General features: G+C 31.9%; 7 protein-coding genes and 1 long non-coding RNA gene across 8 annotated transcripts; 6 read left to right on the forward strand and 2 right to left on the reverse strand.

The window, feature by feature from the left end:
• Positions 1 to 17,864: 17,864 nt before the first annotated feature.
• On the forward strand, positions 17,865 to 26,315 carry LOC132720901 (uncharacterized). The gene is made up of 3 exons (XR_009624397.1): positions 17,865 to 18,123; positions 24,519 to 24,611; positions 25,794 to 26,315. It is a non-coding gene; the product is annotated as an uncharacterized LOC132720901 (long non-coding RNA).
• A 119-nt stretch (positions 26,316 to 26,434) lies between these two features.
• Positions 26,435 to 29,246, forward strand: LOC132720899 (guanylate-binding protein 6-like). The gene is made up of 4 exons (XM_060705133.1): positions 26,435 to 26,438; positions 27,248 to 27,375; positions 28,712 to 28,821; positions 29,150 to 29,246. The coding sequence occupies exons 1-4, from the start codon at positions 26,435 to 26,437 to the stop codon at positions 29,244 to 29,246; spliced, it is 339 nt and encodes a 112-aa protein (XP_060561116.1).
• On the forward strand, positions 28,661 to 31,628 carry LOC132720897 (guanylate-binding protein 2-like). The gene is made up of 3 exons (XM_060705131.1): positions 28,661 to 28,821; positions 30,561 to 30,982; positions 31,225 to 31,628. The coding sequence occupies exons 2-3, from the start codon at positions 30,592 to 30,594 to the stop codon at positions 31,356 to 31,358; spliced, it is 525 nt and encodes a 174-aa protein (XP_060561114.1). The 5' UTR covers positions 28,661 to 28,821; positions 30,561 to 30,591; the 3' UTR covers positions 31,359 to 31,628.
• On the forward strand, positions 31,419 to 35,504 carry LOC132720896 (uncharacterized). The gene is made up of 4 exons (XM_060705130.1): positions 31,419 to 31,496; positions 32,899 to 33,120; positions 33,336 to 33,429; positions 33,777 to 35,504. The coding sequence occupies exons 1-4, from the start codon at positions 31,419 to 31,421 to the stop codon at positions 34,160 to 34,162; spliced, it is 780 nt and encodes a 259-aa protein (XP_060561113.1). The 3' UTR covers positions 34,163 to 35,504.
• An 8,216-nt stretch (positions 35,505 to 43,720) lies between these two features.
• LOC132720900 (guanylate-binding protein 1-like) lies at positions 43,721 to 53,849 on the forward strand. Its single transcript, XM_060705134.1, has 7 exons — positions 43,721 to 43,810; positions 45,815 to 45,876; positions 46,590 to 46,691; positions 47,879 to 47,925; positions 51,147 to 51,346; positions 52,586 to 52,713; positions 53,228 to 53,849. The coding sequence occupies exons 2-7, from the start codon at positions 45,823 to 45,825 to the stop codon at positions 53,393 to 53,395; spliced, it is 699 nt and encodes a 232-aa protein (XP_060561117.1). The 5' UTR covers positions 43,721 to 43,810; positions 45,815 to 45,822; the 3' UTR covers positions 53,396 to 53,849.
• An 82-nt stretch (positions 53,850 to 53,931) lies between these two features.
• On the forward strand, positions 53,932 to 58,445 carry LOC132720898 (guanylate-binding protein 3-like). Its single transcript, XM_060705132.1, has 4 exons — positions 53,932 to 54,642; positions 55,142 to 55,363; positions 55,576 to 55,669; positions 57,563 to 58,445. Exons 1-4 carry the CDS (start codon positions 54,421 to 54,423, stop codon positions 57,946 to 57,948), a joined length of 924 nt encoding a protein of 307 aa, XP_060561115.1. The 5' UTR covers positions 53,932 to 54,420; the 3' UTR covers positions 57,949 to 58,445.
• Positions 58,446 to 80,035: 21,590 nt separating this feature from the next.
• LOC132720903 (guanylate-binding protein 1-like) lies at positions 80,036 to 93,935 on the reverse strand. The gene is made up of 11 exons (XM_060705136.1): positions 93,598 to 93,935; positions 93,025 to 93,132; positions 92,733 to 92,791; positions 90,032 to 90,231; positions 89,554 to 89,681; positions 88,773 to 88,882; positions 87,706 to 88,133; positions 85,396 to 85,667; positions 84,509 to 84,730; positions 80,925 to 81,018; positions 80,036 to 80,599 (listed from the first exon to the last, which is right to left on the reverse strand). The coding sequence occupies exons 1-11, from the start codon at positions 93,643 to 93,645 to the stop codon at positions 80,208 to 80,210; spliced, it is 2,061 nt and encodes a 686-aa protein (XP_060561119.1). The 5' UTR covers positions 93,646 to 93,935; the 3' UTR covers positions 80,036 to 80,207.
• A 9,469-nt stretch (positions 93,936 to 103,404) lies between these two features.
• Positions 103,405 to 126,605, reverse strand: LOC132720904 (heat shock 70 kDa protein 12B-like). The gene is made up of 6 exons (XM_060705137.1): positions 126,320 to 126,605; positions 124,090 to 124,233; positions 118,427 to 118,645; positions 116,440 to 116,691; positions 106,929 to 107,079; positions 103,405 to 106,611 (listed from the first exon to the last, which is right to left on the reverse strand). Exons 1-6 carry the CDS (start codon positions 126,326 to 126,328, stop codon positions 105,515 to 105,517), a joined length of 1,872 nt encoding a protein of 623 aa, XP_060561120.1. The 5' UTR covers positions 126,329 to 126,605; the 3' UTR covers positions 103,405 to 105,514.
• Between the last annotated feature and the right edge of the window lie 7,040 nt (positions 126,606 to 133,645).

Consider the following 133,645-nt stretch of genomic DNA (forward strand, 5'->3'; position numbering starts at 1 on the left):
TAGCCGAGGTCAATATGACTTTCTGCCGGTGAATTCAATGGCTCACTATAACACCAAATTCTTTAGAGTTAAGATTTCTAAAACATCTATTATTGTAAAGGTAGCTTGTATGTATATAGTTGATTATATTTGTATTTTTCATATTTTGTGTGTTTGTAAATGGTTTTATGTATTTTTTTGTTGAATGAAAACTGTTAAATAGCAATTGATATTTCTTTTCAAAACCCCCATTTAGGAAATTATTAATCTAAATTAAATAAACATGTCATAATCTCAAGTCTGCATAGAGTAATGGCAGAGGTCAATATGACTTTCTACCGGTGAATATCACATCATACTCAATGGCTCACTAGTCAATAATTGTAATTACGTGTATATGAATATGCTATAAGAATTTCAAAAAACTCACAGAAAGTACAATCTTAAACATGTACAACTTTTGCCTCTTTCGTTGAAGCGCAGAAAAAAGACGCACGTGTCAGGCGTGCCACGACTATGGTAACGCTGCGCATACAAAAGTAATTCAAGATGATACTCATCATTGCAGTGTAACATTTGACTATTAAAGTAAAGTAATGATATTCTTATCGAGAAATAATTAACCCATTACCCGATATACACGCCTTTTAACGCCTTTTCATCCCCTTTTTGTTGTCTCAAATGTGAAAAAAATGCCTTATTTCGGCCCCCAACACTTGTTTTTGTTTGAGAAATGTTGTTTAAAAAAGTGACCACTTTTTCGGCGCGGCTTCCTAAGCAAATGATACATCAGGGGGTTGCCAGAAGGGGGATGTGCTCCCTTCTGTTTGGCGGGTTTGAAGGGGGCGGCATTCCCTCTTTTCGCCAAGGAAATTTTGGACTTGTGAGAGGCTAAAAATGACTCTAGATCGATCATAAGGTAACCTGTAACCAACGGTGAAAAGCATTTGACTCTATCTCAATCCATTGAGAAGTTGCAGCACTTTGAAATCAATTTTGATTGAAAAAAATCAACGCAAAATAGTGATTTTTGGCAATTTTGAGATGTCCACTCGTTACTATTGTTACAGGAAATTGAAGCCTTGGCATGTTGTTACAAAGGCAATGGTCCAGTCAACATTTGTGCCAAGTTTGATTAATATTGAAGCAGTTTTTATAGTTTTATAGCAATTTGAACTTGTAACGGGAGACATTTCAATGAAAACAGGCATTTTTCACCAAATGCTCAAAAGTAATGGGTTAAGAAACATTTTTTCATACCAAATTAATATTGTCTGTGTGTGTACGTGCGTGCGTGGGTGCGCTGGAAAATACTTATATTATAAAAGAGTTAGACTTTGTGGGAAGTGTTGTTGCTAATGTTGTAATAACTTATAGTCCAACCCATTTGCACTATACTCAATGTCAATTTAATTAAAATTAGTTCTAAATAACGTACGTTCCGCTTTAAGATCTAACCGTCACCAAATACGAAGTCATTTCTGATGACCTTCACTCAGCCAATCATCGGAATTTATTGGAATTTTGACGTCATGCGTCCTGTTATATTGAAAAATATTTTATAAATAAAAAAAACAACACTTTATAACCCAGATGTTCAATATGATGGATTTATTTATTTTTAACCATGAAATATGGTGCTATATCAGTCTAATATATTTCATATTTTTTTAAAAATGAATATGAAATAAAAATATGAAAGTGGGCGGAGTCAAACCTCTATTTATTTTAAGGGACTTCTTTCGCCATTTTGTTTGAAAAATCTCATAAATACAAAAGAACTATTTGTTGATTTTTTTGGAAAAAAAAATCTAGAATAGAAAATGGTCTAAGAAAATAAATCCGAATTTTAATTATAATTTATGTACAATTGCCCGTCCTTTATGCGATCGGTAGTCAATCTTTTACTCTTTGAATTTTCGACGCATAGATCCTTGTAAAAATCAGTGACATATGCCAAAATAATACATATGCAGAAAACGCTCGCGAGAACATCCTAGAAGGGAGAGCATGCTGCATACCCCCTAGAATCAAATTGGCCGCACGAATCACAAAATCGTGACGACGGCCCTTGATACAGTTTTATGGAATATATTTAAACGGTCAGATTTTACATAATTATTCTATCTTTAGCATGTTATAATTTGACCATTTTCTTGACTCCAGCATCCGATAATAAGTGTTCTGGATAAAATAATCGATCAGTGAAAATTTTAATTAAAAATAAATTCATAACTTAAGCACATCTGTATCTAGTCAGTTTTATGTGATTATATTGATGATGGTGATAATAGTAGAATATTTTGATTGTGTGTATGTGTGATGATGTGATAATAATATAAAATAATATTATGATAGATTACAGAGTATGTGATGTTTGCGATTACATATGTGTAGTAAGAGAAATATATCAACTTGATGTGTGTATGTGATGAAGTGATGATGGTTATCGACAAGATTGATATGTATTATTTATAAGTATGATAGGAAATATTGGATTCATTTATGATTATATTAATGTGGTATTACTACAGAGTATATGATACATTATTAATGATGATGTGTGATGAAAAGAACTCAGTAGTAATGTACTCTATTCTTGTGACAGTTAATTTTGCAATTATTTATTATGGGACTTGATTAAATTAGTTACCATTCAGCATGAATTATATTTATATTCTATCCTCGTTTATTGTCAACATCAGAGATGAATTGAAATTCTATAAATGATTATTAATTAGTCAGATTAACAGACTTCGTAGGACACAGCTGTCTATTCTTTGTGATTGATGGTAAAAGAGCATTATTATAGGGGACGGTTTTGCCTCACGTACTGCGCTGCTCAGCGGCCATTTTAGTTGTTATTTAAAATTACTTATTTGCATATAAGCAATCTTTGTTACAAGCATGTACCAATGTTTATTTCTTTTATGACCTCTTCTTCTATGTTTTATATCCCAGTTGTTATTTATAATTACTCATTTTGCATATAAGCAATCTTTGTTATAAGTATGTTCTAATGTTAATTTTTTTTATGACCTCATCGTTCTATGTTTAATGTTTTGGGCTTTCTTTATGGATTTTATGGCACTTTTTTCCATATCAAATAATTCACCGAAAGTTTGGTTTAAATTGACTGCTTTAATTAACATTTTCTGCCTGAACTCTTAGAAAAAGAACAATAAATGAGAACGTGACTTTCATTCATTGAAGATATACACAGAAGGCAAATTCTGTTTCCAACATCAGAGTTTTGTATCTTCTTGTCTCTTATTGACTCTACATCACATCTAATTCGAGCGAAAACAACTTTTAAGTCCATAATTTATAGCCCCCTTTTCTGCTCAAACCACTGCCTTGCTTAACACTAGTTTTTATTCAGTTTTATACGGTTTAAATGCAGTTTCGACGACTCTTTTACAAGTTAGTTTTTACGCGGGTATATTACATGTATTAACTTAGCATATTCATTAGATATAATTTCTCTTAGCATTCTCATAAACAAATTGTCAATCTCTACAATTTCGAATTGATTTTAGTAAACATGCTTTAATTGCTTTATAATTATTCTATTATTATCAATTTTAACTTATCTATGCCATAATTGATCAAAGATTTTAACGGTTCCACATGTGGTGGCTGCCACCCTTACTCTCCATAAATTTCAGTGGTTGGTTTACATCTCTAATACCAAGAAAAGCATCACATCTCTATTTTATACAGTGTTAAAAAACGAGTACGATCTCTGACCCCACACTGAGAGTGGCCATACAGTTGAGTCATACAATTTTTAGAACACATTTTTTTCAATGGTACTCCCTGCAAGACGTTCTACATCATCAGCATATAGAAACACAGAATCGTTCACTGCCAAGTTTTAGAATCCTCGACAATAGCTTGTATGCTTGTAAATTCAAAGTAGAAATATAAAAAAAACAATTTAATCGTTCTATATCTAATTAATTATTACCACATCAGTGTTATCTGTGCCGTATGGAGGCCAAAAAAGTCGCCTCGTACATTTGATCAAAGATGTTATATTTTTGATCTTTGAAGATCGTTCATCACGACTTTATTGTTGTGTATACATATTTCTAGTTCTCTGCAATTTTCATGTATTTCTTTTGTAATTTATGCTTCCCTTGTTTCCAGATTTTTTACTTATGTTTCCCTTCATTCCATTTTTTCTCGTTAACACATTTTGGGGACTTAACACCGCTTGTCATTGAATGGCATGACAGTGTCACATTGAAGGTTGCATGATAACAGTCGTATGAACACACATGCGGATGTTTCTTAATTCAAAATTTCCCAATTTGTTATGTTTAAATGTTCAGCTGCTTAGGCAGGTGTAGGGGGCGTGGACAATAGCTTGCAGTAACCGCTGCCGTTCATGAATAATCTGAATTAAACAGAGCTTGCAACAGTTTCAATTTTGTCGTTTTTGACGTTCCTTAGGGAATCCGTTTTTATACCCCCGCACAACGAAGTTGTTAGGGGGTATACTGGAATCAGCTTGTCCGTCCAGCCGTCCGTCTATTTGGGGAAACATTTTGGGTTTAGGGGCTTTATAACAGTATAGAGAACAAAAAAGAACAATAGGTTCATTCCGTAATCAAACGGTTTATGGGCTAGTAGCCCTTAAGAAAACAAAGAAAATAACAAAGAAAATAGCCCCTAAACCCAAAATGCTGGAACGTCCGTCCGCACGTCTCCCCGTCCGTCGGTTTTTCCTTGTCCGCCCAATACCTTTAGATTCCTTCGACCCACATTCTTCATATGTGGTATTTAGATTGGTCATGATTAGTAGATGATCCCTTTTGATTTTGGTGTCACCAGGTTAAAGGTCAAGGTCACGTGAGCATTGATTGTAAAAGCTTGTCCGCCCAATAACTTAAGCTTCCTTTGACAGAAAGTTTTCATATTTGGGATGAAGGTTAGTCATGATAAGTAGATTACTCCTATTGATTTTTAGATCAGTGGGTCACAGGGGCCTTGACTAAAAAAAGCTTTTCCGCCCAAAAGTTTAAGATTTCTTTGATCCACAGTCTTCATATTTGGCATATAGGTTAGTTATGATTAGTAGATGACCCCTGTTGATTTTGACGTAACTGGGTTAAAGGTCATGGTCACAGGGGCCTTGACTAAAAAGTTTTTTCGCTCAATTGCTTAAGAATGCTTTTTGTCAACAGTCTTCTTATTTGGTATTGAGGTTGTTTATGACTACTAGATGACCCCTATTCATTTTTAGGTGACTGTGTCAAAAGTCAAGGCCACAGGGATTTTACTTTAATAAGCTTGTTTGCTCAAATGCTAATAAATGCCTGTCTGCAGTGTGTTGATTTTGACATTTTCACATTTAAAGCATGTAGAATACACAGCAATGCACTGGCTTAGTAACCTCAGATTTGGCAGGGAGGTTGTCCTTGAGCTCTAAATGGCCACTGTTCATTCTGACAAAGAGGTATGCGGGGGTATTTACGCCAAAACCTTATAAATGCGAACAGGTTTTATCTTGGTTGAGGCTTTAAAAGTGTCTTGTGAAACAAATTGCAAGTTTGATGGTAAAATATAATGACCAACTGAACTTGCATATCAGAGGACAGCAACACAACACTAACATAATACAAATAATATAATACATTTTTCTCTTTTAAGATGCTTGCTTTGGTAGACTGATTTAATTACTGGTATTAATTTTAGGCATAATGAAAAATCTGTAACCCATTTATTAAAACATAAAACAAATCACCATATCCAATATACTGACTAAAGGAAATGGAAAAGTAAACCCGGTCTTTTAACCCGATATCAGTGATCAATGTTTGTATTCTTCGTTTGATAAGTCTGCAATTTTGCCGTGTTTGGCTTTCTAAGGTTTTTTTTTGTTCTCTTTATAGAGGTTACTTGATGCCATATTAAGAGAATCAATACATTTCAATAACACTATTATGTAAATAGAACATCTAACTCTTCATAAAACATAATAAATACTTTAATATTGATCCAAGGTTGTTATAAAAAGACCGGTAGGACAATGTTATTTTACCGTGACCGGCTGACTTTTCGCGTGATTTCGTGCAAGTTTAAGTTAAATGTAGTAGCTTAATCTAACTTAATCTAAAGTCATATTATTCGGATTACACTCGTGTATTGATATAGACTAAATCTACTGAATAATTGCTTCTTAAAATACATTGTTACAATATTTGTTTAATTTATATTGTGATATCGGGGGTTTGTGTGTGTTTGGGGTGGGAGTGGTAGGATAATGAGGAATAAGTGAGAAATAATTGACATAAATAATCAAAATTATCTGCTAATATGCAAAAATTTACAACATTACAACAAATGCATATCATATTGAAGTTGCATAAAATTTGAACAACTGATCAAATAAATTCTAATATTGAATGGGTAAAAAGGTTTTTTCCTTGATAACGATCGAATATATCCCAAATGCAAGCGTTAAATCTTACTTTGTAGGTTAACCATTTACTTTACAGCATGCAACCCATGTTTTGGCAAGATCTTTGCTACGGCAAGCTTCACATTACGTTTGAGATCAATTACTTAAAGCAAATGACAACAGACAGACGAACCGACCGACCGATCACAGAGTTACTCCTATATACCTCATGACTATCGGCTGTAATCAGAGAAAGGTATTAAATGTAGTTGTTAATATGATGTAGTGCAACAATTTTTTGCACTTTTGGCAAAATATACGTCTCAGTTGTAAGCACCTCATTACACTTCATTACGCTTCAAAGAACTAATTGATAAGAAAGAGAACAGAAATTATAGTAAAAAGAAAGAAGAAAAAAACAACCACAAAAAAGAAAATAACATAGTTTAAAGTCACTTTGTAAGTGAATATATATGGGCTCCAGAAGGAAAGTGATTTACCTGACATTGTCTTTTCAATGTTTTAATAAGTAGAGTAATACACCTTACATTTATTGTCTTAAATTAATAAAGACGGTAAATAACATGGTTAGGAACTGAAAAGAAAATGGCAAGTAAACATAATTCCTTCTGGAGTCCATATTTATTTCCTTTTCGGTAAACTAATTATAGTGACCGAGAACGACATGTACATGTATTAGCGGTAGTTTGGTTCTGATATCCTATTAAATTCACCGTTGTTATAACATAGTAAGTAAGTTGGATTTATGATTACATATTATCAGTCAACGATGATATCTTAATAGTACAAATTGTGTCATTTAAAGTAGGTTGATTTGGATGATAATGATATACTCACTAGTTATATTTCATCTTTATTCACATAAAATCTTATGATAGTCATTTGTAATTATCATATTATTTCATTCTATAATCATTTGCGTAGTATTATTTCTAAATTGATTCTAAGTTCTATTTTATACTCCACATGAACTCTCAATAAGTAAGTTTTATCTAACCCTTTTACATTTAAACTCCATATACATAATATTTTACTTCTCTTCAGGTCCTTTTTTATTAAATTATTATAATTATAAAGAGGAAGATAAATTACATATTCGATTTTGTAAATATATTTTAGGCGTACAGAAACAAACTCCTACATATGCGGTTTATTGTGAACTCGGCCGAGTGCCTCTGTCAGTTATATGTAAAGAAAGAAGCGTTAAATTTTGGTTGAAAATTATGAAAAGTAATGATTTACCTATTTATCAAATGTTTAATGATTTATGTAATAATGTTAGTACCTCTAGTTGGGCTAGTAGAATGAATTCTATTATAGATCATTTAGGTTTTTCAAATATAAGGTTGACATTTGATCCTAGGGTTAATTATTACCTTTTGATAAAATCTAGAATAAGAGATCAATTTATTCAAGAATGGAGTTTAAATATTAATTCTATGTCAAAATTAGATTGTTATTGCAAATATTACACTGAATTTTGTTTTGAAAAGTACTTGGATGTTATATTGAATGATAAGCTTAGGCAGCATTTGACATGCTTAAGATTGTGCTCACATATTTTAGATATAGAATTAGGAAGATAAAATAATATTGAAAGAAGTAATAGATTGTGTAAACTATGTAATCAAAATGCAGTAGAGTCAGAATATCATTTTGTTATGTGTTGCTCACGTTATAGTAGCATTAGATCAAAATTTTTGGGCCAATGTTCATGGCCAACTTTACAAAAGTTCAATGCATTGATGACAAATAAAAGTAAAAAATATATGTTTAATATAGCAAAGTATATAAAAGAAGCATTGTGTTTACGTCAAAATACCCTTGAAAGTTTACCTGTCTTCTGATTGTATATTGTACTTCATTATTTGTCTATGTTAGTATATTGATCTTCATTATTTGTCAATGTTAGTTATGTATATAATAGTCTTTGCCATAAGTTTTTTGTTTGTTTGTAAATGGCCAAAGGCAAATGTATTGCTGATTGCCAATAAATATATGAAATGAAATGAAATTAAAAAGTCATGTTTATTTCATGTTTTATGACAATTTCTATATTCTCGAGTTTCCTATTCTCTTTAACATTAACTTTGTAAGCGTTCAACCTGTTATATAAAGATTTGTGCAGTAACAACTTTAATTGTTAAATAGTCATATCGAAGATATAATTTTATTCTACTTGGAGTTTGAACCTAAAATTATGTTTTTATGTGTGAATTAAATCTTATTATTTATCAATTGTAAAAACACAATTAAGAACGATTAAGAATCAAAACTAATATTAAATGTAGTTAAATTATGGCATGTTGAATATTTTTTGATAATACTAAGTGATATCAGTGTGGCAAGGACAAAAAGGAACAATCTTCAGTCTGATATTCAATATCTACCAAAAAATATTAATAATAATATAATAATCCTCTACATCAGACCAGAATGCCGACTTGCAAGCTTTACTGGTTTAGGGAGACGCCTATAATGTAAATTACATGTGTACGGAATACAGTTAGGGCCATCGTGGTTATACGTTATAATACAGAGGGTGACAATGCGATAGTGCGACAGTGTGATGACGACAATGCGACAGTACAATGATGAGAATGCGACAGTGCGATGACGACAATTGGACAGTGCATTGCACTGTCGCACTGTTGTCATCGCATTGTCGCACTGTAGCCATCGCGTTATCGCATTGTCGACTCTCGCCTTCTGGTGGACGGTTCTAAACTACTGGCGACGTTCCAGCTTAACTGGTTGAGGAAGACCTCAGGTGCCCTTCCGTGCATTATTTTAGGCACACACGGGTACCAGAGTAGAACTACCGACATTATAGTTTCATTGCAATTTGATCTTGTGTAACAGGGGGATTTTCAATGAAAGCAGCCATTTTTCACAAAATGCTTATGCGGGAATGGGTTAACTGGTCAGCAGATTCTAATATACATGTGTACCTAAAGCACCATACGTTAAGTCTGCTGACCATATAGTACAAGAAGAAAATATGGCATAAACCATAAACCAATTTTTACTAACATTACAAAATAAATTAAAACTTGACTGCAAATATCATTTTCCTCTGTTCAGAAGCAGTTTCTCAAGGTTGAGCTAAAATCACTTTGGCTACATATAAAACAAGTGGTCACAGAAATTTAATATATCTTTTAAAGATCTTTTTTTATTTAATCATATTTATTTACTATCTTTAAGAAATATAAAAGCGCTATGTTCACCAAGCACCGAAAATGGATCGATCTTAGATATTGATAAAAATGTAAAGAAGTGTCAATTTGACAGGTAGCTGGTAGTTGGATATTCAAATAACCTACTACCTACTAGCTGGTAGTCGGTTATTCTTAATCGCCAACTACCTAACGGCAGATAGTTGGTAATTCGAAATTTGCACGTTTCACTTAAAAACAACAACAACAACAACAACATCAATGAAAATGAACAGTAAGATTTTTTCGGATTAGATATGATGGATAGATGTGTTTTACAACATTGAAACACATTGTCTCACTATGTCCACAAGCGGAATCAGTTGGCTATAGTAAAATATGCTGACCAGTTAAACTTATAGTAGGATCTGCTGTTAAGTTAATCCTAAATTGAAAATTGTTGACAAATTATGTTAGATATATAGAAAACAAGATATGTTTGTAAAACATGTATGCCCCCTATCGGCAGCCAAATAGTTATGTGATCAGGTTATTATGCATGACTTCTGACCCAGTAAACAAACAATTAATAAGGGTAATCTAGTATCTACTGGTCATGACTAGTCACAAGGTAATAATTATTGTGACCCCATAGGTTGTGTGCAGCAATTTAAGTTATTACAAATCTTACCAAATAATATATGCAAAAATTTTATGAATCATTAATGACAGCCAAGTTGTTATATTACATAAGACCTTCAAATGTGTATACCAAAGCATTGTTAGTTTAATATAAAAATATCAACCAAGGCAACTTAAGTTGTTGAGTTATTGGTCAGAAACCGTCATTAAGTACAAGGTCAATATGACATTGACCCCTTAACACCAAAATCAATAAAGGTCATCTACTGGTCATGACCAATCATCATACAAAGTTTGAAGTTCCTAGGCCTAAGCATTCTTTAGTTATTGATCGGAAACCGTTTTTACTTACAAGGTCAATGTGACCTTGAACTTTGACCCCTTGATCCCAAAATCAATAGGGTAATCTGCTGGTCATGACCAATCACCATACCAAGTTTGAAGTTCCTAGGCCTAAGCGTTCTTTAGTTATTGACCAGAAACCGTTTTTACTTACAAGGTCAATGTGACCTTGACCTTTGGCACCTTGACCCAAAACTAAATAAGGGTCATCTGCTTGTCACGACCAATCATTATACAAAGTTTGAAGTTCCTAAGCCTAAGCGTTTTTAGTTAACTGATCGGAAACCGATTTTACCTACAAGGTCAATGTGACCTTGACCTTTGACCCCTTGACCCCAAAATCAATAGGTCATCTGCTGGTCATGACCAATCACCATACCAAGTTTGAAGTTCCTAGGCCTAAGCGTTCTTTAGTTATTGATCGGAAACCGTTTTTACCTACAAGGTCAATGTGACCTTGACCATTGACCCCTTAACCCCAAAATCAAATGGGGTCATCTGCTGATCATGACCAATCACCATACCAAGTTTAAAGTTCCTAGGCTTAAGGGTTCTTAAGTTATTGATCGGAAACCGTTTTTAACTACAAGGTCAATGTGACCTTGACCTTTGACCCCTTGACCCCAAAATCTTTAGGGGTCATCTGCTGGTCTTGACCAATCACCATACCAAGTTTGAAGTTCCTAGGCCTAGGCGGTCTTTAGTTATTGATTGACCCCTTAACCCCAAAATCAATAGGGGTCATCAACTGATCATGACCAATCACCATATCAAGTTTGAAGTTCCTAGGCCTAAGGGTTCTTTAGTTATTACTCGGAAATCATTTGGTCTACGGACTGACAGACCGACGGACGGGACGGACCGACAAGTGCAAAGCAATATACCCCCTGTTCTTCGAAGTGGGGGCATAAAAATATGTGTTGACGTAAATTTCTTATTACATGTATCTTTATTTACTAAATAAAAAATAATTATAAATAAATTATACATCTTACACAACAATAAAACCACTGATGACGTATTCAATGGAATTATATCAATATAATTTGATTGTCTTTTTTTATACAAGTAATAAAAAATGATTATATTTTTTTCATCTTTTTAATGTCAACATAAGATCATTGTCATCTGAAATATTTCAATAACATTGTATATTAAAGTTTCACACAATTTATTACATTTTCCGTCTATGTATAACTCTTTCAGTATTTATATATAAAATGTTTCTTATTATTAATTTACAATTTTAATTAAACATTATTAGTATTCAGAAAATAAAGACATAAAAAAGGAAAAAAACAAGAAGAAAAAGATTTATTGACAAAAGTAAATTTATCCCATATTCTATACCGTCAGCTTATTCGCCAGCAGTTTAGAACCATCCACCAGAAGGCGAGAGTCGACAATGCGATAACGCGATGACGACAGTAAGACAATGCGATGGCGACAGTGCGACAATTCGATGACGATAGTACGACAATGCAACAGTGCGATGACGACAATGCGGCAGTGCGATGGCGACAGTGCGATAACACTATCACTCTGTCGTCATCGTATTATCGCGTTATCGCATTGTCGCCATCGCACTGTCGCATTGTCGTCATCGCACTGTCGCATTCTCGTCTTCGCACTGTCGCATTGTCGCATTGTCGTCATCGCACTGTCGCACTATCTCATTGTCGCCCTCTGTATTTACGTATAACCACGATGGCCCTAACGGTATTCCGTACATGTACATGTTTCATTTATTCGTGTCTCCATTTGAAAAAAAAGAAGAAATAAAGTTGGAAAAAAGTGAATCATTGTTCTTGTATGTAATAAGTCTTCGTAAGAGGGTGATGAAGATTCATTCAATTTTATAGGTTAAAAGCCAACATAAACAAGAATGAAATGCAACGATTTGTTTACTTGAATCACCAATGAAATTTTTATAAAGTGAAAAACATAAGACTTTCTTTGTAACGTTTAGACATTTTAATAAGCTAGTTGTACACGTATATGAAGAAAATCGTTTACTGAAATGATTTTAGTGTTACTTAACTATTATGTTATTTGTCTACATTGCGTCAATATATCTTACTTTAAGGGACTTAAGAATATTCGAGATAATAACTCAATCTTGTAAGCTATGGCTGCTGCATGGCTACACGCTTTACCAGCTCTGTAAAAGAAAAGGAAACTAATAAAAAATTTATAAGGTTTACATAAAAATTACACCTATTACCGAAGAATATGACGTTTAGAATACTCCACATGAATTAATAAAAACATGTCAATCTTACTGATTGGCCAGAACATGCTAGCTCCGAAAGTCTCAAAATGTTTTTTATGGGCCTTGTGTTACAGCTTAGATTAAACAAATTGCTATAAAACATATAAATAAAAATTTATAATCTTTTGAACTTACCCTGCCAAACAGGTACAATGGGTTGTGTGGATCTGACCATCTTTTCTCAATATGAGGTAAGTCTTGAACAATGCATTTTTGTACTCTGTCGCTGGCTTGGCAACACTTCAGCTATAACATTAGTAGTATCCTCAATCCCTATGTCGTAGAACAGAACTGGCTTAACATGTCCACATACAAAGTACTGGTAGGCATCCATAGATTTGTAGCATTTCATTTGCTCATTTGAGTAGTAATTGCTACTTTTAACAAATAGTTGTAGATATCAGGGTAGGCAATATCTGGCCATTATTTGGGATCATTTATCCAAGACTTTTTGTCAATTACATAAGGATCTGGAAGTTTTTTTGTCTGCAGAAATGGTTAGTTTATCTAAATAAACAACTAAATCAGTTGCTGACAGCTTAGAAGTATAATCCGACATTTTCAAATGAGTAAAATCCAAAGACAAGGTTATTTTTAAGAATATGTTGACTCCTTTCTAACTAAATGTTATATGAAGTTTGGCTATTAGCAGACAGCTTTTTGCCTCCAGAGATAACCTATGGTCTGTAATGATATGCAGCGTTATATTTTAAGTAATTTTGAAAGGCGTCTCTACATGTGTTTGACGAATACTTCATATTAAGAAATATTATCGTATTGAAAACAGTATTTACGGTACACTTTGCTAATCTATATTCATGCATATTGTAATTGGTTGAGTTCGATTGGGCAATCATCATCAAAAGTGTGAACAATATTCAAAATATATTATATGTTTATTATGGGATGAATTTATTTTAAACAGTGAATTAATATAATATAAAAAAGAACAAAATTTTACAGCAGTATCTATTTGTAGTAATTTACTAATATAAACACACGTACAAGTATCATTATATGAATAGTTCTAATACCCTGTCACAATTCACGTTACATGAACCACGGTTGTAATTAAAGCCGTCCGGGTAAACGTCATTTATTAATTGACATTTGAGCATTTCAGGGGTTATGTTCTTTTTTTTTCGTTTCAAAAGACGGCAATTATAAAATTTGATCAGAACAGAACAGAACAAACAGTTTATTCAAGACTTTACAATAAGTACAAAATCATTATACATATACATAAATAAAAAGTTCATATGATTTGATGACACAATGGAAAATAGCACATTATCACAAATTCATATTTTGAGAGGATGAACTATATTTAATTATAAGTAATATAAGTTCTATGAGAAAATGCGAGTTTAATATAACTAGCAAGATTTTTCAAAATAATATATTTTTTTTTGCATTTAACAACTCTACAAGCTAAATTACACCTGAATTGATATAAAAATAACGTTTAATATATTTTTTCTAATATTATTATAGACATATAAGTATAAAATGATATTCATCTTTAAGGTCCTGTGTATTACAGTATGTACAATAACGCTAATTTCTAGCAACTCTATTCGTACAATACCTAACTGTTTGTAAACGTAAGGTTTACAACTTTAGGTTGCTAGGCAGTATATCAAGGTATGGCTCATACAAAAAAGTATTCTTAGGGTTTGTATACAATGTTAAAACACCACTGTTCTCCTTATCAACATGCCAACTTTAAATAAAAGTGTCTTTCAGTCTTTGTTTAAACAAAGGTATAAATGATTTACTGTTAACAAAAGTAGGATCATCCCAAACATAGTTAAAACCATAATGATATAATAAATTTTTACCTTAGTTAACCAATTACTTTTACAGTTACTGCAATCACCGAGACACAAATTATACACTTCTTTAAGAATTATTATAATGTTATCCGTTTCAAGTAAGCGAAACCAATACTTAATTATCGTAACATATCTTCCAATATACAGTGGGTAACAAGCCAGTTCACCAAAAACAACTGCATTTGAAAGTCTTATATTTACATTTAATATTCTTTTACAATACTTAAGATGTATTCTTTCAATTTCTTCAGACTTACTGTGGCCCCAAATCTCAGCTGCATAATTTAAGATTGATCCAATAAAAGAGTCATATAGATGGCATAATAACTTCGGTTTCAGCTTATATTTATTACAGTTTATCAGTAATACATTTGACGCTTTCAAAGCTTTACCAACAAGCTGTTCCTGGTTTAATGCAAAATTGTCAGTATAATTTAAAACTGTACCTAAATAATTGAAATCATTTACAGCCTCTAGGTGTTTGTCATTATACAAAAAAATTTCAGAGGACAACAAACCACCTCTCTTCCTAAAAACCATAACGTTAGTCTAATATACATTAACCTCTAGACCACTTTGTACTGTAATTGTGTAATAAAACTAAACTATTGTTTATTTCCACAGGTAAATTTCCTAAAATGGCCATATAGTCTGCAAAAGTAACAATATTAAAATGATATCATTTAACTTTTAACCACAATTTATATCATGCTGCAAAAATAAACTCAATGTCATCAATAAAAGGAGAAAATAAAACCTGCGAAATTATCTCCCCTTGACGTAAGCCTACAGCATATTCGAAAAACTCTGAATAACTATTACATATTTTAATACATGATTTAACTTTATTGTACATATCCTTAACAATACGCAATAATTTACCCCTAATACCAGGTTTATGTCATTTTAACCAAAGTGCATTTCTATAAACACTGTTAAAAGCCTTTTTCAAATCAACAAATATGCAATACAAACGTTTATTGTCGTTAATATATTTCTGAACAATAGAAGATAAAACAAATAAAGCATTAGCAGTAGATTTGCCTTTTCTTAACCCAAACTGGGCATCTGACAGTAAACAATTTTCTTCGCAATAGCTATAAATTCTTTTATTTATGATAGATGTAAATATTTTTGACATACAGCTAACTTAAGTTATGCCTCTATAGTTATGTACCTCATTCTCATCTCACTTTTTGTGTAACGGAATTATTTTTACTCCTTCAGTCAAATTATCCGGAAAATATCCGCTATCAAATATTTTATAAAATATATCGCATAAATGTGAAGACAACATATCAATTGACTTAATATAATATTCATTCAATAGAAAATCGTGTCCGTAAGCCTTTCCACGTTTCAAGAAATTGACAGCATCTATAATTTCATTAACAGATATTGGCCGATCTAAAAAGTCGTCAGCATCATCACTAAAGTTGAAATCATGAGTTGAGGCAAAATCCTCAGATTCAACATTAACATTTTGAAATATATCATTTCCTAGTTCAATTTGAAAAGATCTATATAAAATGCCTCTAGACGATTCACATTATTAGGTAACAAACCATGGTTTTTTAAAATATTTGTTCTGGCTTTAACGAGACAAGTTTTATTTCCTGTAACTTTTGACGAAATAAAGACTCGTTACTCTCATGAAGTAATACAGCCTAAATAACATAATATGTTATCTTTGACGTTTAACTTAATTTTTTACGCCATTCCGATTATTATCACTGGGTTTCAAATTGTTTAAAAGAGAGTATTTTTGTTTTAAAAAAGGATTGTATCTAAAGATTTGGATTTTTAAAATCTGCAGCCATCTATAGTTAACAAATTTTTCATAACAAACAAATCGGTTACAACACCTTTTATTTGTACTGATTTACCTTAATTGCCTTTGTCACGATCACGAGTTGTTAAAATCATGTGTTGCCAACTGTCAATTATTTAAAACATGTCGACCCGCAACTATTGTTGTCTGATTGTGTTCGACCGAAAAGGTGTGATTTACACTATATTTCTGCCGAAGGGACCAGAGATCATTGGTGTTCGAGCGATCCGAGGTAGAACCATATATATTATAAAGGTATTTTGCCGGGACAAGGCGATGGGTTCGAGCGAAAGGAGGTATTTGAGCGATCCGAGTTCGAGCGAACGAAGTTTAACTGTAAATGACAAATAAGAAAATAATATTATAGACATTGTCATACAATAAAGAGGCATTTTTTACAATTAACCTACAAGAGCCTAAAACTTTCTAACCATGGCTTGTTTTTCATTTAAAATGTTAACATAATTCTTACTTTTCTACATCTATTTTGCTGAATATATGTCTGTTCTAAATTAAAAAAAATGGCAAAAATTCCAATTTGTTCCTGAATATTCCCATTTTTTTAAAAAGAATTTCTTAGCATTAGTTTAACTATTTAGCAAATAAGAATTTTTATAAAAAGTACACTTGATATGTTTTATCATCAGAGTACATATATACTATACCTGCTTGTTCTAGCCATCAGTCAATTTTCGCACGATTTGCACGTTCAATGAAAATTTAGCAGGCATTTAAATACATATGGTTGTAAACATGACTTAGTTGCATCGTGATTTGAGATTGTAGGAAAAGGTCGTGGGTTATTGGCTAAATGCGCGTCAGAAATAAAAAATTATCTAGATAAAATGCCCTTTCATATCATATAATTGCTATGTGGGTGTCAATGTTTAAGGAAGGTAGAACTAAAACAGTAAACCCAACGAATATTTCAAAAATGCATTTCCAGAATGAATTCTGAGACTTGAAAAGTATGTAGAGATCCATGGTGAATATTTTGAAGGACTATCCTAATTGTTCACAGGTATGTCTTATTTAGAATAAACAGTAGGCTTTCGTTTATAGAATTCCGTAGTAAGCAGTATATATTTGAAATACACAATTTATTCAAGCCTGTCCATAACAGAGTGCAGATTATTTGATGTGCATCGGAAACTCAGGCCTATTTTGTATAAATAAAGAAATTTCAAGTAACAAGAGCCGATTTTAAAGGGTTTAATGTTATGTAAAACAATAACCCTCGTATCTATCTAGTCATTAAATCTTATTTTGAAAGACATTATCTTTATAATTAAAAGATTAATATCTTGACTTATTATTGTGTGCACAGAAGCTTGAGACAGCATAATCTTCAATTGTTTATGCATGTAGGAATCAATTCAATGACTAGCTAAATCAGTTCTTAAATTTCAGACCAATGTATCTATTCTCTTTGGTATCTATATTTTAAGGTTGATATTTGGAGTAATTTTATTTCAAAAGTGTGGACCTTTTAACAGAAAAAACAACAACAAAAACAACAACATTTTGGTCAGAATTGTGTTCAGAATGGATGGCTCCAAAGATGTTCCGGATGAGACAATTTCTTTTAAAGACAGACGGGCTAGGTTCGAAAAAGAAAAAATGCAACACAAAAGGTATTTTAAATTATAACTGAAAAGTCATAACTCATAGACAGATATCGTTTGAACATTTTTTCATGTTTTTTTTTAAATATCATTTATTTCACTATTTTAAGTGTCTAATATATGCAAATGCTATAATTGACGTAGATAGTCTTAATATTAACCGCGAGAAATAAATTATGTAAAAAAGCGTGAAAAAAGTCTTCAAACAAAACAAAAATTTGTGTTTGGAATTTAGAAGCTCTTAATTTAAAGCAATGCACTCTTGTTTTTCATTTGATAAATTTTGGTGTCGAAAATACAGCGGCTGTTTAAAAATCTCTCGCCAACGGATGCCCCTAAATGATTAAGGAAGAAAATGAGAAGACCTCACCGTATGTTTTTTTGTAAAAGTGAAATAAGGATCTGTTCTCTTAAATGGGACCTTTTTATAGCTCTTTGAAAAATGTCAGTTTTTTAATTTCGGGGGGCTGTGTCCTGTGAACGTTACATTTGCCTTGTTGATCTTTATTCTTGTTTTTTATATAATAAAGGTAATACTATTCAGTGGTATATGGCCTCAAAGGATCCCTTGTCTCGCGTTGAAACACGAGATACGGATCGAGACGTGAGGTTCCAGCGAGATGCAAAACAGGTCATGATATTGTCGCCCCATTAAAGCAAAAAGGTACCAAGTGACATTTTCATGTTTTCGAGAAAATCGCGTTTAAAGATTTGAAGTTCCATATCAAATCAGGTTTTTACAACATGGCAAAGAAACTTCACACATATTTAGATAATATTTGATTGTACATGCTCAAAAAGTTGCAAAGCTTATATATTACTAATTAGTGATAATTAATCAATTTAAGGAAATGGTTCCTTTTTGCACTAATAAATATTTTGACTGACAAATGCAAGAAGGTACCATATGAACGCTCGGCCCCTTTTTGCATTGTATGATTTTTAACATTTGCTGTCGAATATATCAAAAAAGGTACCATATGGCAGTTGGCACCTTTTTGTCCCAACAATATTAACAAAAAGCATCGTTTGGTTACCATTTTATTCTACAATGATACAAATAATAATATGAAATTCTTGTGTTTTCAGTTAATGTCTGATACAACTATCACACTTCATGTTTTGAAAGTCTTCCTCTGTAACCAATCTCAATGCCGATATCAAAATCTCTTACATTGTTAGAAAAAATCACAATCATTCTCATCCGATTACATTGTGACATAATCCTTTTCTTTCCTTTATGTTGGTTAAGTGGCATTATAATTATGGAACTCTTTTTGGATAATTTTCTTCGCACACAAAGTAACCAAGTTATTTTTCTTTTGAATAGAAACTGGAGGTTTGTTATCATAATTTCATATATTGTTCACCATTTGTCCACTAATACTTTAGATTCTGTATTCTGAACTTTTATTTCCTTAAAATCTTCAGCATTAAAGCTCTAATTTACAAATACTGACTTTGGGCTTTCCTTTGGTACCTGTATCCATTCCACTTGTAACCAGTTAACTCTTTGTTTGTCAATGGATGTTTAGAGTCTCGGACACTGTTTTTTAATGAAGTATTTGAAAGCAAAAACATGGTTATATTTCATTGGCACAGCAATGTATGGCTGTGAAGTTCTGGCCAGTGATATAAGAAAACACAACTGAATGATACATAATTATACAGGAATTATTTTCTTTGCCCCTTCAAGAGTCAAGTTGTCACTCCATCTGTGAATGACCCGATACAAGAAATTTGTAATCAATCTTGAACTTGGAACTTGTGATAATATAAAAGTAGAGACGCAGCTACGGATCAATTACTGTTTTGTCCCCCTTATGAATCTGAAAAATAAATGACTTATTTGACATAACCAGTTTGGCAAGTAGAAAAGGGGTTTTTATTAAGCAGGAAGCTATTTCACATGCCTCTCTTTGCAGTTGGTTTTATCTCATACATGACTGCAACATTTTTGTCTCATAAGAAATATACTGTCAAGTTGTGTAGCAACAGAGTTTTCTTAAATAGTAAAGCTCACTCACTAATGAGCAAGGGTTTGTTACAACAGCTTTGAGATCAAAACATGCAACATAAACGCATGTGTCACCTTTTGCTCTAACTTCATTTTAAATCTTTTCTTCTTGTGAATTTTCTTTCTGTTTTTTTTTTTGATGTTCAATATATCGTTCCTTGATCGTGCCATCTAGTGTGTCTACTGCCTTCCTATATGTTCGTGCTTAACAGGTTTTATTTCCTTCTATTTACTGTCAATAGTTCACAGTTTCCACATCTTTTTAATGTTTAAGTCATAGTCATGAGATAGGTATTGTTTCTTTCAGTTTTTTCTTGTATAATGAGATTTCATTTTAGAAAATTACTCTTTATGCTGTTTCACCAATTTAACTATATCATAATCTAGTTTATTTGCAGATGTACGCTTCCCTATCATGCTTCTCCTTCCATATAGTTGGCAAGAGTACAGTCAATTACTTTTCTTTTTACGTCCACATTTTTATGAAGAAGTCATTTATACACTATCATTATCTTCGCACTGTTATCATTCCTCAATTGAAAACAGAAACAATACTCTGGGATTTATTGTTATATTTGATGTCCTTAGCAACATCTAGATTGTATTTTCATTAAAAAGCTAAAAGGTACCAAGCGAACAATTTAATATATAAAATAATCTCTTAAGGGTCGTAAATTCTTTGTGTGCAGAAAGGAACCATGTGACACATGGTTCCTTTTTGCATTAAAATAAATGCTCTAAACATATATAGTCATACAATGCAAAAAGGTACTATGTGACACTTGGTACCTTTTTGCTCAAACTGATATCCATATGGTACCTTTTTGCATTACTAAATGGGAAAATATTGACATAGTACCTTTTTTACATAGCCTTATATGTCTGTAAATAAACATGATACTATAGAGATATTTCTACAGATTAAAGATAACATTAAAACATAATGAAAAATGTTAAAAAGTCATTTTTGGCCAAAATGTCGCTTGGTACCTTTTTGCTTTAATGGGGCGTTGTATCGTTGAAACATCAATCGATTAGTTGTTCCGTTTGGACAAAAGTAACATTGTTTTTGTCTCTCTGAACCGCGATGCACGATGGTACAATGATGAAAACAAGATGGTACGATGATGAAGCAGCGATGGCATGATCGTAAAATCACGATGATGCAATGACACCATGGGGAAATTATATCATGCCATCGCAGATTCATCATCGTACTACCGTATTTTCATCATCGTTTCCAATCAAATTTCTTGGAAAAAGTAATGTAAGGATTAACCAATTGTCATCAATGACCGGCCATTTGATGTGAGTGAGGTTCGCTTCAAACATAATTGTAGGATTTTGCAAGACGATTCACCAAGGACAGGTTATAGTATGTCAGTGAAGCCTCGCTTCATACACAATTGTAGGATTTTGCAGGACCATTCACCAAAAACATGTCATTTTATGTCAGTGGAGTCTCTCTTCAATCATACATAAGAGTGTAGTTGTACAGAAAATTCACCAAGGACCGGCCATTTTATTTCAGTCGCTTCATGCATAATTGTAGGATTTTGCAGGACGATTAACAAGAACCTGTCATTTAATGTTAGTGATTTCTCGCTTCAATCATGAAACATTGTGGAGGAGTTGTAAAGGACGATTTACCATGGACCGGCCATTATTTGTCAGGAAAGCCTCGCTTCATACAAAATTGGAGGGTTTTGCAGGACGATTCACCAAGGACCTGTCATTATATGTCACTGACTACTCCTCACTTCATACACATGTAAAGGTTTTGCATGGCGATTTACTAAGGATCTGTCATTAAATGTCAGTGAAATATGATAAACAATATCAACAAGGAAAGGCGGCGTTCAATGAACGCAACCCCCACACGACCAAGCACCAAGAACCAGCAACAAGGAGCCCAGGAGGACCCTACAAGTCAGCCTCACTTCATACATGATTGAACGTATATAGAGTAATGGTGTTTTTTAAAAATGTAAACACACGTCCGAGTGAGTATATTTTATAATAATGTTAGAGTCATTAACTATAACAAACGATAATTTTGTGAGTTTTGGGGCTATCACCTATACATATTATTTAGAAATAATAGAAGTTTGGGTTCCATATTAAACAATTTATTGAAGATAAACTTACTGACAGTTATTGATTTTGTGTCGATGAAAAAGTCCTAATGGCAAAGTCCACATCGTGAATGTTAGTTGCTATTTCTACTTTCAACTTGTTTAGAGGCTAAGTTTTGAGTTGCATCGCAATCTTGTGCAAAGATATATATATATTGAGTCTTTTTGCCAAATATTTATGTGCACGATTGGTTTTCGTCCATTGAAATAACTGTAAGCTAGAAAAGGTAAAATCATTTTGACAGTGCTAAAAGCTACATAGGAACTTTTTATATACCGTCAATAATCTTCTTCAGTTAACTAAATATCTTGCTTAGAACTTTTCGGTGTTTTTAATGTTTCTTCTTTTGGCCGACGGCATTTACCTTGATTAAGGGGCGGTCACACCATGACGTTCAAGTCATCGGTCTATGACGTTGAGGTAACGTTGGTTGTCGCCCATGGTTGCTGGGATAGTGTCAGAAGAACATTGTGTGAACGCCAGTGAATATCGGTAATCGCCGGGAGCCGGCGGAGAACGCTTGTCCAGAGAAAAGTTTTGAATATGCACAAAAGTTCTCACTCAGACCAGCGCTCTTCAACTTTTAATTTCCAAACGCCGAAGACCGTTTGAGAACAGCCATGGAACGTTTTACTAACTTTCGCCGAGCGTTGCATACGTTCGGCTATCGTAAGTCAGACGTTACTCAATCGCTACTTTGTTGTTACTAATCGTGTGCTTTGCAGTGAAGGACTCACTGGCAATTTGTCAACGACCGCTGAACAAAAACCGTGTGACTAACGTAATAAGAATGTCCATGAATATGTGAAAAGCAAGGTTTATTTTGTTTTGGACTACCATAGAGAACACCTGCTATGAAAGATCCTGAAAGATTTTGTAGGCTTTATCAGTAGTGAATTTAAACAAAGCTGCAAACATCGCGGAAACTCACCCGCAGAGAAGAAAAACCCCGACAAAGTCGACTGCAGTGTTGGAATAAATCATGATTTTATAAAGGGAATGGCGAAAGTAATTGGCAGGAGCTAGTAGGAAAAGTCCTCATTCCACCATTTTTGCATTGTCATTATGAAGCTGACAATACAAGAAATATGATTAACAAGGAAAGGTGGCCTTCAATGAACGCAACACCCACATGACCTAGCAACAGAGACCTGCAGCAAAAGGCTTAGGAGGATCCCAAACACAAACAGGATAGGGCACAAGGCGGCAGAGGCGGACATAATTTACTATCAAATTTCAAGCGTTTTGCACCCGTTCGGCCGTAAAAAATAACACGTCAGTAAGACGCTTTACTGTCGTTTTCACACGCTAGTCACATACTTTCAACGCTCGTCTGGCGTTGACAAATAGTTCGTCACGCGCCAATGGCACGTTAGCACACGCCTTTAAGTTTAAGGGGTATCTTACTTATCTTACTTGGTCAATGTTCTTCTCGTGCATAAGACACACGCTAGCTGTGCGTTAGACACACATCACACGCAAGATTCGTCAACCTCATTCTAGAACACTCAAAAATTGAACGATTGAAACGTTCAGATAGCATTGACTAAACGTCGTGGTGTCACGGGCCCATTATACTTTACAATACTCACATAATTCTGCCACTTTTATTGCAAGAAATACATTTCATGCGATCTGATAATTTGTGATAATACAGTTTACACGGTAGTTTTCCATCCTTTCTATTTTATTACAGGAGAAAATTACTTCAGATTCTTATTTGTATAGTGTTTTCTTTAACTTATGTGTATAGTTATTATACAACTATGTTATATTCAATTACATTGTATATTTAATTAACAGACCTATGCCAAAAGTTGTAGTTATTCTATCCTGTAACATACTATTCTTTTTAACTCTTTAATTAAAGTAATATTATATAGAATGATAATTTTGAAAGTTTTTTTCCTGATGATCTTGTGTCTGTTGGTAAGCGTTTATTATCAAGCATTGTTACATAATTTGGACAATCTTAGTGTTTATGATGAAGATATGTAAAGACTGAAAAGAAAAGAAAATTGAATAACTTAATAGATAGATATAATTGAATTTTATGTAGTAAGCTACTCGAAATAATTATCATTGACTATTATAGTAGTCTTATCCACTAATCCAACATTATCAGTACTGTTACATATTGCTTAACAATAAGAATCTGAAAGTCATAGATAAAATTCCTTCCTATTAACTTTGCTACCAATATAACAATGCATAATAAACCTTCAATCAGTATTGTTGTTTATTCGAACAGATGAATGAGGAGGAATCAAACAGTACTTCAGATGAGAAGATGTTTGTAAAAAAAAGGGTGGAGATGTTCGAAAAAAGTCATGCAACACCAAAGGTATTCTTGCTAATAAGTCTAAGCGTCAAATGTAAACATAGAAATAGATTTTTAAATACATTATTTCAAACATCAGCTCTTTAAAAATATTACTTTTTATTTTTTCGTTCGTTTTAAAACGTATAAGTCAAATATTTACAGGAGTTCATGTTCGTAAAAAAAACCTTCTGGTCATATTTCCATATCTGTAAGGTTGAGCTCATACATTGAACTCTTACTGGTAAGTTTTAAACACGAGAAACATTACTTACCAACCTGTTAACTAAGTAAGGAACTTTAAACATTAATATAACGAAATGTTGTTACTTAATATATTATTTGGATAATATTTTATATCAGGTTTATCGACTTGTTAGAACGTAAATTGATATCAAAGTTAAAAAATGACACCTATATATATATATATATATAGGTGTAATTTTTTAACTTTGATATCAATTTACGTTCTAACAAGATATCAAACACTCAAATGCATCATATTATTCAACGAAAATGTTCAAGGCCTATCGTAGAAAATTCTTATAAACATATATATAACTTGTTATTTGTTTATTTGATTGGGGGTTTACGTCACACCGACACAGTATAGGTCATTTGGCGACGTTCCAGCTTTACTGGTGGAGGAAGACCTCAGGTGCCCTTCCGTGCATTATTTCAGGCACGAACGGGCATCTGAGTAGAACCACCGACGTTCCGTAAGCTAGGTGGATAGCGTGCTCACAAGAAATAATCCAAAGTCCCTGACGGGATTCGAACCCACAGCTATGAGGGCAAGTGGTTTGAAGCCAAAGAACTTAACCACTCGACCACGGAAGCCCCTGTATATAACATATAAATTGAAATAATTCGGCAACAAAAAAGCTTTATACTCTTTCTATAATATGTTTTATATAATCATTTTGGAGTCTTATTTTAAGTTTATCAGAAATTATCATAGTCATTTTACATCATTGTTACATCCAACAAAAGATATTTTAATGATTTTAAAAGTACTTCTTTATAAGTAATAAAATGTTAATGAATCAGTCATGTGAAGTAATGTAAGTAAATGTGATGTAAGGTGAAGAAAAGTAATACACTATAGTTTTGGTTGTTCGTTTTATTAAAATAGTAAGAACAGTAAGCCGATTATTTAATATGTAGACAAATATATTGTACTCTGATTATACCCAATGTATTTAGAATGAAAAACGTGTTCAACGCTTGCAGTCTGGTTTTGATGACAGTTTAAAATTAGCAAGAGATTCGAAAACGTCTTCAAAACAAGTGATGGAAACAAAGCATTTGAAAACAGTATGTATCGTATGAATAAAGCCTAAATGCAAAGGTAAGGTTGATGTAAATGATTTATAAAAAGACCTGAAAGAGAAGTTAACAAACCTAAACAAAGCTACTTTGTATTTTGTGCTCCGCTTAGCATAACTGGAAGAGCATCGAATTTAGGGTCAATAGTTCGATATTGGGGCAAGGCGAATTTCTCTGTGACAACCGATTTCGTACATTGAGTCTAATAATAATTGTCTCTCACCTATCATGTGAGATGAGTAGTTGGTCAGTTGCGGAGAAGTTGAAAACATGATAAAAGACGGTTAAGTAGATCAACCAAAATAATGTGTTAAATTGGCGTAAAAACAGAAAAATAGAAAGACAGAAACAAACTTTGTATTCTGCAACACTGTCGTATTGATTTTTAATTTTTCTTTAGTAGAGATATATTTATTATGCATATATTTTATACACATTAATTTTAAAAATATACTTTTTGTTAGCATTATTTATGGAATAAAAGTCTATCAAATGATTTAAACGGAAATATTTCAAGAATGGGTATGAAAAGCAGACGACAAAGATGTACGGTGAGATTTTGGTATTACATTTATATTTTTAAGAGTTGCTTACATCGCTGCAAACATACAGGTTAAAATAAGAGACACTAGAAAAAAGTGATGTTTCATGTATATCATATCAATAACAAAATAGACGGACGTTAATTATTTTGATTTAAAGGCATGTCATCAATTTTTAATGAATAAGGTTTATTAGTGATATATTATGTTTGGCAAATTATAGAGTTCAAAATATGGACACTTAAGAGTATTTCAAAAACCTCTCTGTTTGGTACGGAATGATAACAATGTATTGTCAACAGTTGAAAGCGTTATGGAAGAAATATCGACGATCGAGGACACTGTTAATATCATTGCAATAGCAGGGCCGTACAGGACCGGAAAATCCTACCTTATGAATATGTTGGCTGGCGTTAAACGATGTATATTAATTTCTCATGTTGCAATTTGAATGATAGATAATATCAATCATATCTGTCACACATTTACACGTGATCCTTAATATTGTTAAATATATCATACATATCATTCGTTTAATCAAAATCACATTTAATTATTGCAGATAGGTTCATATTTTGCTTATAAGTGAACGTGAAACAAATGATCGCACATCGTTTGGTGCAATCAAACACAAAAATAATACATGCGATATATGTTTTGTATAACACAAATAACTTTAAAAAAGAAAACCACAAAACAGCTGCAGTATTAAGATCCGTTGTCTAAGAGAAACACGTTAAAAATAATTGCAATACAATTATAACTATGTTTCATAATAATAACCGAAAGGATTTCCTCTTGGAAATACAACTGACGCAACAACAAAAGGGCTGTGGGTATGGTGTTTGGAACATCCAGAACGAAAAGATGAGGTTCTGATGCTTATTGACACTGAAGGAATTGGCGATGTTAAAAAGGTAAATTACTTCAACAGACATAGGTAATCATAAATATTTGTGATCCATTTGTCAAGTAAACTTGCAATTTAAAAAAGACACAAAAAGAATGACATACGTCTTGCAAGAACAAAGACAAGCAACAATTAAAGATAGGATAGATTTTAAGTGTAGTTTGATTAAATGTTAGACATACTTACTTTTTCAATAATATTAGATATTTTCTAAAACATTAAATCGAAGGCAACATGCACTTTATCATTTTAAGTGCATTAGTTGAAAAAAATAACTTATTATCAATTATTGAACTATGATTGTACTAACGCCAAATAGTGTGTTTAAAGTTTACAAACGTTCATTTTAACCGAGATGCAAACAATTACAGAATATCAAATTATCTGAAAGAAATGTGCAATCCAATTCTTCCAGATATATCATAACATTTCGAAAAGGAATATAATCTTGATAGCGATTGTTACAAATCATCTAAAGACTCGTATAAGAAACTTATACTTATAAAGATTTTTTAATGGTGCACGGGTTTAGACATATTTAATTTCTTAGGCTCCCTGATGGTAGCTTTTATTTCGCGCGTTGTCCGTCAATCCGTCCGTCCATTTGTTTTTCCGTCTTCCACTCTTGTTGGAGAGACTAACTCGAAAAAGTACTGAAGTAATTTTATTTAAACACAGTGATACAGATTATTGAGAGGAAGTCTGATCTTTAAACTATCAATATCATATTGAAACTAAACATTGCTGTTGAAACTAAGGAGAGACAGTGCAGTGTACTGAATGAATGTGATCAAATTCCTTATTGAGGTTTATTAATCACTATGTCATATATAAGAACTGAAATAAATATAATATTTGACATACAATCTTAGAGAGGTACAAAAATACTCTTGGTGCTTAGCAAACTTTAAGTAGTATATTTTAAGTTAAAACAGGATATATCACTAAATCCCACGAAACAGCAATTTTACCTGAAGCATGATGCAACCAAATACGTTAGAAACATGTGAATATAGGACGTCTAAAATCAACCATGATTAACAAGACCAAGAGGATTTACAAATGTATCCATTTGAATTTGGAAGCTATTTGTTCAATAACTGAAACAGACTTTTGTGTTGAGCAATGTACTTATGATATTCATGGCACAACATGAAAGTTATGGTTGGTTAAAAGTCAAGAAATACACATTCATGTCCGCTGCGCAAGAGGATTTAGCTGTCCTTCAGACTGCCTTGTATTGTTAGATTTCGTTAAAGAAAAGAATCTTACCACATTCCTTTGATTATTGTGTCCTTTTTGTTCATACAAAATAACGTTATTTAATGTTTTAAACATTTTAGGGCGATGAAAAGAATGACAATGACATTCTTTGTCTAGCTATACTTATAAGTGGAACATTTGTGTATAACTGTATCGGAGTTATAAACCACGATCTTTTGAAGAAGCTTTCGTATCCTTTTGCATTTTCTCATATTTGACTGACAGAAAAAGTTTTCCTTAAAGTGACATCATGCCCATCCAATCGTAAAAAGCGAGTGTGCAGATTAAGTTAACTTTATTTTACATTTTGCCAAAAATAATTATAATCATAAATATAATCATTCACCTATGTTACACACTAAAAATTTCTACCAATGTCCTTCCAAATTCATCATGTTACCGTAAATTAAAAAAAGAGAGGTTCAGTATTTTTATATCTCAGACAGTTTTTATGTTTTTACTAAATAATTAACATATTCATCAATTGTGTGAGTTTTTATTTCTGTCAAATGTCCCAGACACACCCCAACCACATCAGCAGGGCACTCCGAAGACACCAAACCCGCATTTGGAGAGGACACAGTGGCGGCTAAAGAAGAGGAGGGAACGCAATAAGTGAAACAATTAGAAACATAAGGGGGCCAAATGGGAATTTAAGAAATAAGGTGTGCAATGGGAAAGTCGGGGGAAGGGAAATCTGGATGAACGGGGTAGGGGTCGAAAGAAAATACTTACCGTTAAAGACAATTTAACCAGGTTGACATCACAAAACATGCAAACATTCAAAACATGTAACTATACACACATGTATAACACGGGAATGAACACATAGGGGTACAGACTTGGAACGGTCAGTGGTAGTTACACCACTGGGGAGTTAAAACTGGTTTAACGCGCCCCAAACCTCACTCCTATACGTTTCTTTATGACAATAATATGAAATATAAAATGAAACCTACCATACTTTAATTTTAAGATATAAAACAAAGAGTTTAACCCAAAAAATCAAGACAATATTAAGTACTTAAGATATTTTATTTAAAAATACAATTCAGGTGCAGCAAAAATTCAAACGATTAGTTAAACTCTTTTGCTACAATCTGTTCCAATCTACTATTTCTGGGCATGTATTAAGTGTTTCATGATGGTGTTTGAATACTTTTTCGGCTGTCTTTCACAGCTTTTGCAAATAAAAATAAGAATAAGAAGTTAAAAGTGAGATATAGCTGAAAAAGATAAATAAAGAATCCCTAAAGAAAGCTCAACACGACAAAATTGAAAATGTTGCAGGCTCGGTTTGATTCATATGAAGTTTCATATTGACAGCAAATTTTGTACAAAAGACAACAATTTTTTTTTTAAATGATTGGTAAAAAACTGCACCCCGTCATAAATTAATAGTCATTCTATGTTCTGGCTAAGACCATTTTATGCAGGATCTTGAATACAACAAATATGTAAATTTCACATTTATAATGTTACGGAAGTATTCTGAAAAATAATAAATAAGTAAGACAAGATAAATATCCAGTAGTTGAAATATTTATACTTTGTAAAAATATATGATATTACAATTTTATAGAATTTTTATTTAACAATTTTATCATTATCTTATTTGGAAGTTACTTAAATCTCAATCTTCCCATAGTCTGTATTTAAAAATTATATATAAATATTTTTGTACACAGAACATTTGCAAACATATTTATATAACTTACTCAATGCATTCGCTTTCATGAGGGCTAATTGGTAATGTTTGAAAGTTGTACTAATAAAACTTTGTGGACAACCCAATGTCAGCCTTATTATTAGTTAAGATAAATTCTATTATGTAGTATTCTATTATTATGTAGTAGTCTATATATGACCTTATATCCTTACTGAGCTTCTTGTGGTTTCTTTCTTTTATATTCTTTAACAAAAAAACAGGTTTGTGACAAAACTATCTGGCAAAATACTTATGAGTGACGAAATACCACAACACATTCTTGATATTGGTTTTGTCTTTCCTACGTTTGTTCTTTGTCTGCGTGACTTCACACTTAACATCCCTGAAAATGAAACACCAGACACATATTTTGAAAAAAGTTTAGCTGTAGAAACGGACGTAAAACAGACGAAAACACAAGAGTACAATGAAATAAAAAAATCAATATTAAAGCATTTTCCAAGGAGAAAATGTTTTGTTTTTGGAATCCCAGTATCAAACGGTAAAATCTTAGACAGATTAGAGGAAGTTCACGAATCAGAACTGAGTGAAGATTTTCGTGCAGACACAAAAAAGTTTCTACGATATTTGCTCAGTATCAAACCCAAAAAAATGTTTGATGGCAGTTCTATTAATGGAAGAAGTATGTTTTTGCAATAGTGTTATCACCTCACTTTGAAATCTTTCTAAATTATTTTCTTTGCTTGAACTTTAAAAAAGTAGAGTCAAAATTTAAAAAAAAGATCATAACATAAAATGACAACCAACTATCAAATATATCAATTTAAAGCAAGTCTGAATTGTTCACATTATATCAAATTTATTTATTTGTTATTTGTATTGCTTCCGAGAGGTCACCCCTCTTAATAATTCTATCTGTTCCAGTGTTTGCCTCTTTGACTAAGAAGTACACAGATTCACTTGCAAATGGTAAAATGCCGTGTATTGATGATGCCTTCACAACAATGGCAAAACAGGAAAATGAACTTGCTTTGGAAGAAGCTGTGGGCATGTGTTAACGGCAGATAAAATCTTTGGGAGTCCCGTTGCCTGCAGATTTTGAAGGAAAATACCAACAAATGCAAAGTGATGCCCTTAAACATATTCGTAAGAAATCTGTGCTGGATAGTCGACAAGAATATCAAAAGAAGGCAGAAGTAAAATTTAGTTTTAAAGGCTTATTATGTTTCAGAAATATTAAAACATCTTTTTGTAAAGGAAAGGACAAGCACGTGTCTAATTACTTTTTACAATACTAGTAGATTAAAAACATATCATATCCTATCACCAGAATTAAGGAGCGCTGAATGTAAAATAATTTGTCAGAAAGAAAGCAAATGTGGTATTTTGACTTTTAAACAAAATAAATATTCACTATAACTGATTTGAATACAAAAAACGTCTGGAGCTAAAGATGATATAACGTTATCAACAATCAGTTATTCACAGAACTTGTAGCAGGGTAAAATTATAAAACGAAAATAGAAATAGGGATAATACCATTTATGCAGCTTATTAGGCTTCCTTATCTGTCTTACACAATGTGCTAACCTCTTATAAAATATATATTTCACCACTTTCCATTTTTATTTGACTTCAAATTCAATTATTTAGATTATACAGTTCGGGTTGGCTACAGGTCACTATGTGCGCTCGATAAACTATGACGTCAATTTGAATATTATTCTGTGTAATTTTTAGTATATGAAAGACGTTAGTTACGAGGATATAACACTGGCTGGGCGACATCAAGGGGTGTTTCTGCTAAAAAAAATGGCGAGGCCGTAAGGCCGATACAACTTTGCAGAAACATCCCGAGATGTCGCCCGGCCAACGAGTTTCATATACTATAACTGTTTTATCGCAATGGCACAATGCTTTCTTTTCGTTGTTTTTAGTGTTGTTTTTGTTTTGTTTACTAACAGCTATTTATGAAAGGCAGTTTTTTCAAGTTGTTTTCGCTGCCGCAAAAAAAGAAGAAAAAAAAGATATAGAAAAGACATACATTACTGAGTATAATGGGTTAGTAAGAACAAAGAAAACGTTCGAAAACATGCGATAAAATCAATTGCCGGTTTCATAATTTTTGAATATATGGTAACAAATTTCATAAGTAGATATCTATATTACACCAACGTAAATATAGAATACACACTTATGAAATTATAGTAATTTTTATCCGAATTTTGCTTATATTTTACTTACTGATAAACAAAGATTTTATTATTTGTTATTTGAGAGACATCAATAACCGTTTCAAATAAAGGTATCAAAAAGAGTCCTTTTTCACGAGACTTATGTCTTAGGTTAAGACATTCCTATCAATTTCACTTTCAGTTTCATGATTTGAAAGCCAAAAATATTTTAATTCATTTGAAACATAGTGTGTGAATTTCATGTTATTATCACTTAAGCCATTTAATTTGAATAAAAACCTTTCACTCGCCTACCCTACCATCTGAAATCAACTTTATAACAAATAGTTTGTTGTTTGAATTTGTGTTCTTCATTATATTAATGTTTTCTCACGTCTAAATGTTAATCTGTTATAATTTCTAGGGAGCAATGGATTCATTTAAGATAAAACAGATGGTAGAAAATAATATCCATGTTCAACAGAAGTGCGCTAAAGAACTTCAGTCCATGTATGACAAATTGATTAAGCCAAAAGTCGCAAATGGAACATATCTTAAACCAGCGGGCTATACCGAATATAGAGAGGATTTTGCTATAATAAGAGAAAGTATCAAACAAAGTCTACACGAAGTCAATCCAAACGTTGTAAGATATTTTACATTTTAATTTTTTTTTTAAAAATATAGTACGTATTGCATTAGAGAAAAAATCGAAATAAGTCTTGCAACACATTTAAAAAGCTTTATTTTATTACAAAGTAAATTTATTGCATTCTTCAATATTATTTTTTTTTTGTTAATTTTAGAGGTGCCTCTTAAATGTACTAATTGAAATGAAAGTAAAATCTATGAAAATTTCAGCTTAAGTTAAGTTGTCTTGAGTTTGAAAACCGATGTAGAAAACAAGATGAAAAAATATGGACGAAGGCCAGCATAAATGGATTACAAATAGAAGGTACTGTGATATATGTAAATATTGTTTTATATAAACAGATAAATAAGCAATAATTACCGTAAGAGTGATTATATTTCAGTTGATTTGGAAGTAACTGAGAAGCTAGTCGACTCAAAATTATTCATAGAATTTGAATGGATAAAACATGATATTTTAAGAATATACATGTATAAATTCAAGACAGAATATGATCCGTATGGCTTAACAAATCACCTGTAGCTTTCTGTAATAAATCCTCAAAAGTAAAGTTATAAAATTGTCTTTTGTTTTAGAGGTCTCACTTTTTATTCTTGACGCATTATAGATAAAGAATATTTCGATTATTAAGAAAAACTTCTTTTACACAGCTGAAATTCAGAAACACGCTGAAATGTTGGCAGTAAAAAATGACAAACTACTTCAAAAGAAAGATTTGAAGAAAAGTTCTGAAGAAGAAAAATGGAAGGCTTTTAAAGAGGAACTGGCATCTGAAAGAGAGAAGGAACGGAAAGAACTAGAGGAAAAGTATGCAAAATTACTAGCAGATTATGAGACAGACAAGAAAGATTTAGAAAGTGCGATGAAGGAAAAAGAAGAACTTAATAAACGTCTCGAAAATCAAAGCTCATCTTACAAAATTGTAAAGGCCAAACCTGCTATGAAACAAACAGTGTTTAAAACCATGCTGAGCCTCATTCCTATTGTTGGTCCAGTATTGGCTGGGGTGTATGAAAGATTTTCATCTGATGATTAAGTTATTAATTTTGTATAATGAGTGACAATCATTTTAAAAAGAACAGATAATGATAAATGCAGTTACATGTTTGGAAAGAATAATTTGTTTAACATAATCATATTCATTTGCATATATTTTATTTATCATATTACTGTAAATGAGTGAAGGGTATATCGCCTTAATACATATTAGCATATTTTATATTATTTACATTTATTGACCAAAGTAGACCAATTGACACGAATATTCAATTAAGGAGATATTAGGTTTCGATCTTGGCGTTAGAGACAGAAAAAAGTAAGCAAACAATCATATTAACTTTAAAATAATTTGAATCTATCGCTTTTATATTTGCCTTTGTCTTCAACACCTACACTGATGGAAAAAAAAATAGCAAGTTTGAAAATAGAAAACTTTTGAAGTACTAGCAAACAAACAAACATTCCATTTACTCACAGACGTTGTTCTACAGTCATTCCATGTTTAGATTAACGAGCTGGAAATTTGAGAAAGGAAAATGAAAAAAAATGGATTTCACTGGTGTAAAATATGAAATCAAAGTTAAGAATTTATAAAAAGTGTATGATTGCACATATTCTTTTGTTAATTTTTTGATATTTGTTACTTTGCGATGATGGTCAGTCATGTGACGCATATCATAGCACTCATGTCATAAATAAAATGTCATTGTTTTTTATATAAAGATAGTCCTTAGCTAAAGAGTTGATGATAAATATATATTTCTTTGATATTTTGTTCGACTATACTGAAAAGCGAACATTACATTATCTAAATGATAGTTCCTTAGCTGAAATTGATAAAAAATTACTTACTTTTCTACATTATTTAAATTCTTTAAATTATTATATCCATTTATTTCACTTTATTGTGACATACAGTAGATATAAGCTTTATGGTTAACATACCATTTTACTATAATTCATGATATGTTACAGAGCTGGCATGATGTTTGTGTAATATAGGGGTACGTTTCATTTGTCACCTTGTAAAGATATATACTTATTGTGTACATATGTTGATTGTAATCGATTTAAAGTGTTTTGTTTTTATTTAAGTCGTCACTGTCTATTTCCTTAGTTATATAAGATATACTTTTTAAAACTATTTTCTATTTAATGAACTTTTGTTATAATAAATTGAAATAAGAATACAGGAATTATGGCTATATACAGTAATGTACTCACAATAATATTTCCATTAATTGAAGAAAGAGGTTTACATATTACCTCAATCTATTCTATTAAATCCATTAAATATTAAAAGCGCTACTGTTAATAAATATTCTAACACGCTTCACAAAATTCCCCAGGATAATTAAGTGCATTATTATACGATTTATGCACAACATAAAAAACGAGTGCTTACACTTCATATGACGTCATATATGACGTCAATAAACCAATTGATGTAGGAAATTACTTCTACACTAAGTATAATTCGTCATATTTCTATCAATTCTCTTTTTTGGGATGTTAGAATTGAAATAGATATTAATTTTTCTTGCATTGTGGTATAAAAATGCACGATTTATCGTTCCAATGCTTTGTAAGTAATCACTCAGGCCTATCGGCCTTCGTAATTATATTCATGCGCTTTTGAACTTAAACCGTGCATTTACCTACAACAATGCACTCAAAATGATTTTTTTTCCTAAACCAAGATCAAATTATACGTTATTTTTGTTCATTTATATTTCTTTGATAGTGATTGTTTTTGTTTTGTTTTCTTTCTCATTGCCATGTAGATAGATATATTTGTCACTTCGCTTCACATTCAATTATCATAGGTCTACACACATACCATATTGATGTGCGCTGATATATTTCTAATGACTTATACACATATATGGCTAATGATATTTTAATAATTGTTGTATATAATGTTCACCGCTTAAAATGACAACGTTTATCTTATGTTTGATTTTTGTTCATCAACTGAAAAACACTTTCAATTTTTTTTTGTTAAATTCTGTCTCATTCTTTCTCAATTTTAAAGAAAGAGTGCACTCATATTTCTATTGATTTATAGAGTCTATTCTAAAAGTTCCGAATGTTATGAAATAAAGTATTTGCTTTACATTATATCTGATGAGTATGCTTAGCGGCGTTTAATTAAGGTATCACCACCCTAATGGGCACTATAAGGAACTAAAAAATTGACATCACAGGTCAGATATATACCTTAAAGTATGGCCACTTTTCTGAACTCAAGCTGGGATGTTATGTGGGCCTTTTTTTAGAAATGAGGAACCTTTAAATAATCTGCAATTACATTCTAATGAAAATGATTTCCCATTAATTTTTGGTAAGAAACAAATAGTACCATTCAGCTAACAATCCACACAAGCAAAATTATGATTTCTACTTAAAATTTATGAAATCTGTATTAAAATGTTACCTTTACCCACCCATTTTTACCACGTGTCTGACCATTTTCCTACTTAGGGAGCCTAATTTAAAAAATCCTTAAAATTTACCCAAATGAGTGCCTGTTTTCAAAGTTTCCCTAAATTTTTAAAGAAGTATATTGGTTGATCTTGTAAAATATGAAATACTTTTACCGTCTACTTTTGACTTTATTACACTTTGAAAATATCAGTTACCATATTTATTACTTGATTTAGCATAATTTAGCCAATAAATACCTATATAAATTAAAAAATCAAAATTAAACACTTTTTTCTTTCCAAATGGGACATGAGAGATACATAAATAATGTTAAAAGAAAAAAAAAGAAAGAAAAAAAGTTGACCCTTCTGGGGATTGAACTCACGGCCCTCATTTTCAATGTAGTTAACAGTAGTGTTAGCCTATTTGAATACTCTTCAAAGCGGAGGTAATGCATTAGGATGGTAATACCTTAAACCATGGACCATGTGTTTATAAAGAAATCTCTCATAGGAAATAAGCTTGACTATATTATAGATTTTATAGATGTTGATATTTTGTGTCTTACTGAAAATAAGCAAGATGAAAGTTTTCGCAACAGTAATATACAACTTTTGGTCTTTGGTAAAGCATCAACATGTCATTCCAAAGGTTTATGTTTCTTCTCTCATAAAACCAAGATCTCAGAATATCTACTTCCTGAATCTATTTGGATTGCATTGTATTGTAGGGGATATTATTGAAGATCAGTAAATCATAAATTTAAAGATGTACCGATATGATTTATATTATTGAATGCTCTACACGAATTACTTAGACCTTGCGAAACAATGCATTCCATTATATTACGTACTAATATAGCCAAATGATAAACCTTGACACAATAACATCATGGACTCCATCACAGTAGTTTGTTAATTTTAATACTGCAAAAACCGAGATCATGTCTTCAAGATTCCAATTCCCTTTTCCCCCAATAATGTACAGCTTATGTTTGTAGACCATCTTAAGCATTTAGATGTTACATTTAGTCAAGATGGGTAATGTCATCAACATTCCATAATTCCATCCTCTTAGCATTATGAAATTACTACACGGTATAGAAAGATTAACAACAGCAGAAAATATAAGATTATTTCAAGAAGTTTATAATTTTTTCAAAAGTAGTTGAAGAGTTGCATACGTAATTATTGATTTTGTTGTCTGCTTGTGTTAAATATATTTCGATTTTGACGGATTATTGAATTACTTTGCAATTATCTTATGTTTTATCAAGGTTTTTAGTGTCTTTTCCGGTGGAAATATTATTGACAACTAGACAATTTCTTATTTATCTTATTTATCTAATTAATATGTATCTCTCTTTATTTCGTTTGTTAGAGAAAGCGATATTTTACATTCTTAAGAAATATTTATTACCCTTCCAAAATCACCCCTTTGTGATTAGATATTGATCCGTCAAAAGAAATTGATATTACCGAGCCAGACACGCTAAATTTACCCGTTTGGTACCCCACGTTGCAAACAACATGCGCTCTGACGATGCGCGTACGGTTTGATGTTATGCAGTGTAAATCCGATATACAAGCACTTTTTATGTGTCAACTAAAAACATTTACCAAAAATAGAGTTATGATTAATATTCTCATCAGTATGTAACAGAAATATGACCTTGCCAAGACTTGATATTAATTACAAAAAATCTTGCTTCAACAGACTCCTTTTCTCCTTTTGTTTACATTCGTTAAGTTCGAAAGCAAATACTTCATGTATTTATGTGACGTCATGTTGTGGTGAAGGGGTACCCGAAAGGGAATTTTATTTTAACGTTTCATTTGAAACATCAATGATTAATTTTAAAATCGTCTTTCTTAGCAGGGGAAGGGTAATTAAATTATCATTTTGGTTTTGTAGTGATCTATGCGCATATAGATCTAGTACCTGCCAAGATATAATATCACCCTCGCCTAATCATGACAGGTAATTTATCCGAATAGAGCTATATCACTCCAAACCAAAAATAACATATAATGGAACTTATATCGCTGACCTGATAAATATCTTAAAATTTCTAAAATCAAGAATTATTTACTAAGTAACCATTCGGCCGAAGAAGAATTACTATAGATATTGTAACTGTAACTTTTGGGCAAACCCTTTTATATAAGCATTGTTTCTATGCTACATATTATATTGCTGAAATTGTGTTTATTTAACATGTACAAGTATATGATAAAATATTATCAAATAAATCACTATTTAGCTGACAGAATATAAATTGTTGTTTTTTCTTCTTATAATGAAAATATAAGCTTCATAACCAGTTCTTTGTCACCTTAATTGATAGAAAACATGCTGTAAATAATGTTTTGGAATTATACAAAAAGGAGATCAAATGGCTTTCAATAATTACATATAAATAAAAAGGAACGCTTTGATGGAAAAGTTATTACTATAGAAATAATCATCGAATACCCAAATAAAACGTTACGCCGATTTAGTAACGAATATGCCGATTAATAGTAAATATTGAAGATTTCTTATTGTTAACATTTCAGACAAATTTACTTCAACAACTTAATTTATGTATAGTTAATGTTTGTTTAAGGTCAGAAATCCTTAAGTTATCAATTTATCAATACATGTTTTTGTGTATTAACGATTTTCGCAGGGAGATCAATATGGTCGCCAGTGAAATCCTAGATTTCAGATCCAGATATCCAGCTGTCTTTCTACTGTGGGGGGGGGGGGTACGGATATCAGGCGTTTTATTGGTGGATTTCCAACATTTAACATTTAAAAGTCAGAACCTTTATTATGTTGTTACTTCGGTCTTGATCTTCAAGTAAAGAAATAAAGTTTAAGAACCCGCCCAACTTTCAAAGTAAACAAATTCCTTACAGACGTTATTAGTATCAAATCTAGTAATTTGATATGTATTTCTTTACTCACTAGACACGGTTGTTCCTCAAAAACTTATTGTAAACTAAGAAAACCTAGACTAGGACTTGTTTTTACTTTTTTTCCTATTCTGACATATGTTTACGTTATAGGACAACCTATAATTAACTCACAATCTGGAGGTAAAAAAGAGTAGGCACGATGATATTTCTAAAGAAGATAGGAAGTCTCGAAATTGTACATTACATTTGGTGGAAACAGAATATTAGAATATTATTACTTATCTAAATGCCCAAATATATGTATAACAATGTAAGTAGTAAATACTTAAAAAAACATATTTTTATAGATGCCCTACAATACAGAAGTTCGAAACACCTAAGCCTTATAAATATCAATTTATTTGGTTTAACGGCGCATCAACACAGTCTTGGTTATATGGCGCCGAAACAGGAAAGATGGGTTTGGCTCACCTCGGGTGTGACAAACGTAAAGCAAAACCAAGGGTCAAAACCAAATCACCTTCTGGAGCTAAGACTCCAGTAATTCGAACACATTTTGTCACCTAGTTAGCCACAGGGGATCCTTATGACAAACACACATACCAAAACAATAAATAATCTGGCAAGATATTTGTTACATGCAGTCAAAGAAAGGAAATAATTTAAGATAGCTAAGAATTTTATTACACGCGTGTTTGGCAAATGGGAGATAACCCCAACAGCATTATGGATAATGCTTACAGCGGTTATTTCATTATTCTTAGTTTATAGATTGATCATTCTCATATAGTAGGTCTTCCATATTGTTTCGTAGACACCTGAAGAAAATAACTCACAAAAAATTGTATTTGTTTCAAGACTTTGTAAAATATCTAACACAAAATTATATTTGTTAAAACAATTTGTATGCTTTTTTCTCTTTTGGATATGTTTTCATTTGCCAATGTATATATTTGTATGTGCTATAAGCATTGTAAAATGTTTAATGCAATAAAGATATTGAATTGAATTGAATTGAATTTTGATAAACAAGTATTAACTATTGTAATTGTCATCTTGCAATTATTAGTTTGCTATATAAAAATCTGTTTTGAAGTCTTTGTGAATGTTAAACTTCTCATCTAACTAATTGAGCTAACTGATTATAAGAAAATGATACAATGTCTTTACCTTTTAAAGACAATATAGCATGGAGCTCTTTATATTATTGTGCGTATTAAAGTTATTGTTTAATTAAATGTTTGTCATGTATTGTACAATTTATCACTGCTCAAGCATGCTATTGATATTCAAAGTATATACCAACTGTTGACGAAACAAAGTTGATAAAGATGTAATCTGTAAAAAAAATGACAAAGTTCCGGGCTGTACGATACAAAATGATGGCGATGGATGCATTTTCGGGTGCACATTTCTTAATACACCTGTCCACATTTCCCAGAATATTTTAAACATGCAACAGTGTTAAATACCATGTTCCTGATTTTAAAAGTATTTTCCAGAGAGGAAGAGGTCTATAAATGGTCCCTGCTATAAAAGATTAAAAAAACCCTGATATAGATTAAACACTGAAAAAATATTTAAAAATGCTTACTGGTTCAAATTTTACATCATTAATGCTTCGTATTTTATATGGATGAAATAGTTCAAAAGTAATTTAGGGAATAATTTTAAATAAGTACAGAACAACATCATCACATTCAAGGTTTTTTTCTTCTAATTTACCAGTACTTAGATCTTCTTAGAGTAAGCAGCTTTTTCTAGACTCTACTGTATACTCAATATTATGCAGGCGCTTAATTTGCCTCTACAGTAACACACTGTAATCTGCATGAGTATAGTTTCTAGTTGATTTAGATTATTTCCCTTTGATGAGCTTATTTGATTTTTTCACCTGGCTGATTCAATAAAATTTATCCAAAGTAGTCAAAATAATATTTTACTTCTATGAAAATTCTATTATTCATTATTTTCATCAAAAATTATCGATCGGTGCGCATCACCAGTGAATTTTGCTACTAATCAGCCGTAAAAATGCATATTCATCATTAGTGTTATAAAAACATATTACTTTTAACAATCATTCTTGATTTGTGCCAGCTTTAAGTTCTAGCTAGTTATTTATATAAAAATCTAATTAATACAGTAAGCGTGCTAATATAATGCATGTCAGTATCATTTTGACTGTTAAACTTTCTCTCATCATGTATAAACTATTGTAAGTATAAACTATTTCTTGTTTTATGTTTGTACACATAAGCTTTATACTAACTTAAATAATATTTGCGTGTAATACATATTTACAAATATGTGTGATATAAAACTAGTAGTGCATATCGATATATGCGGATTTAAGAAGTAAAACTGTGTGATTTCAAAGTTACTCAAGTTTGTAAAATCCTAAATATTTCTTCGGGTGTAGTCATAAAAAAGGGAGTGTTAAAAAGAAGTCCTTTAAACCTCTGTAGACCGTTGAATAGCTGCATGTTACCGTGTGTGTTTTTTGTCGTTTTAATTTTTTATGTTTTTTCTGTCATATCATATAATTTCTAAAGCTGTCCAATATATATTAATAACATAAAATTCGATAAATTAACATTTAACTTATATTACTCATATTGTCCTAGGACGATATATTTATGTTTAAATAATTGAAACATTTGTTTTTATTAATTGAAGGTTTAATTATACAACTTTAACAAATAAAACACAATTAAATGTTTACCTTCCTTTGCCATCCAATGAAATCACTGCATTTTTTTTTTAATAAATGCCCTTCCTTATCGTTCAGAAATGCAAATTCTGTCACCATTAGGAGTTTGGAACGAAGAACACATGTGTAAACGGAATGTAGTAGCCCAGCCTTATTTTATGACGACGTCACATTGGCGAAAAGCAGGACATCAGCGTTTCTTCGTACGATCCGCTTTCTGTGACGTGGTCGTTTTGCTTATAATCCAATTGTGGAAATATAGATAACCAAACATTTTGGTCATTTTGAACTATCACAAATAGAAGATGATTGTCATTTAATCATTTGTCAACTAATGCACACAGTTAGGCACATGAAGTTTCACTCCTTTGTTCACATTGGTTAGGATGTTTTCAGTACATTTCACATGGAAGTGTCCTCAAATCCTCAACATGAAAATCATGGAGAGGGGATAAGGTTGATAGCACAAAAGTTATTCACGTCCGATAGTTTTCAAGAGACATCAAGATGGACCAAAACTATTCAAATGATCATGCAAAAGAGAAACAAAGCGAATAAAAATAGAAAAAAAGACAAGAACATTTTAATAACATTGCTATGTGTACCTTACGGTGACGCTGATTTACCCAATGCCCTACAACGATGATACACACTCTTATATAAAGTTGCTGACACTTTCTCGGATAAAAACGCGTACCCTTTAATGGACCTTTCCAAGTAACGTTAAGGACAGATAATATTCCCAGTTCAGTTAAAACTCCTAAACATTTCAATTTTTTAAATGTGATTACTTCATAAAAACTGCCGTTTGAATGAGCTTTGTTCTATTTATGCGAATAATGTGCAGTGCGTTATATTATCTCCATTGACTGCTTGGTAAAAGCACAGGCATGTTCAATTTGATAAATCACATTTAAGCTTGAATTTGGTGTTGAATTTATGGAAACAGTCCATTAGTCTTTCTGTAAATGCCTGTACTTTAGCATGAATTTATTCTCAATGATGATCCTACGCGGCATCCAAACACACGTGCTGTCATTAGCCACAACCGGATTTTGTTTTGCTTGATATTCTAATTTTTTTCCTCAAAGAAATTGATAATTGTAATATCATTTATTAAAGACCCATTATACCAAGAATGCTTTCATGTTTCCTTCTTAAAATATTATTGTTGATATTCTTTAATAGTTTCAAACAAGACACTTAATTGTCAATTACTTGAACGATCTTCTTCTTCAGATGCTTTTTTGACAATTAGTTAATTTATAGTGATTCGTTTTTTTTAATTGAAGTCAAAATGCTACGTTGTTTACATTTTGCTACTTTAATAACATATAATTATACATTTAGCGACATTTCCTTCAGGTAACAAGCATCAAAGATTCTCTATAACCATTTCAAACGTTATAAAAGTTCAGATTTGGCCCTTCTCATGAAGTGAATATTTATTCATTTCTGAAGCAAAATTTGCTTTAAAGAAGAGAACCGAAACTTTAAATTATTCATATAATATTTCATTCTTAAAATCTTTACGTGAGGATTACTTTCTGAACACCCCTTCTCTATCAAACATTCACTTGATAGCATTTAGCGTGCACATTTTAATATCAGGGACACATCTTATTAAAGTGAAGCAAAATTTGTAAGTACTTATCATTTTTTAAGCATTATATAAAAAATGTTTAAAAGGACAGAATTTTTAATACTTTTGTGTGTTAATAATGCATTTGTTTTATCTAACACTTAAGAAGCTGCACATATGCAAATAAGTTTTTGTTGTGAGTGGCCGGTTGATATTGTGCGAAGTAAAAATAAAACGTTTTTAATGTAGCATCTGTTGAATAAATGAATGGATGAATCAATAAATCAATCAATCAATCAATCGATTGATCGATATTTGTCTTCATAGATAATTATAGTCTTCAATTTTCAATTCGGTGAAGTTTAATTGCTGACAATGCAGGTGAACTTTTATTATAAATAACTATTGCTATGTACATAGTTTATACAAATTTAATAAGAAAACATAATATACATATATAAAAGACAAATTAGTAGTACACGTCCTGATAAGATGTGTTTTTTGCAACTATTTTACCTAAATTATGCAGAAAAATCAGTTTCGGTAATATATTTTGACATTTTTGTGACATTATTCATGACAATATTTGGACTTATATTATAAAAGTGAAAGGCTGAATCTTAACTTGGTAAGGTTTGAAATGCAATATTGTAAATGAAATAAAAATGTAGAAGTAAAGCCAAGATATTATGTAAAATAAATATATTTTATACATTACTTTGGTTACAAAGTACTATGAGATGTTGTTAACGATGTGTTAGCTTAAAATTGTTAGAGCGTAACATCCTTATATATACTTTTTCTTTACCCTTCTATCTAAACATTTGCAGTTCTTATTAAATTCACAGAGAAACAAAGTTAAGGAGGGTGGGTATATAGAAGTCTGTTTGTCGGTCGGTCTGTCCACTTCATGGTCTACGGCCAGTAACTAAAGTTTGGAATGAGTTATTGTAGTTAAAATTGGTATTAAACAATCTTATGTGAAAACACCGGTTTTGATTGCCTTTTACCACCTGGGATCAAGATCAATCTCATTGTTACTTAAAATAGTAAATGGCATCCGGACAATATCTTGCGTTAGGAATGACATATCGTAAAAATATTGGTATATATCAAACTTTTGTAGAGATCTTTCATGGGAGTTCTTTAAGTTCCCCTAGGGTCGAGGTCAAGTTGTTCATCGTTACCAACATTAGAAACATTGATTCTAGATGTTAACTAGACTGTGAATAAGATATTGTCACCACAAACTTAATATATATAAAGCTAATATTGAGGCCTTGGGATTGTTATTGGTCAAGTTCAAAGATTTCTTCAGACCACTTTTCTTTACACAATTTTGACCATTTTTCTCTTTGTTTTCTTTTACAAAATACATGGTTTCCAGAAAATTACTCTTAACAAGGCAATGAATAGTAATGATTTTTGGTGAACAAACTAAACAAAATGGAATCAGGTCAAGTTGGATTTTGGCTTCAGACTATTAATTTTACAAATATGTTTGGTTCCTTCTTAAATCAAACACATTAATTACTTGTTAATGGATACATTTAACCAATTTTGCCAAGGTTATATGATGCCAACTTTTGATTTACAACACTTCAATTGTAATAGAAATTGTGAAGCAGACTTTTGCATTTTCTCCTAGGATGACTACTATTTTACGTTACATTGACTAAACTGAAAACCGATAGCTGTTAGTACTAGACTAGAAACCGCTATTGTTTTTTACTACGTGATGAAGCAGGGTATAAAACACTTTTAAATGTTAAGCACTTACCATCATGTTTTTCTTTTACTAATTTCAAAGCAGACATGTATTTGTCTTGAATGGTCCTCTTTTCCTAGTGTATAGTATATTTACCAAATCGTTCTTTTGAAAGTCAACTGTTTTTATCCATAACACCATCAACTACTTATATTTTGCATATTTTTACATGTTGCGAGTAAGTTGCGAGTGCATCTCTTCTCTGACTTGTATAAATAAGCGCAAACCAGTGTAATTACCGTTAAATCAAACAATTGATTCAAGATTAATCTATAAAGGTATCAATGTAATTTCAGATAGGAGAATGTCTGTTAGAGAGAGAAAGGCAATGTTTGAAAAGAGCGATGCTGAGGAAAAGGTACTTCTGTTCCATTCTCTATTATAAAAAACAACAACATTTTATAATTCAAAAATATTGTCAATAAATGATAATGAGGTAGATGGTATTTTCATATTGTTCATATAGTTACTTTAGTTGAGTAGTTTTATAAGCATAACGTTATTTATTTTATATCATTTGACAAAAATCGTTCAATAACATTTAACAATATCAACTAGTATATCTAAATATCTTTTCAATAAACTATTGTCAAGACTATGCAACGTATTATTTTCATAAAATCATATTCATAGCTTACCATTTTACTGTTGGACATTGTGCTTGCATGTGACGAAACGAATGGAAGATACAATAATGTGTTTGTTAAGTTCTTAGTTTGTTTAAGTCTCTGTCTTCTGCCTTGCTTCGTCAAGATTATACATTGTACATGATTTTCTGGTAGTATTCAACCTTTAATAATAGGTATGGGGTACTTTTGTTCTTGTCATTATTCAAGTATTTAATATATATTCTATACAATATATAATATTATCAGAATACTTTCTTGAATCATTATAATTACATGTATATTAAAACACATTTTGATATTATAAAGAGTAAGCAAGTGTCAATGCATTGCATAAACACTTGGAAAATATGTGCATTTACGTGTACATTTTCAATAAAGTGCAGGGATCTATGCAAGACAAGATTGACTGTTTCATAATTTTCCTGCATACATTATATTTCAGGTTAAATTACGTGATCCTGGTTTGTCGTCTGATTGTGAAGAGAGTCTTAAATTAGCAAGGAATTCCAAAGGGTCGTTAAATCCAGAATTGTTGACAAAAAGGGTATGAATCTTATGTTTTATACATTGGTTTAACATTAAAGAAACTCAAGTGTTTTTGGTATGGATGGACCGAAAATATATTTTCAAGATTTTTCAACAACTGTATGCAGGTCTAGACAAATAACTCGTGTACAAAACTTCAAATAATTTGATAATCACGTTTCCCATGAATAATTAATTTTATTGCGCAAATTAGAAAGCTTTCACTCAAATCGAGCCAACAACTGCATAAAATAGATTATGATTTTACCAGCGAGTAGTTTATACATAATAGCTTTAAACATTTATACATGTTTCCATTTGAAGCGCACTAGTTGATTTATGAACGAATTTCAAATTTTATGATTTAAAGCCATTATATCTTTTGGGGGTTAATTTAAGTTGAAATAAGCCTGAAAACATATTATATAATATCAATTATCGTAAATATACGACTAAAATTATCACTTTTCTGATGTTAAACACATGATTTTTTTAATTTGAAGTGACCGCAACTTAGTTACAACTGTTTATTCAAAAGTGTTTCTATAAATGTAAGAAAATGTAACATATATTTCCCGCAATTTTCACCGAAAACTTAAATTTTCGAAGGAGAATTTGTTACACATCTACAAGTGCTTTCTTCGATAGTTATTTAGCAAAATCAGTAGTTAATGATCCGAGCTTAAAGATATACTATGCCTAAATTTGATATTAAAAAATTTTGAGAATTGCTACAAAAATTCTATGAACTATATAATTAACATGTTTTGATATCACAAAAAGTAGATATGTTATGTTGAAATTCTACACACTATAGGTGATAACATTATATAAAAATATATTTTATTTAGTGTCATTAGAAATGTCCTTTTTTGAAGAAAAGACCAACTTTACTTGACCTGTAATTGGGAACACAGATTACCATACATAGTGTATTCATTCTTTTATTCAAATGAGACATATTAAATAAGAATTTCATAGATATCAATTAATTAAAATATCTAACTTAAGGATGAGATTAGTATATCTTTAAACAATTCTACCTTATGCTCTTATACTTTTTTTAGCAAACTGATATATTTAGTTAGTTAAACTGACTTTGGGCTTAAATTATCTTTAGTTTTAACGTAATTTTTTTTAAAATTTCTGTACTGTAATCACTGTTTGTAAAATTCTAAAACATGAAACAAATGGTTATTGTTTAAGGATTGGAGAAAAAAGGAGATGCAACAAGGAGAGGCTATAGATATAAGGTTGGACATTCTTATTGCATCTATCGCATATAGAAATGAACATACTGCTACAATAACGTCTTTTTGATAAACGCTAAAAGTTGCTAAAATCAAGGGCTTATGTAGGTCATCTTTCCTTTTTGGTTTCGTCCTATATTGAATATTGATGCAGATATTACAATACTTCCTATGTGATATGAAAAGTAGAATCTTAGTCTTATAATAAGTTGCTTATCTGCATATGGTTCAACATAAGTCTGTTTTGTTTTAATCTAGATAAATTATTAAAACTCATAAGGTTTGTTTTACTTTTAGATTGTTAACATAATCTTATTTTTAGTTATTTGAGGTGACAACGGAGTCAATTTTCACTGAAAATACTTAAAATGAGATTTTTTGCTTAGTAGATTTAACCATCTTTTCTGAACACATTCGTGATTTAATTTTGGAAGCAGTTAGTCTAAAAATGTGTTTTTAAACGTTTTAAAACGATACCTGTACCATTTTTATCTGCTATTCGCATAATCTGTCAATTATCGATAACGCTCCGTCACCTGTTGAGGCACCAATGAGGGAAATCGGTAGTTCCATATATGCGTGAATTATCGGTCAATGTATCTTACAAATACCGAATATCGTCTACCTTTTATTTAGCCTTTTTTATAAAATAAGAAATTGTCGGCCAATGTACGTAACATAATGAATGAAACATAAATAATTAAGCATAGCGGCAAATCGCACGACCACGGGGTTGATTAAAAATATAGTTGCTAAAATATCCATAATGTGTGAAAATAATTTGTCCGTCCCGTTAATCTGACAGATATTACATTGAGTTTATGAACTTTTGTACGGATTCAAGGGCTTGCTTTACATTCAGCCTCGTTTTCTAACAATGTCAAGTAAAACAACAACAAAAACACACAACATTTTTTATGTGAACGCCTATATGACTTGTGGTAAGGTTTCCCTGACAAATTTCTAAACCATTTTAGGTTGTCTAAGGATGAATATTTATCTATGAATCAATAAAAAAAGATAATAAAATATATTATCAGTGAATGCTTTGAATAAGTTGTTCGCCAGTAAATCGAACACAGTACGGACAAAGTATGGAGTTTATTGAAACTGGATCTCTATGCCGTGTTTAGATGCATAGATGATATTCATGATAATTGAAGTCAAGAAGGTCAGATCATAATGATCGAGTGATACCTTTTATTTCTATTAAAATATGTGAAGCATTTATATCAATTTGGAGGAGAAAATATATAATATCCCGTTCTTATTTGTACATCTACCATGGACTTTAAAAGACCGTCAGAAGCTCAGTTTTTTTGTTATTTTAATTTATATTTTAACGGAATTTCATAAACGAATACACAGCGTGACACTGGTATAATATAATAATAATGCTGATGGTAATAATAATAAACTTCAAAAGTGAAACAATTTAATACCCCGCTAGCGGTGCGCAAATGCGTTCCATTTCCCCCCACCGAGTGCCTCAAATTTTACCGAGAGTCACGTGACATGTGCGACCGATACCAGACGGACGGTAAATCACGTTAAGATTTGAAGATATTTCTGTTATAAACTGATATTAATCAGCAACTTTTTAATTGGTCAGATGTCACTGGGTCATAAAATGTTGTTAGAGTATGTTACCGCAACTTGTGACCCTCTTGTGTGCGATATTTGTGTATTTGTTTTATGCAATTATTTAGCGTGAAACGTAGGGGTCCGAGAGAGAACAGCCGATTTATGACACTTCGTTTGATGCGGGTCGGACTAACTTTGAATCGGCATAACTTTTTTAATAATCAAGCAATTAACATGCGGTTTAAAGCACATGAAAGGGAATTCATTTACGGAGGGAACCGTGTCAGGGATTTTTGTTTGCTCAATCAGCAACTTAATTATCTTTAATTACGTAATATGTATGGTGAAAAAAGACGCATAAAATGTTTGACGTTACGTAATATTTTTTTGAGAAAAGATAGAAAAAATTTGAGACACGGTTCCCCAGATATTATAAGTATGTTTATTTTCCAAAAGTTTGATGACAAAAAAATAAAAAATGACTTTGATATGACGATTTAAAATTTTAGGATTTTTATTAAAAAACAATCATTTACAAAGGCATTTTTTTCAAATATGTAATTTTTATGATGATCAACGACATTTAATGCACTTAGATTAAATAAATAACAATTATTACTAAAATAAGTTGGTTCAAATGACATTTATGTGAGTACCACGGAAAGTGTCTGTTGTCACCATAAGTAACTGATGTGTTATGTCTTTCACAGCAAATGTTATCATTTGAATAACATATTGATTTTGTTGGATATGATACAGGTTAAAATTTGTTTTCATATATTTCATTTTTTATGTAAGAGTACCTAGAAAGCAGTGACAATTGGCACGCCCTTGGGGTTACTTTATTTACGAAATATGTATATAGGACATAGTCTTTTAACATAAATCTTCAATGTCCTTGAAGTCAAATTATCCCCGCCTTTAGAATCACAACGTTCACATAGATATATAACGGAAAACCCGTCTAAGGAAAGGCTATGACTATGTAACCTTGTCTTGTTGATCTTTTTGGCCGGAGTTAAGTTCTTTTTGAATATTGCATAACCTTATAAATATAAACAAGAAGATATAAAGTGTAGGTGTTGGGGTCAGCTTTTTTATAGATGTACATAAAAGCATGTGTTAAAATTGTTTATCACGAAAACTAAATTGCCGAGGGAATAGGTAATTGCCGAGGGAATAGGTAAAATTACAATGTAGCATCATATTGGTCCTTGAAAATTGCTCCTCTGGGCTTAAAATTAGCACGATTAAATATGACCCAATTACCTGTTTTTATGTATTCAAGCCTTTCAACGTTTTCTAAAGGAATATCTCAGACGAATGATGTGTACATTTCATTTTCTACAAGTTATCTTTAAATTGCGATACTCAACTATCTTACTGTTACTTATTACTATACATTAAGGTCCGCGTTGTCTTGAATGTTTTAGTTTCACTCGAGCTCTTTGTTTTGTTTTCTTTCAAAAATATTGTTTATGGATATTCATATTATTGTATCAAAAATATTTTTGCCATATTATCTCTTTTGAATATTGTAATAAATACCAAGTATCCTTATATTCTTTCAATGAAGATTGAGCGTTCATTTTCAATGTTTTAGAACAAAGAACATGCAGTGTTTCAATATCTTTGTGTAGGTCAAAATATGGAAACTTGAAAGTTTTTCAAGGTCCTCTTTGTTTTATCCGGAATGACAAGACCGGTGGATTATCAATCTGTTCGGACGTTATGGAAGAAATTGCGACCATCGAGGACACTGTTAATATCATTACGATAGCAGGGCCATACAGGACTGGGAAATCCTACCTAATGAATAGATTGGCTGGCGTCAAACGGGGTACATGAATTCCATTCTTTTTCCTATTGAATGATATTATCATACCTTATAAACCCGAAACTATTTCACACAAGATCCAAGTTATTACTTTTTCATATTATGAGTATCATTCGTTATCATCTGCTTTAATTATGTTGTTATTGAAGATAACTTTTATCTTGTTGTGTTTTTTTTTCCATGTGGATATGAAACATTCCTATGGTCTGCTTTCGCTATTCTTTATAAGTTAACAACAATATTGTCATATAGGTGTAAAGAGAATTCTTATATTTTAGCATACAAACAGTTTAACGTGGTGTTTGTTTCGTAAGTGTAGAGACCCTGGTTCGAATCATGCAAAAGACATTTTAACCCCCCCCCCCTTGTCATGATAATGACAAGGGGGACATGATAATAACAAAGGCGACACATAGTGTTACCATTGTTCGTGTCTGTGTACGTAAATTCTGTGCGGTCAATAACTGTGTCGTTAATCAAGTGATAATGAAATATTTTAGCACAAATGTTATGCATGATGAAAAACAGTATGTCGGTCAATGTCACACTTATATGTCAAAGGTCAGCAGTTCTTCTCTGATCCATAACTCTGCCATGCATCAAGAGAAATTTCAACAACTTGACACAAATGTGCATGATGAGAAGATGTGTCATGCCCAAGACCAATACCCCCACATAATAATTTAAAAACTATTGTGTTCGACTGAAAAATCTACATTTCAACAACATTTCTTTTTTAATCTATTTAGCTATGTAAACAAATAGATAATCCATGAGTTTATTCTATAAAATTACTCAAATGGCCTCCTCACAAGGTTGTTTGTGATTTTAGTATGAATGTATAGTCTGAGAGTGATAACAAAGTATGTACGTTTCTGGTGAAATTCAAATAATGGTTAAATCTCTGCATTATTAATCGTTATCGGAAACGTAAAATATATATAAATTATACAAAGTCAGTTTAGTTCTAATCATTTATGTGTATTACTACTGTTATGGCTTAATTGGTAACTTAAAGATGAAAGCATTTATTTATTTGAACTCATAGGCTCGAACTCTACGTCCTGTCATATTTTAATTTCTTCTTATTTTATTTCTTATAAATATCCTTTGGTGACATTTTATTTCTTAAAAACTCATCTTGTATGGAAAACATGCAACAGTATAGACAATTTATTCATAGAATCAAATAAATGTGACCTAACACCTGTGGTATTTTATCAATATATCTATATGTGAAAGGATTTCCTCTTGGAAATACAACAGCCGCAACGACAAAAGGGTTGTGGGTGTGGTGTTTGGAACATCCAGAACGAAAAGATGAGGTTCTGATGCTTATTGACACCGAAGGAATTGGCGATGTTAAGAAGGTAAATTAATATACACATGTTTAAGTTATTTTTATATTTTTTACAAACATGTGGTTACTACCAAATGATATTGACTTGCAAATAAAACCAACAACATCAATAACAACACTCATAATCCATAACGCTTAAAGATTTTAATGGAACTGCTTGAAACCTGAAAAAAAGATCATGAATTACCATTAGCAATTACTTATTTGAATGATCATATTGATATTATCGTCCTTACTATAAGTAACATATATTCAATCATACAGAAAATAATTGCTAAACATCAAAATGCCCGGATAAAAAAACGTGTAAATAGATTTTGTTTATTACAAGTTTTAAGTTTCGATAAAAAAGGTATATAGATACAGTATTCAGAGTTGAATTGTACGAGCATGTTTATTTTAGTACAGCGTTAAAACATAAAATGTATTTTAAAAACTATTCAATATTCATTTTAGTTTTTTTGTCATGAATATAGTTTTTTTTCCAAAGAACATCACAATATATTAAAAAAACAACATTTTAGGGCGATGAAGGTAATGACAACGCTATCCTATGTCTAGCTACACTTCTAAGTGGAACATTTGCGTATAACTGCATTGGAGTTATTGATCACAATCTTTTGAAGACACTCTCGTATCCTTTGTATCATTTTACCTGTATATTTACCAATAATATTTACCGACGAACATAATATCTTTAAGGTAAACGCACACGTTCTTTTATTCCTTTTACATTGTTATTTGAATTATCCGTGTATCACTTATCACGGCAGCTTTCATATAAACAAATTTACATGATATATAATATGTTTAATTGACATTAATTTAAAACTTTTGCTTTTTTTGCAATTAGATAGTTGTTAAAAGAATTGAGTTTAATGAAAAATCACTATTAAGCATACACTGTAGTATCATGGAAGAGCACAGTTTTGTTTAAAATCAACAATAAAATCAACAACAACAAAAAATAAAATAAATAAAAAAAAACGAACTTGCTTTTAAAGATAACTTGTTCTTGGAGTATGACAACAAGATGACAAACGAGGGTTATCCGTAAAATTCCTACAAAGATTATTATTAAAAACAGAATGCACCATTCTTATATTTGAGAAAATGTACATATTAACTATCGAAGTATCAAACCAAGCGAACAATTGAAGAGTTGCACAGAACCTAAATCACTTACAGACCATTTCACACAACTATAGCTCATTAAAGCTGTAAAGCTTTTGCAATTTTCTAATTTTCCTCTGGCTGGAGTTCGTATATCACAGATGTTTTTCAAAGTGAATTTACAAGTGATATGTATCAGATTCATTGGGAAAATGCGGAACATATTAATATATATTTCAGTTCTTAGCCACCATCAACAACAGAAAAAATATTAAAAATATATTCTAAAAAATACGCCTTTCCTTCGTTGTTGGCGTCGTTTTTATACAAAATAAAGGATACGACACAGGTTTTGATTTCTGTTACAGTTTCCAAGGAAACATGTGGATGTATTTGCTATTTAAATCTCTTTTTTTGTAAACACGAAACATACATTTTTTATAAAGAAAGGAAAAGTTTCAAGATAATTACGTGAATAAGAGTTTATCTTTTCTAAAAATGTTTCAAAATTTATACATATATTCATAGTTTAGATAAAACAACATCTATTTCAGTGTTTGCCTCTTTGACTGAAAGGTACATTGTGTCATTAGCAAATGGGGAGATGCCGTGCATTGATGATGCCTTGACAATAATGGCAATAAAGGAAAATGAAATTGCTGTCAGGAAAGCTGTAGGAATGTGTAAAAAGGAGATAGAATCTTTGGGAATTCCATTGCCTGATGATTTCGAACTAAAATACAAACAAATTCAGAGGGATGCACTCAAACAGTTTCGCAAGAAAGCCGTGCTAGATGATAAACAAGTATTTCAAAAGATCGCAGAAGTAAACTTTAATTTTTAATAATTTTGTTGATTTAATATTCCTTATAAATGTTCAATATTCTCAACACGACATACAGGTCATCAAAGCTACAGTATATATTTGCCCTCGTTAAGTAGACATATTTGACTCCAAGAAAATTTATACAGTTTTTGATCAATGTAAGGTAATGATGTGCAATCAACATACAATGTTTTCAATTTGACTTCAGCGAAATATTTATTTTTACTCCATTTTATACTGTTTGAATATACATGTATATATATGGGAACGAATTTTGTAGGATAATTTTCTACATTACATCATTGTGACTAATCTTTAGAATGACCAATTGTTTGACTATGAAAATCTTGCATAAATGACAATTCTTAATAATAAAGGTCGTGAAATTTGAAAAGGCGGTTCAAATATCACATATTTTATAGCAGTATCTAATTTACGCTTTATATCTTCTTTTGTTTTATTTCCGTAGATCTTAATATAAATGTACTATACTTTTTAGAAAGAAATGGATTCATTCAAAATACAAACCGTAAAGGAAAATAAGATATTCCTACAAAAGACCTGTTTCCAAGAACTGCAATGTATGTATGACATATTGATAAAACCAAAAGTTGACAAAGGAACGTATTTTGAACAAGGGGGCTATAAAACATACAGAGAGGATTTTGCTGGACTAAGGAAAAATATCAAAGAAAGACTACCAGGAGTCAACTCATATATTGTGAGCTACTTTACATTTCTTTTACTTTCAAGATTCTTAGTAGACAATAAGACTTGTATTGCATAATGAAAATACCTCTACTAGTGACTGATTTAAAGAGCTTTATTATCAAAGCAAAATTTACGTCCACTTTATTCTTTTTGAGTTAAAAATGCTTTCTTATGTAAACTTATTCAAATTAGATAATGAATAAGAGAATAAGATATTTTTAGGTGCATATGAGTGGTCTAGAGTTTGAAAACAGATATCGGGAACAAGATGAAGAAATATTGGAAAAGACAAACCTTAGTGAATTAGAAATAAAAGGTATATAAATCCCTCTTTTTTCACTTTAATTACTCTGAGAAGCAGTAACGGTCATGAATGTGTAACGTTGAAGCACACGTTGTACGTTATCATGACGTTGACGTCAGTAACTCTTTTTGATTGCGCCACTGCCGCCAACATGTGTTTTTGTAAAATGAAATACTTTTGTAATATACTACTCAACTTTTGCTAAGCACCATAAATTAATTTTTATTTTATCACAAGTATAAAACAGTTTCCTTCCCAAATTTTAAAAATTCTTATTCAGAAATGTTTTGAGATAGTCCCCTGACATGAATCCGTGTTGACTAATCCGTTACAATTCGTCAAGGTAGCATTGAAAGCATGTACTCCAATATTGTCATGTTTTAATGGGGTGCACAATCACGTCTTTTGTTATACGGCGACATTACTGGCCTATTGTCATTCAGTAGCTTACACATCTTACATCTGTCACTTTGATATGGCAAGTGCCTACATTAGGTGGCATTTTAAAGAAGCAGAGTAATGGAGGGCCGAAGGGATGGTGCAGCAAGGGCCACCTTCCGTCAGGTTGATGCGGCGCTTGGTGTACTCAACACCATCATGACCAAAGCCTAGGAAAGATACCAGCTACATGGTACATCCGCAAGGAGGCATGCATGCTGGAGGGCGTCAAAGGGTCACGACACCAACTCAGGATCGGTTTTTGGTCGTTTAGGGACGTCGTGCAAGGTTTCCGACAGCAACTTTTCTTCGAAATGACATTGCACATGCTGCGGTGGTCCGTGTTTCCATGCAGACGGTACGAAGTACGTATCCCCTTGACGCGTCAACATCGCCAGGCCCGTTTAGAATGGACCACGGAGCTTACACGGTGCTAAACTGGATACAAATTCTGTTCTCTGATGAGTCCAGGTTCTGCCTAGACTTCACAGATAGGCGAGCTAGAGTCTTGGAGAAGACGTGTTGAACGGTTTCAGACTGCAATTTTTGCTGTGTATGACCGCTACGGAGGTTGATCAGTTTTGGTGTGGAAAGGCATCAGCTGGAATGGACGAACCGACCTGGTTGTGCTTAACAGGGGCCCACATTAAGGGTCAGCGATACAAAAACGATATTTTTAAAGACAACCGGGTTTTAATTTTTATAAAGGAAAGCATTTCCGATCATTTCATTAAACCCCGGGACTCCTAAAGGGATTTTTAATTTTGACCCAAAGAGGGCCACTCGCTATTTGATTTTAATCAAATAGAACCCCATTGAAATAGTCTTTTAGGTAAAAATTTCAGTCGTCCGCTGTAACATATAACAATTCAAGAGCTTGGAGCCATATTGGTCAAAGAATGGGCAGCGAAACCCGTCAACACGATAAGAAACCTAATAGGGAGTATTAGAAGCCGCTGCCAAGCTTTTATTAGCACAAAATCAGTTTAAACGCATTTATAGGGTTAAATTCGTCCTTCAGATAAATTGATAAAACAGTTAATTAACATTTAAAAATTTTTGCACGGTGTTTACAAAATTATCACCCCCCCCCCCCCAAAAAAAAATAAAAAAAAAATAAAAAATAAAAATCACACTCAAACATATGGTGCTTTGCAAAAGTTGAGTAGTATATATCAAAATATATATACACTAAGAAATCAAATATTGAATGTATTTAAGTTTATATGGTCAAACAATAATCATATATGATATCAATGATCATTTAAGATAAAGTCTTAGTGCGAAATACGAACATGTTAAATTTAAATTTTATATATCATAAGTAGCTAAATCGGTGTTTTAACACACTCTCAGAGGCTGAAATCGAAATAGATTTTTTTTCTCAACTTCCTTACTAATAACATTTTTACACTAAAGTATCAATTCTTTAGAGGAAGACTTTTAAAATGTACTTCTTTCATTCAGCTGAAATTCAGAAACAACAGGGAATGATCGAGCAGAGAAAAGGTGAACTAGTTCAAAAAGAAGATTTGAGAAAACAATCTGAGGCAGAAAAATGGGAAGATTATAAAGATGAACTTTCATCTGAGAGAAAGAAGGAACAAAAAGAACTGGAAGAAAAGTATGCAAGTTCTCTTGAAGATTGGGAGAAAGGCAAAATGGATCTAGAAAGAAAGATAAAAGAGAAAGATGATGTCATTTCAAAGCTTCGCAAATCTCAACGCCGTTCTCCCACTATTGTTGCCCAAAAACCTGCTATGAAAGAAACAGTGCTTAAAACATTTCTCAGCCTTATTCCTGTTGTCGGCCCAATAGCATCTGGAGTTTATGAAAGATTTTCATCTTCATAATTGATATTTGTTCAAGTAGTGGCACTTGTTCAAAAATATCATTTAAGAAAGTACTGTTGCATTAAAAAAATAATGAGTTCATAATGATAATATTATTTGCATACTTTAAAAGCAAAATCAAATCAATGTAGATGACAGAAAACTTTCATAAACATTAGCGTATAATCATGTGAAATTTTTAGTTACGAATATTATTTTGAATTTATTGGATAGAGGAGCATTAACGTTTGTATATACGATTCAGATAAAAAGTGTATTTAAATCTTTTGCTAAACCATTTAGTATAAATATATATGTTTTGTACAATTATATTTTTGTTTTATTGCTTATATCTTTTGCTGCTTTTTCTTCGAGTGTCTTCTGTACATTTGGTCAGATAGAGACACAAAGGTTTAACCGATGTTTAGACTTAACAGAACTTGAGAGCAGAAAACCGGGATGAAAATCCAACAAAAATTATACAAAATTCAGAACGCATTGATTACATCCATTGTTTTGACAAATTTATTTTATTTTTGAAACAGAAGTGGCATTCTTTTGTACCATAGCATCGGTCTTTGAATGAGAAATGAAATAACAAGAATCGAACAAGGTAAGGCGGCTTTTAAAATGACGCAGCCCCTCAACCGGGCCCATCAACCCAAAGCGCCGCGGAAAAAGGGAGCCCAGGAGGACCCCAAAGAAAAATAGGACAGGGCATAAGGCAGAGCACGGGCAGGCAAACCACTGCATAAGAATAAATAATTAGTAACTGATAAGGAACTAAAAGAAAACAATGAGAAGCCTAGATTCCGCTTTTCGAATTAAGACAATTTGGAAGTTTGATAAGCGTAATTTTCTTTTACTACATTCAATTACATAATATTTAGTTGCATCACAAACAATTTGACAAAATAAAAAAAAAACTTTCATTTAAAATATGGAACATTTAATTCCGGTTATTCTGTATGTAATGTAAGTAATAACAACTTCTGTGTGTATTCATGTACTGAATTGCTTTGAAATAAGCACAAACATGTATGAACGAGTTTTAGTTATTTAATAATAATACTTAGTACGTAGACACACATTTACCTGACATTCATGATTGTAGAAGATTTCCAATAAGTAAAATATTTTTTTTTTTAATTCTTTCTCACAATATGTGACGGAGGTATCCCGAATTTCAGGTATTTATTATTAAAACAAAAATCAAAATATAATGTTTTTAAAAAAATTCATTGTGGTATGCCCCCCCCACCGGCCCCTCCAAAACAGAACAACAAAGAATAACCAAACAAACAAACAAACAAAAACTGCCACTAGAAACAGACAAATACTATTAAAGGACAAGCATAAAGAAACATTAACAAACTTTCTCAGCAAGCCCAATTTCAAAGAGCATCCATGACAGAATTTCAAAAATATTACCAGCCCACACAACCATCAGTGAATTATGTGGCATTCAAGTATAATCTTTACCTTTTAAAATCTTGACATGGCGTTTGCATGTTACAAGTTTCCTATTGTCCTAAAGAAATATGCCTAGTTATTTCAAATATGACAAACAAGAACAACAAGGAAAGGTGTTCAATGAACGCACCCCACACGACTCAGCAACTAGAACCAGTGGCAAGGCGCCATGCGGACCCCAAAGTCCATTCATAGATGATTGAATTGATATGACCATCAATGCATTTTTATGAAACTATAAACCTAGCGTGACCTTTATCAAGAAGCTAGTTGAACTAAAAACTCATTACAATTTGTTATAAAAAACAAAGTTATTATAAATTATGTCACTAATTGACAAAAAGACATGGACAGGACATGAATATCATGCATCATCGAATAATGATTTTTGACACTCATGAATGACCTAGACCTTTGTTCCGTTGACCAATTTTTTATTTATTAGTCCAACACATCTTGCATAAATTCAAAATTCACTATGAGTAAATTTGTAGTATATAATGACGATGTAACGCGTGCAAGAATCATTATACTTATTCAAAGGTCAAGGGTACATTTATATTACAAAATCATGATCTAATTTTTTCTTTTCAAAGGTGTAGCTGGTAAACAATTTTGTGATTCATGAAATTAATGTATTATATAGCAATTTGGAATAAATGTGTTAGACTCGATGTTTATTTGTAGCGCATAGTCTCCTGTTCAAAGGTCAAGGTCACACAAGAATGACACACGTAAAGATTGTGCATTTATTTGTAGTTAAGAAATCCAAGGTATCGCTTTGACGATTTTTAAGGTTTTAGTTTCATAAATGTACATTTGATGAATTAAGGTTTGAACACCGGCTTTCCGGTAGGCCGGTCTCTTTTATTTTTATAGCTAAATAGAGAAAAACAGGAATCTCTAAAGAATGGGGACACGGCAAAATTAGAAATGTTGAAGGCTCGAGTTTCGATTTGAGCCTGTTTATGGTACTAGAAAGTGCAAATTTACCGTCCACCACCCTAGCACCGACTTAAGCCCCAATTTAACATTTAAAAACAATATTGAATTAGGAATTTAAAACGATATGTTTAAATATGGCGGTTATCATGGAATTTTCATAGGCGACATTTTGTGCCATTTCACGAATAAGCGGCGTATGGTTCTCGTAGTAAAAGAATGCCGTGTGCCTAAAAACGAGAAAACAATGGATGGAAATAAAATTTTACTTTTTATAAAAGATTTCAAATTGAGGATCTTTGTAAAAATATTGGAGAAATTTTGATCCCTCAAAGAAATTAAATCCAAACCAAAAAAATTAAAAATAATATTGTAGACTTGGTTTGATAAAGTCTGCACATGAGAGATAATGAGACGTGCAACACCCTTCATGCCCCTAACACCGGCTTGACAGGTATTTTCAATTTACAACATTTAAAACTGTTGGCATCAAAGCTCATGCAGCGGTTTGAAAGGATATATTGCTATCTGGTAAAACATACGAGGGATATTTTAAATGGTAGCCAAAAATGCTCTCATTTTTTATTTTAGTACATATATTTACAAAATTATGTTCAAACATACTTACACATCTCATTTCACAAAATTTCATTTAATTCCAATAACTTTTACAAATACAGAATAACAATAAATTGGAAGAAAATAAACGTTCATACAGTGCTAAAGTACAAATACCAAAATACTTTCGGCGTTAAATACCTTCTTCCGCGGTGTGTGTACTCAAAAGAGCATCTTATCACTATATGCGTGTACTGTATAGTATCAAAAAAAAAAAATTTAAAATTTATAAAATTTCATCGAATAAAGAAAAGACCGTTTTAAAAAAATCATTATTGTTTTAAATTAAATTTTAGTGCCCTTCTTACAAAGAAATTTCTGTATGTAAAATAAATGAGTAAAATTTGGGGTTTTCTTAAAACATATGATTTTTAATGAAAATATATAAAAAAAATACATTTCTGTAAACCCCAAAGGGTTTAAAAAAACCCTTTAAAAAATCGAAATGGGAAAGGAAAAATTAATTTTTACCCTGAAAAAATTCATCATTTGCACTAAAAATTAATATATGCCTGAGATAATTACAATTAAATACAAGCTGATCAACCATATTTAAAGGAGGTATTTGGATATATTCATGAATTATTTTGAGGAAAATATGTATATTACATACCTTCAATATTTCCAATGGAAGACATGAAGCTTAAGAAACTGCTTCGTTATATGTTAGTTAACAACTGTATGAATTATCAATCGCTTTACGCGGATAATTAATCAGACTGAGATGTGATGTTCCAAAATCTTTCTCTAGACACAATAAAAACCAAACAAAAACATTCCAAACTAAACTTATGATTAATTTGCCCACGGGACAACAATATTTTCACTTGTGCATTGGGATGGTGCTTTAATCATTTCAGTAGCAGATAAGTGAATATATATTGTGTATTTTCTTTGGAAACCATACAGACATATACGAATGATTTTGCAATATGTTGCTTCTGTCTTACTGACTAATTTCAAAGTGTAACGTTTTTCTTGCGTACTACACTTTCATTTGTTCCGTGATATTTCGCTCTTCTGATTCTTCAATTATAAGAGGGTGCAATATTTTTTAAGACTTTCTCTTGCAACCCTTTTTCAGGCTAAAGTTAAAAGGTCTTCTTCTTTATCCTATCATACTTACTTTCTCAGATTATAATATTGATATGTTTTACAATGCATAAGTAGTATAAGTTTCATCAGGACCATAATATGGATATAATCTTAATATTTAGACTCGCGATTCTTAAATTTCTTAAACCAAGTATTAACTTTCTCGGACAGAAGTAAGATATTTTGGCGTTGCGCGGGGGGTTGTGGTAATCGCCCTATCACCGTGATATTGCATGTACTTGAAAAAGTGAATTGTTGTTGCCTAGTCACTCACACGAAAATATTTGACCTACACAATTAACACAAATTTGTTTAATTGTCAAGATCTACAATTTAATCTAAAACGAAACGTGTCCTTTCATAATACTGAACACACACGTACATATTTTGTTAGATTGATGTACTTATTTCATATATATTTTTCAAGGGGCTATGAGCATCTAATAAAAAAAACCATCTGACCGATACCTAGGAATTGCATTCTAACATTTTTTTATTATTTGAATAGTGTTAACATTTTTCTGAATTCCAGAACCCCTAGACAAATCATTCAATTTATATATGGAATATGCATGAATATTATATACATAATGTTAAAAGCAACTGTCGGCATTATTATTGAAACACTTAAAGTATATATCATTGTCATGTTAATATATGTTGATTTCTTTTTTTATTCTTCTATTTATCTACTTGAAATATACGCCGACAACCTGACGGGTACGCACGAATTTCTTGCTCTATTTTATAACCTTCGATTACTGAACTGTGATGGATTTTCCATTTGGTTGATCAATTCGAGGTTATTGTCACCTTTGTGAATGTGTACTACGAAACTTATATAGAGTTTTTTGTTTAAATTTTTGAAATATACAATTGAGTAATGAAAATATTTACTAGGAGAAGTTCTCACCATAACTCTGATTACATATTTTATTAAGTATTTTATTAATTTTTTGCAACGCTCTACACCTTAGTGAATCATTGAGAAATGAGGTATCTCTTGTTATAAATCAAACTCAACGAAATGAGGTTGGTCAAAATAAATATATTATGCTTTGTTTATACATTTAACAGCTTATACTGATTTGTTTGCAATATTACGGTATCTTTGCTGTGTTTTCATGTGACATATACATTGGTTTGCCTTGTCTAACCTTATAGAATTCATCTTCATTCCAGAACTGTTTTAAAAATTTGTTATCTAATTCTAACTAAAATTATTTGTGTGTAGTTTAGCTCGTTTCACACTCGATAAGTGAGTACGGGATTCCATCTCTTCTTGCAGTCATCAAAACTATAACATGCAATGTCCTGCTATTACTCTCCTTCCTCCTTTACCTCTATTTCTTCTGACCTCTTTTTTCTTCACTTTAGTCTCACATAATGTTACCCGGCATCATATTACTCATGATACTGCACGTTTACCTACCTATGAAATCAACCTTATGTCCATGACGGTTATACAATTTTATCTGGTACAATCATCATCAATTACATAAATATAATACACTAAGTAAGACGACCATCATGGACACATATAGATACTCCGGACTGCTGCCAATATTTACTCATTCTTTAATGTTGTTGAATATCTACTCATCCCATGTGATGTTAATATCTTTGTATAAGGTATATTCACAGCCATGAATAAGCAAAAAATGATAATTCATCCCAAAAGGAAATATGTCATAAATCAGACAAAAGTATATATTAACAGGTTTTTACCTATTTCTTGTTTCAAAATTTTATCAGGAGTATTTTGTGTACGTGGTTTTATTATGCCCCCGCCATGTAATGGCCGGGGCATATAGTGTTACCGTCTGTTCCGTCATTCCGTCCTTCCGTCCTTCCGTCATTCTGTTCATTCCGTCATCATCAGTTTCCGTTCATTATCTTAGTAACGGTTTGCACATATTCAACTCAAATTTGACATATGGATATGTCATGAGAAAATACAGGTCAAGTTTCGAATTTGGTCATGGTTCGATGATTTTTGGCAGAGTTATGCCCCCTTTTACTTTGAAAATAATATGAAATTTCAGTTTCCGTTCATTATTCTCCCAAATGGTACAACACATTCAACTCAAACTTGACATATGGATATGTCATGAGAAAATACAGGTCAAGTTCGAATTTGGTCTTGGTTTCAATGATTTTTGGCAGAGTAATGCCCCTTTTCACTTTGAAAATAATATGAAATTTACAGTTTCTGTTCATTATCTACCCAACAGTGTTAACATATGCAACTTAACCCATTACTTTCATGAGCATTTTGTGAAAAATGGCTGTTTTTCATTGAAAAGTCTCCCGTTTACAAGTTCAAATTGCTATATATACTATAAAAACTGCTTCAACACTAATCAAACTTGGCACAAATGTTGACTGGACCATTGCCCTTGCAACAACATGCTCAGGCTTTAAATTTTCTGTTACCATGGCAACGAGGGGACATCTCAAAATTGCCAAAAATCACTATTTTGCGTTGATTTTTTCCATCAAAATTGATTTCAAAGTGCTGCAACTTCTTCAATGGATTGAGATAGAGTCAAATGCTTTTCAGCGTTGGTTACACGTTACCTTATGATCAATCTGTGGTCATTTACAGCCTCTCACAAGTCCAAACTTTTTCTTGGCGATGAGGGGGACTCCGCCCCCTTCAACCCCCCCAAAACAGAAGGGGGCACAATCCCCTTCTGGCAACCCCTGATATATCTTTTGGATGGGGGGGCCGCGCCGAAAAAAGAGGTCACTTTTTTAACAAACATTTCTCAAAACAAAAACAAGTGTTTGGGGCCTAAAAGGCATTTTTTCATCATTTGAGACAATAAAAAGGGGGGGGGGGTGAAAAAAGGCGTTAAAAGGCGTGTATATGAAAGTAATGGGGTTAACAGAAAATGATGAAAATACTTGAAAATTACCCTAAATCGCGTTTTTTCATGTTCAAACATGGCCTGGCAATATAAATTTGAAGAAAAATTGTTGTTTTTGTAAGATTTTTTATTTTTTTCATTAACCCATTACTTCATGAGCCATTTTGTGAAAAATGGCTGTTTTTCATTGAAAAGTCTCCGTTTTACAAGTTCAAATTGCTAATAATACTATAAAACTGCTTCAACACTAATCAAACTTGGCACAAGTGTTGACTGGACCATTGCCTTTGCAACCAACATGCTCAGGCTTAAATTTTCTGTTACCATGGCAACGAGGGACATCTCAAAATTGCCAAAAATCACTATTTTGCGTTATTTTTTCCATCAAAATTGATTTCAAAGTGCTGGCAACTTTCTCATGGATTGAATAGAGTCAAATGCTTTTCAGCGTTGGTTACACGTTACCTTATGATCAATCTGGGGTCCATTTACAGCCTCTTCACAAGTCCAAACTTTTCTTGGCGATGAGGGGGACTCCGCCCCTTCAAACCCCCAAACAGAAGGGGCACATCCCCTTCTGGCAACCCCCCCTGATATATCTTTTGGATGGGGCCGCGCCGAAAAAGAGTCAACTTTTTTTTAAAAAACATTTTCTCAAAACAAAAACAAGTGTTTGGGGCCTAAATAAGGCACTTTTTTTCAATCAATTTGAGAAATAAAAAGGGGGGGGGGGTGAAAAAGGCGTTAAATAAAAGGCGTGTATATGGAAGTATGGGTAAATTTGACAATATGGATATGTCAAAGGAATGGGCAGGTCAAGTTGGAAATTTGGTCATGGTTTGATGATTTTTTGGCAAGTTATGTCCCTTTCACTTTGAAAATATTATAGATACATCTTAGGAATAAGCATTTAAGTTTGAATTTTGGTTGTAGTTCAATGATTTTTAAGACAAACTTATCTTTCCTGAATGTTGGAAAAAAATTTTGAACTTTCACTTTCAGCACTCATTATTTTGGCTACAAATATGCAATATCTATTTTTAAAAAGGTTTAGACTGAATAATTTCAGTGCCTTGAACATTGTATGAAAATGGTTTGTGTTAACATTGAAAAGTTTTAAGGGCTTTGAACTTAAAATGAAAAAAATAATTAAAGCACCATCTGAAATTTTGGCTGCATGCGGGGGCATCCGTGGCATGATGACACATTTCTAGTTTATTATTACTTCTGGCGGGAGATATACATGAACACTCCAGGGCCTGAATCTACAAACTCAATCTTATACTGATAACAACATTTAGCATATCACATCATTATCATTTGTCCACCTAAATGTATAAAGCATACGACATAAACTTGAACATTCTTTATTCCCGAACTTGTTGCCGCTAATCGCGAAGAAAATCTTTACAGGGCAATTGTCCTAAACATTTAATAGTTTTATTAATCAAAGCTTTAGATGTTTTACAATTTTGTTAATATCCAGAAAAAATAGTTATTTTTACCCAGACAGTTTCATTGTTAATTGAGAAAATCTCATCAACCGAATTTTTGGATGTAAGCTTTTTGTTGTAATTTGCACACGGCTCTAAAAAAAATATTTAAACTTTGGGTTGCCCTTGATTTTTGAGGGAATGAAAAAGAAAACCTTTGGTAAAGTAACATCCTAAAAAGAATAAGAATAAAAAGAGAAGGGAAAAATAATGTTAAAATTTTGGGATAATAAAATATAGAAACTTGTTAAAAACTGTTTAAAAGGTTTAGAAAAAATAAAAACTGGTAAAAAAGTTAAAAAACTTAATTTTAATGTGGGCGGGAAAAACAGATAATATATCACGGGTCCGCTACATTAAATTGGTCCCCGCGAACCGATTAGAGGATAGAGGATTGGTTCTGGAAATTACTTGTAAAAACGGATTATATATTAAAAAAGGGTTAAAAAAAATATTATAGTATCGGACTGGAAAAAATATATGGAATTTTAATTTTGGAAGATTATTTCGTGAATTAGTCATAAACATAAATAAATAGTTTTAAAAAAAAATCACAGAACAAAAGCAGTGAAGTGTATAAAATAACAATAACTACTACGTTGACAAAAAACTACAAACAAAGGAAAATACAACAGCATTATAAAAAAAATTAAAAGAAGAAAAAAAATCAGCGAAAAGACCTTGGGGATTTTCCAAGATCATATTCAACAAAGAAATAACAGGTAATAAAGTGGGTGTAGAATTTGAATGAAATTCCAGTGTTATCAATTAGAGTTGGAAACAGGGTTAGGGATCAAGTTGTTAAGGGGGGCCGTTGAAAATTGATGTCATTAACTGGCCAAGGCCGTGATAAATTCCCATTTAAACTGTAATTACCAGAAAATTGTGGGAGGAAATAATGAATCGTTTTGTTGTTAAATTATGAAGATAGCAAGAAAAAAAAGAGAGAGAGAAAAAAAAAATAGGGGTTGGTCAAAAAGTAAGCAAAAAAGGTGAGAGAAAAAAAAAGAAAAAAGGAAATTATAAATGTAATTAAAAGGATATATATAAAAAAAAAGGCCTACAAGTAAAAATATATTCGGACATCAGCTCTTCACATTAACGAAAAGGGTTGTTTCAAGAAAGTTAAGCGTAAAAGAAAAGTCTAGATATAAAAAAAATGGTAGAAAAAACAAATTTGACAGCAACAGAACCTAATAGTGAAATGGACTCAACATTTTAATTTGGCGGTAAATGTTAATAAAGGCGTTATGGACAACGTTTTTTAAGAAATAAACTGAAGAGGAAATTGAAAAAGCATCAGAATTGTTTAACCGGAAAGAATCTGAGGAATATGATTTGAACGGAAAAATAAACAGTGCTTCGTCATTCATGGAACAAAATTAATTTAATACATCGAGAAAAGGTAGAGAAGGCAAAGTGAAAACTAGTATTAATCAATGGGAGATTAGCCGATGAATCGATACGCAATTGTTGGATATGACCTGGCAGTTTGTGTTCCAGTGCAATGGACATATATGTAGAATTGAAATAATTTCTTGAGTAAAGCTGTATCCATGCAAATAAAAAGAAAAATAGAAGAAAACCACAGGAAGATACAGACACCCCATAATGTTAATACAACTACAACAAAATATGCAAGAATTGATATCTTCACAAATGAATCAGCAAGAAACTTGCAAAAAGAGGGCAGAATACGAAAAATTTGTCAGCATGTAAAACTACCAAAAATAGATATGATATTTTCGCAGGAGATAAAACAAAAATGGATTGAATTTTGGGACCTATTTTCAAAGTGGCTGTTCAACAAAAAACAGAAACATTTATCAGAATGTTGAAAAATTTACCATACTTGAAAAAGGAAAGTTTAATATGGGGAAGCAAGAAGTTCTATCAGTGGGATTAAGGCAATGACGAAATGACAATTACCAACAAGCTATTGATATTTTAAGAAAAAGATTTGGAAATATTGAAGAAATCCAGGAAATTCACTACAAAAGAAATTTCAACATTCCATACCAGTTACAAACAAAGTTCAGCAAATTTTGAGGTTTTCAATAGATGAAGTAACCAACATTTTAGAAGTTTAAAAAGTATTTAAGATCAAAGTATTAATCAAGAAAAATTTATATCAATCGTCAGGTCAAAAACTACCGGAAGATGTCTTTGTTGCACTTGGAAGTTGCAAAAAGGTGTTCATGAAAAAAATGGAGTTAAAAACTTTGAGCCAACAACTTAATGATTTATTGTTGCAAAAGAAAGAGCTATTGAAAAGAGTCAGATATCAAAAATCGACAGTGTCATTTTAACCAGTAACAGTTTATGGAGGAAACAACTTCACAGAGGGAGTCGTACGTCACATTGAATATTAAAATGATAGAATGAAACAAAGCAAAGAAACAAAAATCAAATGAATTATCTCAATCTAAAAAACACAATCTGCTGCATCACTTACAACAAGAGAGAAAAACTGATTCCAGATATCAAACCACTGAAAAAATGCCGCTACTGCTCAAATAAATTCATTGGAGTGATTGAATGTAAAAAATATGCACGTATTCTGATAGAGAAGAAATTATTAAAAAAAATTCATGCTTCAATGTGTTTGAGGGTCGGTCATCAAAGCAAGAGAATGCCAAAACCCAAGAAAATAAATGCTATAAATCTGCAAGATAGTCCATGTACATCACAGCATTTATGTTCCGCCAAAAAAATTTTCACCGCTATTCAAATCTTATGAAAACGTCCAAATGGTCGAAGAAAAAGAAAACGTAAACATGCTTACCCAAATATTGGAGCCAAGGTCTTCTTTCATCAAATGAAAACAGTTTTTGATGCAAACAGCAAACAGCACAAATACGAAATAAGGAAAATGGAAAAATATGAAAACGTCCAGATTATGTTAGATTCTGGAAGTCACAGAACATATGTTTCAGAAGACATTGGCAACTAGATTAACTTAAATATACAGGAGAACAAAACATACACGTGATAACTTTGGGAGGGGAAAAATCCAAAGCCTATCAAGACAAAAACCACAACATTACAATAAAAAAGACAAATGGACAATAATGTCAAAATTCTGCAAACATTTGTAAACCAAATATTACAGGGAATAAGTAGAAAAACTAAAATTAACACGAAAAATTATGAAAATTGACTTTCAAAAACCTTTACAATGCAATTTTGGTTTAAACCAGCTGAAAAAGTGGAAACCCTGCAGATTAGACTTGCTAAATTTGGAAATGATTATTATTTGGACATTGTAAAAATCAGATAAAATTGAAAGTGATAATGGACTCCTATCTATTGCATCATGTTAAAGGTTTGGAATATTAACTGGCAAACAAAAGTAGACTGAAGAGAAAGTCAAAATCAACACTGATGTGAACATGTTATTCTAAATATGAGAAGCCTGAACAAATCTATTTTACCACGTAAGATGAGCTTTGCCAACAAAACAATAATTAGAAGAAATTTAATTTGGAGTTTGAGTTCACTTGGAATCAAACCTGTTGAAAATTCCAAGATGAGATAGTCATGTCAAATTTTTAAGGAAACATTACAATATCATGAACGGACGGTATTATGTGAATTGGCCATGGAAAGAAAACAAGAATGATCTACCCTACCAACCGTGAACTTGCATTAGGGAGGCTTAAATCCAACAGTAAACAAGACTACACAAACGACATGATTTGAAATGAAAGCTATGATAACGTTATAAAAGATCAGATTACAAAAAGGTGTAATCGAAAAAATTGATAATACATCAGAACACAGTATTAAAAAAATTATCTGCCCACACCATGCTGTTCTTACTCCCGGAGAAAACAATCTACAAAATTGAGGGTCGTTTATGAATGCATCGGCAAAGACAAAATCAAATAAAATAAAAGTTTGAATGAACTGCCTTTACCGTGGAACAGTTATGATAGCATGATTTATGTCAAAATGTTATTGAGATTCAGATTAAAACATCAATATAGGTAAAAGTTGCAGATATTGAAAAAAGCATTTCAATCAAGTAGGATTACAATCAGAAGCTAGAGATGTCACATGAAATTCTTATGGTTTTAAAAGATATTGAATAAGGGAATGTCAGACCCAATGTCCAAATGTAGAAGAATATCGATTTTGCAGAGTGCCTTTTGGAGTTATATCTAGTCCATTTCTAATTAGTGCTACAATTTTGAATGTCATCTTGACTCTTATGAAAACTGAAAAAATGATATATACGTTGATAATCATTATCACAGTACAAGCACAGAGGGGGAAGCAATACATTTGTACAATAATATCGAAAAAAAATGTTTCAATTGAAGCGTCAATGAATTTAAAAGGGAATGGTCAACAAATAACGAAAATGTAAAAAACTATATTGTTCGGAAGATAAGTCAAATTCTAGAATCAGCAAGGTCTTTTAAAAACATGTGGACATTTTAAAATGACAAAAAACTTGGAATTTGGCAAATTTAAAATGTTTAGGGAAAAAACTAAAAAAGTTACAAAAAAGGGAAGTTAAATTAAAACAAAATTGCGTCCAAAAATTTTATCCGTTTTTGGGCTTTTTTTCACCCTTCAAGGGAAGGAAAAATATTTTTTCAAAAAAATATGGAAAAAGAAAACTTTACGGGATGAAAATTTTTAACGAAAAAAGGGAATTAAAAAAATGGAGTATAAAAACAACAAAACTTAAAAAAAATAGAGTCAGTGAAAGTAAAGGGGGTTTTTTTCAAAACAAAAAACAAAAAGGGGTAAAAACAATTTTTGTTTTACAGGGTGCATTTTGAAAAAAGCCTTTTGCGCGGCAATATAACCCTGATCAAAAAAACTTTAAAAAACGAGGGGGTCCCAATTTGGAAAATTTTCAAAAACTTTGTTAAACCAAACCAAAAACCGGGAGATTCAATACCGACGACGGAAAACTTATGGGTGTATTTTAAAAAATTTAAGGGGTCAAAGGAATTCCCTTACAAAAAAAAGGGGTTTAAATTAATTTTTTCCCCGGAAAAATTTTTTGTTTTCAAAAACTTTACAATTTTGGGGTTAAAAAGGGTTAAAACAGAAAAAAGGACTTAAAAGGGGGTTTTTTAAAAAACAAGGGGTTAAAAAAAAAAAAAGTTTATAGAAAAACCCTTGGGATTTGGTTTCATATCTACGAAAGGAAAAACCACTGAACATTGGGAATAGGGAAAAAACAGCAAAAAAACAGCTAAATATTGAAAAATTTTGGTTGGCAAAAAGGAACCAAAAAAGGGCCCAATTTAAAAAACCAATCCCCAATTGGTGGAAAACAACAATGTTTTAAGAAATATGGCCGACTGTACAGAAAAAGAATGTTTGTCAGAAATAAAGAAAAAAGAATTATGATGATATCAAAACAAAAAATGAATGTGATATTTGATTGTAGTATCGCCGTTTGGAATAAACAGTGAAAATTATTCAACAGCTTCAAAATTTTGTTTTCGGGTGACTTGCATATTTGCACAAAACATTTCATTTTCAAAAAGGTTGAAGAAAATGTGAAAAAATTGAAAATGGTTCAATAAAAATAGATGAATTAGACTGTGCAGAAAAACAGTGGATTTTACACATTCAGAAAAAATGGTATAAACATGTATTTGAATCGATTCAAACAGGGTCGAGTTTTAAAATATAAAACAACAGCTTTTGGAGTCTACATAGATAAAAAATGGCTTACTTAGAATGTAAAGGCAGACTTGAAAACATAAATCTTAGGTGAAACAGCGAGATATCCATATCTACTGCCAGAAAAGGATCATGTTACTCGTTTAATCATTGAGAGGGTCCATAAAAAGCAGCTTCACAGTGGACTATCTCAACTTTAAACTGAAATTGAGATACAAGTTTGGATTCCAAGAGGTCGCGCTACTGTACGCGGGGTATTACAAAAGTGTATATTATGTCGCAAAACGGAAGGCGGTGCATTTAAAATGCCGCAAATGTCAGCCTTGCCGAAAGGACGTGTGACGATATAAATTCAACAAGCATTGCGTCGATTTATTTACATTAACACCTGGACACTTGTTTATTTTTAACACATTTTTTTAACACTTAATCCTAAAACTGGGATATTTGAAGTTGATGTTGATGAAAGTGATCCTGATTATGATCCATATGAAAGTTCAGCCAAAAGAATGTTAAAAATATGGAAAAAGGGACAAAAACTTTTAAATCAATTCTGGAAAATTTGGCATAAGGAATATTTGCTAAGCTTACGTGAACGAACTCAAACAATGTTGAAGTCTCATCGCATACAATCTATGTTTCAACCAAATGTTGGTGATATTGTTTTAATAAAAGATGAGATACCAAGGGGATCGTGGAAACTAGGGCACATTTCTAAACTGGTAATTTCAAAGGATGGCGAATGTCGTTCTGCTAAGGTGAAATTAGCGAGTGGAAATACAATTGGGAGACCTCTTAATCAACTTTATCCTGTCGAAGTCTCTGGGGAGAGAACAAACGAACAAAAAAAGGATACAAACATTCAATAATATAGGTCCGAACATCCAGTTCTAGAGACAGAGAAACGTACAAAACGAACAGCTGCAGTAAAAGCTAATGCTAAAATAAAAGATTTTTTATAAAAAGGATTTAGTATAAATGAAAAGATGAAACAAAAAGTGACAAAATTTGTAATTAATGCTTTCTGTAAAGTGTAAATAATGTTTATGAAGAATTTTATTGGATTTACTATATTCACTTACTTTATAATACTTATATTGTGCTTATATTATAGTACATAATTAATTTTTATGATAGTGGATGTTACAATTCAAAACGTTTGGATTTATTTAAAAAGAACTGGATGTTTAGTACTTGAATTTAGGACTTTATCATTACGCCATCTCACAAGTGACAATTATTTTGGAGTTCACATATGGTGATAAAATATAAAATTGAACTGTTTTAAATGACAGAGATAATATGTTTCGATAAATTTTATTCATATTTCATATTATTATGTCATTGTACCTTAGAGCGTTATATGCATTATATAATTCAATGTATATTCATTGTATCATACTTACATATTTCATATTACAACTTAAAAATCATTGTAAAGAGCCGAATTATAAAATATTTTGAACTTTTAATTTTAAACAAATTTGGAAAACTCTTTATCAATTTAGTTATAATGTAACATTTTGTCAATTTTGTCCTGGTGGGGAGTGTCGCTAATCGCGAGAGAAATTCTTTACAGGGCATTGTCCTAACATTTAATAGTTTTATTATCAAGCTTTAGATGTTTACATTTTGTTAATATCCAGAAACATAGTTATTTTTACCAGGACATTTCATTGGTTAATTGAGAAAAACTCATCACCATTTTTGGATGTAGCTTTTTGGTGTTTTTTGCACACGGCTCTAAAGATATTTACTTTGGGCGTTGCCTTGATTTTTTGAGAGTGAAAAAGAAACTTTTGTAGAAGTAACATCTAAAAAGTAATAAGAACAAAAGAGAAGAAAAATAATGTTAAAATTTTGGATAATTAAAAATATAGAACTGTTAAAAACTGTTTAAAAGGTATAAAAATAAAAACTGTGAAAAGTTGAACTGTGTTAATTTTAATGTGGCGGAAAAACAGATAATATATCACGGGTCGCTACAACTTGTTGACTTTGATATTCTTGCCTTCTCTGAAACATGGCTGAACAATACAATATCGTCTGATGATCTTAAACTCTTTATCTACAAAACTCCTGAACGAAAAGATCGGATTGATGATTCTCATGGCGGAGTTATCCTCTATGTTCGAGAAAATCTGCATTATAAGAAGACATTACAACTTAGAACTTAAATAATTTGGAGTGTATCTGGATTGAATTGATTCCTGAAAAATAAACAAACATGTACTTTTCGGTCTATTTTATCGACCTCCTAATGCCCAAATTACAGTAAATAAGGTTGAAGACTCAATCGCTATTGCTATCGATACAAGTATTTCTGACATTATCCCTTACAGGTGACCTCAATTATGATGCATTAACCATAACTTCAAACAGAAAAATCAACTCAATTACACAACAATTTAATATGAGTCAACTTATTGACGAACCTACTCACTTTACCGAAACATCACAATCATTAATAGATCTCATATTTGTAACTAATATAAATAACATCGTAAAAGCTGGTGTTGGTGAACACTTTCTCAACCAAGAACATCGGTTCCATCTCCCAGTTTTTTTGTCTTCTTAAATTTAGAAAAACCCTCTCAACGTGGATTTTCAACGAAATATATGGGAATACAATCGAGGTGACTTTGATAAACTCCGGACAAGATCTACTAAATTATAACTGGCATACATGCACTCCACGCAGATATAGATACATATGCGGACATATAACAAATCAGATCATAAATATTGCAAAAATTAATATACCAAATACATGTAAGACCATCAGATGCTCCATGGATGACTAGTACAGTAAGAAGCCACATTAGAAAACGAAAAAGCATTTACAGAAAAGCAAAACAAACACAGTCTTTACATCATTGGCAAAAATTCCGACAACTTAGAAATGAAACTATTTTATTAATTCGCGAAGCTAAATCAAATTATTATTGCAAATTATCGGATAAACTCAAAAGAGGATCATTATCGTCTAAAGACTGGTGGAAAACGTTAAAATCATTTATATCATCACAACAAATAACACCCAATTCCCCCATTACAAAATCCAGAAACACTCGAACTTAAACTTTACAGATGAAAACAAAGCAAATTTATTAACGACTATTTTATTAAACAAACACTCATTGAAGATTCAAATAAGCATGTACCTGATCTTGGTCCATCAATGACAACAACTTCAATATCTGAAATTACACTATCTGAAACTGAAACAGAAAAATGTCCTAAGATCATTAAATATTGAAAAAGCATCCGGTCCTGATGGTATCAGTAATAGAATTCTACGCGAAGCGTCACATGAACTCTCTCAACCTCTTTGTGATTTGTTTAATGCCTCACTTCTTCGTCGTAAAGTACCATCGACATGGAAAGTAGCTCATGTATCTGCAATTTTTAAAAAAGGTGACTCCTCTCTTCCAAATAATTACCGCCCTATCTCTCTCTTCTTCATACAATGGAAAAAGTTTTTGAGCGGCTAATATTCAAACATCTTTTCAACCATCTCCAAGCTAACAACTTTCTTACTCCTGTTCAATCCGGCTTTATTCCTGGCGACTCTACTGTTAATCAACTTGTTTTTTATCTATGATACACTGTGCAAAGCACTTGACAATGGTCTAGAAAGCTCGGGTTATTTTCTTTGATATCAGTAAAGCATTCGATAAAGTCCTGGCATAAAGGTATACTTTCAAAACTCAAATATGCAGGTGTTTCCGGCAGCCTCCTCGAAAGGTTTACTAACTATCTCACTAATAGGCGTCAACGTGTAGTTATATCTAATTCAAAATCATCTTGCGGTACTCTTTCAGCTGGAGTACCACAAGGTTCTATTCTTGCCCTCTGCTATTCCTTATTTTCATAAATGATATTGTTCTAGATTTCCAATCATCTGTCAACCTTTTTTGCTGATGATACAAGTCTCTATATTATTATAGAAATTCCACTAGTCGCAGCTCAACAGTTACAAACAGATATACAGACAATCACAACATGGGCAGACAATTGACTTGTCACATTCAACCCATCAAAAGACAGAATCACTTATTGTATCTAGGGAAACATAACGCAAACCACCCTTCTTTTATATGCTCAATCAAAATATACCAGAAGTTAACGATCATAAACACCTAGGAATTATTCTCTCTAATAACTGTAATTGGCATTCACACATTGAATATATAACCAAAAGGCTTGGAAGCGCGTCAATATAATGCGAAAGTTGAAATATTCTTTGGACAGACAATCTCTTGAGATAATTTACACTTCATTCATTCGTCCTATTCTTGAATACGCAGACGTCAATTGGGGAAATGCTTTTCAATATGAACTCGAAAGCTTAGATAAGATTCAGAAAGAATGTGCTAGGATTGCTTCAGGTGCGACAAGATTAGTTTCTATCGAAAACCTTATTCAAGAACTTAATTGGGAAACATTAGAACAAAGACGGTATAATCACCGATTAATTCTGTTTTATAAAATGCATAACAATTTGACTCCCGACTTTCTCTCTTCCTTAATTCCTGATCAACTAATACAAGGTATAATTTACGTAACTCTGATAATACTGCTGGAATATATGCGCGAAACTTCTTTATACTACAACTCCTTTCTTCCTCTACTATACGCGATTGGAACAACTTTACCAAACCGAAGTTCGGAACTTACCAACACTTTCATCATTCAAGAACTTCTTAACACGTAACAGGAAACGCACACCAAAATACTACTATTCTGGTAACAGAAAATTACAGGTTCTCCATACACGTCTTCGCACAAAATGCAGTTTCTTTAAATTATCATCTGTTCCTAAGAAACATATCACCCTCACCTTTATGTGAATGTGGTCAAGTCGAAAGCAACTATCACTTCTTCTTTGAATGTTATCGCTACAACTTGTACCGAAATGAATTATTTATTAATATTCAAGCTTTTGATATCAATCTCGATATTCTTCTCTTTGGAAACCCTGGCCTATCAGATGATGATAATTCAACAATATTCTCTAACGTGCAGTCTTTTATAGCAAAAACTAAAAGATTCTTTTAACGATTTAACACATAACAAATAATTATGAAGACTCTCTTTCCCCTTTTTCTCTTTTGAATTACTACTTCTTTCATACTCCATATATATTTGTTTCTATTATACGTTTGGTAATATATATTTTTCTCAGAAAAGTTTACATCACCAGTTCGACACCGATATATATAACAACTAAACGGAGAAGAATTCTATAAGACTTAGTCTTTCGTTCTAATCCTCTTCTTTGAATATTGTCAAATTTTGTATGTGTATATATTTCAAATGTTATTATGTACATATTCTGAGAATAAATATGTTTAAACTAAAAAAAAAAACTATTAACTTTGGTCATTCTTTCTTATGTTCAGGTTAGCAACTGATAGAGCTAGTTTTTGCTATGATTTATTATTATTATTATTATTGTTATTATTATTATTATTTATTTGCTTTATTGGCTTTATTTGCTTACTGAGTAAATTAAGATTTTTTAAATTCTTATTTGAGCTTCGAATTCAGTAGTGGATTCATATCCAATTATTTTTGATGAATTGTTTATTTATTCAAGATTTCTCATAACAGACGGTATTATCAGCTTTTTTGTCTACATTTAATTTGTTCATTTCTCTTTTCTCTGAGTTCGTTGATATCGAGTTTCTTGAATTGTTCCGAAGATTGTAGATAGCTTGAACCGAATTCTCAAGTGACAATGATCCATTTTGTTTGATTTACTGACGTTTTTACGCCAAAGACATAAATTTCATTTTAATCTCTATCTTCTTTGATCTTTGTTTCAGTACTTTCAGTATAACATACGAGGATTGTCCCAGAATATTTTAGAGAATATAAGTTTTTCTTCAACCAATGTCCAATTTTTTTTTAATAAAGTTGCAAAAAAATGAAATTTAACCTTTTTTAAAATTAAAGGGGCATTATTAAAAAAAAACACATTTAAAAGGGATTTTCATTTAAAAGGTCAAAATAACCAAAGCCCCACCCACAAAAAAATTTTTGACTTTGTATAAGTTTTTAAATTAAGGGCCCTTAATTTCCCTTAAAATGATTTTTTTTAAGCAAAAAACTTCAAAAATTGGGCAAAACGTCATTTGATTTTTTACATATTCCCATAAAAAAACCTTTTGGGGCTATTCTTTAAAATGGGAAAAAAACGGGCCAAAAACAAATTTAAATGATGTTTCATGTAAGGGCATTTAATATTGCCCTAGTGCTCCCTCAAAGAAAAAATGAAAAGGCATCTGACAAATTTCCCAATTTTTTAACGAACATGAAGACATCAGAACTAAAACCGGAATACCCCTACCGCGTAAGTAAACAAAAGGAGACTATCATATTGTACCAAATTACCACACTTCATCATAAATCACAGGAGGTTTAGCCAGAACTGGATATGTGAGATTTAAAAAGTTCCCTCACGCAGTACAAACACGATAAATCGCCCTTAGACATTGCATCGTTCCCCTTTTTGAAATCGTAAACGTGCGGTTTAACAATATAGAATTCAATAAAGAATAGTTTGCTTAAGACATGACGATGTCGACGGGTATGTATATGTAGCTTTATTTAAATCCCGACAATTTGGGAAATTTTTAATGTATGCATATACACGCCGATAAGCTGTCTGTACTAATCATTTACTGGCTTAATTATTTATGTTATGCATTCTTTTTAAGACACTCATCGAATATTTTTCTATTCAGACCTACTTTCACAGCAGTTTCCTCTGAACCAATCATTATCTGCGAATGTATGTTATACGTGTTATTCAGTTTAATTTGCGTTGTTTCTGATTTGATCTTTTACAATTACATGACAACAACAGTGGACAACAGCAGAAACTGTTGTCTATACCCTTGCACTCATCTTTCTTCAGTTGATGCCTTGTATCAATATATATATAGTATTACATTCATAATACTACTATTGAATGATTTAAATTTGCCATTGCCTGCAATAACTCTCACATCTTAAAATCTTGAAGCATTAATCATAATAAAATTACATGAAAATTGATTGCATATTCTGTTTGATTGAGTCTGTACATGAGATATTGTAAAAAAAACATCCTTCACGCCTCTTAGCACCGGCTTATAACACATTACTCTTTAGGTAATTTTTCTACATTTCTTTGTTGGGTTTTGGATAATTTTGACGTTAAGAAATTATGAAGTTGTCCTAATTAGATCAGAAAATAGGTTATTAAGGTCAGAAAATAGATAGACTATAACGTGTAATTTTAATTTGTTTATTGCTTATTTTGCCAGAATAACATGTCATTTGTGTAATTTAAAAGCTTTATTGTTTATCTTATTTTTTTAATTAAGTTGATTCTTCTTTCTTTGTTCCTTCCTAAGTTCCTTCCTTGATCCAAAAACGGTGCCATTACCATAAGCTTCCCGACATAAGCACATTCTTTAATATGTTCGTTTAATGTGGTAAATATATATTTCCGGTCCTTAGAGATCTTTCAACACGATATTACTGTTGTCTTTGTGGTACGTTAAGTTCTTTCTATTTTGCTCCGTCTGCTTGATTTAAGAACTGATTAAGTGTCTTTAAATCAGCAAAAATCAAATTCAAAGGCATTTCAGTTTATCTTGTTTTAAATGATTCTGATATCATACCCAAAGAAATACATTATATGAAACAGTTTGCATATGTTTATTAATAAATTCTACATTATATCATTATATAAACAGACAGCACGGTATTATTAAACTGTATGAAATTTACTCATTACGTTTGCAAGGAATATTACAAAGCACATATTTATTTTTATTTTTAAGGTGATACAAATTTTTTTCAAGGTTATTCACTTTAACTTAAAGGATAATAAGGTCAGAACTTTAAATATCTTTAAAAGTGAAAACTACAAATAAGAATCATTTCAGGTTAGACACATCATGGAAATGGTATATACTATGTTTAATCAAGAAAGTAATCAATATAACTTTATAAATTTGTAAGAACGTTTCAGATAATCTAAAGGCAACACTAAGTTTGAATATGTTTCTTAATTTTCATTGAGTAAAATTATGTAACACATTTCTGTTAAGAGTTTCAGGGTGATAAAGAAACACACTTAGTAGAATGTATATGACTTCGTCGAAGAAGATTTGTAACGTTCATAAACTCCAGACGCTATTGGGCCAAAAATGGGAATTAAGCTCAGCATTGTTTTCAAAACTGTTTCTTTCATTGGTGGTTTTTCATGTTCAGCTTGAAGAGAGGCCTTGTCAAGCTGTAGCTTTAAATCTTCAATTTGCTTTTCAAGATTCCCTTCTTTAATTTTCCAATACAAAGCCATTTCAGCATACTTTTTCTTTAATTCGTTCTCCTCTTTTTCTCTTTCATCGGAGAGTTCTTGTTTAAATTCGGTTAGCGCTTTTTGCTCTGTCTGTCTTTTCTGTTCGACATGTCCTTCCAGCTCTTTCTTTTCCTGATCAAACTTTTCTTTGATCTCTTGTACTTTAGCTACATGAATACATATAATTTAAAAAATGAAACGTGGGTAAGGCATTTTTAAATATTTCATTTAAAATCAGCAGGAAATATCAAAATACGATGGAGACTGACTGTTTGTATTCATATTTTCAAAATGTATCACTTAACTGTACGTTTTGTAAGTTTTTTAATCAATGTCATTTTCTCATACACACCATAATTTCAAAGTGCGTCATATCATAATGTTTAAGATAATTTAAAATTTCATCCGGTCCTGTAGCCTATTATTTCTTTGCATTAAATATACCTAGCTATGGAAACATTAATTAGAGAAGATTCAAAAACTGCTACATACCATTTATTTCTGATACACTCAAATTATCCTTCTCCAGTATTTCCTTGTCTAGCTTTCGATATCTCCTTTCAAAATCAAGAGCACACATGTGTAGCTAAAATAAAAATGAAGTTTTACTCGTTTGACTACATTGAATTGTTCATGGTGTATTACCAGTGTCACATTCGATCAAATCGAGCCAGTGTAACATTAAATTTTAAACATTTTAAAGGACACACATGCAAAATTTTCTTTTTTTCGATTTCAATTTTTCTTTCAATATTCTATAAATGTCATCGAAATGAATACTTTAAGCAGTCACAGGAACACAACTTTTATCCTTATAAAGAATTAAATGGTGGTTTCCTAACTTGATCCACGTGGGTCAGGTAAGAGCATTTAGATTTCACTATAGTTGTTATAGATAACTGTGTAAACGTTAAAGTCAAATGAATGACTAAAGACTTATTTCAATCTAACAATATCCACAATATCTGTAATTGTAATTTCAAGAGTTTTTTCAAGTTTCATTTCTTGTTTTAAAACTACTAGATGCCTCTGTCAATGTCTTTATTTCTTTCAACATATCGGGATATAATTACGCGTCATGCCCAGAATAGATAGGATTTATACAGAAATTCATGTAAGGACTTTAAAAAAAAAACAACATTTTAGCATGATTTGAGTAAAAAAGATCAATTTAATTTTTTGTCATTTATTTGCCTAAATATCCCTAAATGTAAACGGTTATGCTAAATGTCTTTTTTATTCGTATTGTTCGTTGATTGCTTATTTTATCGTATGATGCGGAAAAAAATCCTACGCATCAACACTCCAAACCTGTATTGAATAGCCAATACACACAGCTCACACAGATATTATTTCTAAAGTTTAAACCTTTGTTTGTAGTAGAAACGCTTTGAAGACACAAAATCTCTCCCATGCGCCACAAAAATGCTTTAACCGGAGTTTGTACGCCAAGCATTTGCCTCGAACTTTATCTACTGGTCAGGATAAGTAATCGTTACTGGGATTTTACTAATTTTCACAACAATTACCTCCCCTGATCAGTATAGAATATGTAGGAATATTGGAACTAACCACACATTCTTTAACAAAAACAGTGACAACATTGTCGCAATAATTGCCCGTCATAGAAGCTTTTGACAGAGATATGGGTATTAAAGATATGCATATATGAGATATTCTCTGGGCAATATCCGAAAAATATCTGGATATATCATCATCTCTAGTGATTATTGTATCTGAATTTTGACACCTATATGTATCCATGACCTTGGCAGCAAAGACCTAAATTTTGCACGCGACACCCCGCCTCGCAATAGTGAACATTTGTGCCAAGTTATATTGAAATCCCTCTATGCATTTAGAAGTTTTGATCCGAACAAGCATTTATCTACGACCTCTAAGTGTTATCTTGACCTTTGTCCTAGAGGCCTGGTTCATGCGCATGACACGGCTTCTGATAGTGGTGAACATTTGTATGAAATTCCGGAAAGAAAGTGATCCCTCGGAAGCATTAATCACAACAAAATAACATAAGATTTGCAGACTCGGTTTGATTCAGTCTGTACATGAGGGATAATGAATAAGTGCAACATCCCTCACACCCCCTAGCACCGGCATGAGCGGTACTCAATTTCTTAACACTTTATAGTGTTGGCATCAATGATCCCGAAGGACCAGAAAATATAACAACACTGAAGTGAAGTACGGGGCAACTTTTAACGGCTGCCACACGGCACTTGACACCTGCTGTTGTGAAGTACAAAATTCCGGAAACAAAGTGATCCCTCGGAAACATTAATGACAACAAAATAACATAAGAATTGCAGACTCAATTTGATTTAGTCTGTACATGAGGGATAATGAATAAGTGCAACATCCCTCACGCCCCTAGCACCGGCATGAGCGGTACTCAGTTCTCAACACTTTATAGTATTGGCATCAATGATCCCGAAGGACCAGAAAATATAACAACACTGAAGTGAAGTACGGGGCAACTTTTAACGGCTGCCACACGGCACTTGACACTTGCTGTTGCGAAGTACAAAATTCCGGAAACAAAGTGATCCCTCGGAAGCATTAATCACAACAAAATAACATAAGAATTGTAGACTCGGTTTGAGTTAGTCTGTACATGAGAGATAATGAATAAGTGCAACATCCCTCACGCCCCCTAGCACCGGCTGAAATCTGAAGTTTCATAAGAATCCCTCCATATGTGTAAGAGATATGCTCTGGACAAAATCTTTATATTTCATCATCTTTAGTGGCCTTGACAATCATCTTTAGTGGCCTTGACTTTGCATATATTAACATAAATTACATGTTTCACACCAGTAGTCATGATAATGACCATTTGTGTTTCAATCCCTCAAGAAATGATGACTTTATGGTCCCAATACACATTTTCTTCTTTTATCTGAATTTTGACCCCTATGTTTGACCTTGAACTTGGCTGCAGAGTCCTCAATTTTGAACGCGACCCTTCACCTCACAATAGTGAACATTTGTGCTCATTTATATTGAAATTCCTCTATGATGGTAGAAGCTTTACTTCGGACAACCGTTTTTCAAGTGTGACCTTGACCTTTGACCTAGAGGCCTTGTTCATGCACACGACACGGCTTCTCATAGTGGTTAATATTTCTATGAAGTTTCATTAAAATTCCTCCATGGGTGTAGGAGATATGCTTCGGACAAAAATCGGACGCCGCTCACGCAGCCGCGCGCCCGCAAGGGGGGAAACTATAATAAAACTCGTTTTTCAAACGGGCGTATAAAAACTGTAACTAACACAAACCCAACTATAATAATGAACGTGGCGACTATAACTGAGGATAAATATAGGAAAACACAATCCCTAAAGAAGGCCTATAACGCTAGTTATGAAACAATTTAGCCTTACATAAACAAATGGACAGACTGACTTATGTACTATAAAAATCACTTCAGTGCAAAAAGGTCCATAAACAGAACGATTTTGCTATTGCATTTATTTAAGACGTCAGCTCGATAAATTATTTTCATTTCATGACTTTGTGTGACCTCACGGTGTGTGACCTCACGGAAATGGGAATGTTCTCGGCCAAAAAATAAAACCAATAAAATAATGCTATTAGTCACCTTAACTATATATATATTTGTATATATTTTGAAAACCTGTGGAAAGGTAAAAACTTAGAAGGACTCCACCGAGACATGATACGACAGACTTTAAGTATTTTCTAGATTTGTGAACCATTAGATGTAGGTCTGGAAAAATAAATTGGTGCAAATTTTCAAATGATTCCCTTGTCCTTTTCTCCATAGAAATGATTTGTATTGTGCAAAACGACCCAAAAGTAATAGGTGTTGTATACACTTACGGCAGATTTTCAACTTAATTTTGAGGATATTCTTTTTTTATTCACTGATTTTCCAATTGTTAGTGCTTTACTTGATCCATGTAAGAATTTCAACCTTTAATGTTAAATGCTATTTTCCTGTATGAGCTCCTTAAAAAAGAATTAAGTTTTGCGACTCTATTTCTTAAAAACGAGTATTTAGGCAGAAAACACTGCAACTATAATTCTACTCACTAAGTCTGAGTCAGCTTCAGGTAATTGTTGTCTGAGATGTCTTCGTAAGCTTGCAAAGTCACCGTTGTACACTTTGTATCCCCCTTTGTTAAAGTATTCTCCGTTATCAACTTTTGGTTTTATTCTAATGTTGTACATATTCTGCAGTATCTTCAAAGAAGTCTCTTGAATAAACAACTTGTTCTTCCCTTCAATTCTTCTCTTAACAGAATCCATTTCTCTCTGGAAAAAAAGGAATCATATAATATCATTAAATGTAAGATTAACTTTTATAAATAAAACATATAAAATAACGTTGTTATTATAAATAATCAATGCAAAACTCCTTTTATGAAAATTAAAACATTAAAAAAGAGATTGGCATACAATTTTTATACATTGTAAATAAAACTCTTTTAAATACAGATTTATTTACTATAAATTAAAATAATTATAAATATGTTAAAATAAATCATTACATTCATTTATTAACTTAAAAGAAAGACAAAATTAAGCACAATTGCTTTGCACTATTATTTAGAAGATTGCTTCATTCATATTAGCATATTTTTCTTTGATCTTATTTGAGATTTTATCTGTATTTGTTTTTATTTGTCAAGAAATGCGACAAGAGATGCAGGCAAGTTCAGAATGCAAAATTGCAAATACGTGTGTACACATTTATTTTAATATGAATTAAATATGAAAAACAATATCAACAAGGAAGGGTGACATTCAACGAATACACCCCCCCCCAGCACAGGACCACCAGTAAGGAGCCCAGCAAGACTTAAAACCTCGGACGAGATGATGTCATTATTTATTTTACAAAATAAGAAACCATAAAAATGGTGAGGCGTTTTTAGACTATTTCAACTGATTTTTTTTCTTTAACAACACCTAAATACCTCTGCTTGTTTTTCAAATAATTTCTTATCATCCAGTACAGCAATTTGTCGAAATATTTTAAGAGAAGCCTTTTGGATGTGTTTGTACTTCAACTCAAAATCACCGGGCAAAGGTAGTCCAAGGGATTCTATTTGGTCTGTAAACATCTCTACGGCCGTATGCATAGCAATACGGTTCTCTTTTTCAGACACATTGGTCAAAGTATCGTCTATACACGGCAGTTCTCCATTTTTGATTGCTCTCGTATATTCTTCAACCAGATGTGAAAACACTGAAAGCATATTGATTTAACAAGAATAACTGAAATAAAAAAGAAATATTGATTATCTAATAACTTGGTTTGTTGAAAAGGACTGCAAACTCATAATGGATAATGAAATGCATTTTACATCTCCAGATGATGTCTAGACACACGTTTACTAAGGTTTATGTATTTGCTGCGCATCCATTTTAGTTTTTGAGCTGAGCAGACGCAATAAAACCGGTTACGCGATTGATAATTGTTTTCATAGTTTCATTACATTTGAGGTACTACCCGTTCAGAAGATTAATAGTCATAAAAGCAGGTGTTTTATTCTTTGATACGTTGTTCCGTACTTCCACTATAGTTTTATATATATATTTTTGGTCCTTCGGGATAGTTGATTGAAATACTTTAAGTGCTGTTGATTGAATACCGCTTCCACGGAAAATGCGTAAAAGACATTGCAATAACATCTGGTGCTTAAACTCAATAAAACCGGGTAAGCAATTTTCAATAACTTATTTATTTATTTAATTTTTATAGATCTCTCCTTACTTGATGCGTTTTATATAAAGACTAAGTATTTTTATTGTTCGCTTTTTACCTAGTATATATTGATATTTGAATTTTGAGAAGAGGAATTTACCTTCAGAAGTTGAAATACAAATTATAATAAACAAGCAATTATCAAAGTATTGCAAGCAATCCATAAGTCCCCTACCGGTAAGAGCCCAAGCAACATTCTGAAGGGCCATTGGCCATTCACTTAGGTTCCTATTTTAAGTAAATTTGTTGAAAAAGATCTTTAAAAGTGATCACAGGAAACATTTTTTATGTACAGACAGACGGACTGAAGGACACTCTAAAGTTATTTTTTAAACATCCCTGTTATCAAAATATAACATTTTTAAAATCCTATCATGATTGAAGAAGTTGGAGTAAAAATAACCAATTTCTCAAAAAAAAGTCTAAGTTCAAAAGGGGCATAATTCTGGAAATAGTCTTGCCAGAGTATTGAACACTCACATATGTTGAGTGACAATAAGAAACATTTATATGAAGTTTGAAGTAGATACATTCAGAAAAAAAAGTTATTAAAAAAAAACAATGTTTTTTTCATGAACATTTTAAGTTCAAGGGAGGTAATTCTGATAAATTTTGTGCTAGAGTTGTAAACCTTGTCACATATGATGTGGTTGATGACAAGCAACTTATATTTAAAGTTTGAAGAACATACCTTAAGAAATAAAGAACTTATAGTGAAAAAACTTGAAAACTAGAACCAGAAATCTTGAAATTCAGTCTATTTGTTGCCATAGCAACCAGAATTTTCAACATAGGAAGATAAGAAAAGGATGTGCATAATTTCCATACCGCCATCTACCCATATGTCAAGTTTCGTAAACATATTTTCAGTACTTTTTGTGTTATCACTGGATCCAGGTCATGTGTAAAATTTGCCATATTTTCAGTCTATTTGTTGCCATAGCAACCAGAATTTTCAACATAGGAAGATAAGAAAAGGATGTGCATAATTTCCATACCGCCATCTACCCATATGTCAAGTTTCGTAAACATATTTTCAGTACTTTTTGTGTTATCACTGGATCCAGGTTATGTGTAAAATTTGCCATATTTTCAGTCTATTTGTTGCCATAGCAAGCAGAATTTTCAACATAGGAAGAAAAGAAAAAGACGTGCATAATCTCCATACTGCCATCTATCCATATATTAAGTTTCATAAAAATATTTTCAGTACTTTTTGCGTTATCGCGGGATCCAGTTTATGTGTTAAATTTGTCATATTTTCAGTCTATTTGTTGACATAGCAACCAGAATTTTCAACATAGGAAGAAAGGAAAAAGACGTGCATAATCTCCATACTGCCATCTATCCATACATCAAGTTTCATTAAAATATTTTCAGTACTTTTTGCGTTATCGCGGGATCCAGTTTTGCGGACGGACGGACGGACAGACGGACGGACGGACTGACGGACAGACAGACGGACGGAGGGTAAACCTAAAGTCCCCTCCGGTAAACCGGTAGGGGACTAATAACATACTCCTTCCATTTATTAGTGATCCATCCATGAGAGTCTTTGGTTTACAATTATATATGTGCTTTAAGAATAGTTCTGTATCATTGAGGAAGTCCTTATTAAGATCCCTTTCTTCAAGTTGCTCAAGACGCGCAAGATCATTTCTACTAGTAGCAGGTCTGTCAAAGATGAAACAGGATCGATGTTCAAAATGATGCTTTACTGACAACCTCAAAGCATTGTATTTCTTTGCTTTCGGGTCAGTTTCCTTCTTCATCTTCAAACATTTTTCAAAATAATGATCAGGAGATTCATCGTTCATTCCTAAGGTGAAGTCTCGGAGGCATAAAACAAAAGAAGGAAAAAAGAAGCCAATATCGGGTGAAAATTGGGCATTTTCAGTGAACCATGTCCTGCTCAAAACAACTTTCTTTGCAATTTTTGTCACAAAACTTGTTTAATGTTAAAGAATTGAATACAACATGAGTGCTATCATATAGACGGTTACTTAAAAGCACATTATTTTGTCAAATTAACATAGCAATATATGTAGATCTTGGTGATTTGAAACAATTGGACTAGGCGGACTTTATATCAAGCGATATCATTTTGAATATATCTGAGCGTATCTTTTTGTGGTGGACTTAAAGCGCTCAATCCCTTCAATAGTGTCACATCTTATAAAATAAACCATAAAATATATGTTTATGAGGGCAGATTTAAGTTAAGGAAACCATGGATTTTGTAAAATAGAGAAAAACGTTATCACTAAAAAACGTCCTAAACGGAATACTGAAAGGCTAGGTTTAATTGAGTCTGTTCATTTCAGATATGATATAATCAATGTCTTATTCGATTGATTAGATTATATTATATTGCTTAGAATGTCAATGTTTATAAAACATTTTTAAATTAAAACAGGACTTAGGATCATTTGCCTTCATCGAGAATCAAAAAGTCCTTTCGATTAATTAGGTAAATCTAGTTAAAATCCTAAATTTCCATTGCATTGTATTTGTATTGGTATTTAATCATCAAATAAGATTTTGCAGAATAAAATGATTATAGATAATTATTTCGAAAAAGGATACGAAAGACTTTTCAGCATATGGTCGGTAATGACTCCGAACATGTTATAAACAAATGTTGAACTCAATAATGTAGCAAGGCAAAGGATGTTATTGTCGTTGTCTTCGTCACCCTTAAAAATAAATATAACTGAATAAGTTATGCAATTTACAGTTAACAGTTTGGTTAGAATGACAATAAGATACTTATGCAATTAACTTTATGTGTTCATTAAATTCGGATTTTTGTTAACAATACAATAAGTTTCAGTTTGTTCAATAATGCAATTTACTTTACAATAGAGAAAAAATGAATCCCTAAAAAGTCCAAAACGCCCAAACGGGAAGTGTTGCTTAGTTTAATTCAGCATGTTCACAGACAGATCTTGTAAATGATAACTTCTGTCCACACCCCTAGCACCGATTTAAAAGGAGAATACAACATGGTAATATTGAAATTTTGAATTTGAAACATTCGCAGCAAAAACTGTTCATTCTTTAGTTTCTTTAAGCTGTTTTTCTCCAGATGGAGTAAAATATTTTATTAAATTCAAACTTAAAATATGTACTAAGGCTTAAAGAAAAGTGAACATATTCAATATAAGTAATACTTTACATATTATGTGCAAGAAATGGCTGATTTTGCCGTATATACGACATTGCCATATTTATACTGCCTTTGTTACGATTTGACGTTTGTAAATATGGAAACATGCTGATTTAATAATTTATTCATTAAATATATAGTGTAGTTGTTTCAAAGATAGAACAGTTTTATTGCTCGTCTAATAACAATGATTGAAACCTTATCGACATCACCAATTCCTTCCGTATCGATCAACATCAAAATTTCTTGAGGTCGTTCCGGGTGTTCCAAACACCAAACCCATAAACCCTTTGTTTTTGCTTCAATAGTACCACCTAAGGGAAAACCTTAGAGAAATAGAAATGAAATTTAAGAAAATATTATTGCAAAAAGTGAAAATGATTTAAACTTTTATCATCCTTCTATGCAGGATTTGTGTATGCAAATTCAACCTAAAATTTGGGAGCCAAGATAAACCTAAAGTGTCATTTGAATGATACATCAGTTCTTTCATTTTAAATATATGTTGATAAACATTCATCTTTAAAACTAAAATCATTTCATGATACAATAGGCATAATGCGGCCGACTTTTAAGCTTGTTGACAAAAATGATAAATTGTGTAAAACAATGTTTTGATAACTTTGGTCGTCAGTTTCTGTCTGAACAGTAAAATTTGCAAGTAAACTATTTTTACCTTGTTTACGTCCTGCCAACTTGTAAAGTAAGTAAGACTTGCCGGTTCTGTATGGACCTGCTATTGCTATTACATTAACAGTATTATCAATAGTCGATATTTCTTGCAGGACATCTTCAACCACGGCTAAAGTCTCATTACCATCATTCCTTATCAGACACATCGGTTGTTTAAAAACGCTTAGTTTGCCATATTTCATCCTGAAATTTTAAATACGAAGTAAAAAACAAAGTGTAATAATTCAAAATTAAGCAATTTAGAATTGTGAAGGAAAGTGATGAATTTTGAGTTAATTGTCTGTTCATACGTCACTCTTTCAATCTGGAGCTCTATCCGATGAAATACACTGATGACTGGATTGCACTGTTAGGCGAAAAGCATGGTCAACGTTGGATAGATCTCTTGTGATCAAACTGATGTTGTAAAATTCCGAAAACAGAAACTGTTTTCTAAGGTGGCACAAAGGTGACATATGTGTGTTTTATTTATCTCGTGGCCACGAGTTACTAAGTCGTGGCCTGGAGATAGTTGAGCCGTGAGAACGAGATGATATGTCGTGGCCACGAGTAATGAAGTCGTGGGCACAAGATAATTTAGTCGTTGGAACGAGATACTATGTCGCGGCCACGAGATACTTTGTCTAGGCCATGAGTAAATAAGTCATGGCCACGAGATGATTAAGTCGTGGGAACGTGATACTATGTTGTGGCCACGAGTTACTAAGTCGTGGCCACGAGATATTTAAGTCGTGCGCACGAGATAAATAACCTATCAGATTACACTATTTATATGAATTGTCCTCATTAACTAGAAATGTGTAACAAGGATGCCCAAACTTCACCTGCCTTTAAAAGTGCCATTTATACAAGTTATTGATTGGACAATGATTTTACATTTAGCGTCATTGTCACCCTGATTCTTTAGCCAATGGCCTCAAAATTATTATGTGTCATCTACTGATCAGGTGCTTTCTAGGCTATATAAACCATGACTTATTCCTTCTAAATCATTCACCAGACAAGGATTTTACACGAAGTGTCATGTTTACCTTTAATTTTTCCTTGGCCTCAAACATCCATATAGGCTACCTACTTTCCATGGGCATTGACCATACCAAATAAAATAAACCAGGACTAATTCTTTCTCAAGTTATCGTATAAACAAGGTTGTCCGTACAAACTGACCAATTCTATAATAAGTTGTCCCCACAAAGGTCTATAACTTAGTCAAAATTATTGTCTGATTAATGGGCCTTAGACGTTGACTTTCTAATATCATCATAAAGACATGTATTAAGTTTAAAATGAACACTACAGTATTTTCAAAGTAAATTGTTGCATGTAAAACTTTAAACATATTTTTTTTAAGTTTCAAAAATTCATATTGTAATCTGATTGGTTATTTATCTCGTGCGCACGACTTAGTAATCTCGTTCCCACGACTTAGTAACTCGTGGCCACGACAAAGTATCTCGTGGCCACGACATAGTATCTCGTTCCACGACTTAACTATCTCGTGGCCACGACTTATTAACTCGTGGTCACGACATAGTATCTCGTCACAACGACATAGTATCTTGTTCCCACGACTTAATTATCTCGTGACCACGACTTAGTAACTCGTGGCCACGACATAGTACCTCGTTCCCACGACTTAACTATGTCATGGCAACGACATAGTATCTCCTGCGCACGGGATTAATAAAACACACATGTCATCTTTGTGCCACCATAGTATTCTCCTATTGGGCATAGTAATTCTTTTAATAAGAGACCTTAATCCGCTTTTCACGTTATTGTTACATTGTTAAACACAGCAGATGTTTCCAAATTTAAAATATCTTCCCATGTAAAATATTAAATTATGCTTAAACCGGTGCTAAGGACGGGGGACAATATAATATACAGCTTCCAATACCGTACATGAACAGGCTATCAAACCTGTAACAATTTCAATTAAGCCCCTTTTTATGTTCTTTAATCTTATTGCCAACAGAAATATCACCAAAATAAAAGGAGGAAATTCCAATTTGGCTTTCACACAGCACTTTAAAGGTATTGTTGAAGTATTGATCAACTACTAATGAATTGGTTCATTCATTCAAAAGCAATAGGAGTTGTCTGCTTGTTTAGGCCTACGATTTAAATAAGAATATGTATCTGTATGTCATGAACGGTTAAATTTAAAATGTTGCAGGCTTTGTATTTATCAAGCTTTTTTATGGAAGGTTTTAGGACATACAAAATTAAGGTACCGGCCACGACCTCCAGCATCAGCTTAAGAAGTATTCAACAATGGTGAAATTTTGAATCTAGAAACATTCGCGGTTGTGTTCATACTTTAAAAACCATCAATGTGACATGTCGGTATGACTTGTTTGAAGTGGCTTTAAATACCAAAGTTTAATAATGCGCTTGGGTCATTAACGAGTAAAAAACAAGGGAAACTAAACAAAATGGACTTTCGAGATGGGATCAAAGCAAAAACAAGTCACTCATACATGTTTCATCATTGATGGCATTAAGTTTTTATCATTTTCAATTTAAGAGGAATTTTATTTTGTTGGAAATTTAGCTTCATGGTGCAGTTACTATCATGAAGATTTTCACTGTATTATTCGTTATTTAAATCATAAATATCTTAAATAAATCCTCATTAATCTTACTGTTGCAATATTTTGAAGTAGAAATCAAATTCCTACCTGATATTTACAGAGCTCTTTAATGTTGGTTCCTGCTTTTCGGCTGCCAAACTCCAACCTTTGAATAAAGCATAACATTCTTATATTTTCCTTAATATGAGGAGAACGCCAAAAGCACTGTCTGGCGTATTTATAAATAAGAATAAAAATATTTGCATATGTTAATATAGAAAGTTATCAGAAGTGAAAACAGTCATTGACAAACGGCTGAACAGTAGAGAAAACGTTTCAAACCTTACAAAAACTTATTGGAACCGGTTTGAATATATTAACATTATAATAAATATACTTATCCAGAATCTCGTATCCAAACATTTGATTTTACTGAATCACTGCAGATTTGCCCAGCAATCGATACTTCACCACAGTCTGAGGACAGACTTTGGTCGTTTTCTTCTCCCTATATATAAACACACAGAAAGAACTAAATATTTCTCCAAGAGGTGTTTTAAATGAGGTTATAAAAGGTACAATATTTGGCTAATCCTTTTGCCTTCTTTCGATCTTCTACAAGCCATGCTACATTTAGACCCAATTATTGTTTTTATGTGTCTGTTTCTTAAATGAATACCATGAAACCTTAAAAGTTATCTTGCACGTGCGACAGACGTACAACCCAATTTCAATTCCACCTTCTGATTTTATCCGCGAACATTTCATAAGGTATACTATTAATACTTTTGATTAAGAAAGCAAATCAAAATACCAAATAGCATAAATATAAGCAGCTTTTAGATAATTGGTAATGAAAGAATCAGAACACAAACAATTCTGTATATTTTTATGATTCAAATTAGTACATTTTTGATGTAATATACAAAGTGTGTATTGTAAGTATTTCATTAATATTTTCAATTTTCTGTACCTCCCTATCACTTGACATCTTTCGTGAACTTTCGCTTCTGTCAACCATCTTAACGTTCTCTATGCTCAATTGTGACCTGAATTATTTATGCTATTTCTTCATGAACGTAAATAAAACTGTTAAATAATATATACATGTATATACTACATTCAAAATAAACATGTATTGAATGTGTGATATTACCTCAAAAGCATAATTGGTTAACCCAATCTTTAAAATATTATAGAAATAGTATTACTGTCTCGTTTGAATTATAGTCCCAGTATATTTGGAACATTATCTACATTTATTCAATAAAAAGAGCGATAGTAAAAATCACCGCCTAATTTATACCCTAAATTAATCACTTAGACGTCGGAATGAGTGCCCTTACGCTAAACCTTCAACTGTATACGCCATTGCTGAATTGTAAACCCTTTCTAAAGGTAGACCATGGGTAATGCATTACCTTCACTTTGAAGAGTATTCAAATGGGCTAGAATCACTTGTCAACTAAATTGAAATTGCGGGGCGTGGATTCAATGTATCTCTTAGATCCCTTATGGAAGAAAAAAGTGTTTGATTTTATTTATGAAATTATTGTAGGTTTTTATTTGCTAAAAAATGCCAAATTTAATAGCAAATATGATACCAGATATTTTCAAAGTTTAATAGAAAAAAAACTACAGGGTAAATGTATTTTATTTTTCGCATGCTCAACCAATATACCTTTAAGAAAATTTAGACAAACTTTGAAAGAAAAAAAAACAATTTTCAAATTTAGCATTAACTATAATGTACAGTAAGTAACAAAGATGAAAATTAAAATCAAAAATATAATGTATGTGTTGATAATTAATGTTTATTTTGAATCTGGAGAAAATCCATGAAGAAATAAGAAAGTTAAAGAATGAATAAAAAAATCACAGTTTAAGAAGGAGATAATTCTGGAAATATGGATCTAGATTTATAAACCTTGTCATGTTATTATGATGTGGGATTTTAAAGTAAATCCTATAAGGAATAAAGAAGTTGGAGTAAAAAATACCAATTTCTCGAAAAACATCTAAGTTCAAGGGGGACATAATTCTAGAAATAGTCTTGCTAGAGTATTGAACCTTCTCACAATTGTTGAGTGATAATATTAAACATATAAAAAATTATATGAAGTTTTGAAGTAGATACATTAAGAAATAAAAAAGTTATCTAAAAAAGACAACGTTTTTTATCCATAAAAAATCTAAGTTCAAGGGAGGTAATTCTGATATTTTTTGTGCTAGAGTTATAAACCTTATCACATATAATGTGGTTGATGACCAGACACTTATATTTAAAGTTTGAAAGAAACACCTTAAGGAATAAAGAACTAACAGTGAAAAAGCGTAAAAATTCAAATCAGAAATCTTGAAATTCAGTCTTTTTGTTGCCATAGCAACCAGAATTTTCAACATAGGAAAGAAAAAGATGTGCATAATTTCCAGACAGTCATCTACCCATATTTCAAATTTTATAAAAATATTTTCAGTCCTTTTTGAGTTATCACTAGATCCAGTTTATGTGTAAAATTTGCCATATTTTCAGTCTATTTGTTGCCATAGCAACCAGAATTTTCAACATAGGAAGAAAAGAAAAAGACGTGCATAATCTCCATACTGCCATTTATTCATATATCAAGTATCATGTTCAGTACGTTTTGCGTAATCGCTGGATCCAGTTTTTTGGACGGACTGACGGACTGACAGACAGGCAGACGGACGGGGGGTAAACCGGTTAAACCGGTAGGGGACTAATAAGGCTGTTTATATAAGAAAATGGTCAAATCAGTTTTGAAAGTGGGTGGGTATGGTAACCTTTTTATACATACGAAAAACATTTTGTTTTGAAACAATCGTTTTGCTCCTGTAATTTGTTACCTGAATGCTATTATTTGTTCCTTAACAATGAGCAATAGGAAAACATTTTTCATAATGATAATTTTATAGATTATTTAGAGTTTCCTCATTTCTGAAAAAAAGCCCTTCTAATAGCAAGTTTTAGTTCAGAAATATATCCATATCTCATAAACCACACAGTAAATATTATTTAAATTTTGCATACAGGTGACCTTTAAGACACATAGCTGTCCTATATTGTGAATTTTACAGTTCCTTATAGTGCCGATCACCTATGGTCTACCTTAAGCTATTTATGCGAACTATTACCTAATTGCATATCATTCTTATTTTGTATCCAGATGGTCGACATCATGTATATTTAATGTAATGGTAGTCCGCATTATCAGCAATATAAGAAATGAATACTATTAAAAGTAAATGCATCATAACACTATAATAGAATGGTACAACTTAATCAAGTTTTGAAATATGCATACACAATTTCATATATACAAACACGCACAAATATATATAATAATATAAACATACGCTTTCTAAAATATAAACTAAACGATCACTGACCTTATTAATTAATACTACCTTTGTTAAATCTTACAGTATTCCTACCGAATTATTGTAGCTTAACACTAAAATAGAAAAAAAAATCAAAATCAGACTTTTAAAATGAGTACATCGAGTGCAATTTGATGATAATAATCTTATCTAATTTGGAGCACTTGTTATGGAGGTCTTTTAACATTAAACGTTTGAGGGGATTGTTACACTTATCTGTTTTGTTATGTTTTTACATTAAAAATATGCACAATCTGCGTGAGTATAGAAATTGCAACTTGCGAGCATTTACATCAGTCCGTGTAATAAATGAAAACAATGAATATGTTTTATTTTTACAAACTGAGATCCTCAGAACATGTTCTTGTTATAATGCATTAAAAAGTAAACGAAATGATAGCTTATGTACTCCAAGAGGCAATAAAAATTTATTTCTAGGTTCAGTTAAATTGTTATGACACGTTTCAATATCACTTTTCATTTCTTTTAAACATTTTAGAAATAAAAATTGTTCGTTGTTTGACATATTTTTTTTTGCTAGCCGAATCATTCTTTGTTTCTTTTTAATCGTGAGAAAAGGGAAAGCAACGCGAGAAAAGACAAACAAAACGTATGTCGTCCACTAAATATCTAATAAAAACAGGTATTAAATATATTCTATGATAAAAGCCCAATTTTTTGCATGTAAAACATCTTTTGCATCAGTGAGTTAATGACAGGATATTTATTGTCATAACAGCCATTATAGCCCTCAAGCTGTCCCCGTGTGATTAAAATAACTTTTTGTCAAGGACAGGGACACTTTTATCACTAAAGAGAGATACTGCTTTTTTCTTGTTCATTTTTTTAAGGTTTGCTTTTGAATAATTATATTTTTAATGTTAGAGAATATTTTTGTCGAGTAAATTCGTATATGTTCCACATTAAAATGGTTAATTTCGTACAGTAAAACATAAATACATTAAGAATATTTATTATTTCCGTATACACTGCCCCTTATTGAATAACAGGAACCTCGCCTAAAAGATATGGTCTACCTGTCAAAGTACAAATGTTATGATATATCTAAAATTAATTTATTCTATGTACTGATTAAGAAAATAAATAACTCCGTTACATTAAAAAAAAAAACAATTTTCTTTAATTACAGAAACTTTATTCTATAAGACAACACTATGACCCGCTCACAATTAAGTACTAGTATTTAAAAAAAAACATCCATTGTACTTTCCTCATGTTGATCTATCCATCTCTACAGTTTCCAGTTGCAATATCAAATACTTTTTGAGTTACGCCTTTTAGACTATTTCTGAAATAAAAATATGACAAATAAACAATAACCAAAAAACCCCCCAAAAAACAAAGGCAAACCATTTCAAAATTATCAAAAACGAAACGGTTTTCAGGCACTGCATTGATTATCCATTCATAAAGTTAAAACTTAATGTCTTATATTTGTTTGCCAAAGCAGGGATTTAGAATAAAAAATGTTTCTATTTGTTTGAAGAACTTTGATACAAAAATGATAAATGACACTGACACAATCAGAATAACAACAAATTGGCATTGACGCGACATTAAACAACAGAAGACCCACGCTACTTATTTTTTGTGATACTGTTTGACAAGATTATTAAATTGGAAAAAGGTGATCTACATCTAGGTGGTTTTCAAAATACTTGTTCCTGACACTGTTGGTTCGAATATCAACAGATGCTTTATGTTGTGTCATGGGAAGAAGTTAACTAAATAGCTTGCGGAAGGTCAATGATTCTATCCAAGGTGCCTGCATGTAAATAACAAAGGTAGAAAACTTGTCATATGGTATATAATGTTAATGCGACTTTTAGCTTAAGAAAAACAAAACATAAAGGACCCATCAGAAAGATATTTAGATACTAGTTGTTAGACTGAAAGGTAATGTCTAATGTAGTTTTATTTTGTTTCTGTCAGAAATCTTTCATAAATTGCGTTTTCAATTACAGTAGAAGGCTTTGTTTCTACAATTATTAGTATATGCTCTGCGCTTTATAAAAGATAGGAAAGAAAAAAGGTAATTAATTTAAAACTAAGTAAATATATCACTATTAAAGAAACGAAGAGATAACATTACATAATACATGTTCGTTGTTCAAACTTGTATGTAATAACCAATATCATATTTTATGCCTTGGTTAAACTGAAAAGTCAAGAACTGTAATATCATAAGGGTTTCAAGCTCGTTTAGATTAAGTTTTAAAAAAGAATACTTGCAAAATGCTTGTACAAAATGAAAATGGCAATAAATTGCCTTTAAGCGAGTGGCGCATGCATAAAGTCATTGCTAAACGGATAAAATCTTACTTGAAATAGCAAAATAATATTTTGTTCAGGAATATTTTATTCTGTTATCGTACATTTTTCATCCGTATTAAATAACAGAGACATTCTATGTTACAACTTTTTCGGGAATCCGCTAAATATAAATGGAACCAATATAATTTTACTGTTGATAAATTTTATAAAACTACAGTCGACTCTCGTTATCTCAAAGTCACCGGGACCGTCCAAAAATATCGAGATAACGAAATGTCGAGATAAACATATTAGGGTTTGAATATCAAATAAACTATGATATCCCCAAATCTCCTTTTCATAGGCCTAGCCAATATTTAACAAAGTAACAGCGGATGTTTACCAGCCGAAGAACGGGTGTCTGTGATAAAAACACATAGTGAGGTTTACTCAGTAATACACCAATATAGTGAAAACATATCGGATATCCTCCCGGGTTAGTTATCGGGTCTTTCTCGAGATTGTTCGACCGCTGATTGATCTGGTGGTGATGTTGTGAAACATTTTTGCAACGATAGCGTTTCTATACTTTCACTATTGCATTTACATTTAAAGTCATAATGAATTAATACAGTGTACGAATATTTATAAAGAACGTAAAATTAACTCATTTTGGACATAAGTCAATCAACGCGCTAAATAGATTAACTTTTATAAAAACAGCTAAACTTGTTACAAACATAATCATCATTATGACACACGCTATTGAGCAATTATCGTCTAGTTTGTGTTTTTCACACGTCTGAATGGAACAGACGAAAGAAAACTATATGTCGAGATAAACAAAGGATAAAAGTGTGAAAATGACTGTTGGGGTTGAAATTTTACATCGAGATACTGAAAATATCGAAATAAAAATTTCGAGATAAACAAATATTTCCAATATAGACAAAGAAGGAATAAAATCGGGACTTTCAAAATTTCATCGAGATAACGAAGTATCGAGAAAAGCGATGTCGAGATAACGATAGTTGACTGTATTTCTTAAGATATATGAGGCTTGTCCGGAACATTCGAAGAAAACCGATCTTTCTTTATTAATTCTATTTTTTCAAACTTTTTTATGTTGAGCGGTGCATAATAATAATTGCATAGCTTGATTAAGATAAAAATATTAAAATGATTTCGGCACCCGTGTGGTCTTTTTCGTGGCAACCTTGAGTAGGGATATCCGGAGTACGTCAAAACTGGAGATATTTACCAGTCTCATGCTCCTTCCTTCTTTAGGTATTAACAATCCATGACGTGACGTTACACGCTGACTTACATATCAAGCAGGATTATCTGCCATTCAAACCGGTGCTAGAAAAACCTGTCAAACACCCCAATGTAAGACAAGTCGCGTGTTTTGAATGACGTCATTCCCATGCCCCTTTTATGCAGGAATCGCGTTCTTAGGATGACGTCAATGTGCCGTTATGAATTAAGTTGTAAATTCGTATTCTACTATAAGAAAAAAGTGCTGCACAGAAACAAAAGTTTTGGTTATTTATTACCGAAATATGATTTGTATTCAATATGCAAGAAAAAGACTCAAACACCGTCTGCCGTAACAGATCTGAATATCTATCTCTCGTGTCGCTATTTAGCGGAACACGACAAAGTCTCGTTACCGCTGTAAACAGTTACCCTCGAGCTAGAGGGTACTGTATTGGCATCCGATTTAAGATCCTTATAATATTGTTATGAATTGAACGTTATTGTTTAAAAATAAAATATTGAGGAGAACTATTGACAATAAATCATGGGAAAGAACGACGTCAAACGTTTAGGTGGAGCAGCGTGTTCTAGAAAAAATCTGCATGGAGCTTGGGAAAACGCCTTGACAGACGATTGATTTATTAATTCAAACAGTAACAGGCCAAGTGTTTCTCGCGTTCATGTATACAAATGAAACTCGCGATTTCATAATGATAGAGGTGAAACAACAGAATATTTACATTCAGGAAGAGTAAATTTTATTAATAACAAATAATGACCGGCGCCTAAAGGTAAGAGCTATTTCTGAACGATGTGATATTTGAAAGACAACTGTGTATACAATGGTCACTGAAACTTTGGGATGGAGCGTGTTTGTCCATGTTGGGTCCCCAGGTTACTTTCCAGTAATGATAAAGAGGCGCGTGTTAGAGCAGCAAAATAATTTCTTCGCCCATGGAAAAGAAGCGGTGATGCATTTTTGACAGAATTTTTACAACTCATGAAACATGGTTTCATACGGCTGCAACTGCTCCGCTGGAAAGTCAGTTACTGGGGTTTACGACTCTGCTGCATAGAGTCTGGACTTAGCAGTAATTGATTTCGCCGTGTTCCCATTGATAAAGTCGCAACTCAGAGGTTTAAAGTTCAGGAATTTCACTGAACTAAGAAAAGCAACACTACGCATTGTTTCTGGAATTGAGCGTGACTGTTATTCAAAGGTGTATGACAAATCGGTTAATAGACAGAGGAAATGTGTGGGATGCAACGGTGAATATGTTTTGAGAAAAAATAACTGCGCTTCAACCTTGACGTCACATTTTAGTAAGTACATTCACGAGTAACGTCATGGCGTGCTCGGTACACCTGTACATCCCTTAACATAAAACCGTGCCGTTTCATTTTTTTAAGAACAGAAAGTTTTGAAATTGTGTAGCATTGATCACGGAACATTGGTCAGTAATTTGAAAAAAGTTTTATTTAATTCTGATGCAAAATACTCGTTTTAAAGCAGGTGTCTATGGACTTTCCGGACGACCCTCGTAGATTTATACCCTTTAATAAAGGGTGGCATTAAATCAACGCATCCAACAAGCAAATAAAAGAAAAAGAAAGAAAGAAAGAAAAAAAAACAAATTTTCTGGAAAAAACTATGATCACTCGGAAGCATTGATCACAACCAGCCATCAGCACATGACCACCACCAAAGAGCACAAACGGAGGTTTAGACATGTTTGACCAGTTGAGGATGTACTAGTATTTATACGCCGATGTTTGAGAACCATTCTATGACTTTCTGTACAATTCAACGAAAGGTAGCGTATGAATGACAATTTATTAAATATGAGATTCCTAGATGAGAAACAGTTGTGCGATTTTCAAAAATGTTAAATGTACCAATGACATAATGGTCTGTTCTTCAAACGTATACATGTCTTTGGGCACTTACTTTCTATTTTTATACCTTCTCCAGCTGGCAGTCATTGCAGCTGACAACAAGGTCATTCAAATAGACAACAAGATCAAAAAATGTGATTTATTGTCGGTGAATTGCTACAATAAGTATGTTGTGATAAGTCGATGTATTTTTCTTCAAAGTGGCAAAAATACGAGGGTTGTCCTAATATTCTGTGACAATATTGTTTAAAAGCTGTATAAAATAGGTACGAATTTGATGAATTGATATGTGATAAACACATTTTTACAAATTTACATAGAAAAATATCAACAAACAACAAAAATATGCCGTAAATAACATTGCAACTATTTGAATCGCGGCGCACGTCAAACTTCAAAGATTGATTTAAGTCTGTATTAAGCGCCTTTCTAAACAGTGCACTTTTACCCAGAAATCGACAATTACAGACATTAACATTCTTCGGACGTCGCCATTTTAACTTTCCTTTTTTTCTATGAGATATTTTCAATTTTTTTTTTTTGGTGTCTTTTTCGTTTCTTAAGTTATGTTACTAAAATGTTCTACAATGATGTCAACATAGCAGCAAGTCAGTGCGGTATTGTGCTGACACATCATCAGATATTTGAAATATATGTATTCTATTTAAGCCTATTCATAACAAAATGCAAATTATTTGACGTATTCTGGGAACTCAAACCAATGTCATTAATTTTGAAAAAAATAAGTAACTAAAGTATATATTTTGTAAACAATTTGTTGTAATGTCAAATAATAAACTTATAGGTTATATGTGTGAATTATTATCTATTGTCGCTTAAAATGAACCGTCTATAAGATTAGTCTCTGACTTTTGGGACAACCCTCGTATTTTACCACAAAACGTCTTAACCGTCGAAGCTTTATGTCTTTTTAATTTCATACCATGTTCACTTATTAGTTTATTTGTATCTATATCCTTTTTTTCCTTTACGTGTTTATCTTTTCTTCGAAGAAAACTCTCGAATACATTTCCACCTTACTATCTTTTATTTCTTTTGCAAGCTGATGATTTTTACTTTGCCTGTTTTAAGTCTTAAAAATAACAGAAATTATTACGAACAATATACCATAAAGACAGAAAAAACGAGTTATGATCACATCACTTTCCATGATCACTGTGCAATCTTTGACCGATTAAACTGTCCTCTTAATGTTGGGTTTATGTCAAATCATTGTCCGGTGTAATGTATTATGCTATGCAGAATATGTAATATTTATACACGTGTGGTTCTTAGAAAAAGTTCAGTCTATCAATTGAAGTTGCGTGCTTCAGGAACGTTATAAATGTGTTGCACGTCAATGAAATCTGTCATAGCATAGCATCAACTTATACAGATTCAACAGGAAATAGATGTGAGCTAGCTTAACACTGGATTAGTAATGCACGAAATTGTCCGATCATCAGGCGAGGCGAAATTTCCTTGCTTATTCAGATTCATACAGAATATAGGTGTCAAATAGCTCAAAATCTCTATATATTGAGTATAATGGTGATATTTCTCGAACAGCTGATTCAGAAGGCATGCTGAAGCTGGGGAAAAATGGTAATTTCTGGGGGGGTTTTCAGAAAGAGGTTACGGTTGATTGCCCGACACGGTGTTAAAATCGTCGTTAAACAAGCAAGAAATAAATAAGTCTATACATGTTAAAATGTAGCAATTAAATATAACTCAATATCTAAGATGATCAATAGGAGAATGTTTTTACAATGTTATTGTTAAAAGATTATCAATATGAAGATAAACAAGGCGAGCTGCACTGCAAAGATATACAGTGAACCAGGCCCAACTTCTAAGCTGCTGAAAAAAATTGGGCAAAAGCTGAGAAAACTCAAAGTTCAGTAGTAAAAATAAAGTTTTATTTACTGATTAAAACATATTTATTGCTCTTTTCGTACACATTTATAACAGTATACAGTAAAAACTCAGAAAACCGGACCATCTGAAAACCGGAATCTTATGAAAACCGGACGATTTTAAAAGTTTGCGTATTTTCTCTTTATAAGTTCATTGAAAAAAGTCCTCTGAATACCGGAACCTCTGAATTCCGAAAACCGGACGATTTTCTATGGCTACTAATAGGAAACATGCATAAACAATCCTCAAAACCGTACAGCAATTTCAAGTGTCATTTTTCTGTGTATTATAATGTAGCTCAACAGGTCACATGTTCAATTACCAGTTAATGATCACCTCCTTTTTATGTATGCAGGTGTTAAAACAATTCTCAGTATGTGTTTATTTTCTATATTGGCAATTAGATTAAAGCTATTTCATCATAACTGTCTTTCCCTGTATAGGTATGATTTTGCAAAATGTTTATAATTTCTTGTGTTTTTTTTTGTTTTTTTTTTATATAAAATGGCTTAAAGAATTATGAAACTTTTGTTAAATGATTCCTGTTTTGCTTAAAATTTCGATCTTGAAGTTATCTTTGCTTGGACATTTATTTAATGCAAAAATAGTACTGTTATACTAAATTCCATAAAAATTACATATTTCAAAGCCATATTAGGATATATTTCAGACAATGTGTTGTTTTAAATAACTGATTTTCTGAATTATATTCATGGATTTGCATAATAAAAATACTTAAGACATTTATTGCAAAAAGAAATAATAAGGTTTGAAAAGTAAATACAAAATTATTTAACAAAGTCATTGTTTAAACTCATCATAATTATCAATAAATGTATAAAACCTCTGAAAACCGGAATCCTCTGAAAACAGGACTTTTTGTAAAGTATTGATAGGGTCCGGTTTTCAGAGTTCTTACTGTATTATCATAATATTTACACAAAAGTAGCACAAGGGTTGAACCAATAGTTCTTTCATCAGCAATCGGTTCTTGCATGAGTTAATGTTTAATGAATACGATACTTGATTTGATATTGCCATATTTATTGAAAATTTCATCAAGATTCTCGGCACTTTGATAATAATTCGCTTTTTGTAATATTCACATACCAACATAAGTAATTGTCAACACGAGAGTACATGGCCTGGGATTCAGACGTTGATAATTTTGCTTATTCATAACATACGCGTACGTGTTGTTGATAATACCAATGTCGATTTGCAGAACAAAAGTGCCGAGTAAAGTTAGATAAAAAATACATAAACAAAATATTGCAAATTTGTTGGGTAATAATGTTATAACTATATCTCATTGATGTATAAATTCATTTTAAAAGAGGCAAAAAAAATCAATACTTTCAATCAATGAATAATTTCATATATGAACAAAATAATACATATATTCTCTTTTCACTACAAATATAGTGTACGAATACTAAGCCAAATGATTGACAAAATATCAAATTTATCAAACTTACTCAAATCACGTTAAAATGAAGTTTTTAAAGTCCCAGCATGTTGAATTCTACTTAAGCCGGTGCTAGGGGGCGTGGACGGTAACTTGCACTTTCCAGTACCGTCAATGAACAGGCTCAATCAAACCGAGCCTGCAACATTTTACAATTTTGCCGTCTTGGGCTTTCTTTAGGGATTCTGTTTTTCACTATTTTTTGTTAGAAGGCTTACCTTAAATACTTCTTCAAGGATAAAATAGTAAAAAAAATTGAAGGTTTATAAGAGTGATCTATTCCAAGCTCATTTTGTTTTTAAGAGTAAAAAACTTTGAATCTGGTTAAACAATAATTGATTGAATTTTTTTATAAAAAATACTTCTGAGTGTCTGTATAAAATGAAATATGTTAGTGTTTTCCCTTAAGAACAGAAAGTGCATACACAAATTCATTGCTGGAGGTATAAAGCCCCTCTTAAATAGCAGCATGATAGTTTGTTCAGTATCATTTTATTCTATTTATGTACCATATTCAAATGTTTAAAATAACTGAGACATATAACAACCCTTTCGGGAATCGATTACAACAATTGAAAACAATATTTGCTGTCAATTTCTTTTTTACAAGAATTAAACATTTGGTTTGATATTCAATCAAACTTTACTCTTTCACAAATCATGTGTTTGCATCTGGTTAGATCAGTTTTATGCTCAATGGGAAATCTTTGCCGCTTGTTTCATCTATCACGATAACCGATAATTCTGTCCCACCATACACCATTCTGACAAGAAGATTTCTTTCCGTTCCAAGTAAAGTATTGGGTATCTCAACATCTATTTCACCGATTTTCTCACATCCTTCATCTGTAATATACATGACATCTTTAGGTTCACCATCCACTGTACTATTCACTGGGGCTCTATCTGAAGCATAAATTGAAACTTTCGCACTTTTCTGATTCTTAAACATTGGGTGGTATCTATGTTCCTCAAGTTGCTCTTTCAGTATCACAGACTGACCTTTTTCCACATGAACCGCTAACACATCCTTGCAATAATATTTATTATCTTCAGTGTTAAGCCACTTTTTCTCTTTATTATGCTTTTTCTCATTGAAGAGACAGCGTATCTCCACACCGTAAGTATACCTTGCAATACGGCTTCTAAATATCATCGGATCATGACCATATAGAACGGCCCCTTTTAGAACAGCTTGGAAAGGCGAGGTTGGCACAACAACTTTTATATCTGGAAAATTTTCCATAATAGCTTCGCGTATATGTTGTACTACAATTGGGGATTCAGCAAATCCACCAACAAGTACAACTGTTCTGCAATCTTTAAAACCAAAAGATTGCAAAACCGTTTTCATTATATCAAACATTTTGATGCAAGTTTCTTTGAAAAGTTTGTTTCGGACAAATTCTGACCTGACCTTTATCTCGTTCTCCTCTAGGATAAAATCATGTGCATCCTTACACGTTATATTGTTCTGATCTATTTCTTTAATAATCGTGTAAGGAACTTTAAGAACAATTTTTTCAAGCCTTCGGTCCTTTTTTCCTATTGTAACTTTCTTTTGTTCAAAGTCATCTTCCATTTCTAGACACTCTATTGGCGTTGATTTACCAAATATTGTCTTCCATAATTCTCCATCAAAACTATCGAGGCAAGCTTGAAAGAAGGCGTCATTGACATTTTGACCACCAGCTAGGTCTCCTCGAGATAAGTAAATCTCCTCAAGTAAACCATCGTCTAGTACTTTAACTAAAGAAAGGTCAACAGTCAATCCTGAGAATAAATGGATAAATAAGTTGATAAATAAATGATTAATTATGAAAGAAATTCCATTCTATGTCATGAATAAGCAACAACAATCGCAGAAAGCATATATATTGCTTATTGTAATTTATAAGAATAAGAGCTTTGAAAAGTAGGATTTGTAAGAAATTGCATGGCTGACGTTTTAAACAGTGAAAAATTTTATCGTTAAAATCGTCGACGACGGAAATACATGCTGAAAAATATTAATCAGGAGCATTGTACTAAAAATGCTAAAACTTTGAAATGGGAAGCAAGTTAATTTGACAAATATTAAAGAAACTGACCGCCAAGATCTGCTGTAAGAAAGACTTGCCCCGGTGCTCCGAGCTCATTCATATTGGCTCGTTGCTCATCGGGAAGGTGGATGCAATATATTGCTGCTGCTTCTGGCTCCAACGCGAGAAGTAAATTTCTTCTTCTCGTTTTGGTAAAGCTCTAAAACACAAATTTATAAATTATCTTTGCAAATAGACATACCTGAATAACGCCTCAGCTAATTGAAAAAGCTACAATTTTAAAGCTTTCAGCTTGATAGTTAGCCGCATGTTTTCAAATAAATCAATCTAACTAATGACTCGAAAACACAGAAAGTGAACCCTTTTTTAGAAATATTCTCGTAAAAAAACTGAAAAACATATTTCAAATGTATTTACTTTTTTTAAATAAATAAAAAAGGAATGTTGTAAAATAAGATTGGTTTGATTAAGTAAGTATGTTTAAAGACAGAAGTAGTAAGTGCAATGTACCGTCTACGCCTTCAAGTTTTGGCTTCAACGATCTTAAAGATCGTTCAGTAAGATATTATTTTTGTGTGCATGTTTCTTTTTTAAGATCCTTATATTCGGACCTTTTGGGTGGTTCAAGTATTCTTTATTGGATAATGTACAATCACCATTAGATTATGTTGCCTGTTTTTTTAAATTTGTATTTTGACGTCTTGCCTGTAATATAAACGCTCTTCATAACCTCTAATATCCTTTAAAAATTCCATTTTCTTTTTAGTTCTGCTTGTTAAGGGCACATGCATATCTTTACCTAGGGACTATACAAATAGGAATATATGAAAATTGCAGACGCTGTTTGAGTTTGATTTGATTTTAACCATAATTTGTATAATTTAGACATTCCTAGTACAATATGGATAGGCAAGTTCACTTATACCTTTAACAATCTGTTACGCCAAAACAATGCTTCTCGAAAACTTAAAAGAACACATTTATATGGTCATCAGTCTTTCAGTGTATCCTATTAATATTTAGGGTCTAGATATCCCTTTGGCTTTGAACACTATTAAATGTTTCACCAATGAGTCAAATTTGAGAATTATTTTACCTTCAAAGTTATGTATGGACTTTCTGATACAAGTAAATTTGCAAAAATAACTGCTCAACTCGATGTAAGTTTAATTCTGTTTTATTACTATAATTTCCACAGAATATAGACTTTAATTGGATAAAGTATGCATATCAGATTTTTAAAAAAAAAGAAACGCTAGAAATGTTTACTTTAAGTTTATTTATTTAAATGAGTTTACATAAAACATTCTTTTTCTCTGATAGAAGCGGTGGGTCCATTGGTGCGACCGTGTGGAGCAATCGTCGCAGAAGCGGCGGTAAAAAAATGCAACCAGGTAATTTTTCGCTAAAATCGTCAAGTTTGATACCGAGTTACAGTTAAGTTGGGAAATACCTAGCTAAACGGGAGCCCAGATGTGTATTCTTTTATATGATTACACGCACATAGTGCAATTCTTTGCCATTTATGCTAACACATCTGTCCAGTTTGAGAGAGGACTCGGTTAAAGCTGAAACAATTGTTTACAAAACGACCCCTGATTACGTCGGCATCTCATCGTAAGTAGGATACTTTGTTATGTATGCAACTTATTACATGTATATAATTTATATATGACCAGTTGGTATTTCCAATATTATCATTGTTCTATTTTTAGAACATAAACTACATGTATGTACTAGAACGTTCTTAACTATTGTAGAAAACTCATGCATTATATTTAGATAGAAAATTTCTGGAATGATCTTTATTGGTGAAGTTGCTAGATTATGATTACTGTAGTAAATGGAAGACTATTCTAGAAACTTCTTAGTTAATATATATAGATTGACATTTTTCATTACCTTTACCTTTTTAGTCATCAGTAATCTTTTAAGTCATCAATATATTTGGAGTATTATTCAACTTGGAAATTAAGTGATTTATTGGAGCTTGGATTATTAATTATTCTTGTGGATTTTATTGTGGGAATTTATTCTAAAGTGTTCTTGGATTTAACTTGGATTTAACTGTGTTATTCAAAAAGGATCATTCCAGGATCAGACTAGACATTTAAGATTTTCACTTTTATTTGGACTTCAGGTATTTGTAAACGTAATTTGTTATTTTATTTTTCTTTAATATTTTTCTGTAATAAATTTGTTATATTGTTACAAGTTTGTTGCTGGCTTTTCTTTCTAGTTACGCCTGGCTCGTAACAACTTTCACTAACTAATCATATTTTATCTTATTTATTTAGGGTATTGTAATAGATCACATCGCAAAGCAGTGGGTGATTTCATGAATGACTGTTAAAGGGAAAGGCAATGTAAGAATAAAAACTTTATATAAGCAAAAGATTACTATAAAAAGTAAATATACAAATTTTCTGCGTTTAAATAATGATATTAAACGCTTGATAACAAAATTTAAAGCGCCAAATCACCGACTTCCACAATTCAGTAGGCGCGGCCATGTTTGTGTATTGGTCGTACAAAAACAGGTGTGCGTGATGTCATTACTTCACATCTTTAGACATAACATAAATAATTGTCGAATCGTAGCGAAAGATAAAGATATTACTAAATATTGACCAGACAAACAGGATGTGTAGGGAAGTTGCTTTTTTCAAAATTCATAACAATATCCAAGAAAATAAAGACACAAAAAATTCAACGGCCTACACAAGTGTCGGTCGCGGCACTTTAGACCAGTGATGCCCGTTATTCCAAACAATTCTACGTTCATGCTCGGATATTAATATAAATCCGATGTTCATTGAAGTCTCATTTTAATGTAATTAAACACTATTTCACAAATTTAATAGATACATGTGTTATTTTTTAATAAAGATTAACAATCAATTAATGCAATTAAGTATGAAAACTCACCCATGATGGGCTGTTAATGATTGAACTGCGATAATAATCATTTATAATTGGTGTACACATTTCAAAAATACAAGAGGGTAAAGATGGCCCTAAATCGCTAACCTGACCCATCGAACTCATTCGAACAATTACCTAGACAAACATTCTGACCAAGTTTCATGACAGGTGAGTCAAAAATGTGACCACTAGACTGTTAACAAGGATTATCCATATTTGAGGAGTGTGACCTAGTTTATAACCCCAGGTGACCCATATTCGAACTTGACCTAGAAATCATCAAAACATACTTTCAGACCAGTTTTCAGGATACTTGGATCAAAACAGTAGCCACTAAAGTGTTAACAAGATTTTCTATTTTTAGCTCCTGTGACCTAGTTTTTCATCCAAAATGGCCCATGTTCAAACTCATCTAACAAGCATCCTGACCAAATTTGATGATAATTGAGTCAAAAATGTGACCACTAAGGTGGTTACAAGTTTTTTCCATATTTGGGCGGTGTGACCTAATTTTGAAATCAGATGACCCATATTCGAACTTGACCTAGAAATCATCAAAACATACTTTCAGACCAAATTCCAGGATATTTTGATCATTACAGTAGCCACTAGAGTGCTAACAAGATTTTTCTATTTTTAGCTCCTGTGTCCTAGTTGTTTTATCCGAGATGACCCATGTTCGAACTCATCCGAGCAATTACCTAGAAAAGCATCCTGACCAAGTTTGATGATAATTGAGTCAAAAATGTGACCGCTTGAGTGTTAACAAGATTTTTCTATTTTTAGCTCCTGTGACCTAGTTTTCATCCGAGATAACCCATGTTCGAACTCATCTGAGCTATCACCTAGATAAGCATCCTGGCCACGTTTGATGATGATTGAGGCAAAAATGTGACCGCTAGATTGTTAACACTTTTTTTCTATTTTAGCTCTTGTGACCTAGTTTTCATCCGAGATGACCCATGTTCGAACTCATCCGAGCTATTACTTAGATAAGCATCCTGACAAAGTTTGATGATGATTGAGGCAAAAATGTGACCGCTAGAATTTTAACGAACTATGGGGACTATACGTTGCTAAAAATCCAGCCTTGTTGGTCTGAGTTGAACAGTACAATTGTATATATTTGTATGTAATTTCCAATGTTGTATTCTTGGATTGAGTTTGCCGATTTAACATTGTAAATATGTATTTCAACAAAACATTTTGTTTAACGACAAAAAATTAACTGGTTTTCTGACTGATAAGCAATACCAAGCCGACAAAACAGAAGTTACATTCTTAGCTTTACATTGTCAAACCATTATGATTCGAATCTCCATTATTCAGCTGTACACGTTTTGCAAAAGGAGATAAAAAAAGCTCGGCCAATTTCCCGCCGACTATATCATCGTAAATAAACGCATTTATCCGCACATTTTCGGTAATTACCGTGCGGTCTGATATCACAAGAAAGCAAGAACACGCACTGGCGTAGATTCCGTGAACCACACATTTTAGTTGTTTGCAAATCATGACAGTTATTCACCAAACATAATTAATTTGCATGATTGCCATTATATTCCTTTATTCAATTAAGTATTGAAAAGTTGTACATACCCCAATTCCTAGAAAAAAGAAACTAAAACTCACTAGGTAACTGACTCAATTTAACTTTTAATGGGGTTGCTAAGGGGTAAATATTTTTCAAGGAACTTATTGTTAAGATTATAAATTATTGTTAAGACTATATTCAACATGTTTGCTCTTTTTAAAGACAAATAAATTTTACTAAGGGGATTCCAATTTGCATAGAAATGAATAACATTGATTGACAGTTAAGCTGCTACCTTACAACTTTCAAATTTTCAAGTCAACATCTGGTTGAGATTTTGCTACGACTAAATACTAAAATACCAGATCAAATTCTGGCTGTTGTCTTTCCTTGTTGTAGCATTTACTATTACATTAGTAACCTTAATACTAGCTTATGACTTGACAAGAAAACGCTTTTAACGATATTCAAATTAAAACCAACGTTCCTTTCGTACATTTCTTTTTATTTTTAAGTATAGATATATTTAAGCATTTTTACCATATTTGTTTTTCAAAAATGATATTAAATGAGTCCAAAGGTAAGTATGTTCATTATCAATTTATGTATACCTTGTTTATTTTATCACTAAGAAAGCCATCACTAACAAAACTTAATACATATTCTGTGTAGTATTTCTTGTACATAAAAATAGTTATCTGCTTTTGATCAGAAAGAAAACAAGTTTAGTTTCCAGCTTTTAAGATTTAAGAGCTGTAATTGATTTAGTAAAATGCATAAAAGGGGGATCGCTGAAGATCTTAACCTACGCCAGCTTACAAATGTGTTATAATAAAAGGCTAAATCACATCCCATGACTCAAAATATATCACATTGGGGGTAAAATACACGAGTACGAATAATTTCTGCTGAGAAGTTAGCTCATCAGCAAGCGTGGCTTGTGTCCTTATATATGGGAAACATTCCCTTATGTTTATTGACCAACTTTAGTTTTTGCATATTATTATGCTCATTATCAGTATTATGACGTTCTATCAACGTTGTTACATTGTTACATTTTTTATATCTTAATCACATTTGCATTACTTGAATATCCTGTGCTAGAATGCGTTTTAACAAAATCAGAGGATATTCAAAGTCAACTGTAATGCAGTTGATGTATGCGACATATATAAGAGTTTTATTTAATGACTCATTCAAGCTGTACAGTTCAGTAAGAGTTGCCTCTCTTTATAATCTGCTTTCGTGAAAATTGGCTCCGCCTTTTAATCTTCGTCTATTTCCGTGATAATGCCATATATGGAAGTTGCAAAATCGTTTACAAATGTTAATCGCGTTATTATGTAAAATGAAAGTGTGATGATGTCAACCTGAGAGTGTTGACTGATGCATTTACATTCTGAACGTCATAATGTAAGGCATAAACCGTGTTGTGTACGTGCTATCGTGTACATTTATACGCGTCGAAAATTTGAAGTTATACTTCTTTAAATCCAGTTTGCAATTTATGTAAGTTGCGTGTAAACAGCTACCATTTTATCAAATCGAGATAATCAAAACGCTAAATCTCGGATCAACAATTAGATTTTTACTAATTTGTTTAGTAGAACCGAAGTATGCATTGTCAAGTTTCAAAGGTTGGATTTTTGGCAACGAATAGCCTCCATAACGAACAAGTGTGGCCGGACGACGGACGACGGATATTGAACGATCCTAAAAGCTCACCCTGAGCTAGCTCATGTGAGCTAATAAGCAACTCTTTTAAAAAGTAAATTGTGCAGAGGTCTGCCGATCAGAGGTCAACATTGCTGCGTGGTATTTATTTACATCTTGAACTTTCCATTGCAATCGATGGTATTTATAAAAATGTTTCTTTATACTTTGATGTCAAAGCATGACAAAGCTTATGCCTTGATATATATTATTGGATTTAGTTGAGATTATACGCTGAAAAAAATACATGACCGGCTTCATACACGGTACACATACAAAGCGAAAATAAAGTTCAAAATATAAAGATTTATCGTCAATTTGAAGGAGTTTCTCTCTTTTACTTACAGTGTACAAATTAAATTAACTAAATAACTTAAATGGAGTATCTTTGAAATTTTAGCAGTCATTGCCTAAACCATGTGGTCAGGGATCATCGGCAAGCTTGATCATCGGGCAAATGTTAATTAATATCGAGGCGTTTTCAATTAATTATTAAAAGCATTTCATTTCAATACGATATTTCCATACACTTTATTGATTATCCTATATAAAGAAAAACTTGAATTGAAGATAGTGGTAATTATAAGGTTAACGTAACAACCACCCATTATCGGAGAAAAAATTTAATTTGACAAAGCATCCATTTAATGTCCGAATCATGCGATAATTTCAATATCGGTATCTACATATACCTCTTGGTAATAAAGGGTATGTCGGGGGTGGGTGGATACGTCCTATAAACGTTGTCTTTGCCTTCTTGATCTTTATTCTCTTATTTAACTTAACACAGTCTTTTTATCCGAAATTAATTTAATTCCGATAATATCTTTATTTAAGTAACAACTATCACAAAATCATACAATATTGTTTTTTGTTATTGAAATACCGACAATTTTTTTATTTTTACTCGATTGTTTTTTCTAATTTAAGAGGTGAATACACAGTTCACTCTTCATGTGCGTAAAGCAATTATCTTATTCAAATTTTAAGACGCTTCTGTTACAAATATAAAGAATGAAAAGTAAAACAACAGAGATAATTTTCTTAAACTTTGCATGATTAAATAGAATCTTTAAGGACACTATTTGTAGAGATCCTTTAGAGATACTTATCCCCATTTTTAAACATCTGCTTCTGAAATGGCACAAAAGAGTTAAAATATTACTTTCAGGTGAAGATTACTCTAAAAAATGGATGGTGATCTCCATTCATTTTTCAAAATTCTCTTTAATCATAAATTATCTCCGCTATTATAAATGTTCCTTCTTGACCTTATTTTACCACCTTTAATTTAAGAATTTTTTTTCATTTTAGGTCATTATGCCAATTCTAAAACAATTCATATGTAAAATATACTTCTGCTATGCCTCAATGAGAATACTGATTTTTTTTCTAAACTATCATAGAATCTTTAATAACTTCACATAAACAAAGGCATAATAAAATATGTCGCGTAGAATTTCAACACATATCGAACACGCATACTATTTGGGGGGTGGGGGATTGCATACTCTTTTTCGTGGAATGGCACTAACTTGAATAATTGAAGATTCGATGATTACCTTTGTTAAAACTTATGTGCGGATGATTCTAAATTCAAAATAAATCACAATTTTCATGTTGAATCGTGCTTAAGACTTTAAACATTATGATTTATGTTTCAGGGTCAGTCGGGATCAAGCAAATTGTTTCCGGGCTGTATAACATCGATTGATTTTATTTTTTAATCCATGAACGATATACCCTTTCAACTATCACAAACCATTTAGAACTTAATTGTCTTGCTTCGTCTTGCCCTTGCCCTGTAAGTGATATACCTGCTGCTTTGTGTTCGTTTAAGACATTTGTTTTACCTTTGATATGTTTCTACATGATCATTTCTGTGTTCTGTGGTTTTATAGTTAAGATCATTCGTAACCTCTCCTGTTTTTGTTGTTGTCTTGTATTGTTCGGTTGTGTTGGTGGTGCATTCATTAAATGCAAATTCAGCTTACTTGTTAATCATTACTTTCATACTTTACTTGTTTAACTTTTTGTAACCATCAACATGGGTTAGAATTTTGTTTGACGGGGATTCATTCTATTAACAATCCCTCGTTTTACAGAAATTTCATGGGGCTAAGAGTGAGAAGGCACATCAAACCAATAATTTGTTGATATTTCTTTTTATATCTTATATACCTAGGACGGTGATTTGCGTCATACAAAATGCTCAATACAAGTACAACTCGGGTTTTAACTTTTCATTTCCCGATCCGAAAGACAATGCCATAACTGTTCGAACATGGTTGACGATGATGCATGTATTATTTAATGAACGTATTATCGGTAAACTTTGAGTGATATTTTAACATAGTTCGAGTTCGTCATATGAAACATTAGTTTAAGACATGAACATGACTCGTACCCGATTTACACTTCGGTGCTTAGGTATTTCAGAAATCAGCATACGGTTCTCAACTCTATTGTGTTCGTTTTCACTTTGCACGGTGCATTGCCTTCCTTTGCGAGGCAAACGCCATACCGTTGTTTATCCATTTACTGTTTTAAGAAGTTAAAACCCTTGCATAATTAACAAATGAAAAAAGAATGATGTGAAAACAAAACAGACAGTCATTGTAAAACTACTTATTATGTTTTGCAATTTTTGATACCAGTTAAAGAATTTAACACTCCGTCAAAAAAACATCCCTTTTTTATAGCTACAGATAACTTTATAAAGAAGTTTACAAGTAACAAGAGACACCACAGCGTAGCTCATACCAGCGTAGGGGTTACATGTTAAACCTGAGATACATTTGTCATCCAAGGTATATACTTTCCCTTCAATACTCATTTGTCGGCAAAACGTTAAAATAAGGTTACTAATACGATATCCATTCTACACGTGTTCTTACTCTTCCTCTTCCTTTTAGCGTTTTCATCTTGTATGGCTTATATGAACGTATATGTAACGTACAATTCATACATCGTGTATGCGGGAAATTTTGGAGCAATTTTAAATTTGTTTTCTATACGTGTGGCAATGTTCATCTTCTATGACAATGTATCTATGTGCGATGTATACGTTTGTGTTTTTTATGTAATGCATCTTTTGATAGAAAAGCTACAACGTGATTTACTATTCTTACGCGTATAAAAATCTCAACTTTAACTATTACTATTTTTGACTGTTAATTTAACAGTAAAATTGACTGGTAAGAGGCTTTCTGCAATTTTTTTTACGGTTCATATGATGGGATATGTGTAAAAACATGTTTAATAATAACAACTGATGCAAGCCTCTGCATCTTTAAAGCAGCTTTTCTAACACTTCGTTACTTTAGTACACATACATAATATGAGTTAACAATTTCTGCACTAAGGTGGCAGCCAATAGATATATACCTTTTCTATTTCCTCTGTATCTTCCATTAATGCCTTTTCCATCGCATATCTCATAAACGCCTTTGCCATCTCTGACCAAATTGCGGGAACAGTAACTACCCAAAGTGTTTTGTCTAGGTTAACTCTTTGTCCCTTTTCTTTTAGATTGTTTATGAAGTGGTCCTTCAACGCTTTCAAAAGTTTTGACAAAACGTGTAATAGTGGGAACGGTCTATGAAGTTGATCCTCTACTATCATTTCGTAATCAATATTCTTGAAAATAAGATTTTAGTTTTGTCAAAATGTCACTTATGTTTATAACAATTGAAACAATATCAATTACTTGAGGCAAATTTTAAAGTAAACAGTGTACAGATCAGTTTAAAATTAAATTAGAATTTTAATTTTATAATGTAACTTTGAGATAAACATATGGTAATACAAAAAAAAAACACGCCAATATTTTCCTTACATGCAGTCTTTGTTGAAATCATTTTCTAATCTTAATATTTCAACTTCAACTTCAATATAGATACCCAAGATAACAAGACACATAAAAGTTCTAATGGACACAATATAGACACGTATGGAAACCAATCAAATGAGGGGTGAGGGGCCCAGGGATGAATAAACGGATGTGGTGTTTGAGTGAAACTGCAAGAAATAGAATGTTTGTCCTTAACTCCGTATATAACCAGTACACGTTAGTAGTTTAAGGTAAACAACAAATATGTCAGGCTAAATATTTTAGCTATACACTGGTCCATATTTTTTCGTATTGGATTTAATAGAATTTAAAATGTCAGCTTTAATTTTTATGCATAAACAACACTTGTACAATTGAAATCATCATAGTAACATACATGTGTACTTTAAGGTAGTACACCCCTAATACACTATCTCTACTATGAAGAGTATTCAAATAGGCTAGAATCACTGTGTATTGAAACTGAGGGGCGTGGGTTCAAAGCCCAGAAGGGGCAACTTTTTTTTTCTGTTTAACATTTTTTATTAATCTCTAAGATCCCTTATGGAAGAAAAAAAGTGTTTCATTTTAATTATATCATTATTGTAGGTATTTATTTACTAAATAATGCCAAATTTAATAGCAAATATGATACCAGATATTTTTTAAGTTTAATAAAATAAAAACTACACGGTAAAAGTATTTTATATTTTGCAAGACCAACCAATATACATTTAAGAAAATTAAGGAAAACTTTGAAAGCAGCCCCTCATTGTGGAAAATTTAGGGATATTTAAAGTAAGGCGTTTTACATAGGGAAATGGTCAAATAAGGGAAGAGTAGGTGGGATAGGGTTACATTTTTATACATATTAAAAACATTTCGTTTAAAAATATTCATTTTGCTTGTGTAATTTCTTACCTAAATGTCATTATTTGTTTCTTGACAATGAGCAATATGAAAACATTTTTCATAATGATATTATAGATTATTTAGAGTTTCCTCAATTCTGAAAAAAGGCCTTCTAATGGCAAAGTTTTAGTTCAGAAAAATGCCCATAACTTATAAACCACACGGTTAATTTTGCTTAAATTTTGCATACAGGCGACATTTAAGGCATATAACTGTGCTATGTTGTCAATTTTACAGTTCCTTATAGTGACAATTAGGAGTGTTCTACCTTAAATGAATTACCAAATGTTCATTGTATCTCGCAAGGTTGTCAATTTTCTAAACGCTTCAAAATTTGTTACAAAGTGTAATAAAAGTAAAATCTATCAATTTGATTTACACTCAAATACTGAGACACATGGTACTAAGAAGTTCCATTATTTTATGTGCAATATACTCTTTCTCATTTTCCCTCTCCGTTTTCGTTTCATTCAGTTAAACGGAATTGCATTTATACTATTATATCTTTATCTATTTATTTAATAAAAGTATCACTGTCGCAAACTGAGGTAAGTAAAGAACTTGCAATAATAACGACTGCTTATTTTATATATTTAAAATAAGATATTACTAAAACTTGGTTATGCTTACCTTTGTATACAAAATATGTTTGAATCTTTTAAACAGGTACCATGTTTCATGTAAATTGTCTGCATCACCTCTGCCTAAGGTTTTCTTTTTATCTTTTTCGTGCTCTTTGGCCATATTTATATATATTCTTTCAGCTTCATATCCAAAGGAATCAATTTCGTATTTACTTGTATCATCTCCATTTGCTTTGAGAAGCAAACAGGTTGTAGTTTTATGAAGCTGAAATGAAAAATGAACAGTGTTTCAAGTTCTCGTCCACTGCACTGCCACAAAATACAACCAGGTAGGTTTCTGTTGAAAATCGGACGGTAATTTTCCAAAACGGTTATATTTATCTCGAACCTAGAATTTATCTAGGAAATCATCCAAAAACATACTTGAACACATACAATTTTAAGTCAGGTCATTCAAAAAATCTATAGTGTAACTAAACGCTGTGCTTGAGATGATAAAAATAATTTTGCATCATCATAAATCTTCAATATTTTGTACTGATGCAAGTCTTAAAAAATCCGTATAAAATGACAATATGCCTATCTTAAATTAATAATCAATATATATTTATATTTATATAATATATTTTTCGGTAGTGTTTGACTGATGAAATATGGAAAAAACGTTTTATATTCTCAACATTCTTTTTCAATTTTACTCTATTAATTACCATGACAAACTATTGGTAAGTCACAATCAAAAATGAACGATGTTGAAGGTATTTTCCAATATTTCTTGTGGTGTTCCTCAAACATCAATTTAAGTACTTCTATTGTGTTTAATCTATGTAATGATATGTCAGCTGTTGTTTAAAATTAACTTTTACTTTTTGCAGGTGACTCTGGTATCATGGTTGCTGTTAAAATGAAATCTACAGATGAAATAACCTTCAATGAGGAAATGAAGCCAAGCAAATGATATGCAAATGGCTTGTTGCATTACATTTAGGTATAGCTGTGTAAATCCTTTTCTGCTCAAAGCTCAAAGTTAGGTTAAATCCAAACTTAAATGTATTTTGTAACGGTCAGGTCATTCAGCCAACCTCAGTAATTTGTTGCCTTGCTGTCAAACTGTATTAAGGTTTATCTTGTGATCGGTTATTAAAAAGCTTATCATATTGAAAAAAACTGTAAAAAGGTGTGTCGCTTATTTAGTGACATTTTGGCTATGCTTGTTTCTTTTGGTTTTATAGTCGAGATATGATTTGGATGGATGAAAAACCTACAATCTGAAGAATATTGATAAGGTTTGCCCTGAATTTGGCACTTACATATCTTATTGACCATGAACAACTTATATCTTTCAGTTGGCTACCAGTGTCTAAACGAGTTGATCAAATCATTCTGACTCAATTTTTTTAAATGTAGGCATGGCCCCCGATTATAAGGTATATTTTTTCATTGCCACCAATTTCGCAGTCCCACAGGGCAATGGTTTAGGTAAAAAAATCATTTGCTTCTTTTGGTTGAAAAATATGGAATGAGTTACCTCTTCAATAACCAGTGATTCACAGTCCGATGCTGTCAAAATCCACTTATTTTTAAGTCTTTTTTGTAACCGTTTAATTAAGTATTTGGTATCATGTGTAAATGTTTTATTTTAACAATTTTTGACACAAAAATACAGGACAGAAAAAATACTTTTAAATTTAAGTTTTTATTTATGGAACCTAAATCGAGAAGGACTGTCTGTCTTAACGACTTTTCCAATTTTTTTTTTGGGTTTGTGCGACGTTAATGTCTACCAACCCTTACTTATATCCACTCCCAAAATTAAAGCATATCTCATTTAATTGATGTTCATCTGACTGTGACTCCCTGTGATTCGAGATAAAAATCCTGATACAGAAAATACTATTCATGATTTAAATAATATGGATTGTAGATTTGAAGAATTAGATGAAACAAAAACTGTTCAAAAATTTATAGCGCTGTTAAAGAAGTTAAAAGGGGAAAGCATTTGGTAGTGATTTTATTTTGAATGAATATTTGATTGAAAGTGTTGATATTTTAGGGTCGCATATTTGTGATGTTTTTAATGCAATTTTAGATTCTGGATATTTTCCGGATAAATGGATGGAAGGTGTTTTGTACCAGTACATAAGAAAGGTGATAAGAATGATGTTAACAATTATAGGGGTATTACACTAGTTAGTCGCTTTTCTAAGTCATTCACTATAATCTTAAATAAACGTATCACGTCCATTTGTGAATAATGTTATATCTGGTGCACAGTTTGGTTTTAGAAAGGTTAAATCAAGTGTTGATGCTTTATTTATATTGTTTAATATAGTTCAACATTCTCTAAATGAAAATAAAAGATCATTTTGTGTATTTGTTGATTTAAAAAAATGTTTTGATACTATATATAGAAATGCATTGTGGATGAAATTGTATAACTTAGGAGTACAAGGTAAATTATTAAGAATTATACGGGACATGTATACTAAAGTTAACTCTTGTGTTAGGTCATGTAACGATTATTCCTCGTATTTTGAGTATGCTATAGGCTTACGACAAAGGGAGATAACGTTTCCAGTACTTATTTCTCTATTTGTAGATGATTTAGAATTGTTTTTACATGAAAATATCAGCTCCGGACTTGATATATAAAAAAATTGTTTTACTTTTACTTTTATTTGCTGATGATATGGTGATATTAGGTAAAACCCCTCAGGAATTGCAAATGCATTATCTGAATATTGTCAAAATTGGGGATTAAAAGTGAATACAGATAAAACTAAAATTGTTGTATTTAAGAAAAAGAGGGCGGGTATTAGAAAACGATTATTGGTCATATAATGGTAATGATATTGAAATAGTGAATGATTTTAATTAGCTTGGAACAGTTTTCAATTATACTGGTAATTTTACACTAAATCAGGAACACTTTACAGGTAAAGCGTTAAAGGCGTTGAATGTTTTGCTTTTAAATTGTACAAAGTATGATTTTAAACTTAAGTTATTATGTCAGTTATTTGATTCTTTTGTTGGCTCAATTATGAATTATTCTTCAGAAATATGGGGCTTCACAAAATCAAAACAGATTTAAAGAATACATTTGAAATTTTGTAAAATGATTTTGTTAGTAAGAAATACTACCTGTACTGTTGGTGTATATGGAGAGTTAGGAAGGTATCCTTTGTTCATATCCCGTTATGTACGCATTGTTAAATATTGGTTTGAGTTGCTCTATACAGACAATATTATTTTACGCTCAGTTTACCAGTTAGCATTAAATAATTGTAATAAAGGATTATGTAACTGGGTAACATATGTTAAAAAGCTTTTGTGTGACTATGGTTTTACAGATGTTTGGAATAACCCATATATTGTATATTATTGATTTTAAAAACTTTATTCCGGTATTTATCGAAAGAATCAAGTTCTGTACTAGGTTTATATAATGTGTTAGCTAACTTTTTATTACGCAGAATATCTTGATTTGATGCCTACTCACTTGTGACCATTTATTACTAGATTAAGAACTTCTGCACATAGCCTAAGAATACAAACTGGAAGATATGCTAGAAATAGAATACAAAGAAATGAACGTTATTGTCAATGTTGTTCTCTAAGAGTCCTGGGAGATGAATTTCATTTTATTCTCATATGTCCATGTTATTCAAGTATTCCTAGCAATAATATTAAAAGATACTATTTTGTAAATCCAAGTATGTTTAAATTTATAGCACTGTTACAAAGTAAAAATAGGAATGAGCTATGCAAATTAGCAGTTTATTATCAAAAAGCTATGACTATTAGAAATTCAATAATAAATTATGTTCAATGATAATACGCAATATTTGTTAATATGTTCATCCTCGTTTAACTGAGGCTTAACAACATAATGTTTGAATATTAGCATTATTTTTGTCTTTTATATTATTGCATTGTTTGCTCGCACTGAAATGTATTTGTTACTCTGAAATTATATGATGTATATGATGATGTACTATGTACAAATCAAAGAAATAAAAGTTCTGTTCTGTTCTGTGATTTGTTTAACGACCCTAAAACTTACATCACAATCGGTAATTTAGGCCTGTCTAACGACTTTTGAAAATAGGAGATCGTAGAGTGAATTGTTTATTGTGCAATGTGTATAGGCTGCAACAAGTGCGCTAAGTAGCTACTTATACTGCAGTTAAACATTGGCAGACGATAGTTAGGTTTTGCATTTGTCTTAATATTTGTAAAATGTACGGTTTTTTTTTCTTGAAAATCCCTGTAAAACTTGATGGTATGAAGACTGGATAAATGGTTTAACAAATTTTACTATTGATTACATTAGATTTTAATTATTTAATCATGAAACTTATACAATCAAGGCTCACGAACTCAATTCAATATAATTCCTTTTGACTAATGTTTATGAGAGTAAATTATATAAAGTTAAAAATGTTTTAGTCCCAAACTACTTTTTGCTACTTTGCATATGATAAAAATCATGGCTATTTCATTTAGTCAATTTAAATTTGAAAAGTACCACGTAACATAACATTTCCATATAAATTGTTTTAGTTTAATTTTGATTTTGTTAAGTCAAATACAGTTTTGTTTATGTACAAGTAGTAATGAAGTTCTAATCTTATAATACAATCATAATGATCAAATGAAAGGAAAAAGATATAGCTAACCATCTATAAGTGTGCAAACATGCTTATGTATTATATGCAACGGAAGCTACGAACTTGTAAATTAGGTTTTTCTTATGTTAGTTCAGATGATTAGATCTATATGAAAACCGGGAACCTTCAATTTAAAGATTAGATTAAGAGACATATTATTTGCAGTGCACAGTTACAGTCATAACTGCTAGGTATACATTGCCGCATTTTTAAAGGTATGAGACTCGAATATTGGCAACGAACGCCACCATACCACTAGTGATCTAGCCAGAGGGTAATGTGTTACGTTACAAATGTATACGAGTGAAATGGAAATTGTTATAATCATTAACTTCGATAGTTTCGATATTTTTTTTATTTACAATATTTTTGTTTTAAGTACCTACTTATATCTGTACTAAAATTCTAAAACATTAACATAAAAGACGCGGTATTTGTACATTATAACAAAATAGGTTTTTGAATAAAATCTATTTTTAGTATTTCAAACAAATCAATGTGAAATATTACAATTTTATAACACCTTGAAGTATTGTGAATTCTGCATTTCAAGTTTGTTTATATATAACTCTTAATATATTTCAATCTTAAGTTAAAGTCAATATACCTGTCAAAACCATCTTAACGTTTTATTGCCTTTATTAAGACATATATCAACACAACTTTACTTTATATCTAATACGATCCCGGATGCCGGGCGTCCCAGATCCCACCGTATTTGCAACACATACGAGTGTATTAGGAATTCGTACACATTTTTAACACATGAGAGGAATTCGTATATGTGAAATTTGTGGTTCAACAACTACTTTACTAACTTTCACGACACGAGAGAAAATGGACATAATGTCACTGTAATACAAATAATTTACAGTATGATACTCTGTCTATAGAAGACAAAACGATTTATGCACTGGATTTGAAAATAACCTGGATATTTGAAATCAAATGTACTTTAGTAAGTCAATGAGTGAATTGACAGTTTGAGACAAGTTGTAATATACTAGTGACATTAAGCTATAAGAAAAAAGAAAAATACCTGTAATGCCCCGCTTCCCCAGTTAGTATTGAACTGGATGTTTCCTCTATCCCTTACAAAATCTGTCCTCCATTGCCAAGCATATCCGCTATATGTACTGCCAAAATCTATGGCAACAACCAGCTCTGGTTTTTGAATAATACTCTGAAAATATTAGAAATGTGTGTACAAATAAGAATATTGAAAGGAGCAGGACTTTATAAAGCAATGTGAAATACGACACATTTATGGATCGGATGATCGAAGTCACTTTTAATTACTTTTCAAGGGTGAAGTGGTATTATAAATGAAGAACGAGTATTTTCCTTGTTCTGTATAGTAGACAAAATAAATACGAGAACACAGGATTGCAGATATACAAAGGACAGGACATTAAGTGGTGTTATACTTGTTTCAAATGAGCAAAATGGTTAAAAAAATGACAAAATGTCGTCCGAGGCATTAACGTTTGTAACGCCCGCATGTTTTTGTCCAGGTAGTTAGGTTTGTACTTCCCTTTGCCCCTAGTCTTGTTTTATTTTGTTATTTGTGACCCCAACCCTTTCTCAGACCCGCAAGTCCCTTCCTCTAAACTCCTTTACCAATGTAGGCCTATTTCAAAATCGTCTTCGTATTGTATTATTTCCTATTATGTATTATGATAGGAATCACCCCTTCCGTGCTTTGTCATTGGCGATGTCCAGTCCCCTTCTTTATTTGGTGTATTGCTGGAATCCTTGCCGGCGGTCCTGTGTTGCTTGGTAGTGCATGTGTTGCGTTCATTGAACGCCGCCCTTCCTTGTCTACTTAACCTTTATTCATATTGTAGTTTATATTGAATGGACATTTATTAAGGCAATGGTTATGAAACACTAAGTTTATGTTTCAGCGTCTTAGCTTCTGATTTGATGAACTTGTTACAGATATAAACTGGCCATGTAAGATTGATAAGTGATAATTCTGGTCATTTTTTGCTACTCATTCATCCCGTTCAACAAACAAGACAAAATAAGTTTCTGTAAATACTGTATAAATGTATTCCTTTGCATGTTAAGCAAATACAGTTTTAATTCACAAAATGAAAAACACCTTGTTCATTTGCACTATGGTGCAACTTTTATTTCCATCATTTTTGTTATCATCATATGAAATAAAACATAGTCTACATCTTTTGAAGTTTTTATATATTTTTCTAATTTATCACCACAATTCATATTACGTTGTACAAGGTTAGAAGACACCCAGCAGAGCAACGAATAAAAGGTACAAGGGCAAACAGACGGGACACGGAGTCGTCGTACCAATAAATGATGAAAATAACATTTATAAAAGCAAGCAAATTAACAAAAGTGTAACAAATTGTCATGAAAATATATTTGTAATTAGTCAATATGATCTTTGTTGTTTTTTGTGTTTTTTTTTTATTTTAACCAAAAAATAAAAATTAAAAAAAATTGCAAATATTATACTTTTAAGTACAAGTTTGTGTATTGCAACGTTATTTGACACTTGCATGTTAAAGGAGTTATACATTATTGACGAAAATATTTTAGGCTTGTTGGAAGCATTTCAAAACTTAAAGATTTGAATAAAAGAGAAAAAAACGACTAGAATAATCGCTTGTTAAATATCAAAATATGTAAGTTATCAGTTAATATCATTAAAAACCTCCGCAAATCAGAAGCTAGGAAGCTGAAATCCAGAACCATTGCTTTAATTAATGGGCATACACAGGAATTTCAAAATTACATACAAACCCAATGACTCAGGCAAATTATGGGTGGGCGCGATAAATTCTCATGTTTCAGTCGCCATTTTGTCAAGTTTGCAACCATTTTGCTAGCTTAAACCAACCAAGTATGCAATCACTTAAATTCCAGCCAATTGATTTATTAATGTTATTGTAAAGGTATAAGATTTATGTGACATTTGCATACTTTTCAAAAACCTTTTCTTTTTACATTTTAATACAATTGAAATGATCATTTATCAAATGTACGTGGGCGAAAAATGAGATCACAGACAACAATGAGCTTTTAATATATCAAATTCATTTGCTGAGAGCAATAACACACTTATTAAGATATAAGGTAAACTGAATTACCTTAAAATCCCATACTACTAATTAATATCGCTATATAATAGTACACTGACATATTAAAACATATTATTTGTAACATTACCAATTGACTCCATGCAATTTTCTTATGCAAAAATATATTTCAACGTGAGAAAAGAAATTTATACTTACGAGTTCCATTCTTACAGTATCTAAAAGCCTTGTATTAATCTATAACTGAAATTCAAAATATATTCTTTATCAAAACTTCTGTCTTCAATTTCGAACACAAATCGGACTAGACGAATCAAAAGATTAACGCGGAAGTTTTAAAATATTTATGCGCAGTTTACGATATAAATAGGCAAAGAAACTTTTCAAATACAACTTGTTTGAGTTACGCATGAACAAGTTGAAAATTGCAAATTTATGTCAAGGACAATAACACTTAAAAAACTGAAAACAACCACAATAAAATATCCAGGTGCACAGCTTCACATATTGAACAAGATTCCGATAAAGTTTGTTGTCTCTAGCTCATAACACTTTAAGAGGGGCGTATGGCAAAACGATCTGGAGCGGATTTTACTAAGTCAATGACAATTACTCAACAAACTCTGATTAAATATACAAACAAACCCCTAACTTACATTTCTTTACGGATTTATGACTCTAGGTCATATACTTTTTTGAGGTACGCACGACACTAATTGAACATTGCGAACTTAAATAAGTGAAGGGCAGTTACTCTACAAATACAAAAAAAAAATGCACAAGCAAAACCCCAGATGCACCACTTCACATGCTAATCAATATTTCTGAAGAGTTTCATGACTCCATGTCAAATACTTCTTAAGCTACGCGCGGCACAAGTTCAAAATTGCTTACTTAGTCATGAAAAATTACTCTAAAATGCTGAATTATTCCACAAGCAAACCCCATGAGGCACAACTTCACATGCTGATCAACATTCCTATACATTTTGTTGACTCTAGCCCAAGCACTTTTAAGCTTTATGTGACACAACAAGATAATGCACTTACGGACGGACGGAAGGAAGGACAAGGGCAAATCTAAATCCCACACCGAAAAAGAGGGCATAGAAATTAGAAGGAAGATTGCATTTGTTTCACCGCATTATACAACAATAAAATAGCAGAAACAGAAATACATGAAGTTCATTATTCTTGTTTCCTTACAATGAACCTTGCGATATTAATGCAGAAGTGTAGAATTTGAGGGTCAATGTCATATTTCTGCATGTTCTTACTATATTCATATAAGGATCACCCTTGCCCCAACCGGGTGTTACCATTTTTTCCCCAAGTGCCATATTTTTAACACTTTTGGTACAAGTCTAATTGATATTGTTTCATGCCCAATATCTTAACTCTAGCCCATGTAGTTTTGGAAGAGCAGTTTTTTTTATAAATCTATATAGGGAAAATTCTTGATGTCCCGACGTGGGACAATTTTGACACAATGGCTTTAATTTGATGATTTTGGTAGAGGTCTACACTACACAATGTGTTATGCCAAATATCTAAGGTATAGCCTTTGTAATTATTTGTGCAGTTTCGTTTTTCCTCTAACTTAAAAACGTATACAGGGAATATCTATCCCCCCTTGGCCATGTTTATTTTGACCTCAGTGCTGTAATTTGAACAATCTTAGTAGAGGTCTACTTGACAATGTTTCGTAAAAAATATCTGAGCTTTTACCCTTTCAGTTTTGGAAAGGTGGGGCCAATTTCAATTCTAATGGTTTAATTTGACAGTCTTAAAAGAGGTTTACAGAACAATGTTCTTGTTAAATGTCTAATCTTTTGCCTTGTAGTTTAAGACATTAAAACGTTTTAAATCTTTATTATATGTTGCTAGGGAAAACCAATGATCCCCCAGGATTGGTAGAGGTCCTGCTAAATACTTGTATCTAAGATTTATCCCTTGTAAGTTTGATTTAAATGTTACTATATACATATCAGGAGAACACATGACCTACGGCCAAGGCTACTTGTGACCCCAGGGCTGAAATTTAACAATCTTTGTATGGTTCAACGAAACAATGCCTTGTGCAAAATACCTGTGCTCTAAGCCTCTTGGTTATAGTGAAAAGAATTTAAAGTTCTTCCCATAATTACTTTTGGTTGCCATGGCAACCAGATTTTTGCATTAAATTATTTTGAACACCTGCAGGCCCTTCATTCAAGGAAGAACCCTGGCAAGGGACTTGTTGTTTTTAAGACGATTTATTCACTATAGTCTACACAAAAGACGCATATACACACACACATACACGCAACGCACACACAGCATGTTCTCGTGCACTATAAAAACTAACATTTCAAAACAAATTTAGTGGCAGTCACTGAAAGTGTCTAATTATGAGCTCTAAAGCACACATTTTCTATGACTTTTTATATTATATCATTTTCATTCAGAAAACCAATCAATGATTGAAGAAATGAAAACAGCTAACGAAAATCCCACAATTTGCCATTGTCAAAATCAAAGACGTATGCGCTTGAAGATCAATATGGATATGCGAGGTTCACACAATGAAGCTTGGACATCACCTAGCAGTACAGAACCTACGGTAAAACATTAACAACTTCCGTCAAGGTAATTATTTTCAATTTCAGTCTTAACAGTCTTTCCTTTTCTCTCCGGACTTTCAGTTCTTAAATTATGTTACAATCTTATTCTTTCTAGGACAAAAATAATGTTATCGAATTTATTATCGTTTATAGCACAATTTTCAAATTCTTATCATCATACCTTAAACCTATGCAGTCATATATAACGTAAAGCTTTTACTTCTGATAACGAAAACACACACGCGCTAAAACCATAACCATATAACCATAGACAGGGGAGAACGCCATTCATGAAATACAACCCCAATAAACTCGAATAAGGAATGCAGATAAAGTGTTGTGGACGAGTCGATTTCCTCTGTTCTATTTTTGTTGCTTTGTGACTTTGATAGAAGTTATTCAGATGAAATAGATAACAAAAATGATATGAAATAGTATCTTATAAAAAGTAACTTTTCCCAGTTAAATTTAATTTTTCATTTTTTTTATTTCATAAGGCGCCCATTGATGTTGCAATGTATACTAAGCAAAACCCCATGAAATATCAGCAACCCCGGTTATTAAAATTTTTTGGGAGTACGGGAGTTCTTAAAAAATTTTAATCTGGACATAAGTTTGCATTTGATTTAAATTTAAAAATTAATTTAATTAAATTTCCTTTTTCACTCTTTTGTTTGATGAAAAATACAAAAAAAGGACCTTTGGGGGACTCTTGCAAAAATAGCTAAAAAAGTTTCGGTTTTTAAAAGCATTTTGGACACCGGAGCTAAATCTAGGGATAAGACTTAAGTTTCATCTTCTTCTCCAATGTGAAGCACATTTGATTAAACTTAATACCCTTGTAGTCATCTGCACAATTGCTAGAAATGCTACTGTTTGCTTGAATATCAATGCCGAATGAACACACGAGCTTCAGATCTTTCTTAATTCAAAACATTACTCATTTTGCGAGTTTATGTTATATATAGTGCTATAGTCGTTCAAAGTGGGTTTGGAGGGTGGTCTGAACTAACTACCATCGCTCTCGAACAGGCTCAATCAAACCAAACCTGATACTTTTTTTCAATGCCTTTTTTTAATTTCTTAATTGTTTCAAGTTTTTCTTATCTGTTTTAGAGACTTGTGGTATTGCGGTATGGTCAATATACTGGCACTGCACTGCACTTTTTTGCAAATTCTGGTTCTGAATTATTCAACAATTTTTTTCTAATACCGGTACTGCATTATTATCTTAGATATTGGTACCGAAACGCTACCTTGCTGTTCATAAATATAACGAAACATTTTTGTAGTGTATGTCCACCATGCGTGTTGCCTTGTTAGGTTTTTTTTCCTTTAATCATCGTAGTCACCTTTTATCTACCTTCAGTCTTAACCTTTCGGGTTTCATTAGTAATCTTGTCAGCTGATTTCTTTTCATTATAACTTTTATTACCCTTTAATGTCCTTTTTGTGTTAGTGTCTCTCAGCGCACTATACTGTTTATTTTCCGATTGTACTTTGTGACTAGACATTTTTGTGGACTGCATACCCTCTCTTTTTAACATTAACTTTCATAGTTTGTGATTATTAATTTAACGTATTAATTGAAGATGGTTATTGAAAGTTAATTTAATGCTACTTTTAAAAACAATCAGTTGCATGCAGGAGAAAAAAATATACAGAGAAACGGATTCATACATTGCTATGCATTTTTCCGCAGTCATCTTGAATATTTAATTTAATACACGTAAGACTATGTTAAGCATCGTTTCATTTGATGGTGATAAGAACGGTGCTCGTTGAAACGCCTATCAGTCATTTTACGAGGTGTCGATTTTTTTCAAGCTCACAAAAGTGTTGAATGCTTAAAATGCGCACTTAGCAAGGTGATAGATCATATCGTATCATTCAGTTGATATAAGTTGTCAAAATTATGATGTCTAGATTCAATTCTGCCAAACTTCATTTATAACGAAATATTAAATTTTCCACTTACTGAAAAAGCAGCATGCTTCAAGATAAGCCAAAATATTTCAAGAAAATAAATCGTTTTTAGAATGATTTTCAGAAATGTTAAAATATTCACAATATAAGAAATAACTCACATATTTTCTGCAATTACTGACTGATTTTGCAATTTTTATCACCATATTTCAACACCGTTACAAACGTACTGAGGGCTATGTTTGCATATTATGGCCTTTTTTTTGGTCATTGTCGTAGATTTTAAGTGCCGCTTGAAATGTGTAAATTACTAGTACTTTTTTAGTTCAATTTAGAATATTATACTTTTGAATATATTTTTTAATTTCTCATGAAAATTGAATCAGGTATCATTCTGCTTTAATAATCCACATACCAAATGTTTTAAATATTTTACAGTGCATATACCTTTTAGTTAAATGAATGCAATAAGAGCTCAATAATTCGAACTCGTTTCATTGCTTCTTTAGAAAAAAAGTCAGTTTACGCCGTTCGTTTTCAGACAATTCACAGGGCTTATATACACATAATTATGTTGTTTTCTTGACATTCTGGAAAAGCAGTACTACATGAGCCGCGTCACGACAAAACCAACATAGTGCGTTTGCGACCAGCATGAATCCAGACCAGCCTGCGCATCCGCGCAGTCTGTTTAGGATCCATAATGTTCGCTATCAGTTTCCCTACTTGTAATAGGGTTTGTAAGCGAACAGCATGGATCCTGATCAGACTGCGCGGATGCGCCGGCTGGTCTGGATCCATGCTGGTCGCAAACGCATTACGTTGGTTTTGTCGTGACGTGGCTCACATAATGATATTTAAAGAACATGTGAGCTACAATAAATTGAAGCTTACATGAATGGAAACTCAACAAATGGGAACTATAAATCAAGAAAGTAATTCTTGTAGCAGTTCAAATATTGAAATAATAAACTAAAATGGTAATAAATTTAATTATTTCTGTTAACAGCCAAATATCTTAAAGATTCTTAAATCATTTTAAGAAAGCAGTTGAATACCGTTGTCCTTTGGAGCAGTTTCTTGTTTGGAAACAACGAGCTTTGTCAAATTCACGATCTGAAAACAACAACAACAAAACAATATATAGATACTAAACCAAATTGGAAGGTCAGAAGGCTACCACCATGTCTGTAATTTTTTTGCATCACAACCCAATTTTTGTAATTATAAGATAAATAACTAACACTCGGTACTAGATATTGGCATTTAAAAGACTTAAAATACATGATTATGTATTATCGTGTTCGTGTTATAAAAACACTTCAATGGAGAATTAAAAACAGAAAATAAAAATTTTAAAAAAAACAGCACTGGATCTTTTTTGATCAATTTATAAAAAAGAAATGTTTCATTTTTTCCCTAAAGAACTAAACAGTAAAAATGATACTCCCAAAAGCCTTCAGATAAAGACATCTAGATTTCAAATTAATTACCGAATAATAGAATTTGTTTAAAATGTAAAAGATGTTACTTAGATCTATTTTAATGCAAACATAAAAAACTTAGATTTATTTAAGGGAAAAGGGTGCTTTAAAATTTTAAAACTGAATTTTTTTCCCAAAATTTTTAAAAATTTAAAAAAGGCGTTTCATATTTTTTGTAGAATGTCCCCTTTGCTTCCCACGATTTTACCCTTTCCCCCAGAAAAGGGCAAAGTAAAATAAAACAAGTCCAAGCGAAAAAAATCAAAGGGGAATCTGACTTTCCCTGTAAACCCGGGGAGGGGTGGTTGATGTTTCGCATGCCCCGTCTGTGCTTTATTTAATTGTATTGGGCAGCACCATAAGCCTTGGCCAAGAAAAAAGCTTTAAAAAGAAAAAAAAAAGTTGAAAGTAACACAAATTTTTTTTTTCATAAATTAAACTTGCGACGAAAAGTGGTATTTCTAAAATTTTCCTGAATTTTTTTTTCTGTGGAAAAATGCCCTTTTTTTAAAAAATTCTACAATTTCAAAAAAATAATAGTAATGCAGTTCAATGTTTGTGGAAAACAAAATTGTACAATGAATTTAATCAAACAAAAAAAATGATGTTTAATTTCGCCCCTAATTTTTTTTAAAAAAATTAAAATTTAAAGTAAAAAGGGAAAAATTTTTAATTAAAAATGCTAAATTTGAAATAGTTTTGTTCAGAAATTTTAAACCCGATTTGTATAGCGTTTTCCCATAATTAGAATAATTTGTTTCAAAAAATTTAATTTTAAAGGGCTAAAGGGAAAATTAATAGGGGGCTCATTAAATTTCAAAAGTGATTAAAAATCGTTTCTTTTAAACGCCATGACATTTCAAGGGTAACATAAACGAATGTTTTTTCTTTTATTTTTTATTCATAAAGTTTTCCCGAGGAGGGTTTAAAAGTCTTCTTCAATCACGAAAATTTGGGAGCCTTACTTACATTCGAAAAAACAAATCATTTGTGTGCCCTTCAAGTAAAATAAATTTAAATTAAACCCCCAAAAGCCTAATAGAAATTGGGCAAGTTTTTAGAAGGGGACTTCAAATTTTTTAAAAAAATCAAATAAAAAAACGGGCCCAAAAAGTTTCTGAATTTTCGTTTCCCCCGTTTGCGCAACTAAATTAACAAACTTTTAAGAAATTTTAACAAATAAAAAAAGAAATTGCAATACGAAATTATTGTATACGAATATTAAAACGAGAAATAAAAAATGTTCCTTATTTACTCTCCAAATTTTTCCACAAAAATTTTACCCCTGTTTAAACAAAACGCACAGTCCTTATCAAAAAAACAAAATCGCATAAATCTCCCTTTTGGGGATTTCCTGGAAATGAAATTAAATTTTTCCGGGGAATTTTAAAAGGTGTTAAACCTTTTTTAAACATTGGGTTTTCCTTTTTTGGCCCCGAAACAAAAGGGGACAGCGGCAAAAAAACAAAAGGAAATTTTTTTAAAAAACTTACCTTTTAACCCGTGGAAAAA

Source organism: Ruditapes philippinarum, unplaced genomic scaffold (assembly GCF_026571515.1).
Source record: "Ruditapes philippinarum isolate M1 unplaced genomic scaffold, ASM2657151v2 ctg1376_1_1_1_1, whole genome shotgun sequence".
Classification (NCBI taxonomy): Eukaryota; Metazoa; Mollusca; class Bivalvia; order Venerida; family Veneridae; genus Ruditapes; species Ruditapes philippinarum.

Excerpts from the sequence above, each read along its gene's own strand:
- LOC132720899 (XM_060705133.1), top strand. Across the intron at positions 27,376-28,711 it reads GAATTGGCGATGTTAAAAAG|GGCGATGAAAAGAATGACAA; the intron begins GTAAATTACTTC and ends TAAACATTTTAG. Across the intron at positions 28,822-29,149 it reads GATCTTTTGAAGAAGCTTTC|ACACACCCCAACCACATCAG; the intron begins GTATCCTTTTGC and ends CAAATGTCCCAG.
- LOC132720897 (XM_060705131.1), top strand. The coding sequence starts at position 30,592 with ATGAGTGACGAAATACCACAACACATTCTTGATATTGGTTTTGTCTTT. Across the intron at positions 30,983-31,224 it reads CAGTTCTATTAATGGAAGAA|TGTTTGCCTCTTTGACTAAG; the intron begins GTATGTTTTTGC and ends TATCTGTTCCAG.
- LOC132720896 (XM_060705130.1), top strand. The coding sequence starts at position 31,419 with ATGCAAAGTGATGCCCTTAAACATATTCGTAAGAAATCTGTGCTGGAT. Across the intron at positions 31,497-32,898 it reads AATATCAAAAGAAGGCAGAA|GGAGCAATGGATTCATTTAA; the intron begins GTAAAATTTAGT and ends TATAATTTCTAG. Across the intron at positions 33,121-33,335 it reads ACGAAGTCAATCCAAACGTT|CTTAAGTTAAGTTGTCTTGA; the intron begins GTAAGATATTTT and ends TGAAAATTTCAG.
- LOC132720900 (XM_060705134.1), top strand. The coding sequence starts at position 45,823 with ATGTCTGTTAGAGAGAGAAAGGCAATGTTTGAAAAGAGCGATGCTGAG. Across the intron at positions 45,877-46,589 it reads AGAGCGATGCTGAGGAAAAG|GTTAAATTACGTGATCCTGG; the intron begins GTACTTCTGTTC and ends ATTATATTTCAG. Across the intron at positions 46,692-47,878 it reads CAGAATTGTTGACAAAAAGG|GATTGGAGAAAAAAGGAGAT; the intron begins GTATGAATCTTA and ends TTATTGTTTAAG.
- LOC132720898 (XM_060705132.1), top strand. The coding sequence starts at position 54,421 with ATGCCGTGCATTGATGATGCCTTGACAATAATGGCAATAAAGGAAAAT. Across the intron at positions 54,643-55,141 it reads TATTTCAAAAGATCGCAGAA|AAAGAAATGGATTCATTCAA; the intron begins GTAAACTTTAAT and ends TATACTTTTTAG. Across the intron at positions 55,364-55,575 it reads CAGGAGTCAACTCATATATT|GTGCATATGAGTGGTCTAGA; the intron begins GTGAGCTACTTT and ends AGATATTTTTAG.
- LOC132720903 (XM_060705136.1), bottom strand. The coding sequence starts at position 93,645 with ATGGTTGACAGAAGCGAAAGTTCACGAAAGATGTCAAGTGATAGGGAG. Across the intron at positions 90,232-92,732 it reads AAGAGCTCTGTAAATATCAG|GATGAAATATGGCAAACTAA; the intron begins GTAGGAATTTGA and ends TTAAAATTTCAG. Across the intron at positions 88,134-88,772 it reads CATATGCTGAAAAGTCTTTC|TTTTGTGACAAAAATTGCAA; the intron begins GTATCCTTTTTC and ends ACATTAAACAAG.
- LOC132720904 (XM_060705137.1), bottom strand. Across the intron at positions 116,692-118,426 it reads AACATATTTTGTATACAAAG|AATATTGATTACGAAATGAT; the intron begins GTAAGCATAACC and ends CTTATTTTCAAG. Across the intron at positions 107,080-116,439 it reads ATACAGAGGAAATAGAAAAG|AGCTTTACCAAAACGAGAAG; the intron begins GTATATATCTAT and ends TTTGTGTTTTAG.